Source organism: Dermacentor variabilis, chromosome 2 (genome assembly GCF_050947875.1).
Source record: "Dermacentor variabilis isolate Ectoservices chromosome 2, ASM5094787v1, whole genome shotgun sequence".
Lineage (NCBI taxonomy): Eukaryota > Metazoa > Arthropoda > Arachnida > Ixodida > Ixodidae > Dermacentor > Dermacentor variabilis.
In genome coordinates, this window is record NC_134569.1 from 117,402,473 (window position 1) to 117,546,651 (window position 144,179).

At 46.1% G+C, this 144,179-nt stretch overlaps 4 protein-coding genes and 2 non-coding genes across 6 annotated transcripts; 1 reads left to right on the forward strand and 5 right to left on the reverse strand.

Annotated features, from left to right (window-relative positions):
• Positions 1 to 15,639: 15,639 nt before the first annotated feature.
• LOC142570419 (cuticle protein 16.8-like) lies at positions 15,640 to 17,172 on the reverse strand. The gene is made up of 3 exons (XM_075678803.1): positions 17,161 to 17,172; positions 16,616 to 16,669; positions 15,640 to 16,143 (listed from the first exon to the last, which is right to left on the reverse strand). Exons 1-3 carry the CDS (start codon positions 17,170 to 17,172, stop codon positions 15,640 to 15,642), a joined length of 570 nt encoding a protein of 189 aa, XP_075534918.1.
• A 20,869-nt stretch (positions 17,173 to 38,041) lies between these two features.
• Positions 38,042 to 44,506, forward strand: LOC142570956 (uncharacterized). The gene is made up of 3 exons (XM_075679254.1): positions 38,042 to 38,307; positions 42,122 to 42,253; positions 42,458 to 44,506. Exons 1-3 carry the CDS (start codon positions 38,155 to 38,157, stop codon positions 43,175 to 43,177), a joined length of 1,005 nt encoding a protein of 334 aa, XP_075535369.1. The 5' UTR covers positions 38,042 to 38,154; the 3' UTR covers positions 43,178 to 44,506.
• Positions 44,507 to 46,677: 2,171 nt separating this feature from the next.
• On the reverse strand, positions 46,678 to 46,750 carry TRNAS-CGA (transfer RNA serine (anticodon CGA)). The gene has a single exon. It is a non-coding gene; the product is annotated as a tRNA-Ser (tRNA).
• Positions 46,751 to 47,143: 393 nt separating this feature from the next.
• TRNAS-CGA (transfer RNA serine (anticodon CGA)) lies at positions 47,144 to 47,216 on the reverse strand. Its single transcript has one exon. It is a non-coding gene; the product is annotated as a tRNA-Ser (tRNA).
• A 4,924-nt stretch (positions 47,217 to 52,140) lies between these two features.
• Positions 52,141 to 76,841, reverse strand: LOC142570420 (uncharacterized). Its single transcript, XM_075678804.1, has 2 exons — positions 76,362 to 76,841; positions 52,141 to 55,411 (listed from the first exon to the last, which is right to left on the reverse strand). The coding sequence occupies exons 1-2, from the start codon at positions 76,839 to 76,841 to the stop codon at positions 54,674 to 54,676; spliced, it is 1,218 nt and encodes a 405-aa protein (XP_075534919.1). The 3' UTR covers positions 52,141 to 54,673.
• Positions 76,842 to 115,276: 38,435 nt separating this feature from the next.
• LOC142570421 (uncharacterized) lies at positions 115,277 to 120,045 on the reverse strand. Its single transcript, XM_075678805.1, has 3 exons — positions 120,034 to 120,045; positions 118,570 to 118,725; positions 115,277 to 116,690 (listed from the first exon to the last, which is right to left on the reverse strand). Exons 1-3 carry the CDS (start codon positions 120,043 to 120,045, stop codon positions 116,226 to 116,228), a joined length of 633 nt encoding a protein of 210 aa, XP_075534920.1. The 3' UTR covers positions 115,277 to 116,225.
• Positions 120,046 to 144,179: the final 24,134 nt, after the last annotated feature.

Genomic DNA, 144,179 nt, shown 5'->3' on the forward strand with positions numbered 1-144,179 from the left:
CTTGGGATCCAGTCTGTAACCCTTAATGACCATCGGTTATCTTCCCTCCTCATTACATGTCCTGCCCATGCCCATTTCTTTTTCTTGATTTCAACTAAGATGTCATCAACTCGCGTTTGTTCCCTCACCCAATCTGCTCTTTTCTTATCCCTTAACGTTACACCTATCATTCTCCTTTCCATAGCTCGTTGTGTCGTCCTCAATTTGAGTAGAACCCTTTTCGTAAGCCTCCAGGTTTCTGCCCCGTAGGTGAGTACTGGTAAGACACAGCTATTATATACTTTTCTCTTGAGGGATAACGGCAACCTGCTGTTCATGATTTGGGAATGCCTGCCAAACGCACTCCAGCCCATTCTTATTCTTCTGATTATTTCCGTCTCATGATCCGGATCCGCCGTCACTACCTGCCCTAAGTAGATGTATTCCCTTACGACTTCCAGTGCCTCGCTGCCTATTGTAAATTGCTGTTCTCTCCCGAGACTGTTAAGCATTACTTTAGTTTTCTGTATATTAATTTTTAGACCCACTCTTCTGCTTTGCCTCTCCAGGTCAGTGAGCATGCATTGCAATTGGTCCCATGAGTTGCTAAGCAAGGCAATATCATCAGCGAATCGCAAGTTACTAAGGTATTCTCCATTAACTTTTATCCCCAATTCTTCCCAATCCAGGTCTCTGAATACCTCCTGTAAACACGCTGTGAATAGCATTGGAGATATCGTATCTCCCTGCCTGACGCCTTTCTTTATTGGGATTTTGTTGCTTGCTTTATGGAGGACTACGGTGGCTGTGGAGCCGCTATAGATATCTTCCAGTATTTTTACATATGGCTCATCTACACCCTGATTCCGTAATGCCTCCATGACTGCTGAGGTTTCGATTGAATCAAACGCTTTCTCGTAATCAATGAAAGCTATATATAAGGGTTGGTTATATTCTGCACATTTCTCTATCACTTGATTGATAGTGTGAATATGGTCTATTGTTGAGTAGCCTTTACGGAATCCTGCCTGGTCCTTTGGTTTACAGAAGTCTAAGGTGTTCCTGATTCTATTTGCAATTACCTTAGTAAATACTTTGTAGGCAACGGACAGTAAGCTGATTGGTCTATAATTTTTCAAGTCTTTGGCGTCCCCTTTCTTATGGATTAGGATTATGTTAGCGTTCTTCCAAGATTCCGGTACGCTCGAGGTCATGAGGCATTGCGTATACAGGGTGGCCAGTTTCTCTAGAACAATCTGTCCACCATCCTTAAACAAATCTGCTGTTACCTGATCCTCCCCAGCTGCCTTCCCCCTTTGCATATCTCCTAAGGCTTTCTTTACTTCTTCCGGCGTGACCTTCGGGATTTCGAATTCCTCTACACTATTTTCTCTTCCATTATCGTCGTGGGTGCCACTGGTACTGTATAAATCTCTATAGAACTCCTCAGCCACTTGAACTATCTCATCCATATTAGTAATGATATTGCCGGCTTTGTCTCTTAACGCATACATCTGATTCTTGCCAATTCCTAGTTTCTTCTTCACTGTTTTTCTCTGATTTCTCTGATTCCTCAGGACCTAAATAAAGTTTTTCATACCGTACCATACTCCGAATAGGCTCCACATCGTGAAAAAACGCATTTAATGTCTTCGAACGCTTCTAGTTCAAGTGACGGCTTCATTCTAAAAGCTTGACAAGGAGATATGGGCAACACAACAAGCGGGGTAACGAAAAACAAGAAAAATGGTATGCGTAGCATTTAAAAACACGCAAACGCCGAGTATATATATATTAGAGAGCAAACAGGTGTGACTGATGTGCTACATGAGGTTAAGACGGGTAAGTAGTTGGGCAGGACATTTCATGCGTACAGCCGGCAACATACCGTCTGTTAGTGTGACGAAATGCCTGCCTAGGGATTGGAAATGGAATCGAGCGGGCCGAAGATTTCTTTTTCGCTTGATCAGACTTGTGAATCGGCCGGCATATATGCAGCAGTCTACTCACGCGAAACAGGGGGTAATTGGAAATTACTTCAGTGGACATGAATACTGCTGATGAGAATATTCCAGTATGTTGTAATACACGAACGAGAAACATCCTCGAACCAAAAGTAACGTGAAGCCACAAAGGAAGCTCATGTGAATACCTCAGTTCTGAGAAGTTCCGTGCTGCTCTTGAGTGGATTGCATTTCCTTTTGATGCGAGGCATTCTTTGTCTCATTCTTGGCACATTGCTGCACGTAGGTAGGTAGGTTCCTGTCTTTCCTCGCTTTAGTAAAAAGAAAATAATCTGTGATCTATAGTGCAATCGAACCTTGGCCGTCGAGTGCAGCAGACCGGTTCTCTAACCGTTCGGCCTTTCTTTTTTAGAGCGCAGCTCTTTGGCGTCCGTTCCTGGGTTTCGCGTCGTCGTCGGCGTTGTCGTCGGCCTCGTAACCAGCTCCGCCCCCCTTTCATCCCCCCAGCGCTAGCAGCGACCGACTGATACCGCTGGATGCCGCTGACGCCGCTAGAGAGTCAAGATAACGTGACTGCATAGAACACCGTCGCCGCCATGCAGAAAGAGGAGGAAAGGGTCCCCCCCCCCTGTTCTTGTGTGGCGGATAGGGTGCTCTTCAGTTGCCGACGCGCCGGTTATTTCACGTAGGCCCCGGCACGTCGACGAATACGTGACCACCTTCCCACGGCTAGACCTGGTTCTTAGCGCTGCGGAAGCGAGGGTATCATATTGTTTGTGTCGGCATCGGCGGCGTTGTCCCTGAAACCAACTCCGCAGCTGGGGTTGACTCACTATCGGCGTCAGCGGCATCAGTCAGTCGCTGCTATCTCTTCCCTCCTCCCTTTATCGTGTTGTCCGCTTGCTGCGCGCGCTTCTGCCCCCATCGTTTGCCGCTGGGTGTACACGCCGCCCCCTCCCCCCTCTTCCTGCGAGTCTCCGGTTGTCAAAGCGCCGGCTCGAACTTAATTCCTTTCTTCGCTCCTCCTCCAATGCAACCCCTGTGCGGTGGCAATCAGAGAGCCAGATCGGTGGCGGCGGATCTGTATATGTGCACCGCCCGAGCCGAAATTGCCGCTGCCGTTCGCCCTGTGCGGTGGCAATCAGAGAGCCAGATCGGTGGCGGCGGATCTGTATATGTGCACCGCCCGAGCCGAAATTGCCGCTGCCGTTCGCCACTGCGAAATTATCTGCCAGTTCTTTCTGAGCCATGAGCGAGACGACCGATGGAAGTCCTCCGTCTGCTGCTGCTGCTGCTGCTGCTGCTAAACGAGCTGCCAGAGCAGAGGCCCAGCGCCGTCGCCGTCAGAATCCAGAGGTGCGTGCCGCCGAAGCAGAAGCTTACCTAGTGGAGTCTTTGTTAAAGGAATACGTGTGAAAAATAAAAAAAAAATTCTGTGATAGCGCATACATGTGTTGCTCGATTTCTTTGCCTCAATCTATCGAAAAGGTGAAACAGCTTATTTGCTGCGCTCAAATTTCGCATTAGGAAGTAACGTAATCGTCGGTAATTTTTTTTTCTTTATTGATCATTAGGCCATACTTCGGTGGCGAAATGGTTTCAATATCAGGCTTGTGTGCTAGTCAACGATCGCACACAACCTAATCTCGTTTCAAAGCAGCCAGCTTTCTGAAACATATGGCGCCTGCTCTTCCTGCCAAATTCTCGTCGTCTTTCCTTGTGACACCTCGCGCTTTGAGGCGCTATGTTTGATTTATCTCCTGGACCGAGCCACTCGCAGTACTTTTCTGGTCCAGAAAAACTGTACAACGTTGTAGTAACATCAAGATCATCAAAGCTAACTATCTTTTAACATTTCTTCACGGAAATAATAGATGTAAATATATATAAATATATATATAAGCGTGATCGACCGGCACACACAAGTACTAAATTTTCGCAAACACGTTGGTCCACGTAGAATCGCAGAACCCCAAAAAATTCTGGATACCCAGGTACTTGTAAAATGATTCACATAACATCGATTCCCGCAGTGCGCGGAATCTGAACATACTCTTTTTATTGTATAAAACATCCTCTGTTCCAAATTTCCACACGACTAATACAAGTACGTTATACTGACAATGATTTTGGTTGTGAGAGATTTTTCCCAGTGTATCTGGTGCACAAGGCTCACTCTCCAGCTGCATTCACGTGTGAAAGCGCAACGGGGACTCCCATTTATTTTGACTACCCTTTTTCCTTAAGTTTCGCAAACCAGCCTTTGTTATTTTCTACGCGAGGATGTTTTTTTTTTCAACGCAAGACTGTCTTCATAACTGGCAACGCACATGACCTAAGCCACCAGCTCATGCGCATAACTTTAGAACTAGCAAAGTGTATGCCGAAGCGCATGGTGCGTTAGTGGGGCACTCTAAGTGAAGCTGGAGTTACTTTTCGAAGGCGCTGAAGCGAGATGCGTTCTTTTTTTACGGCTCAGTGCACAGAGAAGAACGTAGACAACCGAGGCAAATAAATGGTGGTAGCAGTCATATACTATAACAGATTATCAAGCCGCATTCTTAAATGGCGCTCTCGTGTTGGAAAAATGCGAAAGCCGAGATATTGGGTGATTCCATGTAATTTCCGACTTCTGTGTTTGTTTTGCATCACCGTTCAAGTGTCTTCCTCACCTCGTTTACTTCGCAAGGTCAGAACGTGCTTCCTACGAAGGGAGTCGAGAAAGGTTTGAGCGCGTTCATATATACAGGTCGTCCCGCATAACTTGGAGCCAAAGTTTTAAAAATGAAAGGCACTCCAGAAGCAAGTTGAACCGAATGCATAATGTTGGCTCTCTCCTAGAAGTACTGAAGCTACTTTTGTTTATTTTCCCCTTAACTAAGGATTATTTGCGTTTATTTAATCAGCTCTTTAAATATTGGCTGCACACCCCAAGTGTGATACGCAAAGTTGTAGAACACTTCGAGAAACCTCTCAATAAATTGTTTCCAACACGGTATATTTCACGTGATCCTTTTGTTCCACGTTCCAAAGAAAGCGCGCGAAATATGACAAAAATATCACGTGACGGGGCGCTTGCGCACTGTTATTGTGCTGCTCCCAAGCATGCGATGGATTAACAAGGCCGGCTACAGCGAGACTGGCCCGCAGCAGGACGTTATGCCTGATGTATATGTATCTGGGCATGCGGCTCTAACCGCATGACGGTGCAAATGCATGCTGCTGGCCGAGCGTTGCCGAAGCGGTAAAGCGTCTAAGACCCCGAAAAAGAAAAGGCGAAAGCAGCATTTGATATACATGAAAGAAGGAAAAGGCGAAGAGCGTGGGAACAATTGCCCTGCAGTGGGCGTAACCAGGCTAATGATGATGATGAAGATGATGACACAAAAGGCCTTGTAGTAGTTTTCGAGTTGAAAGATGATGCTAGAACTTTAAACCTTAGTGCTCCAATAACAGTGGATAAATCACACTGGTTAAAACTAACTAATGGTAAAAAAGAACCTTGGCTATATTCAAGGACGATTACGCATGTCTTCTTCAGATGACGACTCTTTTCGCGCAGGCACCGTCTGCTCTCTTTCTCGCACTTACTGTCTACCAGATGATCTTTTCTGATCTCACACCCCGCACGTGCACATCGCTTCGTGGTCGCAGTATCGGGTGGCCGCGTCTGGCTTCACACTTCTGCACCGTGACCGTCAGTCCCTGAAAGAGTGCGCCCGTAGGCTGCTCCAGTTTACCGGATGTAGATCATACCTTATGTACCTCGTTTGAACCAATCGCAGTGAACTGCAATATTTCCAGTGCCCCTCAGGCGCCCGTTGCCTACGTGTTCTCCACAGCGACACTATTTAGTTGTGACCAACATTGAGCAGCAGACATGGCTACTCCAATGAGGAAAGGGCGGATATGGTTTTGGCTCCAGGTGCGTCAAGTGGACATAGCAGGCGCGCGATAAAGCTATTTCAACGCTGGCATCCAGGTACGCGTCCAAGCTCAATGACAATTGTGCGTGCCTATGAAACGCTGAGACATACTGAGACATTTAAGGAGAAACGACATAAATCTTCAATCCTGGGCGAGGACGTGGAGACAGATATTCTGTCAAAGTTTTCTTCAGACCCACGTGCAAGTGTTCGTAGTGTGGGTGCTGAAGCTGGCGTGTCAAAGCCTTAAGTATTGAGAGTACTTAAGAAGGGGCAACTTCATCCGTACTACGTGCAGCTGCAGCAGATCTTGGAACACCGCGATTTACAAGATCGAAAGGACTTTGGAAACTGGATTATAATCAAGACGGAAGAGGATCCCGGCTTTGTCAACAAAATACTGCGGACCAATGAAGCTACCTTCTCCCGTAGCCCAAGTGAACATCCACAACGCTCATTACTGGAGCGGCGAAAACCCTCACTGGGTTTTGAAGACACATCACCAATATCAGTGGTCGGCCAATGCGTGGTGTGGAATTTACGGTGACACTATCATTGGCCCCGTGTTTTTTGATAACGTGGTTACAGGCGAATGATACGTCGACGTCATCCTTGATGAGGAGCTAGAGGAATTTCTTTGGGAAGTTTCATTGGCTAGGATCAAGGATATTTGGTATCAGCATGATCGTGCTCTTGTGCATAGCAGCGGCAAAGCTTGGAAATGGCTGCACGAAGTATTCCCGCAGCAGTGTGTTGGACGGCACGAGCCCATTGCTTGGCCGGCACAGTCATCAGATTTAAGTCCTTTCGTCTTCTTTCTGTGGAGCTAAGTCAAGGATCAAGTATACTGGACACCATCCACAACATCAGAGAACCTAAAAGGAAAAAAAATAAAACAAGTCTGCAACTCCATCCCTGATATTATGATCAAGAACGCCTCGGAAAATGTGCGTATGAGATGCCAAATATGCATTGCAACAGATACTGACCTCTTCGAACGCTCATTTTAATCAAAGGGCGCTCTTTGGATTGAAGGTCATTGGAAAATCATAGCGGCCCCCCCAACGCCACCGCCACACTCAACGCCATTACACTACGTCAGCAGGCTACCCGCTCTTGCCAATTTCCTGTATAAAAAAATAAAGCTATGTTCTTGCTCTCTTTCGTCTTCTTAGACGCATTATCGCTTCGGCACCGCTCGGCCAGCGGCACGCATTTGCGCCGTCATATAAAAGCTGCATGGCGAGATACCTACACCAGACATAACGCCCTGTCGGGGGCCAGCTTCTCTGCAGCCGCTCTTGTTCATCCATGGCGCGCTTGAGTGCAGCACAACAGCAGTGCGTAATCGCTCCACCACGTGATATTTTTTCACATTTCGAGGACTTTCTTTGGAATGTGGAAGAAAGGACCACGTGATGTATATCGTGTTGGAAACAATTTATTGAGTGGTTCCTCAAGGTGCTCCACACTTGGGGTCTGCAGCCAATACTTAAAAAGTTGATTAATCAAACATAACTAAGGCGTTAGTTAAGGGGACAATAAAGAATAGCTTGATTAACTCTAGGCCAGTGCCAGCATTATACATTCGGTTCAACTCGCGTCCGGAGTGCCTTTCATGCTTAGAACTTTGCCTCGAGATATGTGGGACAACCGGTATATATATATATATATATATATATATTGTAACGACGTGGGATCAACGAGTATGCGTAGCAGCACCGCCAAGAAACGCACTTTATCAGTCGTCCAAGGGAACAACAACAACGTCTTCTTCGTTTTCCCCCGCTTCACCTAAAAACCCGCGCTACTTCAGCGTCGTCCCCACTGGCGCATACCCGCTGAATTATCGTTCTGCCAAATATAGTTGCGTCATTTGCTCCCCCTTTAGAAAAGATCATCGTCCCGATGATAGAGGCTTGGAAAGCAGCGGTAAAGAACTGCGCAGTCTTGGCAGTCCTCATAGTACGGCTTCATACGCAGCACGTGAACGACCTCGGGTAAATGCCGTCGGCGCTTGGAACAGTGCGAGCTGTCTGGAACGACTTCGTAGTTGACGTCACTGATGCGTCGGAGAACTATGTAGGGCCCGAAGTATTTACGTAGGAGCTTTTCAGAGAGCCCACGCTGTCGAATAGGTGTCCAGACCCACACTTTGTCGCCGATGTTGTATGTTACGGCTTGGTGCCGAAGATTGTAGCGTCTGGCGTCAATGTCCTGCTGTTCGTGGATTCGCAGACGCGCAAGCTGCCTAGCTGCCTCTGCTCGGTGTGTTATCTCTTCAGCACCCGTCTCGTTGTCGTCAAATTCATGAGGGAGCATTGCGTCTAATGTAGTTGTAACCTCACGGCCGTATACGAGACTGAAGGGCGTCTTGCGAGTGGTCTCTTGACGAGCGGTATTGTACGCGAAGGTGACATAAGGTAAAACCTCGTCCCAGTTCCTATGCTCTACATCTACGTACATGCTTATCATATCAGCCAATGTCCTATTGAGTCGTTCTGTCAGTCCGTTCGTTTGAGGGTGATACGCTGTTGTCTTCCGGTGGGCGGTACCACTTAGACGTAGAACAATATCTAAAAACTGGGCCATGAACGCAGTACCTCTGTCCGTGACGACTACTGCGGGAGCGCCATGCCTTAAAACGATGGATTCCAGAAAAAATCGTGCCGCTTCATCTGCTGTTGCCCGTTGCAGGGCACGTGACTCGGCATATCTAGTGAGATAATCCGTGGCAACGATTATCCACCTATTACCAGTAGTAGACGTTGGGAAGGGGCCCAGAAAGTCCATGCCTACTTGTGCAAATGGTGTGGCCGGTACGTCAACAGGGTGCAGTAAGCCGGCTGGTTTGACGGATGGCGGTTTACGACGTTGGCAATCCAGACATGTCTGAACGTAACGTTTAACGACCGCAGTAAGTCTCGGCCAGTAGTAATTCTGCCGAATCCGTGCCAATGTGCGAGTGTAGCCCAAGTGCCCAGCAGTCGGCTCGTTGTGGCAGGCGTGTAAGATTTCACGTCGAAGCGGTGATGGAACAACAAGTAAGTAGTTGCTGCCGCTAGGCGAGAAGTTCTTCTTGTAGAGGACGTTGCGACGCAAGCAGTATGATGCCACCCCTCTTGCAAAGAGCCTCGGCACGCGGTTGGTTCGTCCTTCGAGGTAATCAATAAGCGGCAGCAATTCAATGTCATCCCGTTGCTGGCGTGAAAGATCGGCAGTATCCACGAGTGCCAGAAAAACCGTGTCGTCATCGTCTTGTGCTGCCGGCTCAACAGGAGACCGAGAAAGGCAGTCGGCGTCTGCGTGCCGTTTTCCCGACTTGTATGTAACAACAAAGTCGAACTCTTGGAGTCGAAGACTCCAGCGTGCGAGCCGGCCGGAAGGATCTTTCAAATTAATGAGCCAGCAGAGGGAATGGTGGTCACTAACGACGGTGAAAGACCGACCATACAAATACGGACGAAATTTCAGAACTGCCCATACCATTGCGAGGCATTCTTTTTCAGTGGTGGAGTAGTTAGCTTCGGCTCGGGATAGTGTCCTACTGGCGTAAGCAATCACCTTTTCGCTGTCGCCCTGCCATTGTACTAGCACCGCCCCTAGACCGACATTACTAGCGTCTGTATGCAATATCGTCGGGGCTTCCTCATCGAAGTGTGCTAATACCGGAGGCGATTGCATGCGTTGCCGGAGCTCGTGGAATGCCCGCTGCTGGTCTTCGCCCCAAGTAAAAGGCATATCTTCTCGGGTGAGCTGAGTTAACGGCCACGCGATACGCGAGAAATTCGCAATAAATCGCCGGTAATATGCACAGAGTCCAAGAAAACGTCGCACGGCTTTTTTGTCTGATGGAATCGGGAAATTAGCGACGGCGGCAATTTTATCCGGATCAGGTCGGACTCCTTGGCTACTGACGACGTGACCGAGGAATTGGAGCTCATGAAAACCAAAATGGCACTTCTCAGGCTTCAAAGTAAGACCGGCAGAGCGTATCGCTTCAAAAACAGTTTTCAGCCTTCGTAAGTGTTCGTCGAACGTTGCGGAAAAGACAATCACGTCATCCAAGTACACCAGGCATGTTTGCCATTTGAGTCCGGAGAGCACAGTGTCCATTAGACGCTGAAATGTTGCTGGCGCCGAACACAAACCGAAAGGAAGTACCTGAAATTCATAAAGTCCGTCAGGCGTCACAAAGGCTGTTTTCTCACGGTCTCTCTCATCCACTTCGATCTGCCAATAACCGCTTTTCAAGTCCATGGAGGAAAAGTAGCACGAGTTTCGCAACCTATCCAAGGAATCATCAATACGCGGCAGTGGATAAACGTCCTTCTTTGTGACCTGATTGAGCTTCCGATAGTCGACGCAGAAGCGCAGGCTACCGTCCTTCTTCTTCACTAAAACTACAGGTGATGCCCACGGACTATTAGATGGTCGAATAACGCCATCTTCTAGCATCGTCTTCACTTGTTTTTGTATTGCTTCGCGTTCCTTTGGGGCCACACGATAAGGGTTTTGTCGGATGGGTCTGGCGTCGACATCAGTAATGATGCGGTGTTTCGTAAGTGGCGTTTGACCAACTCTTGACGCAGAGGAGAAACAGCCCTGGTACTGCTTGATGAGCTCAAGCAGACGGTTCCGCTCAACGGCCGTTAACGTCGGATTAACGTCTACAATAGGTGCAGCTGTGTGGATTGTAGAGGCCGACTCCTGCGCTAAGTGGCAGTCTTGTATTTCTGTCACTTCATCGAAATAGGCGACAGCAGTGCCTCTAACGATGTGTCGGCGCTCCCTACTAAAATTTGTCAGCAAGAGTTCGGCGCTTCCGTCGATTACATTGATAAGTGCTCTGGCAATGGACACACCGCAATTCAGTGCTAGCGCACTGATGTGTTCCGCTACTCCAGTCCCACTTTGCAGGCTGTCACAGCGCACCTGTACGAGGGAGCAACTCCGCGGCAAAAGTATGACGTCGTCCGCGGCAATACGTAAGCGAGGTTGTTGTGGCTTCTCATGGGTGACGTTATCCGAACTCGTGGCAAATGTGACGCTTCTGTCACGGATGTTAATCACGGCGCCGTACTCCCGTAGGAAATCCATGCCCAGTATAAGTTCTTTACAACACTCAGTAAGGATGACGAGGGTGACGACGAAGGTTGAACCGGCGATTAAGAGTCGGGCCGTGCATTTCCCGACAGGTGTCATCAACTGACCTCCGGCGGTTCTTATGTTGGGCCCGTGCCATGGTGTCTTCACCTTCCTCAGTTTGTCAGCGACCTGTAAGCTAAGGATTGAAAAATGCGAGCCAGTGTCAACCAGAGCGGCTATTTCGTGGCCGTCAATGCAAACGATGAGCTCGGCGCTGACGATGTCAGTTACGTCTTTCGTACTTCTATTCGTCGTATTCGTCGTTGTGCTGGGCGTCTTTTTCGTCAATGTAGTCTTCACGTCGTCGTTCGTCGATAACGGGGGATGTGGAGCAGTTAGAGTATTGGCAACCTCACCCCCGGAGGTCGCTGCGGCTAGTTTCCCCGTCGAGGGCTAGGCGATCTGCCCCTAGTGACGTCGGCAAAGCTGCGACGAGTCGGCGAATTGTAGCGCGCCGGAGATGGAGAAGGAGAACGTGGTCGGGGCGTCGTCGTATTTGGTGGCTGACTGTTCACAGGAGCGTCGTTGTAAGCGCGTCGACCGTCGTACGGAGAATAAGCATAGTTGGCAGGGAAGCTTGGTTGTTGAGCGGCGCGATAGTTGTTCCATTTGCGGCAAACTCTATAGACGTGTCCAGCTTCACCACAATGGTAGCACACTGGTCGACGGTCGACGGTGCGCCACAAATCGGTTTTCCGACGCTGGTAGTTCGGCTGTAACTCTCCATGGAGCCAAGGGGTGGCGTGCGCATGTCGAAAATACGGCGTTGTTTGTGCTGGCATGATCGGCGGGGTCGGTAGAGTCGACGAGGGTGACGATGTCGGCTCTAGTTGTGGCGTAGGTGGTGTTGTAGTTATGGGTGTCAACGGCGTTGAAGTTGCGTTGAGTGGCCGGCGAACAGCTTCCGCATAAGTGAGGCGCCGCGGAACGTTGCCACAGTCTGGCGCTGAAAAAGCTTGCCGGACTTCCTCCCGGACGACATCAGCAACAAAAGATAACGCTGGCGTCGGTTCCGTAGGCGCAACCACAAAGCCGAGCTGCCGAAGCTCTTCTCGCACCACTTCGCGGACAACTTCACGCAGAGACATGTCGTTACTCGCAGCCAGTACGGAAGTGTTCGCCGTCGAGTTGCCCATGTCATGCTGGCGGTATCGTTGATGCAGGGCCCGTTCAATGGCCGTAGCCTCTTTTGTGAACTGTGCCACTGTTGTCGGTGGATTTCTCACAAGGCCGGCAAACAGTTGTTCCTTCACTCCTCGCAGGAGATATCGCAGCTTTCTTTCCTCTGGCATGTCTGGGTCTGCCCTACGGAAAAGACGGGCCATGTCTTCCGAGAACATAGCAACACTCTCATTGGGCTTTTGAACGCGGATTTCAAGGAGACGCTGCGCGTTTTCCCTCCTGTCGATGCTTGAAAAGGTATCCAGCAGCTGTGCGCGGAAGTCGTCCCACGTGGCAAAGCTCCTCTCCCGGTTTACGTACCACGTACGAGCATTGTCCTTCAAATAGAAATAGACACTCGAGAGTTTGTCCGCCGAGCTGGTCTTATGGTTATACTGGGCGACGCGCTCGAACTGGTCGAGCCAATCTTGGACGTCTTCAAAGGCATCACCATGAAAGCTCTCCGGGACCATAGGATTCTGTAGTGTTACTTGCGATGGAGCTGCGGTGGCCATGTTATTTGTAGGAGGCAAACGATTTCTCGAAGTTTCTTGCAGGGGACTGGACTCGGGCGCTAAGCCTAGCAGGCGACGACTGAAGCGGTGGACCGGTGTTTCGATGCGCGATGGTGATTCCGGGCTCGCTCGTCGGCTCCGCGAAGGGGTGCCAAGCATGAAGAATACCCAGCACCTCCACCAGTGTAACGACGTGGGATCAACGAGTATGCGTAGCAGCACCGCCAAGAAACGCACTTTATCAGTCGTCCAAGGGAACAACAACAACGTCTTCTTCGTTTTCCCCCGCTTCACCTAAAAACCCGCGCTACTTCAGCGTCGTCCCCACTGGCGCATACCCGCTGAATTATCCTTCTGCCAAATATAGTTGCGTCAATATATATATATATATATATATATATATATATATATACACCCAATTTCACTCAAAATCCCAACTTTTCTGGAAACAACGGTATTTGGCCTCAAGAAAATTACGACGGCAGCTTGAGGCCAGGATCAAATTCCGCTTGAAGACTTGAGCAAGGAAGTATTAATGAGACTATATTGAGCCTCAGCCTCAATGAAGCTGCAGGCATTGTTTCGAAATCCACCTTCAAGGAATGGGCTTTAACGGACGAAGCATTCGCGGTCAACTTTATTTCAGAAGAGAAATAACAAATCTTACCTGATATTCTTGAAATACATGATTCCACTTGTGTTACGAAAATCAGGTGGCGAGGTCACAGTCATCATAGCCTTGCAATGAAACAAGTTTCGCTAGCAGAGGTCACGTAAGGAAAGACCGGGCACCAGTTGGTAAGCAAAAAACGCAGTCAAGACAGTGTTACATGAAGAATTTGCCAGACACCGGCCAAATTTTTGTTTTTTGAAGCGAAGAGAGGGAGAAAGGCAACGAGGTTAACCCTGGACTGGGGTGTGGGATAGACGGGTTGGAAAGAGGGCAAAGGGAGAGAGAAAAAAAGAGAAAGAATAGCAGGAACAAGTAAAAGAAAAGTCGTTCTAACCACCAGCATTCACAGAGGCCGGTTAATCTCAAGAATCGCAGTAACACTTGCACGGCGTCCTGATGCGATGTTAAGTCGTGTCGATGTTGCAAAATTATTTCTTCCAACAAAGCGTTGTCGTCCATTAAGCGAAGCTTTCAATGCTTCTAGCAGTGCGGGTGCTGCCTGGGTGCTGGCTGGATTCTATACGTATAGGCAAGTTCTTGCCAATAGGTATATGCCGATTAGAAAACTTGGGCCACTGAGTATGTGCAACTGGGCATGTAGCAGGAGGTTTGTATACAAATAAACAACTTGGGACACTGAATTTGGGAACGTTCTTGGCCAGTCTCCCAGGATGGCTTTTGGCCAATGCGTAGGCTTCCGATGATACAAGCAGAACAAGGGGCAACAAGTAAAAAATTTTGCGACCTGAAAGTTGCTAAATTCACGAAAAGAGTGAAGAACTCAGTTACGGGAGCAGCGCAGTGTAAGAAAGAAGTTAACAAAATGAGGCAAGTGCATGCATTAAGGAGCCGTTGAGCTACGTAGAAGTAAAGTGTCAGTTCAATAAGCATCAAGGAAGGCTTCGATGTATGTTGTTTCTCTATGCAACATAAGAAAATGAGAATATTTCCCAGCGCAGAGCTTTAGGGCACTTATACGACGGGCCTTTCTGCGAAGATAAGATCTTGGGACAGTGGCCTCGTGCATCTGAGATGCGTAAAGCCAGGAAAGCGCTTCGGTTTTTGAAAAGCACCAGCCTCTATTACCGCCTTTGATTGATCATGAACGATTGACTGCGTGCGTACAGAGCAAAGTGTAAACTTCTATCTTTATTGTCATTTTAAGCCCCCTTTCTCGTTTACCCAGTGCAGGGTAGCTTACTGGGCACAGCACAGCCTGATTAACCTCCCTGACTTTCCCTATGTAATAATCTTTTGTAAGCTACACTGATCTTAATACCCTAAAATGTCGCTCTCATTGTTATTTTACGAGATCATAAGAAATACGCTTTTGAATTACTTCTCGGGCTGCCTTGCCTTCTTGCTGTAACGTGTGAGTTGCGCTATTTCAATTTCAACACCATATGCACTACGTACCAAGATTTCCAGCCTATCTTTTTCTGTAATGCGTCTATATTGCACACTTTTCCCCAATACTGGTTTCTCGATATGGTACTCTAAGTTGAAACGTTAGGTTGAAGAAACCAAAACATGTTCAATGCGCACCAGAGATTTCGAAACCTTTCAAATACACTAAAAGATGCTATGGTTCGAAGGACTTCTTCAGTGCATGATATACACCTAGAAAGCTTTGTTGTCTTTTGGTGGCGCTCCTAAGAACTTCTATTACTTCCCCACAAAATACGGTGATTGGTTCTGAAATTAACTCATTATGAAATGTCCTGTGTTAGAACACATACATACCGGCATCGCAGACATGATGCCGAAGCTCACAACTCAGTCTGGAGAGTTGCACGGAAAGATTCGCCAGATGTAAATATCTTATATTTTCCTGCTTATGCTCTAGATTTACTTTGTAATGTATCAATTATGATAAATGTTCTTTTAAATTCTTCAATCACTTTAGAATTTGTGCTACTGCTGCTGCTAGCACGGGGGCCTATACTAGTCTTTCTGGGCACTTCTTCCGAACAGTTTCGGAGCACGGCAAGAATTGTCGATCTTGCACATGACAATAACTAATTTACAGCAATTTACAAAGAGCTGTGCAGCCCGTTTTGTTGGCTTCAAAACAAATTTATTTCAAGCATACAAAGGACGAAGGGGTATCGCAAAAGACGTGCTAGCATCATAAAAACAGATCACCACACTTTCCTTCATCGTTCATCAATGACAGCCTGTTCCTCTCACGTCCGCATGGTGGAAACACGTCGTCACCTCTGACTGTTCGAACGAACAGTACGAGCTTCGGCATTGTCGACGCCTAGCCCAGTCTAGCCCCTCTTGGCCCTGCCCAGGGTGAAGTGGATGTAGCTGGGAGAGATGGCGGCCTGGCGGGCGTGAACGGCGTGAGCCACGGGGACCGCGTGAAGAGCGTGCAGGGTAACCGGCACGCTGTGGAAGGCCAACGGCGTTGCGTGCAAGGTGTGCACTGCGGTGAGGGGGGCCAGTCGAGCCGGCCTCACAAGGGCAGGCCTGAACGCGGGCACCGCCGCACTGCGCGGCGCAACTATGGCCGCTGGTGTGTTGGCGGCGTTCGAGTTGTAGCGAGCGTTGGCCGCATCGTGGGTCTTGGTGCCAGGTTCGTTGGTGTCTACGGTGACGCGGAAGCCCTGGGAGTCGGCGATGTACTGCACGAGGCGGTAGAGGCCCGATGGGTCGTTGATGCCGTACGAGCCGGTCTTGACGTTGCTGGCGTCGCCGCTCTCGCTTTGTGTCACCTTGGCGCCTGTCTTTGCGTCGATGTGCTCGTACGCAAAGTTGTACGGCGACGGCGGCTGCGGTAGTGCAAGACAACGAGTGACGGTTGAACGTTTCGTGGCTTCACGCTACCGGGAGTCTGTTAACTGATACGTGAAACCACTTGTCATGTTTTCCTTTCTTTCCTTTTTCTTTGTATGTGCGTGTATGCCCGTGGGCCTTCTTAAGTGCTTCACAAACAATATTTAACTAGAAATTGCAAAGTTATGGTGCAATACCAAGTAGTTCAGATAGATCCTTAAGTTCACTTCTAGATGTTTCTGGCGGAAAGAATTAAGTTCAAGAACTTATGAATGTCCACGTGGCACTTACGCAAAAAAAATTTAGCACGGCCAGGAGCATCTACCCCATAGCACCACTTAAACTGCACTGTCATAAATTGCTATAACTCTGTTTTCTCTCGCATTTGGTCGTAATCATTTCGTATACGTTTCTTCAAACGTCCAGCTAAAGCAGACTGCCCTGATTAGGGATAGTCAATAAACTTACCTGATTCACCTGAACCTGGGCGCTCACGCAGGCGACGAAACAGAAAAGAGCAACCTGCACCAGTAAATTAAAAAGAAAGCTTGTTAAGAGAGAGACTGCTATAAGTAGACCAAAAGTTGTCTGATCAACGAAATGAAGTCGCAAGGAATAAAGGCAGAGCATTTCAGTCAGTTCCTGTACGTTCTATGGCAACTGTTCTACTTCAATAGGTGACAAGATGTTTTTTAGATAAAAGTGAGGGGGTCTGCGCTTCTGGCTAATTTGTAGTAGAGTTCAAGACTTTGTCCTAGCGCGAACCGCACCCGGAGTGTTTTAAAACAATATCATAATTATCCTAATCACAGCGGAAGGAAATCATTAGCCGTATAATCTCGTTCCCCTGAACTCGCCATCCGCTGACGCTACTAGAAAATACATAGTGATAGGTCGGCAAAAGTTAATTCAAAAGAATGTCATGTCCACTTGCGTTGACGGTTTGAAGATTCTGACGATGCTCATCTCATACAGGCAGCCTCGTCGGCAATAGCGTCTCTGTCCTTACTCACCTTCGTCCACATGATTTTGTATGGGTTATCCGCTTGTGGCGCTTTACACTTGACGACACCAACACACTCATCCAAGAGAGCACCGAAGGCTTATATACCCGCGTGCTGAAACCGTGTCATTGATTGGCGGCTTAGGACCACCTTATCACCATCCATTGCTCGTCCAACGTCCGTAGGAGGTCAGGATGACCAGCTGCAGCACGTGGTCACTGACGCGACTGGTTTAATGTATATATATATATATATATATATATATATATATATATATATATATATATATATATATATATACAGAGAGAGATTATTTCATTCTTGAGGTAGCCAGTGCGCCAAAGTTCCTGCATTCCATTTTGTCGCTATTTCTTGCTATCGCTATTCAGTTATGTCACGAACGTGTATTTACAAGCGCATCCACATCGTTAACCTTGCGGCCGATAACATCGCCGACGCTGAAAGAAAAAAAAATGAGGTCACAGATGCCCAATGGTGGACAGGAATTTCTTAAGCCAAAAGGTCAGTCGCTTGATGTGCGGTATCGATTTCGGCGCCAGCTTGTGGACACGCTGCCCACATGTACGGAAGCTGTGCATAAATGTTTCGGGACCGAATTTTGTCACCGTGACCTGGAGACTGGCGCATGTCCTCTAATGAAAACAAATTCATGCCAGTGAACGCGCGAAAAAAAGCGTCTCAATTTGTATTTATAAAGCAGAGGCTAAATCTTCGGACACTGGTACGCATTTAATTTGAGTGCGTGCTTTCTCATCTTTTGGCTCTCCACGTTTTTATATCGGAATCTCGTGCTCCAGACTTGCTTTCTAATGTCGTATTAAGAGGAAGCAAGGCCATGCCCTCACCAGAATTAGGAGCAAATCTTATCTTTCCCATCAGCAATACGGCGTGGTAGCCTACTGATACGGTGCATAAGTAACTGGCGCTAGTCTCTTTTTATTTCTGAGAGAAGAATCGAGAACCTTTCATTAAAACATATAAAATCCAAATGAAAAAACCTGTTTGTTGCAAAAAAATTGACAAGGTGCGTCGGATAAACACTGTGAAAAGAAGGCGGGCCTCACTTCTGAGTCTTGATATCAATGCCTTCCTTTAGATCAAAAATTTAGATGATTCTTCTCACACCACAGTAATGATCACAGTATACCAACAAATTTGTCCCTAGATGCGCATATCACCTGCGCTTATTAACACAAAACGTTACCTCAGAAGCTATTGTAAAATACACAGGAATAAATTGTTGGGTGGAGCTTACTGCACCGCCTTTAATGAGGTTTATTTCATTTGAGGGTAAGTTTAGAAAACAATTTTATAATACTTAATACCATTGTTACAAACCATTTCACAACGACAAAAATTAGTAAAATGTAGCATCAAATTCACATTTATGTATGTTGTTAATAATAAAAGATGAGACAATTCCGTAAACCGGATTATGCGATCCATTCAAACACAAAAAGCTGACAAATCTTATATATTGTGCACCACCTAGAACTGCACCCCAAGTTCGCCAGCGGGACGTTTACAGAACTAGAGTAATCGAGGCAATATTTCCATGTAGTTAAGCAAGGCCACTTAGAGGGTTAAATTAGCCACTAAACTTAAGTAATTTGCAAGCTTTTGTCTGTTCCAAACGATTTAGCACGTGGAGTTATATCATTTTATATCTGTTTTTCGTGAGAGTTATGGAGTCGTAAAATAGTTGGTTCAAGTCCTTTTTTTATTGAGCATTTTCCGGCACTTACTTCATGAGGCAGGTGGCTCTAAATTAAAGTCGTATAGTTAAAGCCGTATAAATTAAAGTCATATAGTCGCCACAATTTGGGTTTCTGTTTTAAAACCACAAATGCCGTTCTGTTTAGTTCCGCGGTCATTTATGAGAGCACATCTCCATTGAACATGCATTTGAATAAGGAAAGTGTGATTGGTCCTTGGAAAACTAACAAATACTTCAGTTTTTCGCGTCGACTGCATTTCAGCGGTTTTTCGATCAAAAAACTACATAATACAGACACATGATGCGGATGTCACTCCATTAATTTAATATATTGGTAGGCTACAATCATTCATTATACAGACAAAACCCTACTCTGTGTTGCGACCAACAGACCAAATAGATAACCTTGCGTTCGTGAACTTTCAGTATTGATATGATTTCAGGTACTGTCCAGTTCAGAGAATATGATTTACTGCAAACTCATCATCAGTACAATCCCGATGGAGTTTCGCGCAACTTACAGAGGAAATTCATGCTGTAATGAACAGGCTCACTCTCGTAATTACGTCTAATTCTTCCCACAATCTTTCTCCAGATCCTTGTTGGGTCAAGTTTCCGCAATCACGATAAAAAAACTAACTTTTTACTGGTTCCCGGTCAAATTGTTAACTCTCATTTTCTTTAGTAGCTGGGACGCACAAAGGGACGAGCAAAAAAAAATTTCATGTACCAATCCTAAAGCCCTAAGGGCACCAATCAGAAGTCGCTAAAGAGAGAACTTCAGTGACAGGCCGAATAGGCACATTTACGGCACCGGTGAAATATCTAGATTTCGCAACATTCCCAAATTATGATATTGCGATACATCATGACATATTAATGCAAGTGCATTTATTAACGATGGATATTTTTGAAGCGATTAACACCTCAAGCGCAGAAAGATCCCTCAGAGATTGTGTCTATTAAAGATTTAAATAGCTGATCCCTTCTCGGTGACCTCGCAATTTCTTCCTGACTGACCTGATGCCCGTCAATAAGATCAGTCAGAACAGAAGGAACAAGACCATTGACTATCACATTAAGCGACAGAAAATGACAGTTCCGGCAACGGCGGATGAGTTACAGAGGCATAGCGAATTTTGTGCCCGGATATAGTTGCCAACCATCTCAGATTCGACAAGTTCGACAAGTTCGACAAGTTCCACAATCACATTTCAAGAAGGATTTTGCGTTGTAACATTCTTCGCGGTAAAGGGGCTCTAGAAGCGAGATACGCAGTATGTAAAGTTCATCAGCTCATTCATCCCTACAACTTCTGTCTCCAACTCGACTTTTTGAGAGGAACAGTAGGTACCCCTAGCATCGCCTCGATAAAAAAGTGTTCTATTCGAAGTTCGGCATCTCAAGTTTTAGTGGAACGTCCTTAGCGAGCCCATGCACTGTCGCTGCGACAGGCTTTCAGTTACGGCTCGCGTGGACTGGTATTCGCCGTAATATTCGATATTAGTTGATAACACGGGCCTATCCCGGGAAATCTCCTGCTCGTACAGGCCACTAGGTAAGGTGACAGGATCCTTCCCATTGGCTCCACGCCACAGGTCTACTGTCAGGATCCTACGCTCAATGTGCTCAATATATGACGACCCAAGTGAAATTCTGCACGGGACCTACGGAAACGCTCTAGTAAACGCTTACCTTTACAGACGAACGCGATGTCGTAAGACCATGAAAGTGCGTGCTACAAAAACAGTGATTAAAAGGCATGAAAAGGCACTTCCGCATAAAAATGCAGTCTTGTATCAAATGGGCCGGAATTCAGTTGCAGACACAAAATTGCCGTTATTCATACCATTCCGCATCAAAATTCATTCTTATACACCATCGTGCCAAAACTGACTTTACAGAAACGAAATTGCCGGCATTTGTAGAAACTGAGTTTTTCAGTGATACGGTTGCTAAAACGGTTACTTGAAGCACAAGTCAACCCCACGGCGACACCATGGCACTTTATGCATGGTTTTGCGCAAGGAACTAAATGTGACGTTGTTACAGCACCGTGCTCTTACAAACGTGCACCACATTCCCATTCGTTCTTTGTTAGCCCTAATAGCTCAATTTGCTGATTTCAGATCGAAATTTTCGGAGAATCACTTCTGCACTTTGTTGAGTGCATTTTCTTCTAACTTCTAATATAAAAAATATAAAATATACTCCAAGGAGTGCCGCATGACGGCAAACCATATGCCGTTGGTTTCATTCACCTGCGGCCAATCATTTTCTTTTTAATTCTTGGCACAAGTTACATAAAAAATCCTGTATTTCAAATGGAGTCACAAAGGCGGTGTATTTTTTGTACTCTTCTTGGAGTGGTATCTGCCAATACCCTTTACATGACATGACATGACATGACAAGAACACCATTGAGCTCCTGAAGAGCTCACGTCCGGAGGGACCCGGGATGAGTCGATGGCTTCACCCACGACGGGACTGGTAGGCTGAGACCCACCGCAATATCATGCGCCTTCTTGGCAACCTGGAGATGTCTTCGGTGGTCTGGACACTTGAGGCCTGATTCTCAGGAGTCCTTGCTTTGAAGCGAAGAGACCGCTAAGGCTGGGCACAGCCAGAGCATGGGTTTATGCATGGGTTTATGCATGAATGCATAAAGATTCGTAACACGAGTTTGTGTTTATTTATTGTTTTTTAATTGTTATTGTTATTTAATGATTTATTCAGACATTGTAGAGAGGCCGATTCCATGTCGCCGCAGCTACCACGGATGCGCGAAGGCAAGCTATAGTGTTATACTTAGCTTATAATGCTATACTCTACGCTGTCATAAGCTTTTCAAATATCTAAAGTTACGAGGGCCGAAACTTCTAAGTTTCTCTTAGCTAACCATAACTTGCTTTCTAAATCGAGATGCACGTACCAAATACAACAACCACTGCGAAATCCAATCTGAGTGGTGCCTAATGCATTAATTTTAGAAATGTGCTCTGATAGACAAATATAAACAACTCTTTGAATTAATTTTACCATGTTAGAAGTTACAGCAATTGGCGAAATGTTGTCCAAATCTAGCTTTTTTTTCCGGCGTTTTTTAGAAGCAAGATAATTTCAGCTATCTTCCACTCGTTAGGTAGCCATTTTGCCTACAGGAAAGTGTTCCCAATATTTAGCAACTCTCCCGTAAAGTTATGTGCCAAAAATTTGAACATGCTAACAGATATAGCATCATAAGCCGGAGCTGCCGCTCTCATATAAGGTACGACAGATAGAAGTTGTTCCAGTCGTAGCGTGCTTTACTTCGTTTTTCGAGCGCAGCTCTTAGACACCCGTCTCTGGGTTGAGCATCGTCGTCCCTCGGCGTAATAGCGCGAACGCGCTCGTGCCACTGATCGCGCGTTCGTCGTCGTCCTCTTCCACAGTTGGCTCCGATTCCGCTCATCATGCCAGCGTTCCAGGCCCTGAAGGCACTGGCTCAATGTCAGTCGGTGCAGTCTCATATTCTCTGCCTCAAAAAAAAGAAACACGTATTGACCTGCGCTCAAATTTCTCATTAGGTCTATATCATAATCATCGGACACATTTTTTTCTATTTTTGCTTATACTAAGGCCAGAGTACACATATCCGGCATATCACGAAACATATAGACACACGGCATATAGACATGAAACATACTGACATCTACACACGAACAAAAAGTATCCGAGCTTATACACGCGAGCAGCATATAGCCAGCTCACATGCTATGCTCAGACAATGAATCTATGACGACACTGACACCGACTTCTTTTACAGCGAAGCTGCTAAGAAGATTTCCACGACCGTTTCGCGCGAATGTGGTGAAGGACGATGGCACGTGGTACTACACTCGGTATCAGAAGTAGTAAGAATCACAAGAAGAGACAGCAAGCACAGTATTCATCAGAGCCCCGAATCCACTCTGAACCTAATTAGAAAGAAATATAGAATAAAAGCTACGCTATACATTCGCAACGCTAATAGATCACAATTTCTTTGACTATTGACACCTGCACGTAATCGACCCAGATGATAAATTACGCATGTCCCTGAGCAGTGTTAGGCGCCTTAAATGCTCAAACACATATTATGGGATAGCCTAGCATATGTGACAGAAAGACGAGCGCTGGACAGTTTCTTAGCCAGCGTTGGCAGGCAACCACTGTCGTAGAGAGCTATTTTCGGCCCATAGCCTGGTACAACACCTGCAAGGAAGGTAACGAAAGTGCCGGGAAAGTTTTTGCATGACGCATCCCTATATGAGCGGTTTTAGGGCTTTAGTGTAGGGCCGCTGTCCAACGTACATAACCACTCGCCTCTTTTTTCTCTCCTGATAATCATCCATGAAAATATTCGGACTTATTTTTCCTGTTCCCCAGTACGGAATAGAAGGATAAAGCGAACTAGCTCTGATCGACTTCTCTGTCTTCCAGTTACATAAAATATCTCTATATATTTAATCTTAGCGAGCGATACATGGGAATTTGCTTCCCACGTTACGTCTGACTCCAATTTGGAGGTGAGTTAGGAGGGTTGGAAATCTACAAACATTTTGCAGGTATTCTGGTGAGCCTTTTGGCTTAGGTCAACTTTCGGTGGGCATATCAAGCAATGCCTCAGCGTACATTGGGCTCGGTTTCGGCGCCTACGGCCCTGCAAGGGATGCCACCTGCTGCTAATGTCTCAGCTCAGCATCGCCAGCTCTCCCGGGGGCCCTGTGAGGATGGCGTCAGGACCTCTGCACTAACGCCCCTCAATGAGCCCAATTTTGCTTCCGAAGGATGTGAGGACGCCTTATACAGATTCGCTTTAGTTCATGTATTAGTTGCTCGCGTTGGCATACATCGGCGAAGGTGTGCTTTTTCTTCATCTGTAATATAGTGTGCTCCTGAAGTGTTCACCTATTACTAGCGACTGCACCCAGCTACAAAATCATGCACCAGTATGTGACCACGCGGATGCATTCCCTGGTGGCTTTTCAATGCATAAATAAATGAGACAATGCTGATGACCATAGTAAAAACTTTTGCTATAGCCCCTAATAGTTCTTAGATAGCCTTATACTCTAAACATACATGTTGTCTCCAAGCATCAGAAAACACATGGTGTGGTCACATTTGAACATCAACATATACCTGAAGAGACAAGATCTGCGGGTCCAGGTGTAAACAGTGATTCGACATGCGTTGAAGCACATCATCAAATGTCATGTTGCTAAGTCACTTATGCGGCAGCATATTTGTTCCTTTCATTGCCAGTATTCAACTTTGCATAACCAGCAAAAATCTAAAGTTCCATGTTGAGGCAAACATAAATTTCGAAGAGAGTAATATCAATATCACGTATATTCTTGAATAAAGAACTTCTAAAGCGCCTCAGCCGAAACTTTTTAGTGGCTGACTTACTGCTGAAAAAAATAGCAACATTAATAGCTGTTCTCCTCATTCAAAATTCTTAGTAGAATTCCAACCAAAACATTCTCAAAAGTAAGCACAATTTGGCATAGGCACTTGGCTATAGATGTCACACTCAAGGGCTCACGTTTTAGTCAAAAGACACGAAAGGAGCACATCAAGAACTTGCCTTTTCATTGGCCTCCTATAAAAGCGCCTCCAAGGATGCAAACGCATCGCATCACCTCTCTGAGTGTCATCATTTCGCATATGACCCTGAACTTGAAGAAATGCAAAACTACGATATATTCAGGCCATTCGGTCTCTCGCATCGCACTTTTAAAAGCGGCCGACCGGGAGGCGCCCCGTTTTCGCTTTCACTTTTTTCTCGTCTTGAAGCACTGAAACGCATTATAAAGTACCGTGCATGAAGAGCTACTACATGAAAAACCTCTTTCGCTTTGGACGTGTCTTAATTGGGCCACCTCTATGCGAATAATGTTTGCCCGACAAATCATGCTAAATTTTCCTTATTAAAGGGGAGGGGGGGGCAGGAAATAGCATGTTCGTTGAGTGATCCTCAATGGCGGCAATTCAAAAAGGTGTTTTTTTTTTCTGGACAACTCAAGGCACAAATTGCAGTGCCCTCAACAGTAGAATACGTATAGTATTACTGAAACGAGCATGATCCCCAATTATATAAACGGCCTAATTTTGCGTGGTTTGCATGCTACATCAAAATGGCATCTCAGCATAGTGCACATGCTATAAATTAACAAACTTCATTACACTACGCTACGCACGATGTATCGTACGTAAACACTGAATCACTGTTCAAAAGAGCAGTAGCAGCAACAGCATATTCTTCTCTACACTTGCACAACGTACACATACGCCTTGAGAGTGAGCTTACAAGAACTCGGGGATTACGATGCCTTAAGTTAGGGCCTTACGAAAAATGTTCAATATGTCTTCTTTTACACGACTGCAACTTGGTTTAAGTAATTCGGTCTCTGAATATCAAGAATATGTCCTGTTATTCTCGGCAACGCTGTAAATTAATCAACCAGCATGAAAAAGCAGGTGTTAGATTGCAATAATCCGGTACCGCATAAGGTAGGTACGTGACAACCGTTTCTATAAACACGTTGAGCAAATTCAAATTCAGTCTAGACACCATTAAGCACGTCCCAAAATATCTGTGCACACCTGTTTTGCCAACTGCTTGAATTTCACAAAGCTTACTGGGGGCATTGATCAGCGCTGGCGCAGACGCGATATTAACGTGTCCAGCGTGCAAATGTTCCAAACACGCATACAGTCTTTCATATAAACGTACAAAAAAGCCATTTCTCTCTTGACATTTGCTGCATGTTTCACCATCGCAAGGAACCAATCGTGTTTCTCTGCTGATGCGACATTTGCGCGCTGACTGCGTCTGCTGAAAAGAGTAAGACACAGATATTTGATATTAAGCTTGAAATTCTTTATACTGACTAGCTATAGAAAGCATAACAATGCCCACTATGCGAAGACGGAAGGACGCCGGCGCAGTTGGTTTATACGTGTCGTAATAGCTGCTGCACTGTCGTCCGGTTTTTCTATTCATTCGCGCTTCGCCGCTTTCCTTCTATGGAGCTTCCTTTCTGAGTAGCTGTAGCAGTTTTCCCTGTAAGTTCATGGCACAACCAAACGGTTGTACTGTTCGATAAACCTTGTCTCCCATTGCATATTACCACCGAACTGTGCCGTATAATAATTGTCCCTGTTTACTGCTGCGGTTACAATAGCAGCTGGGTTTACTGACAGGTATTCACCGAACTATATCCATTTGATTAGGCGCTGATTCCGCTACAAAGTGCATTTTTGTATTGTTGTTAAGTAACAGCCGTTGGGCAACACAAAGTTGGGTTAAACATCCTCAAAGAAACCGAGCTAGATCATTGAGAAATCTTTGCACTTTCCAATATTTCAAGCATGGTTAAAAAGAGTGCTATGACAGAAAGTATTATTTATTTGAGCTTCGACGCTTTAATTTCTCAAAAATGTCGATTCCCACATCAATACTTATGATAACGTTGGCAGTTGTGCAGGTACACATATATATATTGACAGCTTATTTCGTCGCAGTCAAACCGCAAGTAGCACTGAACATATCCTTGATGCATAGCGAACGTTGTCAAAAGACTTGTGCGTCAGCATGATGTCAAAGCCACGACTTACTGGGCCTCTTCAAGCACTGTTATTATAGTTATCCATAACAAAGTTTCTTTTTCTATTTTTTCCCGCAGCTATCAAATTGTAGTATCATAAATGCTTCCTCATTATGCGTGACCTTTGAAGCGGCAATAATGAATGGCAACAGTGCTAATTCAAGAGTTGCCTTGATGGATAAGGTACACGACATCATCTTTAACTACACAACACCTCTGGAGCAATAGCACAGATGCTTGCGCAGGAGATTCTAAGTGTTTTAAATGTTGCATACTTCGCAAGTTTTTCGCCGATCGTTCGACTAAAGAGCCACTGAGCCCTTCATGAACTTAACGAGAACGACACGTACTAGGGAAGTATCGTTAAATAAGAATAACAGGCTTTAGTTTTCATGTCATAGCCTTGTCCACAAGCTTAAACTGGGAAACGAAAGTTAATTTGGCAACATAATTCGCGAGCGAAAAACGCACATCGCCGTGTACAAACGCAACTCGGCGTGTTAATCGATGCTCGATGGCAAGCTACAACAGTGGTCTGCACGTCTTCGTCCACGGATTAAGGGATCAGTAATAAAAGTCGGAATGTGAAAAGCAGAAACGAAAGAAGCTGGCGCCCTCGCGACTGCACACGTTTGCGGACAAAAACTAAGTGGTGAAAGAGAGAAAGCAAAAATACGTGAGGACATCTAGTGTCTTCAAGGTGGAAGGATGGCTGTAGGGAGTGTGAAATACTCAGTCCCACAGTAAAGCATCGGAAAGACGACATAAAATGAAACAAAATGGAGGCCCCAGTGAGAAGCACTCTAAATCAATTAAAACACGGCGAACGAACGCCAAGCGAGAATCTCGACCGCTTCTTGGTACCGCGTAAGCAACGTCCTTGAACCATAAATAAAGAGGCGCGCACTCGGCGGGCGAGCCAGACTGTGGCACGAAACTGGGTCCCAGAGAGCCTACGTGCTGAGAGATCGAAATTCCCTCTTCTCGCTGTCTTCGTTCGACGAGAATATTACGAGAGATACGCGTAGGCGCCAGGAGCGTCGTCTTGGCGAGAGCCCTGTAGCGATCGGCTGACGTTCGGCAAAGCGTGCCGGAGAAATTAACGTGGCACGATCTTGGCCTTCGGAACGGGATGTGCACTGCTCAAGGAGCACGCCGAGGCTTTCCTATGTGCATTGCAGCGCGCCGAATACCGGCACCTGCGGTTAAAATGAACGGCTGCATGCGTCTCTGCGGTCACTCCCTGTTCGTGGGCGTTCTGGTATGCGACCACTGGGCTCGAACTGGCACGACCCCGACTTGAAGAAATTTTTCCACGGTCGTCTTTCTCAGCTGCCTCTGGCGAGCACGGATACTTCTTCCACGAGATTCCCACCTGCTTTTCTCTTTAAGCTTTATTCATTAAAAAGTCGTGTACTTGTTCTACTGTGATGGCGGCATGGCCGAAAACTGTGCTGAAATACATAAAATTCTACTGTGGCAGTAGTCGCATCCAGTGTGACCCCTGTTTCAAGCATGAAACGTTTAAATGGCAATTCTCATTGAAGGACCTTATGGCTCATTTATAAAGGTGCACAAATATTTGAAACTTTTGAATAACGAATCGAAAAGTGTCGTCCTTGGTTAGGTTTTCGAATCTAATAGTCAGTACCAGCAAATGAGAATATTTTTTCGAACACGTTTCGAAAGTTTCAGAACGTCGTCTGCGCCCAGATGAAGATAAAATTAAAGCAATACTACGGTAAATCTTCAGCCTAGCGGGCAGAGTATAGACCTAAAACATCAGAACTTGCGTAATGGAGCAGGCCCCATCGCTTAGGTAGCCACCTATACATACTTATCAAGCTATATTTTACACGTTATGCATACTTTACAGGCTGTGCACTAATCATTCGCACTCTGAAAAGTCATGTGCAAGCGAAAATACAACTTCCTTGCTTTTAATACTCCATTTGTGCTTATAATTAGCAGCGCTTCATAACATATACTATGTAATGACGGAGACTTGCTTACTTTAAGCACAGAAAACCATGATGTGGAACATCGTTTTATATTAATTGTAATAATGGCTGTTCATTAGTCGAAAACTATAGGATAACTATGCGATATTCCATTCGATTCGCTTCTGGCCCTATTCTATTCACATTAGATTTGGTCTACGTGCATTCGGTGCACGTACATGCGTATGCGCGATAATGGAGCTCTACGAACCGAGATGTAGGCCTAGTCAGTAAACATGCTTTGTCTGTTTCCTTCTGCCTTAACTCGCTGGCATAATACGTTGTTGTATATGTACACACGTCCGAATAAACAGTATTTATTTATTATTTGGCGCGTGGGTCCCGTCCACCCAGGCACGCAAGAAGTGCCTTTGCGGTAGCGGTTAGGAATCTACGTGCTTTTTCACTTGGTCACCGGCACTGATGTTTTAATTATATAGAAAAACATAATAATACAGGTCCTTTGCATTTCCTTTTCTTTTCAAAATTTTCGCGTATACACGAGTTTCCGGGGAACTGCATTTTAGTCGTCAATACTTTGCACAAGAAACATCACCGCACAGATTTCCTTAATCGCAAGTTTTATGCCTATACCCATAGGGAACTATCGCGGTACGCACACACTGCTTAATGTCTTACTGCACAGCTATGCATCTCCAAAGATAGATATCTCTCAGATTTTCGTTTCTGGGGCTTTACGTGCTAAAACCACCATCTGAATATGAGGCACACTATAGGGGAGGACTCCGGATTAATTTTGACCACCTGAGGTTCTTTAACATGTCCCCAATGCTCGGGACGCGGGCGTTCTTGCATTTCGTTCCCATCGAAATGCGGCCACCTGGGCCGGGATTTGATCCTGCGACCTGTTGCTTAGCAGCGCAACACTATCCACCGCGGCTGGTCGATCTTCCTCAACGGCGGCTTGTTTCAATAGCCTTTGCAGTCTGCCGTTACGATGTCTCTCGTGCCGTGTGTGGTCAAGGTGAGCAATGGTAGCGCCTGAAGAAAGCCTTTAGCAGGAGCCAGTATTACCTAACTTGAAATCATGTGCCATGTAGTGCAGTACCTCGGAGATGTGCTTCTATAGCAGACTAGTTTAAGTAATCAGCTATAATTAATTGTATGAATATCGGCTGTTCATCATAGAGCTTTATTAAATCCTATACTTTCATGCGTTTGTTTCTCTTATTTTTGTTTTTGCTGATGCTGTGCAGCGTGCCAGGCTGCTTGCTATTAGCGATGTTCAGATGAATTTAGAAGACCTCCATCGTGGAGCCTAGTCTACCCTTCAGCGCTGTCTTTTGTCACATGGAAAATCATGGACAATCTTTGCGGCGTAATTTTATGGTGCTGCCTGTGCGTCGTATTATAAACATCTGGAGACTGTTCCATAGCTGTGCTCAACTGCATTCATAGAGCTTGAGTGTTCTCGTTGCCCATATTTTGACAGCACATGTTGAATTTCGCTTATATATTGCGCATAACCTGTACCTAAATTTAAGCAAATCCATATGAAAACAACAATTAGTTTAGTTCATGGAGGATATCATGGAAATATATTACGAACAGCACATATAACGCATGAAAATGCCTAAAATACGGAGAAAATGAGTTCAGTAATTATTGGCAACGCTCGCAATTAATCTAGAAGAGAGAGGGAAAGGCTGCTGTTTCTACGATTTATTAACGACCTACCTGATGCCCTGACCCCTACCGACTGCATATTATATGCAGACGACACGACTATATTTACTTGCTCTAATAATGTCGATGAGCTACAAGAAATGTTAACGTTGATCTGCATAACATAACTTCCTGGAGTCGAAAGAACACGTCGTGCATGAATCCGCTAAAAATGGTTTTGATGGTTTTTCATTCCTTCCCGACACTAATTTAGAAATCTATATCTGTGTGTATTGACAACAGCTTAATACCAATATTGATAGCACAAATTTTCTTGGCGTAGTTTTATACAGGCATCCGAAATTCACAGTCACTTGTTCGAAAGATTTCTTTTGAAGTACGCGCCATAATAAAAACCCGCTCATATTTTCAGCCGCACATTATCCATTGCCTTTATCATGCACACATTCTCAGCTGCGTATTAGCCTGGGGTAACACATACCTCGGTCACCTCAGGCAACTTCAATGCCTGCAGAATCAGGCGCTTCGTCTCATGACATTCAGCCATTTCCCGTACAATGCCATGCCACTTTATTGCAGTTTAAACATTCATCCTCTTCATCAGCTCTTTCAGTTCAAGTTAACAATTGTGATCTATAATTTATTCGGTAATACTGCACATATAGATGGCTTTGTTATTCAAACTTTTGTAAATACTAACACTAAGAGGTTCTATGAACTCGATAATCATCTTTTACCTAAAGTGCGCACAAGCTATAGTAAGTTCACTACCACATTTGAGGGAATAAATCTGTGGAATTCTATTCCACATAACAACAAATCCTCCCCCTCAGAGCATATATTCAAGAACCAAGTTGTTAACAAATATTTTATGCAGCAACTCTTTTCACCCCAAACAACTGACTTTTCTGATTCTAATAATAATTGACTTAGCTATTATACTACATATTTTTTTTTATTCAAGTGAATGTTAGGAAAGGTTGGCGCCTTTATGGTGGCACCGGCTACTCCTTGTCACTTGGCAAACGAAACAAATTTGCGTAAAAAGGGAGAATAGCGACACAAAATATAACACTCAGTAGAACACCGGATCAATAAAAAATATACAGTCCAACAGTACATGAGTCGCAAAGTTCTGTGCATTAGTTCAGTCCACGGACGCATATATAAAGTCAGATGTTTTGAACAGCCAAAACGAACAACACATGTAATACACTGCAAGTACACGACAGAATTATACCTATTGCGTAAAAGTTGCGATCATCACATAAACCAATTGTGAACCACGAACAACGCTTATGTAACTCATTTAGCGTATTCGTATCATCCGATACTTAATATTTTCCCAAAATGTTGGTGTCCTCTAAAAACCTTTTCAGAGCAAGAAGTGCTCTTTTTTGAAGGCCCGCAGTTGGCCATGGGCGAAGTATCTTTTTAAGAGTGAATGGTCTTCTGTCAAATATAAACAAATTAGCTTGCAGTACCGTTCTTTGTGTATCGTATTTCGTGCACTCGAGAAGAAGATGATGCACATCTTCGTCTGTATGGCCACAAGAACACTGCGGACTAGAGACACTTTTTATCCGGTACAAGAAGTGTTTCGTAAATGCAGTACCAAGACGCAGCCGGTCTAACGATGTTTCAAATTTTCTGTTGTCTCTTAGAGTTTCCGGCATTGATAAGTTTATACATGGGTCTATAGAGTATAACTCCGAGTCTTTAGTTTGCTCGTCAAACCAGGCAGTTCTGCTGACGCGACAAGAAATCTGTCTCAGGAGCAGATGGACTTCACTACGCAATAGAGGAAGATTGGTTGGCTCCGCGTTATTGTGCGCCCGATTCGCAGCTGCGTCCGCTGCAGTATTACCAGGAATATTGCAGTGCCCAAGTATCCACTGAAATTCAATTACGTGGTTCATTGCGCTTGCTTTTGTAAGTTCTTTGAGCATCTCATACAATAGGGACGTGTTCAAAGAATTTTTCTTATTGCTCTGTAGTAATGTGAAAGTGACTTGCGAATCACTAAAGATAACCCATTTTTGAGATTTTTTTTTCTGATGTTATGAAACTCAAAGCACACAGAATTGCAAATAGTCCTGCTATGGTGGAAGATGTCCCCCGTCTCCCGGGATAATTTAGATGTTTGCTCTAGCGCTAAATGTGGAATGACGAATGCTGAAGTCGAGGAATTTTTATGACACGAACCATCTGTATAAAGGTGGATGTACTGGGGATATAATGAGTAAATTTGGAAGAGTGCCAGTTGCTGTGCGGCTACTATGAACACGTCTCTCTTAGATATAATCCCGTCAACCGATAATTCTATTTTAGAGCATGTTAACATCCAGAGAGGGTAACTAACATCCACTTTGCATATTTAAAATCTTGGTAATAATGCTTTATGTTCTCGAACAACATCGTGAATTTTGCTTTCGCTTCTTTCGGTGAGAAAAGGTTTCAAGGATGCTGCTCGTGTTGGGTTAAGATGCGATAAATATGTCGGCATGTTTCAACCGTTGGTATAACTGGAAATGGGGGGTGACGAGCTTCAGCAATTACTAAAGAACTCGAGGTAACCTGTAAAACTCCAAGACACACTCGCAGCCCCCTTGCCAGTAAACGTTGAAGACGTTCCTCAGAAGTTTGCGATAAACCATGGAGAATAGGTGCCGAGTAAGCAATTTTTTGTTTTATGAGTGCGTTATGAACTTGTAGTAGCGAAGAGAGTGATCCCCCCACGTTGTGCCTGCGAGTCGCCGAAGTACGTTTATTATTGCATTGGTCTGCTTTTCAATTGCGCAGATGTGTGAAGCCCATGTTAGCTGGCGTTCAAGAATAACTCCACAAAATTTATGCTCTTTCACAAACATCAAAGTTTGCCCGTTAAGGCCTAAGTTGGAAATTAATCAACTGTCGTCTAGTGAAAGGAAGTACGGCTGTCTTTGCGTATGAAAGACTCATGCCTCTTTCTTTTAATGCTATCAAGACTCTCTTGCAGCGTTGTTTGAATGTCTTGCATATGAGATCAAGAGGCCCATATGCAGATGTCATCTGCGTACAGAGAATACTGTAGACCAGACGGGAGTTTTTGTGGCAAGGCTGCCATGACACAGTTGAATAAAAACGGACTGAGAACACTGCCCTGCGGAATGCGCTGCGTGATGCTGTGATAATTACTTTCTCCTTCAATTGGTTCCATAAATATTTTTCTATGTTTCAAGGAATTTGATACACATCGCAGCGTTTGAACGTGTAGGCCAAGCTCTAACATACCAGCAAGGACGTGTATGTGACTTACAGTGTCGAATGCTCTTTGAATATCTAAGAATACTGCAACTGTCACATTTCCGCAGGTTCGTTCATGTTCGACGCATGTGGCAATGTCTAATACTGCATCCATTGTACACCGATTTTGTCGAAAACCGGTCATGTGGTCGGAAAACACATTTGTGTGTTCACACTACCATTGCAGTCGACTGTCTATCATCTTCACCATTAGTTTGGAAAAACAGCTTGTGAGACTGACGGGTCGGTAGGATTCAAGACAAAGTGGAGTCTCTCCTGGTTTTAGCCCTGGAATTACCCGAGCTAATTTCGATGAATCCCGAAGAATCTCTCTTATCCAGATATCATGAAATATCTCCAAAAGAGTCATTCTTCCTACTGGACCTAGGTTCTTTAACATCACATACGTAACGCCATCTAGGCCTGCAGTTGTCCTTGTACGGCATGACGAAAGAGCACTTTTCAATTCATTCAAACTAAACTCACAGTCAAGTTGAAGATGTTGTGACATAAAGCACGCGTGAACCTTCTGTTCTGCTAGTGTTGTCGAACTTGCAAATTGTAGGCAAGTAATTAGAATTCCTGGTCTGGATACAGTTGACAGAATTCGTCAGCAACAGATGTTTCCGGAGTGCTTCGAGCTACGGCAAGGGCTCGGAAGGGATGGCTCTGGGTAACTGGACCACTAAACGATCTGACAACGGACGTTATTCTGGGAACTGGAGTAAACGGAGGCAACGACGCGCCGTATTCTGGCTATCTTCTCGTCCCTAATTTTCGAAAGCGTCTGCGCGAAGTTGACTGAACTTTCTGTGCCATCTTGTAGTCATCCAGCTTTCCACTGCGGCGGTAAGCCCGTTCTGCGCGTCTTCGAATTGCCCTTAGGCATTCATATACCCCGTCGACTGCAGCGTATTAATTCGGAACAATGACTTGCTTTGTGCAGATCTTGTAATACTCACACAATATATTTGTAAAACTTTAAAAGTTTGGATTTTCGCCCAATGAGTTAATTAAATGCTGCCGAAAACTTTGCCAATTAGTATAGTTTGAGTAGCACCTTGTCCCCTCACTCCGTATGAGGCGATGTTTTACCAGGATGAGAAAATGATCACGACCGTGCGTTTCTATGTCTGTTGACCATTCAGCGCCATCAAGAAGGTCTTGTGAACAGAGCGTGACATCTATAGAGCTTAAGTAACGAAACCCCCGCAAGAACATTGCAGAGCTTTCATTTAACACGACCAGATTACTTTTTTTTCTGCGGCAGTCTCTATAACGCTTCCACGGGAATATTTATATTCACTGCCCCAGATGACGTTATGTGCGTTGAAGTTCCCACAAACCAGCACATGTGAGCTTGCGATACCAAACACATTCACCAAGCTGTCTACTGATATTTTGCTAGAGCATTGCAGATATCGACTGATCACTCTAACGCTTGTATTTCTGAAATATATCTTGCATGCTACTAACTTCAGTATATTTAAATCGCTCGACTGTATTAAATAGCACGGCAGGTCTTTTCTCACGCACAACATCGCTCGGCTACTTTCAGCAATGCGCGATGATATATATAAAACATAGTTCGAAAGACGAAAGTCATCTCCTACGCCTGCCTCCTGTATACACAAAACAGGAAAGTTATTTTGAGCTAGTAGTTTGCGAAAATCAGCTGACTTATTTCGAAGGTTATTAGCATTCCACTGAAATATGAAAACATTGTTATAACGATTATTCATTGTAAGCCTGCAGTGGAGCTGTTGGTGGTTGTGGAAGCACCAACGATTCCATAGAAAGCAGTGCTTTTAGCTCTGGAAGGTTGTTTGCGTGTCGGATGGCACTGAGAATTGCACGCAGAGCTGTGAATAGCATGGGCAGGATCATCTGTGCCACGGGTAGAGACGCGTAATCACCAAACGACGCTGAAGCTCCATGTGTGCTCGAAGCAGGTCGCTGAAGAGCTGACTGAGATGGTCGCTGGGATGACTGGCGTGGTTGAGGCGAATTTTGAGGTAGTCGGTCAGATGTTAGGTGAGATTGCTCTGTCAATGGCACAGGGCGTTGTTCAGAAGGTCGGCGAAGTTCATTTTTGTCTTACTAAACAGCTGTATATTTTCTTGTTTTTTCGCTCTGCTCCTTATTGTTATCAAATTGTCTCTAAAGTCACCGTAACCAATGCTTGATCTGTATCTAGACTTTTCTTTTTCATTTTGTTCATGTATAGGAGTCCCCCTGGCAGTTACTAACTTTGGGGCTCCATGTGTAATGCTAATTCTGTATACAATTATTTGTAAAACTGACATCGTTGATGAATAAAACTTGAATAGGACTTGAAAACTTGAAAGGCAGGGAGGTTAACGAGAGGTATATCCGGTTAACTACCCTGTACGGGGGTAAGGAATACAGAGTGAAGAAGAGAAAGGAGAGAGAGAGAGAGAGGAAGAGAGGGAAACAGAGAAAGAGGGACGAGCACTAACAAACCGCGTACACTAGAGCGGTTGGGGGCGGCGTTCTTAAAGTCTATCGGGAAGGCCCGTAGACCACAAGAGTCTTAGTAACGCGAATAAGGCCTTCTGCGCGGATGTTCTTTGGGAGCACTGGAGTAACGCTTGTAGTTCTGACAGTGGACGATTGTCCCATTGTTTTATCACTCTGCATATCGCTCGCATCTCGGCGCTATAGCGCGGGCGGACACAAATAATGTGTGTGAGCGTCTCTTAACAGCTGCATGTGTCGGACGTGGGGCTGATGGCCATTCCAGTAAGAAACAAGCCAGAAACATTACATTTTAGCTACGCATTACACTTAAGGAAACCCTATTTTCAACAAGTACGAACTTGGCGTAACGTAGAGTTTTCTGGGGAAACTAGAAAACACAGTATGAGATGACCGTGCAAATATTTCGAGGGTTTCCTGTATTTGATTCAAACTCATTTGTCATCGCGCAAAGATATTCCGATGCGTTAGCTCTACTTTTGCTAAATTTGATCAGCGGCACTGTTCACAGTTGCACCAGATAACGCGAGCGAAGTTCTGCGCCATGGCATCTAAATATAGACAAGGCGCCTTGTCTAGCTTACAGAGGACACCAGTGAAGCCAACTGTGTACTCAGTATGGCACATAAAGACAGCGAAAATAAAGAAACAAGGATTCAGTCATTATTCGCAATGGTTGTAATTGAGGCAGAAACATGAAAGATTCCCCTCAGATTAAACTTAACATGACCCCATTTCCTTAAAACTTGATCTCTCTGCCTTGTACAGTTGTTTTAGGATTCTGGCAAACATTGAGGGAAACAGCAGTAAGACACTCTGGAGCGTTTCCCTAAGTAATTTTCTGGAAAGGTTGTAATCAATCTACAATAATTAAACATTTATTGTTCGTTACTTATACCGTTTTTTCTACTTCAGCAAAATATGAACATGTCTCCCATAGTTCGCGAAGGAAATTTGTAGCAGTTTCATATAACGTTTTTAAACATGCCGACAACAAGGACAGCAATTTTCATTCTTTTTCCTAATTAACACACACAACGCAAAATTTGGCAAAAGATTTCACCAGAGCTTTTCCACAGTTTTCCAAAATGTAAAGATTGTGAGTGATGCTGTCTTTTTTTTTCATAAAAAATATGAGAAGTTACATATAATGCTTTTGAGTGTTACTAGTCGCCCTAACGGCTTTACTGTAAAAATATAATGAAAAATAATATGCCGCACTCCAGCGACTCCTCCAAAATTTCTTTTAACTCAGTTTTTCTGAACATCAAAATTGGAACTATGTAGCTGTGGTTAAATTAGTTTACGCATCTCGGCGTTACGCTCCTTGAGAGTTGTCTAATAGCTCGCAATCCGTGGGGTCTGTGTATACGCGTATGTGGCACAACCGACAAGTAACTAGAACTTAAAGGGGTGAAGTATTTTCAGCGACTCTCTGGAGCCGAGGTCTGTAAAATCTGCAGCTTCCCTTATCCAGAATATTAGTGACATCAGGCGAACTTTGCGCTTCGAAGTGTACAAAATTTCTTAGTGGCTTGGCGGTATATGGTCGGATGCTTGAATCGTTCAAGGACTTGTGCGGAGGAAGTGTTCGTGCAGTCAGCGTGTGCGCCTACTCGGATAAAGTGGCTGCTGAAGCATGTCCTGAGCTGTACAATATTATTCGCAAAATTGAGCAAACTTATGCAAACCAACCTCACCAACCTTGGAGGCAATACGACACTTCCGCAAATGGCACGGAAACGTTCACATCTGACGACATGTGTCCACGCGTATCTGCGAAGCCTACGATCCCATGGAGAAACACCCAAACTGCCGTACGCAGTAACGCGCCCTATAAAAAAAAAAACCCGCGTGCTCTGCATGGCGACCTTTCAGGTCAAACCGAAAGTGCGTCGTAGATGTTTTTCTTTTTGCGTGTTGCGCTGAAAACTGCGAGTGCTTTCGCCCCGGCACAAATGCAGATTTCGGGGCGACGCGAGGCGAACTTCAACCACCCATTTCACGCTCGTGTCTTTCTTTCCTCGTGCATCGCACGATCCCGCTTCGTTTTCGAACACATGCGCGAGCGCACGCGCCGGGAAATGGTGGCTAATTCATGCGCACATGTCGGCAGGCGCCCGTGGTGTCGTGAAATAGAAAGTAGGGCGACAGCCCCACTGTACACCGCACCCGCTGTATATAAGCGCGTGCATTCCTGATGACAGCGAACGTTTTCTCGCCATTCCGAAAGACGCGCTTGCGACCCACAGGATATACACGCAGGGTGCACGCCTGCTGCTTCGCTGATATCGAAGACAATCTTTGTCGCCGTGGTGTCGACGCACGCAAGGGAACAATCATGGTATTTCAGGTGAGACAGTGTGCGAAAACCGGGAGCGCCTGAGAGAGTTCGATTTCCTCCGCTCTTCGAGTGTCCGCGACGTATCGCAATGGGCTGTAAAAGTTCCTGTCCTATAAATACGCGACTTCGACGAAGAATTTCACAATAAGGAAAAAAAAACGACCTGCGTGGGAACGATACAGAGGGCACAACGTTCTTTGTAAAGCCACCGCTTCCTCATTTCCGCAAATGGGCACGAAATGACTGTCCGCGAAGCTGCTTCATGTGCGGTCGAAGTGCGTCAGTTCCTCGATGTCGGCTTTCTTTGAATCTGTTCCAACAAGGCACAATACGGCTACCTGTATTCTCGAAGGAACCGCATCAGCTACTGTCAGAAGCTTTCCCATTGCAACTGAACCTTCCCAGTTACTGGAATGTATATCTCGCGAAGCCTTTCAGTTGTCGCAATGCTATATGTTCGCGTATAACTGCACATCTCGTAGTGTATGCTCTAGCGTTTTTAAACCTACATGTGTATGTACCGACACTTAGTTCATCCAGCTCTACTTTATGGCTATTCTGTTTCCTTCTACATGCATTTTGTATCTTTCCATGATTCATATTAAGAATAACCAATAACAGGCTACAGTGCTGAACACAATAGTTAGATTTACGTACCAGGCCGTGAGGATTTTGTGCTATTTCGCCGCAATGCAGAGATACTTTGATGCTGAAATTTTTAGCACGAAAATCTTTCCCGAGGAGGCAAAGGTCCCTGCCATTTAGTGCAACCTTTCTCTCTCTTGCCACGGTATACCTTGCTGCGCGGTCAAATGTCTGTTGCGTCAAACCAGCATATTAATGAGTTAAATTTTATGCATGTGTGCTAGGGAGAGATGGAGGCCCACACTGCACTGTGTACACCCTTCCACGAGCTCAATCCACAGTGCTAGAATGTAAAGTGTGCAATCTTCCGAGAACTGAGTGACGCTTGGCGTCTTTGTTATTATTTTTGCTTGAAGAACTTGAATGGCAAGTATCAGACGCATTATTGATGAAAGTGCTAGTACGCCACTTCCTCTGAGCAGTGGTTAATACTGTGAGAACGTCCTGGTTCCAAACCGCAGCTAGCTAGCTCCGGCAAGTCCTGCGCTCTACTTCGGCCTTTCCCTTGGTATCGATGCCCCTGCTGCTGTGCGGGGCGGTGCGGGCTGAGTGTCGGCCAATTCTCATTGTACTAACGCTTTTATTCGTCATGAGTTAATTGCCCGCATTTGCTCGAGCTTTTTACTTTGCCCAGCGTCTCATTTGTAAAGAAAACGAAAAACTTACATAGCTAGTTGAGTAGGTTAACGTTAGGACCGAGGACACTGCTAAGCAATGCTGGAAACTTCGGAATGAACGGACGCCGCGGTATCTTCTTCCCACTCTCTTTCACGAACAAAGAAATCGCTTCTTCTTCTTACGTACACCCCACAGATACTTATCGGTCAGAAATTTAGGCAGGTGTGTCTTCTTTAGAATCAGACACCTACAGCACCATTTACTACAATCAGAAAGAACATGAAGAAAAGCAATCGTTCGTGTTCGAGTACGAAGGCTGTCAGTTTACGTCAAGGGTACCATCACGTTCATGTCATTAGGTCAGCGATGAGGACGACTGTCATAACTGTTCTCAAAGCAGAAAGAGAGAGAAACTGTGAATAGAAGGACGGGGAAATTACCAAGAGTTGTACCGGTCGGGTACCCTGCACGCGCGGAACGGGTAAGTGGTTATATAGGAAAAGAGAGGAAAGGAGCACAAACGAAATTAGCCGAGTTAGCAATCCAGCGGCAGCAGGTGGTTTTGTTTTTGAACTTCCATTTTTTGGCCCGAGACGTGGCAACAACTTCAGCAGAGCATGCATAGCCTTCTGCGCAGGACTGAGTCATTCACATATAAATGCTGTCTTCTCAAAACTCTTACATTAATCTCATCAAGAAGAGCAGAACGTGGCTGATGCTGGCAAAGCAGTTCAAAGCAGTTTCAGTTGTGAACCGACACCAGTAGACAGCGAATGCAAGCATTTTCTTCACAGAAGCAGCTAGGCAAGAAAAAAGAAGTTTATTCAGCTCAAATCATTTCTTTCATTACTGAGAACGTTGTTTTACAACAGCAAACCTCACCAAATTAAAGAATAGAATCAGCTTCATTGGGGCTCAAAGCTAAACATAGGGATAACATGGCCACAAGTGAGGCAATGTATCTCTCGGCATGCTTATGCATAAGTTGAACACATGTGCGGGGTTGCAACGACCTGCAGCGGCGTCGGACCCTAAAGTGCCAACAGAACTCATTTCAAGCGATAATGCATGTGCAGGAGCACCAGCAAGCAAAGACGTCTGCACATGTCGTTACAATGAACTTTAGGTGTCGTCCTTCGACGTGGATGGCGAGATAAGGGCCTTTACCTGAGGCCTCACACTTACGCATACCTTTCGCGACGCGTCCAGGTATCGTGTGGCTACCACAGTCAAGGAAAGTTCATTTATGCTGGCCATTGACTGGCTTTAGACGGATAACGGCGCGAATTCCTCCATCTCGCGCTGCATGTAGGTCATAATTAAAGATTACGAAGCTGCTGTTCTATATGCAGTGGCAGCCGAGATTTAAGTCATTCGCAGAAGGCGCTGGCAGCCTTGTAAACTCTTCGTTACCTCAGACGGTTTACTTGATTTTTTTTCACCGTCTTCATGACTCTCGTTCGCCGGCGGTTCAGGGACTCGCAAGTTGTGGCACTGCATCAAGTGGGAACTTACCACAAAACGCTTGTAAACTACATGCCGAGCCTCGGTGTGTATTTTCAAATCACTAAGTCAAAACTACGCCTACAACCGAGGACAAAAACACGCTCGCGTTCGGAAAATCTACCTTTACGTAATTCTCCGCTTCTCGATTTAGCGCTGGCGAATTGCCGAACCACTTCGATGTCGCCGTCGAATTGCTAGCTACCTTGAATGCTAATATAGTCTGTCCCATAATGAACACAAGACACGGTGCGTTTTTCAGCCGTAGCATGCGGAGATCAAGAACACGAGGCGATAAGCTAGAAAAAGCTGAGAAAAAGTGCCTCAGACATCTTACCTTCGGTATAGGGGTAAACAATGCCAAATTGATACAAAATGCGAGTAGATGTGTCCACCTAATTACAATAGGCACTGTGTCTTTGGCACTTGTTCTAACTTTCCAATGCGGTAAAAATGAATTTCATCAGACACTCTGTACGTCAGTATAGACATAACCACAAACCGCCACGCCCAATCTGAAATTCTGAAAATATTTAATTTATTACAGTTATTGCTGACGCACGAGGCTTATACAATAAGTGCATCCTTCGTAAGTTAAAATGCGCAGAAATCCCTTACTGTCTTTGCAGAAGAAAAGATAGTTTCCGAAGATGTTTTTGCTTTCCTCTTATTTTTCTTTTCTTTTGCAACAACTGTCTTTTAACATCATTTGTCTGAAGATATATATAATACTATCAAGCGTTTGTAATGTTATCTCCAAGCAATATATATATATATATATATATATATATATATATATATATATATATATATATATATATATATATATATATATATATATTTCAATCCCCATCGCGGCTCTAGAAACGTTGCGGAGTAACAAAAGCGTGAGAAACTGTTGCATCGCCTAGTAATGCCAGCAGGCACACTTAATGCGTTGCACCTAAACTTCCGTGATTTCACCCTCAGTACTTGCCAGTTCACTGCGTGCAGCCAAGATGCATGTTAGCAGAAATGACATTCATTGACCACATTCAGAGTATGCTTGCTGTTTTAGGTGCTCTTGATTGCCGCTGCCGCCACCACCGCCTTTGCCGGTTATGCCCGGCCGGCAGCGCTGGCCGCTCCAGCTGTCGCAGCTCCCGTCCTTGCCGCAGCTCCAGCGCCAGCGGCGGCTGTTCTTGTCCAGGTAAGCTTCGTCACGGCTTGACACTTGAACGTTCTCCTTTATTTGTTTCCTCTACAGTTACTACCTTCTTCCATTTCTCGTACAATTTTCGATAACCAGCGAAGCGTGAAATTCGAGCATTCTTTTATTACACGCTGCAGACTGCCTAATACGAGAAGCACCGAGCCTCACCTTACCTGTTTCCCGTTTTTTACCCGTCTCAAGCCAGCGCACCCGTACAGCTTCGGCTACGACTCCAAGGATGAGTTCGGTACCCATCAGTACCGCAACGAAGTGAGCGACGCGGCCAACCAAAAGCGCGGCAACTACGGCTACAAGGACGCCGGCGGAGTCTTCAGACAAGTCGACTACGTGGCCGACGGCGCGGGCTTCCGGGCCAACGTGTACACCAACGAGCCGGGCACGGCGCCGTCGGCGCCCGCTGCCGCCTCCTACACCGCTCCTGCAGCCGCCCCCGTGGCTGCCGCGCCCGTGGCAAGGCCTGCGCTCCCTGCTGCTCCCGTTGTGGCCGCGGCTTCGTTCAGGCCCGTAGTCAGAGCTGCTCCCGTGGCCTTCCCGGCTCCTCCGCCGGCTCCGCTGGTCTACGGACCCGCTCCCGTGGCCAAGGCTCTCCCAGCTCCGTACCCAGCGGTGTTCCACGCGCCGGCTCCCTACTGGGCACACCCGGTTCCCGCTGCGGCGCCAGTCGTCCACTCCGTCGCACCCGTCGTGCCGGCGGCTCCGGTTGTGCCGGCCGCCGCACCTGTGCTACCAGCGCCAGTTCACTACGGCCCACCGGCGCCACTTCCCTATGCCGCACCGGCGCCACTTCCCTATGCCGCACCGGCGCCACTTCACTATGGCGTGCGGCCGCCAGTCGCGCTGACGGCTCCGGGGCCTGCACCGCTCGCGGTGGCACACGCGCCCTACGTTCACTACTATTAGGACACCCTGACGGACTCTCTGGGACGTCCTGAATCTTCATTTCATCGTTCACTTCATTACCAAACTCTTTTTTGTCAAGTGATGACGGAAGGAGGTCTGCATGCTTGTCGTGCGCCGGAAAGCTATGAATGTGAAGAACTCGTTTCTCAGCTTAGAATAAATTGTGTCGCCAATGAAATGAAGAAATGTAACGGAAGGTGGACCTCAAGACTACATTAAGACTCAAGGTTTCGCCATTTCGAGGACTTTTCTAGCGACATGGAGACTGTATGAAAAGGTGTCGTACTTAAAAGCATGCAGTGAAGTAAGCGCAGAGCGAAGCATTACAACACCAAAAGCGCTGTCATGTTGCCCTTTATACGCTGCGCGTTTGTTTGAATGATTCGGGACCAGCTCAGCCAAATTTCCATTTCTTTTAGGCACATATTTTTTTGTCTCCCAATGGTGCTAAGCTGTGATTACTCTGCAGCTTTGACATATTCATGCAGTGACGAGGCTCAGGCGATCTTTGAAGCAATTCCGCGCAAGTTGACGCTGGCCGCCAGGTGGAGTCTCGGTTCTTCAGCCATTGCCAAGTGCTACTGAAAACAATATCATAGCGGATGTCGTTGCAAAAAACTGCACAAACGAATAACATGTTATCATCGACTTCATTGCATTCGTTGCTGTCGAAGTGGTCTTCCTTTATTGCTTTTCTCCTGACAAAAAAAACATGATGGATATTATTAAGCCGATTATCAGTGGCAAGGCCTCAGGATGTTTCTCTTCTAATGAAAGAGAAGAAGTAAAATAGTGAATAATCTCTGCAAGATGAGTAGCATTTCCTGAGACCAAGAACATCATACACTGAAGTTGAATTTGCGGCTGAGGAATGAGTGCTGCATGCAATATTTCTTCGTTAATCATACGAGCACATCGAAGAAGCAAGCACTACTTTGTCGGAACAGCACATTACAGCCTGTGTATTCAAGGATGAGCACTTTTCTGGGTGTAGTTTTCTGCGATGTGTTCTAGTCTAACAGCTATTGCTCATAGAAAACAAAGTGTTATAAATGTAATAATACTGCTTTTCTTCGGTAAAACGTTTCTTCGCAACGAAGGATGTCAGTACATTTTGAAGCGCTCTTTGTCTCCTGGACACAGAAGCCAGTTGCACAAAAACACGCCCTTTTTTAATGGTATTTGCTTGGTGCTGTCTCCGAGATTATTAGACAGCATGGAGTCCTGAGGTTCTCGTTGGAAGAAGCAGTTTGTTATTCACTATTGTTCCTGTTTCAGAATGCACTTAATTATGTATATTGCGCTCATTTTAATAAAAGAGCTGACATAGACACGTTCATTTTGTCCGCTTTCTCTTAAATAGTCTTGTTAACGAAACGATGGCTGATGGTTTCAAGAACCGTAGGAATTAAGCAATTAAGCTTACGGAATCACTCTCTCTACGAAGATTTGACGCATAGAATAGCCTGAGCCCGGAGTGTGCCCAGAATTCATCGTGCCATACAATGATTCCTTTTATATATAGTATATGCATATGTAGATGCATATAGATTTGTTGAAGGATGGCGGGAACACTGTCCTAGAAAGATTGGCCGCCCTATATACACAATGCCTCATGACCTCGAACGTACCGGAATCTTGGAAGAACGCTAACATAATTCTAATCCATAAGAAAGGGGACACAAAAGACTTGAAAAATTATAGACCGATCAGCTTACTGTCCGTTGCCTACAAAGTATTTGCTAAGGTAATCGCATATAGAATCTGGAACATTAGACTTCTGTCAACCAAAGGACCAGGCAGCATTCCGTAAAGGCTACTCAACAATAGACCACATTCACACTATCAATCAAGTGATAGAGAAATGTGCAGAATATAACCAACCCTTATATATAGCTTTCATTGATTACAAAAAAGCGTTTCATTCAGTCGAAACCTCAGCAGTCATGGAGGCATTACGGAATCAGGGTGTAGATGAGCCATATGTAAAAATACTGGAAGATATCTATAGCGGCTCCACAGCCACCGTAGTCCTCCACAAAGAAAGCAATAAAATCCCAATAAAGAAAGGCGTCAGACAGGGAGATATGATCTCTCCTATACTATTCACAGCATGTTTACAGGAAGTATTCAGAGACCTGGAGTGGGAAGAATTGGGGATAAAAGTTGATGGAGAATACCTTAGCAACTTGCGATTCGCTGATGATATTACCTTGCTTAGTAACTCAGATGACCAATTGCAATGCATGCTCACTGACCTGGAGAGGCAAAGCAGAAGGGTGGGTCTGAAAATTAATCTGCAGAAAACTAAAGTAATGTTTAACAGTCTCGGAAGAGAACAGCAGTTTACGATAGGTAGCGAAGCACTGGAAGTGGTAAGGAAATACATCTACTTAGGGCAGGTAGTGACCACGGATCCGGATCATGAGACTGAAATAACCAGAAGAATAAGAATGGGCTGGGGTGCGTTTGGCAGGCATTCTCAAATCATGAACAGCAGGTTGCCACTATCCCTCAAAAGGAAAGTTTATAACAGCTGTGCGTTACCAGTACTCACATATGGGGCAGAAACCTAGAGGCTTACGAAAAGGGTTCTGCTGAAATTGACGACGACGCAATGAGCTATGGAAAGAAGAATGATGGGTGTAACGTTAAGGGATAAGAAAAGAGCAGATTGGGTGAGGGAACAAACGCGGGTAAATGACATCTTAGTTGAAATCAAGAAAAAGAAATGGGCATGGGCCGGACATGTAATGAGGAGGGAAGATAACCGATGGTCATTAAGGGTTACGGACTGGATTCCAAGGGAAGGGAAGCGTTGCAGGGGGCGGCAGTAAGTTATGTGGGCGGATGACATTAAGACGTTTGCAGGGACAACACGGCCACAATTAGTACATGACCGGGGTAGTTGGAGAAGTATGGGAGAGGCCTTTGCCCTGCAGTGGGCGTAACTATGATGATGATGATGATGATGATGATGATGATGATGATGATGATGATGATGATGATGATGATGATGATGATGATGATGATGATGATGATGATATGCATATGACCAGCACCCAGGCAAAATAAGTATATCCTGAATAACGAGGGCTTTAAGATGGCATATGGCAAGTAGGAATGCATAAAAGGTTTTGTCACCACTTTCCCGGGGAAAACATGTTAAAAAAAGCACACTACGGGATATGAGGAAGAAACCAAGCGTGTTCCATTGGGGATAGTCTTTCGAGAGCTTGGGTATGTTTTTCTGTTGCCACTCATTAGACATTTAGCCAAGGCAGTTAAAGAGCTTAGTAATAGCTAGTCAGAATGGCGTAAGTTCATATATATATATATATATATATATATATATATATATATATATATATATATATATATATCATAAGAAGCCAACAAACATTGACACCAAGGACAACATAGGGGAAATTACTTGTGCTTAATAAATGAAATAAAGAAACGAAGAATTAATGGAAAATAAAGTGGATGGAAAAACAACTTGCCGCAGGTGGGAACCGAACCCACAACCTTCGCATTTCGCGTGCGATGCTCTACCAATTGAGCTACCGCGGCGCTGTTTTCCCATCCACTTTCTTGGGTATTTATGTATCCTAGTAGAACCCTGGGAGTGTTAGCCAGCGCCACCACACACAGACCTTGGCGGCGGACGTGGGACGTCCTTTTTGCCGCAGGCGTCACGAGAACGTGATCTTTTTGGGTGAAGGCAACTGGTCAATAAACCCACATATGCTACCTGAAGGCATCAATGTTGCCGGATTCGAGACCCTCGTTATGTAATAAACGAGAAGAAAGGGGGTTAACAGAGGGTCCCGATTTTATTAGTCATATCATAAGAAGCCAACAAACATTGACACCAAGGACAACATAGGGGAAATTACTTGTGCTTAATAAATGAAATAAAGAAACGAAGAATTAATGGAAAATAAAGTGGATGGAAAAACAACTTGCCGCAGGTGGGAACCGAACCCACAACCTTCGCATTTCGCGTGCGATGCTCTACCAATTGAGCTACCGCGGCGCTGTTTTCCCATCCACTTTCTTGGGTATTTATGTATCCTAGTAGAACCCTGGGAGTGTTAGCCAGCGCCACCACACACAGACCTTGGCGGCGGACGTGGGACGTCCTTTTTGCCGCAGGCGTCACGAGAACGTGATCTTTTTGGGTGAAGGCAACTGGTCAATAAACCCACATATGCTACCTGAAGGCATCAATGTTGCCGGATTCGAGACCCTCGTTATGTAATAAACGAGAAGAAAGGGGGTTAACAGAGGGTCCCGATTTTATTAGTCATATCATAAGAAGCCAACAAACATTGACACCAAGGACAACATAGGGGAAATTACTTGTGCTTAATAAATGAAATAAAGAAACGAAGAATTAATGGAAAATAAAGTGGATGGAAAAACAACTTGCCGCAGGTGGGAACCGAACCCACAACCTTCGCATTTCGCATTTCGCATTTCGTTTATTGACCAGTTGCCTTCACCCAAAAAGATCACGTTCTCGTGACGCCTGCGGCAAAAAGGACGTCCCACGTCCGCCGCCAAGGTCTGTGTGTGGTGGCGCTGGCTAACACTCCCAGGGTTCTACTAGGATACATAAATACCCAAGAAAGTGGATGGGAAAACAGCGCCGCGGTAGCTCAATTGGTAGAGCATCGCACGCGAAATGCGAAGGTTGTGGGTTCGGTTCCCACCTGCGGCAAGTTGTTTTTCCATCCACTTTATTTTCCATTAATTCTTCGTTTCTTTATTTCATTTATTAAGCACAAGTAATTTCCCCTATGTTGTCCTTGGTGTCAATGTTTGTTGGCTTCTTATGATATGACTAATAAAATCGGGACCCTCTGTTAACCCCCTTTCTTCTCGTTTATTACATAACGAGGGTCTCGAATCCGGCAACATTGATGCCTTCAGGTAGCATATGTGGGTTTATTGACCAGTTGCCTTCACCCAAAAAGATCACGTTCTCGTGACGCCTGCGGCAAAAAGGACGTCCCACGTCCGCCGCCAAGGTCTGTGTGTGGTGGCGCTGGCTAACACTCCCAGGGTTCTACTAGGATACATAAATACCCAAGAAAGTGGATGGGAAAACAGCGCCGCGGTAGCTCAATTGGTAGAGCATCGCACGCGAAATGCGAAGGTTGTGGGTTCGGTTCCCACCTGCGGCAAGTTGTTTTTCCATCCACTTTATTTTCCATTAATTCTTCGTTTCTTTATTTCATTTATTAAGCACAAGTAATTTCCCCTATGTTGTCCTTGGTGTCAATGTTTGTTGGCTTCTTATGATATGACTAATAAAATCGGGACCCTCTGTTAACCCCCTTTCTTCTCGTTTATATATATATATATATATATATATATAATGGGTAATGTTTCCATGCTTGACGATTATGTCGTAAAATGCGACATAACATTACGGTGTCTACAGCCTCGTGCGACGCGTACGCGGAAACAGCGTTTTCTAAGTGCGTTTTAAAGTAATACGGTTATGCTAAATGGTTCCCTGATCTACGGCCCGCGAAAACGAATCCCGATAACACGAGTCGATAAACACCCATATATGACGGCGTAGACATCAGGACAATTTTGTTACCTTTAAGGAACTTCTCAGACTCTACAACAATCATGTATCAACAAAGCCCTCAAGTTAAGTTTGCCTAGTTCAATCGTTGCACTATCGTAGAACCCTAACTGGGAAAATCAAAACATTAGTACTCAATTCTAAACTCTAGATCATCCCTACAGGGTTGCAGTGAGCACAGCCAAACTCACTTGGAAATGGCGCCCGGCAAGGGACGCTATATCCCTAACGGGGACACTCAAGAAAGCTACTGAACTGAACCCAAAAGGTGCTCGCACTTCCATGTCTTCTCCAATCTTTAGGCCAGAACCGAATGCGGCTCGTGCCTCACTAGAGCTGATGGATCTTGCACATTCTCTCCATAGCAGAACCTATATTGAACGTTACCGCCTTACACATGCCATTCATTGATGTACATTACCTCAACTCCATTGTTTTTTTTAGAAAGCTGCGTACCTTCGCTACTTTACTTTCAAATGACCAGCTCTCATATCGCAGAGAACAACATTAAAAACAGAAGAGAAACATCAAATTGTTCTTTCACGACTTCATGATTTTCATCACTTCATGTTCAAACTTTTCGCAGCAAAATTCGCTGGCCGCAAGGTATTGGGATACCTAAACTATAATCAAATGTCGTTGAATTATCATACTACTTTATGATACTTTTCCTTTGCGCGAGAAACAGTTTTCTCAATGTAGACACGTCTATGAAGGCACCTGGTGCATGCATCAACAGTTGAGGTTGTGCCACATAAGCTTTGCTTACCCACCTGTAATATCCTGAATAGTACTGGATGTGTTGTAGTTGTGTTCATCACAACAGTGCTTCACCAGCGCCAAACTTATCGGTGCAATCCACTTCTCAGTCGAAGCTACGAGAACACAGAAATTATGACTGTACTGAATGCTGGGAACGAATGCGGGCCTTATGTGCTACTCCCCGTTGAATACGGTTCAGAGGCGAAGCGCCATGGGCCAACGTGAGTGAAATCTTCAGAAAATAATCTTGCCTCGTAAGATGATGACAAACAAGCTCAACATTACATTCTTGATTTGGGCTAATATTGCATGCGTTTCTGATAGCATAAAAGTTAATAGAAGTCTTGTGCTTTCCACACCGAGTGATGTACGACCTAAACAATCGTACCCAGAATGGGAAAGGAGTGCCTTAGGGGCCCTCCTAAGTCAACATCCTAATTGCACGCAAATCTCTCCTCCAACCAATGTTGATACGCTCTTTGCAAGCACTGCCGGACACTGCATATTGCGGGTACGCTCGTAAGGAAAAACTGACCTCTCGCTTTCTAACGGTAGTCCTAAAAATACCGCTCACGTCAAGTAATGAGACAGCCTGTAAAGAGCTGACCGTGGGACTACTGTAGCTGAAGCGAGTACGCTCTGCTAGAACTCTGCTAGAAAAAAGAGGTCGGTATCGGTTGGCAATGACGTTAGAGAGATAAGCCATAATGAGATCGGCCGCGCTGATTGGTCAGTCGCGAAGACAACATACACTTACAAGACGCATTGGCACGCGTAGGCCAGAAATTCTGCTTGAGCACCAAGGCAGTGGAAAGAAAAATACTGATTAATCGATCAAGAGCGATCTAGGGTAGGGAAGAGCTCAGAGCTAAGGCCAGCAAAGGAGTCTGCTATACGTGGGCGTTTAAAGACAAGCATCGCAAACGCGTTGCTAAACACGAGGAAGTAGCTCCAGTTTTTCGCGCGACGCTATTTTCGGTGGCAGCCATCGCGTACCGAGCTGATCAGAAATGTCGGGCCTTTAGAATTAGTTCCTGACACCCACCCGGCTTTCAGAAGCGACCCGTCGCTTTCGGACACGGAAAGACGTAGTACGTGGGAAAAGTGGCAACGCCAACTCTGGGCTTCCGCTGCCTTCTTTTCGGTTCGTGCCCTGTTATCACAACAAAGCGGTCTACAAGGAACAACACAGAGGGTAGCAACAGCTTGATTTGGGCAAGTTGGTTTTTATTTATCGGATCGAATTGGGACTGCTTTGAATTTCTTCTCAATATCCAGTTGGCAGTACAGCGCTCGTCCTGTTGTGTGTGTTTTCGATTGTTGTCTTCGTCTTCGCGCTGCTTCAACTTTCGGCACAGAGAACTCGCAGGAGGGATCATTCGGCATGAGAACACACCCGAAATATGAAAATTTCAAATTTAATTAGAATTGCTCATGCGCGAGTTGCTGCTTCGGAGCTGTGGATAAGCATAAAGGCCAAATATCACTCGACCTTCCTTCCACTTTAACTTAAGGTCCCTGCACACTTGATCCGGAATGTTCTCCGTATATGAAGTAGGACAAGTAGAAAATTACGCTCTCTGTGCGAGAGTTCAGCCTCCATAATCTATATAATGTGCAACACGAAGTCCTTGCGCTGTTGAGCGTATTTTATAGCTTACCGTAATCACCATTTTTTGTGGGACAGTTTACATTTCTCGCTTCTGCCGACGCTCCCCTAATTGAACAAGCCGTCCTTGCTTTTGTGCCTGGCTTTTATCTCTCTCGCGAAGTTCTTGCTCATCAGAGGTCTCGCCTTCGCCCAAGGTGTGTCAACATACACTATGCGCCCAAGCGAGCGCAGCCCCTTCGATAGTTTGTGCATTTATGCCCATCCCTGCGGACGTTTTCGATATGCGACGTAAAAAGTGCACATATCAGTGGCTTGCCCGTTCAACAGACGCTGCTCACGAGAAAAGCTGTCGCGAAGCATACATATGGCTGGAAGAAGCCCCACAGGTGCGCCGCAATGCGAAGTCTCCTGCTTTACACAGCGATCATCAGAGGCATTTAAGGGCTTAATAGCTTTGGGGACAACGCCTACTTCTAAAATAAGAAGGAACCGTAGTGATCTGAAAGTACGAAACTTGATTCTTGGACCTTGATGTAAAGAATGGTAATGTATATACCGTGTTTCTACCGGAAAACACGGATACTTCTAAACAGTCAGACAATAACGCACAAAAGCCTGAAAGAAATGAAAACATTCTAACTTCGTTTACGAAGATGTCATGACAAGCTACACTGGAAAGCACATCCTCTGGTAACCGTGGCAACTTCAAGGCTCCAATGGCTCACAGGCAACGGCCGGTCACCAGCCGCAAGAGTTTAATAGGATAGAATCCGTTGTAAATTTCGTTTATTTTTGTCTATATACATATCCACAAAAGTTCGCCTGGGCATGAATGGCGCCAAGCATAGTCATTAGCCACAGCTCTGGCATATGATGCACCTGGAACACGCATAGGTTCGCTCATGGCACAATTATTTCACGTCCTTGTGTGACGCTTTATGTCGGGTTGGCCAAGCAGCCAGGATAGCACGTACAAGCACAGAGTACAACATTCATTAAAATATATTGTGACTTGAACAGCTGACAGCAGTGCCTGCCTAAGTTCTTAAAGGGACACTAAGGAGACGTATTATTAACCATCGTAAGAGAACACACTTCCTAAATTTAAAATATATGAGCTTGACAATGAGCTTTTGTGTCCTGCGTACACCCCCATCCGTGTTCGGCCATAAAAACCGGAAGAACGAAAACTAAGGCCGATGCCACTTTAATATTTCCTAGACAGCCTTGTATGACGTCCGAATTTGTAGCATCTTCTTGGCAAAAATATTTGTTTACTAACAAAGAACGAGAAAAACGCATTCAATGGGAAGCGAGGACTCAACATTGAAAGCCTCGAGAAGCTTCCTCGCTACAAACACGTGCCAAAAATAAGAAACTATCGCGAAATCATTGACGCCACCCTGATATCATCGAAGCCATGTTGCGGGCTCTAAATTCAACGGAGAGCGTTTGGTCGTTGTTACCGTCACTAATAATCACTATAGCACTACTTCTGTCACCCTCCTTGGTGTCTCTTTAAAGCTTTGATTTCCTTTCATGAGCATTACACTGGGTAGTGAAATCGACAAGATCATTAGCATCCGTAATAGTGGCTGCAACACACAGACGTAATAAGCGTAACAGAAAAACGCCGACGTTTTCACGGAAAGAAAATATGTGATGAAAGCAGCCATGATGTTGCGAGAGGACATCGAATGTTTTCTGGAGTAGCACGCGTATTATCCAACTTTCGCATTATACATTGTCACAAGTTAATGCACTTACCGCTCCACCTCACAAAAATGTGTTGGAACAGAACCTTATCAGCCGCACTTTACCGCAGTTACCACAGTACCGCAGAGTCATCACCTCCCTCCAGGATCTCTCAATAGCCCAGCTTCTGCTCAATGTTAGCTTTGTATTTCTTCTTTGTTTCCGCAATGAACCAAAGAAGGTCGAGTCTGCTCCAAAGCTTATGGAGCGCGGCTTCTGAAAAAAATTGCGTTGTACTTTGCAGATGAAGACTGGAAAAGGGCACCGCGCTCCGTTTATATCACGTACTCCTGCCAACGGAAAGTATGCATTGAAGGAAACTTTGCAACGCTTCAGAGAAATTCACCTTTTTGTACAAAACTTTACACACTGCTAACTCTTTCAATGAAACACATCGTGGGCAGCATAAAACAGCAGTGTACTGTAACAGCAACCCGCACTCGTCTGTTAGTCTCATCAGGTCATCTGCAGGTCTAAAGAGCTGGCTAGCAGAACTAAAGTCTTTCACACCTCATCGGTGCGGTGGACAGCGTTGTGGAGTTCCTGTAGTCTCATTACAGGGAACTTCTAACAGTAAATAATAATCGGCTCCTCAGTCCGGTCCTTTGGTGCAGGCTAAAATGCGCCAAAGGAACACTAATTCATGTCCAGATGCTTCTCTTGGCAAATGACGTTTTAACAATAAAACAAAGGCAAATATTTCGCAGATTACTGTTTAGGTGTGCGGAAACAGTCACCTGATCATGGCTTTACCATAAGGAGCCCCTTTATCCGCTATTGAAGATCTCCGATGAGCGTCATTACTTGTTCTGCCGTATTATAGCAAAATTGGCTTCCCGCTACCTCACATTGGCACAGTACTTCTTCAGAGATAGGCAAGCCTTCCTTCTAGTGCAGGCACGTTCATTCACACCGCCACAATACAGACCCGAAAGTACTATGTCGTCTTGTAGCAGGCAACTGGCCATAGTCGTACTAGTGTAGGTACACCGTTCGCAAAAGTAACGAATCTGCACTCGTTACGTTACACTCAGTTTTGTGCGTGTGTGATAAAGCTGTTCTGTTCTTCATCCAAGCGTGCTATTTGTCGCGAAGACTCTTTATGTCGTAAAGCACAATAATACCACTCTACGGTACCTTACCATATTATGACAAGTGATTAAAAGAGGTATCTTGCTTTTCCATACATGTGTGGTGAAATTCCCCATGTCGAAAAGGATCGAAACACTACTTCGAGCATTTCACATGACGCCACAGTAGGCAGAACCTGTATATGTGGGAACATTCTTAGGCAATAACTCTTCCTGAGAGCACATACTAACCAATCGTGTTGTTGTACATATCTTTAGCGAAAAAGGCTGGGCGACTGCAAAGTGTTAATTCATGCGCAGCAATTCTGCGTATCAAAGAAAGCAACTGCAAATATTTAGGCCAAAATACACTGGAGATGGTGATCACGCGATACACCTTATTACTGAACTGCGCAAATTTTGACGAAGCGAAGACAATGCAGGAAGACACAAGCAAGCGTATATCATTAGGTAAGTCAATAGGTTGCGCACATCTGTGTCCTTTCTTTCGCCCTGTGCGTTCGTCCATCTTTGCATAGCTCTGCAGTTCCAACTCGTACCACTTGGCCGAGCATTTAGCGTCAAGGCTGGAGCAAGTTTCAAATGTTACTGGTCGACCACGGGAATTCACCATCACAAACACACGCAAGAAAACCGAGCAAACGTTGACTATTTACATGGCTTAGCAGAGACTAGTGCTGTTTTTGAGCTCCTGGACCACCCTCGTAGTACACCGGAGGGGACGTCCTCAAGTTCGTGAAAGGGTGTTCTTGCGGCGCCTCAACGTAAGTAACGTACGAACGTCGAGGGTCGATGAGACTGGAGCCAGCCGTAGTGGCGGCAGTCAGACGCGGAGCCGACGGAATGAAGTCTATACCTCCAGAATGTTCTAAACCTGGACTGTACTGGACTGACGAGACCGGGAGGGCTGTCAAGGTCTTTCCGTGGAGCGCCTGAACGACTTGCAGCGCCTGCAACGCTGGGTCTCGACCAGGCGTGGCGACTCCCGTAGGGACACCAGCAGGAACCCCTCCAGCGACTGCGGCTGGAACGGCAGCATGGAATGCCGCCGCAACTCCAACGGGCTTCTGGACCAGATGATTCGCTGGAGCCCTTTGAACAACCACGGGAACCCTATGGGGCGGCGGTGGTATCGGCCGGCGATGGACAACGGGCCTGGCTCGTCTCTGGCCGACTTTGAAGGCTGCCGCGGCCGAGTAGCCCGCTGCGACGCCCGGCTCGTTCGACTCGATTGTGGCGCGGAAGCCGTTGTGGTCGGCCACATAGCGCACTTGCCGGTAGATGCCGTGTGCGTCAACGAAGCCGTACGAGCCCCGCTTGTGGTTGCGGCCATCGCTCACCTCGTGCCGAACTTGCTTGTTGCCGTAGCCGTCCGAAATCTCGTAGCCGAAGGTGTACGGCTGCGGCACCTACAAAACAAACATGTGCGTTTTATTCAACATTCATTAAATCAGCTCGGGCACCTCATTATCTCCCAATCTTGCTAACTATCGCCCACAGTATGTGCAACCTGAGCTGGTAATATAACTGCAATAGACGTACTCAGAGTACTTTAAAAGCATGAGAAATGAAGGCTTACTACAGGGGCAGAAACTTTTGCCTCACATACCGAAACGCCTCTTCTGATTCATCACTGATCTCCATATAGGCAATCGCCATAACGGTGCTGGGAAAGGTGCACTACACACCGATATACTAAACAAAGCTGGCCTTTATAGAATGCACTTGAGCCCGGGAATAGATTGTTACGGCAACTGCGACACACAAGAAAATGTATAGGGTGGAATTAGCGCTTTATAAGTAGTTCGGAATGTGCAAATATATAGCGAGAGTTGTTTAGTAAAATAACGTACTAATGGCAATGAGAAAAAAAGGACCTACTTCAATAATCTTGTTAAGTACATTCTAAAAACATGCACTTATCACGTACTCTAGAAGCCAGCGTTTTGCGACGCACGACACTCCGGCTTTTCAGGGTCATTTGGCGTTCTGCAAAGCGTTGCCACAAAAACCAATATGTTTGTGTACAATGGACAATTGTATGCGTGACGCGAGTGTCTGTGGGACGAGAGCAGCAAGCCGAGGACGACGGCAGAATAGAATAGCAGGCTCTTCAGTGAGGGCGACCTTGAATAAATCGCGTGTTCAGTCAGGTATTTTGTTGTTGTTGACGACGCCTGAAACCAGCCATAGCAATAACGAACCTAGCTACCTACTGCAATGTATCTGGGCGAGTGTGCGTGTGTCTGTTCGAACGGGTGTCTGGTCCTTTCCGTGGACTACTAGACTACTGCTACTAGACTAAGACAAGGCCTATTATTCGGGTAGCGCAAATATAAATTTAAGATAAGTCTAACAAATGCAGCAGTAAGAAACTATAGGGTCCTTTTAGCATATAGCAACCAGTGGCTAAGTCAAGATACGCAAGAGGAGGAGACTTCAACAACCGGAGGCGCAACTTCTACAAACGAATATGAGTTATATTTTTTACTTCTCGAAAGATTTGCTAGCTCGCACATGCGAATGTTTACTAAACAAACACTGCGAGAAACAACCGTGGCCTTAGTGCGCATTATATTTTACCAGCTATCACGTCAATGCTTTGCGTGACGGGCGAAGCTATATTTTTACCGCCGAGGAAACGCAATTGGAAGCGCAGCAATTTTCGTGCCTCGTTATTGCTTTTTGCTCAAATAGAAACAGGAAGATAGGCGCTAATGTGGCTTCCATTTCATTGGCTAGCCACATTTATTTAAATGATGTTTGCTGGAGCGCTATACCGTATGAAGTTATTCCAACCTTTTTTATTCCAATTCTGCAATTAGGCCTCCACGACTGGTCATGAACTTTCTTGGACCACTCCCGCTTCGCCTGCCTATCACTCGACGTCACGAAAACCGCGATAGCTCCCGATCAACGTGTACGCACTGATTATGCATGATTAAACCGAACAAAAGAAAAATAATTATTTCTGATTTGACACCTTTTCGCTATATACCCTCCGATATTGGTTAAAAGGTCTCAGGCTGCACCCACTTCACCTGTCTGTCAATCGACGTCACAAAACCACGAAAACTGAATGCGCGAAAGTGGTGTGTACGCGTTAAAGATGGATTAATATGCCGAAAAAAGTGGATTATTTTTCTGTATAGCCGTCGAATCCGTCTTCCCCGTTCCGAAAGGAATAGAAGATGGCTGCCGCCAACCGCTCAGGCACTGTCTCCTCACACCTGCCGGAGAGCATGGGTTTATTTTCGTGTAACAAAACTTTTTGCGTGGTCATCTAACGTTATCGAGCCCTTTCGGCACGTATACGACATCGCTCTGCCAACTCTCCTTTGCTCAGGATCTGTTTTAGCAACATTTGTAACTGTCCGTTTCATGCTGCTGCAATTTTAGACAAGCCACCCCAAGCTATGTAAGGGGAAGCGGACCAACAGCAGACGCCGGCACCACCCTCTTCTTACGGTTATCTATTTTCAGTGCACTGGCTCGAACCCACCGAAACCCTCCCCACTTGAGCGTGCTCCTCGCTTAGCAGCCAATTAGATAAGAAAAGGCGCTCAATGGAGGCAATGTTATTCGTTTTGAAATCAAACAAAGGTGACCGCCTGTAAGCGAGGAGAGCGTTTAATTGGGCTCTTCAGGCAACGCTGCGGATCACCGCCCGATGCTTGCGTCGGCGGTTACGCAAATTTGACGTCAGGAGATTGGAATAAAATACATCGGAACAGTTTTACGTTATAGTGCTCCTGACTTCAGCACGTGAATTCAAAACCAAAGTCATTACAGAGCCTTACTAGACTTCCTGCACAATGCGCGGTTAAATATTTGTTTCCCTCTGGCGTAATGAAGCCTATCTAAAAATAAAAAACTTAGTTTCTCCTTTTTGGTGTTTGAAATCTGCCTACTGGCTTCGTATGGTAGCCAGTTGACTAAGCATCTCCGTCGTCATCATCGTCATCAGAAGCAGCCAGCGGCGTATTTATCATCAATCTATTTTGTATCTGCTGCCAGACTAAGGCCTCCCCTGCACTTGCCCTAGCTAACTTGTGTCGCCCTTTCACTTCCTCTTATTAGACAGTTTTAGTTTAGTGAGTGTTTAGCGTATTAGCGGGCATAGTGAAATAGCGGGATAAAAATGCGCATGTGCACAACGCTCAGTGACCCACAGCGTTTAGAACACGCACGTTATTTCTCAAATTTAACGTTACCGTCATTCACGTGGTTTACGTAGTTTACTTAAAACAAGGCGGTGATCACGGCCGCAAGCTTCGAACTGAATTCGGCGTTAGAATTGACATCGTTCGTCAAAAATGACTGTAAACGGCTTTCGCTCAGTCTCATGCTTCTTCGACGACAGAGTACTGTAAATCCAAGCCCTTCTGAAAGGTGTACGTTACCCACGGGTCTTTCTGGGTGAATCCCTTCGCATTCCATTAGGGTGTGCTGAATGATTTTATGGATTGTTCCTGCAGCAGACACATGGCTCACCTTGTTGCGAATATTTGCTCCGGCATGCTTTTGTCTTTAGAAACTCCCGGGATAACTGCGCCACCTATCGGTGAATTCGGTAGACAGGCACGACGGCCACACTCGGAGATCATGGTACACAGTTTTGCTGCTTGTACTGATTTTTCTGTGGATTAGCCAGACATGGAAAATACAACTACAATGCGCTCCCGTCTGTCATTGCACTGCCTCTCGCATTTTACGGACGCACGCGCAAATCCCGACCAAATCACTTGGGTGCGCTCTGTAAGCGAAATCCAAATGGTAATTGAATAGTGCCTTGCACGTAAACTGCGCTTTCACGCTGCACTAAAACTCGCTTTCTGCAAAGTTCGTTTGCGGAACGGCAACAATATTTCCCTTAACCGTGCTATTACGCTAACGTTAAATTAAAACTCTTTTTTTTTTTTCTCTACCTCGTCACATCCCTACCACAATGTCAAAATTTCAATAAAGAGCCCTTCCCAGCGTCCTCATGCGAACCTAAACATGGGGAGCAAGTTTTATTCTCGATCACAATAAAAGCGCTGCGTTTAATTTATACGATGGCAAACTTTTTATGTCCTTTCGACACAACAAGAACCTTGTTTTCGCCCGTAGAGGAAACGTTCACTTCCGTATTCCCTTCTCGTACCTGCACGCACTAACAATTGGAGGTCGCCGGTGGTATAGGCAGTTACTTGTTCTTGTCGGCACCAGTCTGCGTTCGTGCCCTCTACAGATTTAGCAACCATGGCGCGTCAACTTCCTCTACGTGTTTGGGATCAGCTGTTCCGGTTGAGTGCAAGGAGTAACGAGATGAGCAATCTAAAATCCATGGAATGTTGCCAAAATTCTAATAGAGAACCCAATTCTGCGGAATGGTTTATTCATTTATTAATATTTCTTCTGAGAAGTGGTGGAGGAGGGGCGAGGGTTCCGAATGACTTGCTTTGCATGCTCCAACTTTCAGATTTTCTTCTGCGCTCGCTTCTTTGAAATGAAGGGAAATGCTCTGTTACGGCCACACTGGGTGCGGTATCATTCAGAAACGATCGAAGTGCTGTTTCAAAAGTTATTACGGGCCAAGACATTTGCAAAGAAGCAAGCAATTTGCAGTGTACATGTGACAAAGTAAGTAGTTTGGGAACTGCTATTTACTCCGAGCTTTATCTGGCCATTAGCGCGGCTTGAAGTGCGCCTCACTAAGCAGTGACTGGCTGCGGCTATACAGCGATAAATCATTGACAATACTTAAAAAGAATGCCGCGGTGGTGAGCCTATATTGTACTTTGTATTCTGGAAATACTTCTTTTTGGCAATAAGCTTCTGCAGTAATGGACGCAGGCATTGCCCATGGTGTATTTTTTCCCCTTTCACATTGCTTCAATTATTATAACGACACAGCGCGTACTTCTTTATATACTCTAGTCAATGTTTTTATGTTCAGTTCACCGCAATTTAAAAGATTTCCTTTTCTGTAATGTTTCTCACGTCATATCCCACTTTCCTCAATTTTGTGCAAACTATGGGTGCTATAACGTAAAAATATTCCAAACTTTTCTATTCCAATTCTGCAATCAGCCCTCCACGATTGGTCAAAAAATTTTTGGACCACGCTCACTTCTTGTGTCTGTCACGCAACGTCACGAAAACCGCGATAGCTTCCCATCTGATATAACGCGTACACATTGATTATGCACTATTTGACCGAACAAAAGAAAAAAATAGTTATTTCTGATTCGCAGCCTTTTCGCCATTAGCCCCCGGCTATTGGTCAAGAGTTTTCGGGCTGCACCGATTTCACCTGACTGTCACGCGACGTCACAAAACCGCAAAAGCTCAGCGCGTCAAAGTGACATGTACGTGTTAGAGATGCATTAATATGCCGAACAAAACTGAATTTTCTTCTGAATAGCGGCAGGTTGCCCCTCTCCCAAAGGAATAAAAGATGGCTGCTGCCGATCGCTCAGCCACTGGCTACTCGCATCTGCCGGAGAGCATGGGTTTATTTCCGTGTAATAAAAATTTTTCCCTGGCCGTGTAACGTTTTCGAGCACTTTCGGCACGTTTACGACCTTGTTCTGCCAACTATTCTTTGCTGAGGATCTATTTTAGCGTCGTTCTTAAGCTTCCGCTGCATGCCGCCCCGATTGTCGACGAGCCACCGCAAGCTAAGTTAGGGAAAGCGGACCAATCGCAGATGCCGGCACTACCCTCTTCATCCGGTTATCGATATTCAGTGCAGTGACTCGGCACCATCGAATCCGTTTTCACTTGAGCGTGCTCCTGGACTCATGTGAGCCAATTAGATCAAGCCGCTCAGTGCAGGCAATGTTATTCGTTTTTGAAGCAAACAAAAGTGACCTCATACGAACGAGGAGAGCGTTTGATTGGTCTGTTGAGACAACCCTGCGGGTGAGCGCGCTCTGCTTGCATTGGTAGTTACGCAAATTTCACGTCAGGAGATTGTAATAAAAACGTATTAGACTAGTTTTACGTTATAGGGCCTTATATTTCGTTCATTCACAAGACATGTTGGTACTTTTTTCATGTTTCTTAATAGAAACGTATATTTTGCATCATGTTTAAACTCCACCGCATTCATAGGACTTCTTTAAAACAAAGTTTTCTTAGTGACTCTCCGCAGACATTGTGGACTGCGGCGGCTGCTGCTATATTGCGTAAAAGCCGCTTGCGCTAATTTCCATTGCGCCAACGACGCAGAAATAAAACGGGCAAATATCAGTCAGCCTCTGCCTTTCATGTCGACCTTCTCAATGCATACACCTCTACTCACCATTTTTTCGCCTTCAAGCATCGAACCTCACAATAAATCACACGAACAAGACAGGGCAAAGCGCAAGAGCTTGTGATGTTCCCTGCCTTATCCCTCTATTTTCTTTTCTTGTGCTCTATAAATTATTCTGTAATATGGACCAAATCCCTCCCAAACACGTCTTATTACACATCGCCTTCGTCCTTGTGCCATCGCAGTGTCGATGCCTTTCAATGCGCATTCGCATGAACTGCGGTTTGTATTTCGGCATAGCTTGCGAACGGTAATGCATAAGCGCAATTCTCGGATAATATTCTGCTTTACGTAACTGTTGCATGAGATTAAACGTTACATAGGATCACAATAAAGACAATTGCACGCGTCGCATTTTGCTGTATGACATTTACTTAACTGCTTCCCGAAAGCCTTGCTTCACATATAAATCCATGCATGTGTGTTGGATCTCCTTCATTTTGAATCAGATTCAATTATCTAGACTTTATTTGTTCAAACATGAATAAGGCGAGTCTTTTCAAGTTCCTAGGACCGTGTAAAATTGAAGTTCTATTTGTTTCATGCTTTTTTCTCATTTTTTTTCGGCAAACTTGCTTGAAGTGTCTTTCCTCACTTAGCTGCTTTGTTGACTGCTCAAGAACGAGGCCTAGACCGGCGACACGCGGGATGTATACTCAATTCCATGGCAGAAGTATTGAAATGAGCATGCTAAGTGCAGTAAATCTCTACTTATCATTTCTCGAAAGTATTATTATTATTATTATTATTATTATTATTATTATTATTATTATTATTATTATTATTATTATTATTATTATTATTATTATTATTATTATTAGCAGTAGTAGCAGTACTAGTAGTAGTAGTTTTGATGTTCCTCTAGCTTATTACCTTGTGTCATTGAATGTTATTCCTTATCTCGATTTACCAGTTTTATATTTTTGTTGTTTTTGTTACCTTTTATGAAATGCGGGATGCCCTACACCACTCCTGGGCAACAATATAATATGTTTCGTTTCGAAAACTTTCTGTTCCTTCAACCTCACCTGACTTCCTTGTATCCGCTTATCTTCCTCACTCCACGGGCGAGAGTGAGGTAAGCGCTGCCATAAAAAGCACTTGTTAACCCCCGACGAAGGCATCTCCTTCACAAAACGTTGACTTTAGCCCCCGCGTTCCGTTGATCACTTACTGTCAATCCCTTTTCTTTGATTTTATTGAATTTTTATAAGGTGCCTTTGGCATGGCGCAAATGAATGGTTTCGCACCAAACATTAAAGATGTATCGCTTGCCAGATAAGGTAGGCTGAGTGAATGCCTTGGTCCACAACCACGTACACCTTTTATGCTATGTGAAATGTTAATGCCTGTAAGAAAAAAAGTGACGGGACAGTGAAATGCGGTTCCCATGTCGTACGAAGAGAGGCCCTGCGCTGAATACTGGCGAAAATTTCTGAATTAACTTGCGAGGTACAGTTTTTTCTCAAAAGTACAGGGGCTACTTCAGGACTTCCTTATATCTCGTTCGTGCATGCATTACGGTTACCGTGGCACTCCTGACACTCCAGATCTCTCGATGGCGAGCACAACAGTTTTTTTAACTCCCAGTGCGTTGAAACGTTTGGCATACCGCAGCTACTCCTTTAAAGAACCTGCAGTCAGCATGGCGGTCGCGAGGAAGGTAGCCCCTACTACTTTCCGCAAGTGGCATGACACCCTGTATCGCAACCTCACGTGCGGTAGGAGCCCGTAACTGCTACCGCTGCGTAAAGAAGGCATTTTCCTCTAGTCAAGTTTGCTTTCCACTTTTACTATTTTTTTACTATTTTCCGGCAGACGCGATCGCATAGTGTTTAGCGCTGAGCGTACCTCATATCGACACGCGCCAGTAGACCCCGGGTGTTAAATGTTTCAATTTTATTGAAAGAAAGCGCTGCTTTAGCGTAGCCTTTGTATGGTGTTGTTCTTTCTCTTTCTTTTTCAGATATAGCTACACACAGTATTACCTTCTGCAGTTTACGGGTTAGGAAGGCGTTTTAACCACTAGCGTCCCCTTTATTTCATTAAACCATACCAAACAATACCTTCCTATGATGTCTACACTAAGTATAAACAATATGGGCAATTAAAATATCCTCTGTTACGGCCCTTTCATAGGAAGTTAGAGCACCTGTAAAAAGGAATCAGTACAAATATCAATTTTTATTTCATGCCTGAGAGAAATGACACTCACAGGTTCACAGTGAACAGATCCTTCACACTAGTCTGCAATTATTGAAGGACACACAACCAGAGCCATTTGGTTCTTCCTAACTTTCATCATAAGTTAAACTGGTTGAATGGGTTGAATAGGTTCAACGGGTCACTGAAACTCCTAACCAAGTTATTCGCGACCACTTTTCGCCAAACGCTCGAAATAGTGATCGCGATAAGTATCATAATAAGAAGAAGAGGAGAGAAAAGGATTGTAAAAAGGAACTATGTATCTGACTGAACGGAGACATGTAAGCGTGAGAAGAGGACCCGCCAGCCATCTAGATGTGTTTTATTTGTTTATTTTTAACACTTGCCATTTAATATACACGACTCTCCACAGCGGCTTTCAATTAACCACAGCGGCTCTCAACACTTACCGTCATTATTTATTTTTGTCTTAGTTATGCACACAATCATCCGTCACTTAAAATTGACCTTTCGAAAGTTACATCATGTCACAGTTTTAATCATCGACACGTGGTCCTCCCATGAACTAACCACCGCAATTGTAATTGGTTTAGAGCTTTTGCACTTCCTCAATAGGTCGGGGCATGTGAATCTTTGTTAGCTTTCCCCTGTCCTTTCATTCAAGCTACACTTCGAGCCGAATAACCAACGTGCTTCGATCAATCCGGCCACACTCCTCCACACTCGGCGGTGCTTTGATTGCGACCGAAACACATATACTTCGATGAGTTTGAAAAGATCAAGTATGAGGGCAGAATAACGCTCGGTATACAAAACTTGGTCAGCAATTTACGATGATGCCGCGTCTTTGTCCCATTGTGTAAATTATTCGTCGCAGAACGAACAGAAAGAAGTCACGTTCGAAAGAGTCGATGACGCGGCACAACAGTTACGGTGGGGCTCTCCTATCTGTCGATACTAACGCCTACTTATAAAAACAGACACATCATACAGCCGCAGATTATCGCTAATCCGAAGTATGATATCCCAAATCCAGATTCTAGACTTTCGTATCGATCAACCGCCACGACACATTTTATCACCTCCCAAGTAGGACTCAATTTGTAAATCTTTCTTCCGCTTGTTCTACAAGTAAGAATGTGCAAGTCCAGCTCTTATATATACTGACCTGCTCTCGAACGTGCTTCGAAAAAATTAAGTGCTTCCAAAGATCGGAGCTCGGCTACGCAAAAAGCAGTTCATGTCGGAGGTGTGAGGGCGGGCTTGGAAGCTTGCGCCAGCAACTCGTTTCACCACTATAGGCTGAGCTTGAAAAGCGTCCTCGGTACACGCTGCGCCTTTGGGCCGAGACCAAATAAAACTGTCGCCTTTATCTTTCATTGACTTCCGCACGCAGATTATCGGCGCCGGAAGTGACCGCTCGTGCTTCCCCCTCCCGCCGTTTCGGAAAAAAAAAAGCAGTTGCGTCCAAGGCGGCAGGCAAAGCCGAACACGGCCCCATTGCCCAGTCGCTTTCTGGTGCCCGACGGTGTCCACCTGTATACGCGACCAGTTTATTCCGAGCACGTTTGAGGGCAGTTCACTCGTAGTATCGTTCAGTGCGGCATTCGCGCGAACTTCTTTTTTCACACATGGCAGGATATTCGTTCGACCAGGAAGAGGAGACAATAAATGTGGTAAAGCATGCAGATAAGTGTAGCGAGGGCTCCTTACTGGACCGCAGAACTTCCCACGTCCGAACTTCTGCTAACCGTACACTTATCTGATTAGGTAATCTGAACGAAGATGGTCGCGCTCGGGCTACATTAGTGCTGTGGACTTTCCGTTCTTTTCTACACACAGGCTTAAAAGGCGTAGATTTGCTACGTTGTAGTTTGATTGATTGATTTGTAGAGTTTATTAGCGCAAGGGCCAGATGTGGCCGAAGAGCGCCAAGTCGATGATCTGTACTTCTGAATGATATATGGGTGTTAATTGCGGGGAGTAATGAAACACGTCTCTATAGTGGTCTAAAATATTCGCTAAAGAGTGCAATATATACATGTGGTGCAATGTGGCTGTAAAAGGACCTAAAATTTATTTGCTCTAAGGTGCGTAAAATACAAGTAAATACATAATATAAAAATGACAGTGATTGATCGTTTCTGCGATGACAATAGATGTTTCACGAGATAGGGATGATCAGTAAATTTGTGCTATTGCTACACGTGTTTCCAACCGGGACAGATGAGCACCTGATGTCCACACGCATCAGACTCCAGCATGGCACCGGAAGAAGCCACCACGCACATGTGTGGCTTATGTGAATGGAATGACCATGAAAACATTCACAAGGCCTGCCCTACAAAGCGACGCACCAATCAGGATAAGCGTAAGAGTCACCGGAGAAACACCAAGGCGGCGAACTCATTGACACCGACTCGTGACGTTCGCACATCCAGCCGCTTATTAGTACTTCAGGAAGACGATACAGGCGTTGAGCAAGCTGAAACCACCATTCTGACTCTTAGACAGCCAACTTATAGTGAGGTCGCTAAGTGGGTCCACCGAAAAGACAGATCTGACATGCCTCCACCACCAACGCAGGGCGAACTTGACACGGAGCCCGCGTTAGCTGAGCTAGTTCAACGCCTAGCATCACTGCAAGAAGAACTACGTCGCCAAACGCAGCGTGTGGATATAGTATAACGCAGTGGGGATATATCGACGCCTCCTGTAGATGCCAGTACTGTGTTGCGCCAGTACAGGAGGCAGACCTAGAGCACTTTCTATGGACATGCCCTGGTCTGAAATCGGTTAGGCGACGTTCATCTCAGCCGTGTGGGTATCCACCCTAATCGGCTGCCAGACTTACACAAGTGGATTTTTGGCTCTCACCACCACTCCTTCTTTGACTTTATGCAAGAGACAGAACTTCACAATTATGTGTAGCCCTTCCTTTTGATGCCGCGAGGCAAACTAATTCAATAAAAAAAGAGAGCAAAGACCACTTCTCACGTACTTTCTTTTTCTGAAATTTTGCCAGTTGACATAAATAAGAATCTATGCAGATGAAAACCCTTTTCAGCACTAAACATTAGTAGGGCTCGATGGTCGGGAACATGAAATACCAACTAATAATATGTACAAGCTTGAGAAAAGCAGTTAAATATGGCAGAATTGTATCTGTAGCATTAGCGCTGGGTGTTTTATTCTAGTGCGACCTTTACTAGCCACTTCCCGTTATAGCTATTTTATTTAAAATTATTCAACTGCGCTAGCCATACAATATTATTGTCAATATTATACAGCATTACACAATATAAAAGTAGGCGCACACTTACCTCCTCCATTCAAACGCCACAGAGCGGAGAAGAAGAGCGTGTCTAGAAACATTGTCTAGAAACATTAGAAACTACGTATATATATATATATATATATATATATATATATATATATATATATATATATATATATAAACAAGAGCCACGAATTCATGAAAGAAAAAGAAGGGGGGTGAACAACGAAGAAACAAGTGCGCCAGTACTCTTTTGTGGGGCGACCTGAGTGCCAATATCCGCGCATGTGAGAATAACTTTGTACAGCGGACGTAAGCACTCATGCCTGCATGCTCATCTGGCAATTTCTCGTTGTTAGAATAGTGCGACGGGTTCTTTGGGGTTTTCTTCCGAATTGAACAACATACCTACCTACGTACCTCTAAATACTCTACTGTATGGTACAACATCTGCTTCTCTACATTCATACTGCAGAAAACAGCTGTTCTACAGTGTTTCCTCATGCAAATCCGTCTTCCGCAAACTGTAGTATTCAAAAACGTATTATTTCGTCTCATATCGAAACACTTACGTTGCTTTATAACCCAATTATTATACACGAGGCTTCCCATACTAAAATCACCCTTCTGTACTGTCTGCGCATTGACTCCATCTTAGCGCAAGCAGTGCTATGTGTGTCTATAGAGGCAGCAGCTGCTCACGTAAGTTCATAGGAGGTGCATCAAACTTCCCATTAAAGCATCCGACAGTACAAAAAAAATGAGCATGGAAGTTTGTAACGGTGCCGAAGCAAATGCATAGTGTTGCAAGTCTGGTTAGCGTACAAAATGAGACGTGAGGATTCTAATATTGCTAGATTTATCGAATGACGCTGGCGCTCTCGTACACTCGTGTATAGCAATGCCCAAAACATCAAAACAAGGCACGGGAGAGGCGAACGCCGGTGAAACTTTCTGAGTATTTGATTCACCCCTATCGACACAACTGGCGAGGATCGTGTATGAAACTGTGATTTACATATTCATCAATAAAAACGTTTTAAAAAATGCATTTATGTCCTGGCGATGGATGTTTGTCTGTGAAGCTCGCGTAAATAAACTGACTTCTGTGACCATCTCGTCAACCTAAAGATACAAGGCACAAACGACGCTCCCTATACAGTGCTCTGGGAGCTACGAGTGTAAAAATATACTTTAGCAATGACCACAGCTTGACCAGCTTTTTTTCTTGTTATAGTATATTCATGCCTACAAAAAAATTGGAACCTTCGTCTCTTCGTGTTTCTCTCTCTCTCAGCATTCCGCTTGAGCTGAGCAGGTGAAAAATTGGAGGAGGCTTAAGCTTCGCCTTCAAGAGTGGAACGGGACAGCGTTATCACACCCCATTCCCACCGCCCACTCATTCACTCGGCATGCTCTTGAGTCACACAAAGACGAAACGTGAGCCTGAGCAAGCGGAACGAACCAAAGAACTCGGTGTCTCAGAGGGAGAAACGATCTACGCGAACCAAACTTCGTGATCGGCACGGACAGCCGGGCCGCGACGTGCCCTGAAGGCGGACGCGGTCATGGGGCTGACGCATTGATGGGATCGTCCTCTATCTTGCTTAGAGCACCACGCAGACGCATGACTCATCGTCAGCAGCACGGCACACATCGCAGGGGACACTTTCCCACCAGATGCGCAACGGCGCAGTGATAACGTCAGAGGCGTCCCGCATCGGACGCTGTACCTAGGAATCGCGCTGTGAGCGGAAAGAGGAGCCGCGTCGCCTAAACACGAGGGTTCGAGTGACCCACGCTGGAAGTTGGAAGAGGAGAGAGCGAGAAAACTTATTAAACGCAAGGGTATTAGGGCATGCTCGCACCGGAACCCGCATGGCCCCAATGCACTCAAACGAGATGAAGGGAAGAAGTCGACGAGTGGCGCGCCACGTGTCGGGTAAGCGCCGTACATTCCGAGGAGGGTGGTCTTCTGTGTTTGCCGCAAGATGGCTCTGCGTGTGCGCTAAACGTAGAAGAAATGTAGCGGAAACGTTCTTCGCTACTCGTTTCACTGCGACTTCTGTAATTTACATGCTCATAATTACCGATATACACCGCACTATAACTTTCTCCGGCACGTTTCTAAGGCAACACCGCATTCACTAGAGGCGCTTTTGTCGCGCTTTGAACCATCGAACTCATGGCTGAGTTGCAGCGTCTCCGTCTCACACTCCGGAGACCCTGGTTCGATTCCCACCCAGCCAATCTTGCAAGTTGTTTTTATTTATGAATTGCCTACCGACATTTTTCACTCACGGCAACGCCACCGATGCCGACGAAACTGGCTTTTCTGCGACACGAGCTCCTTAGCGCTGTCGCGTTAATATGTTAGCTCGACGCAACGTACAATGCAGTCATACTGCGCAGAATAAACAGCGTCCTTGATGCTGCCAGGCATCTCACAACGCTGACGTGATTAGGAGTGGCCGCGAGTGGCGTTGTAGCCATCGCACCCCGATGGCGTACGTGACAAGGCCGCACGAATCCGCTTCCAGTGAAATATATCACGTTAGCCTCATGTTTACTGTCCGTCCCGCTCAGACCAATGCCTACGCACTGCAGCTCAGTCACAAACTTTGGGATGTCATTGTTATGGAAGTGCTTCCTTCACATATTGTGTGTGAGACATATAAGCGAAGAAAGTGGACACGACACTCTCTCTTTCTTCTTGCCTCTATCCCGCCGTGTTAACTGACAAAGGATTCTTCTAAAACTATACTTTCATTCATTCCCCGGTAATAGGTTGATAATTGGAAGAGCAAATGAAGGCCGAATTTTCATCTTTTTTTAAACGTAGCGGTTCGTGAACCTCAGTGCCGGTGCGTCATCTGGCGTCTGGGATATCCGAGTATTTTTGAATATTTCTGTTTGGGCCGGTGTACACCTTTAGATGTTTATGAAGCTTGACATTGGGTACGTCAAGTCATTGGTTCTTCTAGAATACAATGCATTTCGTGTTTGCAGATAAAGCATTAACTAGGACCGAGCCGACACAACTAAAGGCCATGGGGTCATGGCGAGACGAAGCTGAAACCTCAAGGCGGCGAGGCCACCCCTCTTCTGTTCTAGAGCCTTTTCTACCTTGCCAAGGATTATCTCACCGTAAGGCTGTTTTTTTGTGTGTTGTAGGAGGTCAAATTGCTAATGCAACCTAATCCTTTTTTCTGTCTTTAATATCGCTCTAAAACTGGCTAACCGAATCGCGTCTAGCACTTTCAACCGGACGTGTAAGCGATGAAGTGGACGTAATTATTTGCTTGTGATCAATCGGACCATTTTGTAGTTCTGTAGTTTTGTAGTAACCAAATGAACGTAACCAGTTACTTCAATAACGAGAAAAGCTGTAACACGCAACGACGCATTGATCATACTGACTCCGTGCTTCAAGCTTTTGAATTTAAGGCGAACTGCAGTAGAAGAACCCATGGTCCTGCCATGCTTGTCAAACCAAAATAAATAAAAAAGAAAACACTAAGGGCGCATGACAACCCCACTTTTCAAATTCTTGCACTAGTTATATGCAATACAATCTTATTTCTCTTTGTGGTACAGTTTGAACATCAGAAATAGCGGACGTCTAACAAAAAAGCTGGTTTCTGCAGCTTGAGAAACGCCCTGCGACCGTAGGTCACACCCCATTCAGACAGATGCATTTTACATACAAAAATAGAGAACAGCACCTCGAACGATTGTTTTAGACAATGATTTAGAATTCACAGAATCCGAGTTACTTTCATCGTAAAAAAAAAATAATAAGCAAGCAAAGTAAGCATGATGTAAAGCCCTTATGTCGCATAGACGCTTCTACTGAAACAGTGTCAGTAGGCCATTAATACAAGCCTTTCTATAAATATATAAGGAAGTGACATTGACAGCACTGATCAGCTGGAAACGGGTCAGAGAAATAATTACTAAACATTTTCAAAATGTAAAGGTGGTCGATCAGCTTGACCTTTGGGATTTGTTCAACAGAAATTGTATTTGCGTTAAGAATGTTAAGGTACCTATAGGTAAAATATAGGATGGCGACTGTTGGTGATATGTAGTGCGCCAAAAAGATTGGCACCACCGGGCAGAATGTCGGGTACCGTAAGTTGGTATGGAACACTTTAGTTTGAACAAGGGCGACGGTCTGTCATACCGTCATTATTTCCCAGAACTGCGATTTTGCACATGCACAACAACTTATAAGTATTCAGCTCGGTTACTTTGAGGATATTAGAAGCAGTGAAGTACGGGTTAGTGTGCGTGTGTACCATGGTATATTCGCGATTATACGTATATTGCTTGTTTTTGAGCAAATATAATCTTTTTTTTATTTTCCTTTGTCATTTTGTCCCACATAGTAAAACAGTACGAAATAATTGGTAGTATATATGCACTATATATCAATATCTTCTCCTGCAGAGGAAGTACGTCCTTATGGCGATTTACTATACCGTTTATTCTGTTTATTCTTACCCTTACGCTTTCTACGTGCGCATCCCAACAATGCGAATGAGTAAAAACCATGCCTAGGCTTTTTACGGCTCGTACGATCTCAGTTTTACTATTCCCTAAAATAAGATCAAAATTGCAGGGATATATCCTGTTTTTCGTTGCAACAGAGTGCCTTTAGTTTAATTTTTATTAATATTTAAGCAGTTATGGAGGGCTCATTGGCGCAAATATTCCAGAAAATATATGCCTTCAGTAAATACTTCTCGTTCTAGTCATATATTTAGTCATAGTCATAGCATTTAGTGCAGAAAAATCAGACGCAACAAGCGAATATGCTTAAAAATATATGACGTCATACTGCCATAGCAACGCGATGTTATGGGCGCAAAGTTATAAAATCGCTGTGTTCGTATTCTAGTAATGGGCCATCTTCCACTAAATAAATGCAGTCACGAAAGCATAACTTGGCCAGCTAAACTTTACCGTTCCTATGAAATATAGCTTTACCTCAGGAGCTCCTAAACTCTAAGAAGTCAGTCTTATATGAGCTACCTTCGATAGACAATACATCTTATTTAGGATATGAAGGCGTTTCAGAAAAGCTTTTGAATATGGCAAAACTTTGATAGACGGTTAACCGTGTTTACAGCTCTATAACGAAGTAATAAAAAAAACGATACGCCGATTCCGTAAGCTGCACCTATCCGAAAATCTGACATTCAGGCATAACCATTCTGAAATATATCACTAATTCTCGGCTAGAATTTTAGCAAAGCCCGTGTTAATATCGCAACAGCTGTAAACTTCATGCTACACTTTCTTATTGCTTTTTCATTGTGCTAATTCTCAGCAATATCAGTAAAAGGATTGAGCTTTAAGTAAAACTATTGCTTTGCATGGGTGGTAGAAATCAGATCTCTCTCTTAAAACGAAGCTTTATCTCAGGGCTAGCTCGAGTTTTCCTATTCTTATACATGTAAAACGCAAAAATGTTTATATTTGAGAAGCGCCGGACTTAACTAAATGAATACGGTTGTACTTGAGAGTGAAAATGAAATTCTGGTTACTCTATGACAAATAATTTAGGTTTATGACATTAAATAAACATTAGCGCAAATCGGCGTCTCCAAAAAAAATAGAAGCACAAAGTAAGTCTGCACCAGAAATTGATAACGCTGATCTGTAAACTGCGTCCATTGGAGCACCTAAATTGGACAAATGTGATGCATGAATTCACAACTTCTGTAAAAATGTTACAGTGTTTACCAAAGATATGCAAGGATTAGTGATAAGTCACAGCTATATTTGACATACATCAATTTTCTTCGTTTTAGATGTAGTATTAGGTGCAGTTCGCAGAATTGTGCTATCTTTTTCTTATATTGCTCAGTGACAGTTATGAACTTATTACTTGGTTTTTGGGAAATCTTCCAACTGTTGCAAGTTTCTGTAAAAAAAGTTCTAAATAAAAAATTCGCTTCATACAGTACCTTTACATTTAAGCTTTTCCTTCGAAATACAAGCAACTTCATTCACATCTTTGCTATGGTTGTCAAAAATAATTTATTTGTTTATACGTATTTATCTAGGAGCTCTCGTGCTAAAGTAAAGCATGAAATTTCATTCAAATCGGCTCAACGGTTGCCCCCTCAGTCTCAGCCCAGGAGCATACGCAGTCCCCTTCATCTTGCGGTGTAATTCTGGATCCTTAAATCGTATCATCCATTAATGGCTTGTTCAGCAATACCATTATGTTCTTTGGTCATACCTCTTTGGCGCTCTTTGGCCATACCTGGCCCTTGCGCCATTAAACCTCGAAACCTCAACCATTATGTTCTTTTTCTTTTAGTTTCAACACCTGCATAAACCCATGACCACTCTCCGACTTGCTATTGCTTGTAAAGGCTCAGCAAAGTGCGTCTATAGCACGTTTTGGAACATTTTCCTCGGTCAAGCACCTAAGAAAAGGGCATTCAAGGACAGTAGATGCTCCTCCAAACCATGTAGCTTGTTTTACAGCCCCTGGCGATACGTGACACGTACGCAGAATTTTAAGAGACGGTTTCAGCACTGCCCTGATTCTTTTAAGAGCAGACGTGCGCTATCGGCATAGTGCGGTCAAGCACCTTTGGAGAGAGAGTCCTTGTCAAAAAATGCGATGCGCGACCGAAGACAGAGAGAATGACGGCTTGTCAGTTGCCTTACTTTCAGATATATTAGGCGATGACTGCTATAATGATCAATTTTCGCAGCGATTGTGCACGTTTTTAATATAATGTGTTTTACAAGCAATGCTTTTATATCTTGTAACAAATATTCATGAAAGCTACCTCGCATGGTAACTGTGTAATATAGCGTTTCCAGCGTGCATGTTTTCCCTTGTAAACATAAATACGCCTCTAGTTTGAACAACCAATCTAAAACGTCGCCACTATGGAGCGCATCAGTAATACCTCTCTTCGTAGTATTCGAGCTGCCATGGGAATTTTTGTGAAAGGCTTTCATGAATAGCAAGATTCTGTTCTGATCGGCTATAAATTCGTTCCTGCGGTTATAAATAATACTGAAAAAAAAAAAACACAGCGATAACCTTGCGTTAACCTTGACTGTAAAGCAATAACCTTACTTTTTCACTATCACAAGCTATCACATCCCGGCGCGTTGGGGGCCCCGCAATTTGTGAAGTTTGCGAAAGAATTGAGCAGGCAAAGTAATTATGTTAATTAGTGTAAATAACTCATTCAGAACTTATTCACGTTGACTCATTGCTGATATCTTGTATTTATTGATACGCTTGCGAGATGGAGTCATCGTTTCTATCGTGTATAGCAACCTACAACGTGAACACGGAATTTCATGTCAGCACATATTCTCTTTCCTAATATAAAATGATACCATCTCCACGTGCATTAAGCACTCGTTGCCAACATCACCAGTACAAGCCGCGTACACAAATAGTTCATGCTTTACAAAACTTAGCCGGTACAACACAGATAACCTTAATTATAATCCGATTCGTTATGCGACTGCTGTCCCGTTTATGAACTATCTGGCGAAACAGCAGCAGCACCCACCAGCAGCCATGATTACGAGAGTCTGGGATGTTAAATAGACCGAAATGTACTGCATACATGCACAAACAAAACTTAAACGTGTGACAAAGTTTCGCATATATACTTGGAGAAAGTCGCTTTTTTGCTTTTTTTTTACAAGAACAACGGAACAAAACCGGACAAAAATGATTTTTATCCGATTTTGCCGAGACACCCCTCGATGTTTCGTTTTTTGCTCTAAAAGTGCAGTTGTAAACATAGATTTGTGTTAATTGTTGCATCGTGTCCCTCCTTCCTTCCATGCTTTCTATTTCTACAGCGCTGCAGCTGATCTATTGTTTTTCGACCGTAATTAATGCTTGTTTCAATGTTGCGACGTCGTGTTGGGAGACGTATAATATTCGAGGCTTGATGTGAGGTATTGCAAACCAAGCAAAACCAATCATGGAGAGAAGTCTGTAACAGCTGCAACTTAAGAACATTTTAAAATATTGAAATTGTGCTTCCCTCATTTCCATACCACATTGAGTGTGCTGTCGTAAAATAGAAATTCTCCAGTGCTTATCGACCTATGTTCTATCAGCCGCAGTTTAAGCAACATACTTCTCAAATTGAATAGCCGATGTATTTTTTTGCTTTTTTTTGTTCAGGTTCAGGAATAATTTTCAAAAATCGCAAACTAACTTTCCGTCACGAGCCGTTACTTTCGTATACCACCTGGCGAAGAACGTTCACTGCATATGCAGGGTGTCCCAACTATCATGCACCAAGGTTTAAAAATGTGCAAATGCCACGTAGCTGGAAAGAACCAAGGTACCAATTATCTCGAGGCGAATGCAAACAACATTACCTTGGTTCTGTCCAGCTACGTGGCATTTGCACATTTTTAAACCTTGGTGCATGATAGTTGGGACACCCTGTATATACATTTTCAATATTATGGGATCTGGACGCCAGGAGCGTATACATGCAACAGAAATTACACAAACTGCTGCCGTGCGCAAATTGGGGCGGATTCATTGAACCTGCGCTTGGGCAGTACATGCGTTTGTTTTAGCTTTTATCTGATTGTCCATTGACTCTCACAGCACGTGGTTTGATTGTTCACAATGCGATTGGGTGAGCCCGAGTGATAATATTCATGCGCGCTTTCAAACATAGGTGCCCCCAGCGACGCCCTCAAACATGGCTATAACGCATACGATTCAATGCTACCTTCCACTTAAAAAGCACATTGTCGAGTTTACCAGCTAGAAACGTCACATTTTGGTTACAAAGTGTGCTGCATTGGAGGGCGCAAAATTAATTTTTACCACCTGAGCTTCCTTTGAGGTACATATAAATCTTAGCACACATTTCGCTTGCTTCTAAATATGGCCGGTGGAGCCGAGAATCGAAAGCGCGACCTCGTGCCCAGAAGGTTACCTCGCATCTCATCTTAATTACAAAGTGTGGGCAACTACTGAGCAAGAAAAAAAAAATAAAAGCGAAACCCGCGCTTTGGCGCCTTGACAATGGTAAACGATGTCTATTGCCGAGCGCGCAGTATGACGTAACGTGCTGAAAATTACTGCAGCGACGACCATGGTTCAAGCAACCCGCTTTTTGGGCGTGAGTTATGGCTTGCCGGAAGCGTTGTAGTGCAGTGATAGGTTTCGATATATACAGATATGCAATAAACAACTGCGCTGTATGACAAGACGTATACTCAGCGAGCGCGCGTCACGTTTCATGCGACGTCTCTCTAGGGGCCTAGGCGTTTGCTTGTGTTTCGGCCGCTTATATGGCGTCAGAGTCCTCGTTATTGATCTAAAATTTCGACTGGAACGTCTCGAAACAGCACAGGGGGTTATGAGGAAGGCCGAAGACGAAACAGATTTTACTACTTGGATTTCTTTAGCATGCGCGTGAAGCACGGTACACGAGAGTTTCTGCATGCCGCCTTCATTGGAATGCGACCGCCGCGTTCGGGAATCGCATCCGCCACCTAGCGCTCGGCAGCGTTACGCCATATACAGCCGCTGAGCCAACGCGACAGGTAGTCCACGCTGTCAAAGTACTATGGCGGTACTCACAAGCTGTTCTCGGTGTGCTTGCTTGACGGGCAGCACGGCACCGACGGGCTCGGACTTCACGGCAGGGTGGTATACGGGGCCGGCGAGCACGGGCGCGCCGTGTAGCACCATTCCCGGCGACGAGACGGCGTTCAGCAGCGGGTGCGACGCGTGGAGGGCGAGCGGACCCTCGCGGACGCCGACGGCCGCCACCGGCGCGGCGGACACACCGATCACGGGGGCCTGGTGAACGCCCACTTGGGTCACATGCACGGTCACCGGCGCCACGGCGTGCTGCTGAGCGTATCCGGCGTCGTGTAGCGGCACGATGCTGATGCCGACGGGCGTGCCCCGAGGTTCGACCAGGTGCGGCCGCGAGAGCCCGTCGACGATCGTGTGGAAGGGGCCGGCGTGGACAGCGTGCACTGCTGGCGAGTGCGGTTCGAAGCCGGGCTTGGCCAAGGCGCCTCGAATGGACGCCGCGGCTGCGAGCGCCAGCATGGCGAAGGTCTTCGGAGGTTGGCAGCAGCACCACGCGCGCCGGAGCATAGAAGAACAAAGCGACCCAGAGCCACAATGAGCTTGACGCAACCTCTGGCTCCAAAATATGGTTTTTCTCTATTGATGGCTGATCGGCACTTCGAGACTAGAGATGGAGCATGACTGGACAGTGCTGGCCTTTTGCGGTCTTAGCTTAAGGAAAACTGTTACGAACGAGAAAGTTTGCTGCGGATTGCATCTTCGGATTCCTTCTCACTTTGTCACATCGCCACTGAACTCCAAAGCCTGGCTTTTCATTAAAAAAAAACATCTTTATCTTTCTTACTATGGTTTTGTCGCAAGAGAACTATGCCCTTTTTACGAAGAAGTCTTTTTTATGTATATATAACCTGACCTTACAATATCCGCAAGGCTCGTAGAATAAACACACTGGTGTTTATAACAGCTCCCACGAAGTGTAAAAATTTTATAGGCCGGAAACTGCCACAAATTATTCATCACTTAATTTATCACCCTGCCTCGCACCCTGTTAATATTATAGTCTATCCTTTAACTCCTTAATGAACGCTCCCAGTGGCGGGCTCGGCAGACTCGCGAGACTCACCCGAAGTATCATGCCGGGGATGAGGTTTTTTAGGAGCACGCGATCTGGTGCTGCGTGTATACCTCCGAATAAGGGCCCGGAATCAGATTGAATAAGTTGGGGACAGTGGCGCGCCACGGTTTTTATAGAAGGATAAGGAAGTGCTCCACTTCATTGCTGGGTGCCTGCACGCACCCCAGTCGGGCGACGTATTCCGGGAGAAGAAGAGTGTCGGGGGGGGGGGGGGGGGGGGTCGGCAGCTTTAGGAGGAGCGCGTCGTCTCCGAATTTCTCCTCTCTTCTATACTGGCGTCTACCTCCAAAACACACGAAAACGTCGAAACTAGGGCGGGGACCCGCAGCGGTAGCCACTGAAAAAAAGAAGAAAAAAAAAGAAAAAAACAGAGAGAGAGAGAGAGACGATAGAACGAGAATAAAGAGAGACGGCGGATGCGTAGTGGTCCTTGCGCTTGGTCCACTTTCGGCGCTGGCTTCGGGGGAACCGATGATTCCCCCTTCGAGCCGGCTATAGCGCAGTAGCAGAAACAGCAGCAGCAGCGGCAGCAGACAGAGGACCCACGTTGTGGTCGTAGCGCCGTTCACGTCTATGTGTCTGTGCGTCCTCTCTTCCCGTTTGCCGCGCGTGTATGTGTATATAGCGTACTCGGTGAGTGAAGCCTCCGGCAATAACGGAGAGCCAGTCTCACTTTCGGCTCCGTGTGTGTCGCGAGCGGGCGATAACCGCCGCGCTGCCGCTGCGGCAACGCTACTACCGCCGGTGGGAACGCGATTCCGCCACCCCCTTCCGTCCCCTTCCTCTCTCTTGCGCTCGGCGTGCCCGTGCGTGTGTGTTCCGCCGATAGCGCTCGCGCCGATGTGGCCTCGGGCATGGGACACACCTCGTTTTTCGACCGCTGCGTGTCCACTGCCTCCCGCTCGCTTGCGCTGGCCCCGCGTCGCCTGCTCGGGCGGAATGCGCTGCCGCTGGCTCGCTTGCGGCCGACCGGCCGCTGCCGCTGGTGGACAACAAATTACCATACCTCCTTATTGCGGCATGCGCGGGCGCGTTTCTCGCTGTCTACCCTCGACGCGAGGGGCACAAATGATACGAGGCAAGACTGCGCGCGCGCGTGCACGAACATGTTGCTCTGCTTTTCGTTCCCAGCACTGGCTGTATTAGCAAGGGGGTATTTGGAGGCTAGCTTTGTGCGAGTCTGTGTCCAGATAGCTCGACGTGTACCGTGCGTGCGCGCGAGCACGGTGACAACTTGCCTGACGTAAGAAGTGGCCGAGAAAAACTTTTTTTTTTAATTCTTTTGGAAAGGGAGTGTTGCTGTGACGGAGTAGGTGGTCGTATGGTTGAGACGTATTTAAAAGAAGCACGCCGACTATTTTTCTTGCTACTTTGACGGGTGCAAGTGGTAACTGTTTGCTGTACTTCGTTGGTGGTCTGGTTGTTAAGGACGGCGCCACCCTTTTGTGAGTTGTTAAGCGGTTTCTCAACACGAGGCCACTTTTCGAGGATATACACCCCGTCTAATTTTATTCTCTCCGTTATATGTATTGTGAGGTTAGCTGGCACCTAATCATTTGCTGTTCTCTTTGTTTGTATTTGTTAAAAAGAAAGCTTTTTATAACTGTTTTTGTTGAGGAGAGACAGAGGAATAGAAGAGAGGAAAGGCAGGGAGGTTAACCATACGCACGTCCGCTTTGCTACCTTGCACTGGGAAAAGGGGCGTGTGGACGAAAATAGAGAGAGAGAGGAGACAGAGAGAGCACAGTTTCGCGGACATTTGAAGGTTCGGACCGAGTCTACACATGGTTGCCAAGACCTGTCGACTTGAGGTACTTCAACAATGCTCCCGTGACTTTCTGTGCCATCGACACGTACGGCCATAGTCCAAGGTTCTCCATTTCCGAAAATGGTCTAGAGTACGGCTGGTTCAATGCTGTCCAGAGAGCTTCACGATCGACGTCGTACTGTGGACAGAGGCATAGGATGTGTTCAATCGATTCTATAGTTCCACAGGAGTTGAACACGGGCGTATCACCCATTCCAATGCGGAACGAGTAGGCCTTCTAAAATGCCACCCCGAGCCATAGGCAGCACAATACTGTCGCCTCAGAGCGGGAAACGTTTGATGGCACTTGTAGCTTTAAGGATGGATCAAGCCTATTAAGATGACACTTCGCGAAGTTGGGAGAAGACCCGTATTTGTGTGTCATAGCTTTAGCCACGATATCAAGCTTTCTTGCAGCGTCGGTTCTGTATAAAGGGATTGGAACTGGTCGCTCTTCCAGATGTGCTGACCGGGCGACTTCGTCGGCGAGGTCATTACCAGGAATGCCGGTATGCCCAGGCAGCCACTGGGCATACCGTCATTGCTGATAATGACCTGGCCGACGAAGCCGCACGGTACTGCAGTATGTTACTATACTTTGATTACACGCTCTTGATTAGCTGAAGCGCATGACCGGTTGAATACTTGTTAAACATACTTATACAGTGGCTGACTATGATGTGTGGTACAATGTTATGATGTTATTGTAATATGTACTTATTTTTACTGCTATTTTGCTCAATGTCTATATGTATGGGCGATGAGGCCCGTCAAGCAGGGATTTGACACTGCTTTTATGTCGCCGTCCTCAGTCTTTGATGCGGAAAAAACTGAAATAAAACGTTTATTGACTGATTGATTTACTGCAGTGGCGGTCACTAGTCTTGAATACACACAGCCCACGCATTGGCGATTAAGCACGATGGATAATTTTATTCCGTGAAGCCGTAAATTTTTCGAACATTTATTGGAGGGGCTATAAGGGTGTTTCACTTAACTTGAGCCACACTTTAAAAATATGCAAATGCTATGGAGCTGGACAGAACCAAGGTAATGTTTGCCGTTCCTTGGAGATACTCAAAGAACTTTTTCATTCGGCCTCTTTAGATAATGACTCTTAACGAATTAATCAACTTATTGGATAATATAATTAGATAAAAAGTGCCAATGAGCCAATCGTACAGTGTCATGAAAAACTCAGGGTACAGATCTCTGTGGCTAAATACGTGTTAGTAAAAGTGTTTTTCAAGCCTAAAGGAAGCTCGCGAATACACGCAATATTGCCACGCGACTAGTCGCTCAAGGCATTTTGTGTATATATGGGAGCACTGCACGTTAAAGTATGGGGTGTCAACATTCATTCCTTCACTTACAAGATGGGCTGAGGAAATCTTGAAAGCACCTCCCCCTCCTTCTTTTATTGTTTTTTCTTGTTACGAACACACTGCATTGCCTATTTCGATACTAAGCTAGAACAAACTCATATATTGGCAACATGAAACAGAAATTTTCATCGAGTTAGCTTATCTAAGTGGGGAATTAAGAACACAATCAAGTGCTCTAAAGGCTCAGGCGACCTTTTATGGAACAAGACCTATGTTCTAGCGGCGATCACGAAAATGCTGAAATCAAACAACTTCCCCAGTAGCAGTGGTGGGGCGGTGGCGTATATCGTACTAATTGGTGCTTCGCTTAGCCTTTTTAGTATGTTGCAGCACCTTCCGCCACGAATCAACAGCCGGCTCATATTGGCTCGCTTACAGACGAGAAAGGTCGCTTTTATTGTCGATTAGTAAAATACACTTCAAATAAACCACCATGTAACTCTTATCAACAGCCTCAATTCTACTGCTTACAGTCCAGTGAGAAACAGGCGGCTTCGCCAGTAATTTCTATTTTCTGAATCGGATAGTAGAGATGCACACTTTGAATTCGAAACCTATAAAGGTTGAAGCGCCCGAGCATATGGACACCACACTCTTATCCGGGAATCTGGAGCTCTTTCACTCTCCAGTCAGCCAGGGCTGCACGGATAACCATTGACGTATCGCATTTCACGTAGCGAGTGCAGTGGCTTGAGACTCAAGAAAACGGGCGTCGTTTATTGTCTGCTGGAGTGTTTCTTTAGCGGTACGAGAATGAAAATAAAGAGCCCTCTCGATTCGTATCAACACCGAATGTGCGCAAAGCTCGGCCGATACCGGCCGAGATCGTGAAGGCGACTGTATACGTTCCGCTTCCCAGCCATCGACACGTTTTCGTTCCTCCCTGGAACAGAATATGAAGGTTCCTGGTCACCGATCTTATCGGTGTTTCCAGGAAGTCTATGGAAGTGACTGGTCGCCGTTCGGCCTAATCGAAAGGCTCGCGCGTTTCAAGCACGCGTGGCCGAGCCGGACGCCACGGACACCGGTCCACGTTTCTCGGCCAATGCGAGGTACGTACGAAGGCACTCATCTAACGGTTGCCTTTTACCTATTTCTTTCATCGTTGACGACGGTTGTCAATGAGGAAATATTGGTTGTTGCGTACGTCTGCATAAGCAGTAAAAGGGAACAAAAATGACCACATAGAGTCACAGTGCTTGACAAATTCTATCTTTGAGATGAGAGGTTGAGCACGATCGAACGCAACAAACGGAATTACGCTGTACAATTATAGACGACGGAAGAGGGAAAGCAGCTTAACTTTTCGGGGCAGAAAACTGAAAAATTGTTTTTGCGTTCGACTTGATGCCATTTAAAGGCAGTTGAAGGGACACTTTAAACGAAATGAAAGTATCAGTTCTCCGAGGCTTGCCAAAGCACTAGAGCAGGAAACGCTCAAGAGGTACGAACAAGAGGTAACGGAAAACGGAGTACAGGAAGAACTTCTGGACCGGTGGCTGAAGGAGCGCGGCACGTCGTTATTATACTGAAGGAAAGCCGCCGTCAAGATAAAGCATCGAGCATAACAACTGCCTAACAACAAACACACAATGTGCAATACGAACAAGTCTTGGGCACTTTAGTTTCTCGGTCACCTTAGCCTTTCTTTTTGTTTTTGTTTTTCTTTAATTTGTTCACGAGCATCGTCCGGAGCAAATTCACTCGCACACATCCCCTAAAGCGTAACCTCACGAAAATGTGGCAGGCTTCTGTCACCTTCCGCATAAGAGGTCGTTCCCACTTAGCGGCGTGTGTATGTGAGTGGCGAAATTGCAGGATAAACTTGACGGACAGCTCGTAGGCCGCACGAAAGGCAGTGTACAGATAAACAGCATGTAGCTTGCGCTACAGTTGGCGACTATTGGCAGTGCGCAGACAAGACTTGAACGGTGGAAAAGACAAGGACCCCAGCGCTGACTTCCAAAACAATAAATCAGTTGATCAATCAGTTTTCAAGTTCGTCATCAAAGGTCCATTCATAACTCTTCGACCAATAGCCAACAGGCTAGTGCCGTTACTAGACGTGCTTCATGCATACAGGCCAGTCGCAGGGAGAGAACAACTGAACAAAGTTTAAACAGAAAACGAAAGAAAAAGAAAAGAAGGGGATCCCGTGCGCCAACATGTCCAGAAAACAAAGAAAAACATTTTTTTTTCCTGATATTTTATTGCAAAACTTCATCAGTTAAGGAAGGCAAAGCACGTTCAACTCCCTCCACGCTTTACTTAAGAGCGCGTGTTCCAAAATAACAGGGAGGCCTATAGTGACCCACTAAATGAGCATCCGCGAGTTGCAACACCGCACAGTGCAGGCGCCATATTTATCATACAACCTGAAGACAACAAAAAACAACATAAGTTGGTTCTAAAAACTTTCAAACCACTACAAGGGAAGGGGGGCAAACAAATGATGTCGTCCACCGTGTTCACCGGTGGTCGATCGCCACGAATCGGAGAAGGTCTGCGCTGGAACGATTTGTTGCCACTCTGTGTCGCTATATATGTTCGCGCCAGCTTGAGAGTAGAAGAAAAAAATGTGTATGCGTGCGTATAGATGATCGTTCTCAGTGCGAACATGCCTAATACGGAAGGCTGCAGTTGCCTCACAAGCACTTTACGCACCTCGCCTCAGCTGTCTGCTCTGCGGTCGTGCAAACCTCATGAACACCGACCTTTAACAAACAAAGCAATAAGAGCTGGCGCCAACAAAAAACAAACAAGAAGCGTGGATATAACCATTAGTCTGCGTTTTCCTTTCGGATTCCTTCTTCGCCTTTATCCTTCCAGGCGTCCTAATGCCCTACTCGACTTTCTTATTGTTTTACCAGCGCCACGTTTAGGCTCGATGGAAAAGCTTTCACGCCCGAGTAACAATGGTGCGTACGAACAACGTGGGGGCCAAGACATACAGCCCTTATGCACAAGCGCCCTCGAAAGAGGGAAATAAACAAACCGAACGACCAAATTTGCAATGCCAGTCGAGTATCTACAGGGTGCGGCCCGAGGAATGCCGCATATTCTGATAGCCCCATTTCGCGAGCAACAATGCTGTCGTTCGTATAACACGGCGCTGGCCGGCGTCGGCGCCGTCTATCGAATGCGCCACCATCCCTCCCAGTAAATCATACTCGCTTTCGACTTCTTGCCTTTCCGTTCTCTGGACTCGAACTCTCACTCCCCGATCTGCCTTTCTTGGTCTTCTTTCCCTGGCACCGAAAGAGCTCCCTGGAGGAGTACCGGAGGCACGGGGAAGGGGTGGCGGTGTTCGTAATTTAATTCATATGTATAAGGCCATGGGCTCGAGGAAGCGAAGCAAACAAAAAAAATTCAACGAACTGACACACGATTACGCGTGCCCGTGCGTTGGCCGGTGTACAGTGCCAGGCAGTTTGGCCTCAGTGATTTCGCGTGTGCCCTATCCACCGCCACCCTCTCCTCATTTTTAATGGAGCCAGAGCCGCGCGACCTTCGTGCGACTTCTTAACGAAGTAACGTGCTCGCAAGGTCGGGGAAAAAATAATCGAGCGTGCGGTCGCTCGCAGGCACGCAAAAAGGCGTGGCCCAACTATGGCACGACGAATGGGCTGCGTGGATGCTAGGCTGCTGCCTGCTCCGGAATTAAATCAGCTGCGCCCGTTAAACTGTAAAAAAAGAAGAAAAAAAAACGTAAGCAAGGCAAACGGCCCATGGACGGCCGATTTGCGCTGTGTCGCGGCCGCTTGAAAGGTAGCGACACGCCCGCTGTCTCAGTATGTACTCTCCGGACCCGCGATCGGCTTGTCAAAGCGCTGTCGCCGCTGTCGCCCCGTGCTTGCGGCGGCTAACGCGGCGTCGAGCCACTGGCGCTTGTTGTAAAATGCAGCGCCGGCAGGTTTTGAGCGGACGCGATCAAGGTTTGTTTAAACCGCTGTCCTTGAGACGGTCGGCGCTTGCTCCATCGGTTCATTAATCTTGGTTCTACAGGGCTTCGTTTGGTAGACACGCAGTGTCCCCGTTGAGTTATGTTTCGCTAATACGCAGAGGTCAGTCAGTGGCTGCGGCGCCTGGAATTATAAATATAATTTATGCCGTATTATACGCACTCGATTTCAGAATCATTCAACACATTTGTCTGACGAAATCTCGCCGTCCCGGCTTTATTTCATGGGAGTATCTAGAAAACGAAGAAGCCCAATTGGGGATAAGCAGCGCTGAGCGTACGGGAAGGCAGAAGTAGGAAAGCAAGGAACAGTGAGTCCGTCTCTCGCCTGCCTTTCTTGTGTTGCGCCGTTTGTTAGCGCAGCTCTTTTCGGCATGATGAATCACCAACTCTCCCAGCCAGTGGCCTTGATGAATAAACCGAAGCGCATTTCCCCGCAAGAAAGTAACAAAGATAGGACATGTGCTCACCGAGTTCACTTCAGCCATTGTCAGCATTACGACTCTTCCCTCCCCCCCGCCCCCTCCTCCTCCAGTCACTGTCACGTTTCGTTCGTGTACACGTATGTTTGCCTTAAGTGCCCATTTATCTGTGCAAGCATTATTAAATCTGCCTCTTGTGGTCTTGGTATTGATTCCGCACGTCCCAAAATTGCGTCTGGGTCATGAAGAGTTAAATACCTGAAGGCTTTTGACGCCTAAGTTTCTTCACCGCGCGTTGTAATCTCAGCTCAGAAGCTTTCCCGTATTTCGCGCGCGTACGAAGGCGGCCGAGGAAGCTGGGAATAGAACGCGTGACCTAGGGCAAACTACTATCGAAAGAGCAGGGAGGGCAACACCCTCACCACACTCGGCCTACCGAGTCGGTCTTCCGGCCTTTTAACATATAGCCATTGTTCAAGTTGGTCCACATAACAGGCTGGGATATAAACGGAATAGGTAGTGTCGTGACATTAGATATGATATACTGGCGCAAACACAGATACACAGAAAGGGAGAGGGAGTGCAAGCACTTGCGTATATGTGTCTGCTTGCTCCTGTCTTTTAATACAGCTAAGTTTCACCAACGAGCCCAAGAGGAAATACTAATGCCGTATTCGATTTCACAGAATTTATATTGGTGTCTAACCGGACGCGCAACGTGTTAGGTTGCCACAACGAACTCCTGGCATTATCGTGGCAAGATAGTTATGTGTCTATGGATTTGGGAAAAAGAAACCTTTTGCAGTAAGCACCGAATAAATTATGCAAAATGAAGTCCCTGTTAGATGCAACGAGTGTTCGTATTAATTTAGCAAGGAGCTAGTGCTTTCTCCATCTTACAAATGACAGGGTTCTACATTTAAATTCTCGCTAATAAAAGTTACTTCATATTATATTAGAAGTTCACTTAGCCGCAATTAAATAATATACACAGAATAATTATTGTTTCTCCACTGAGCACTTCGGATGATCATTTGGTACAGTATAGGTTGTTAATTCTCGCGCCGACTACTGCCAATGTTTTCCAAGCAACTAACCTTCTCCCACGTTCATAAATATCGCCCATTTTTACTAGTACACATTTAATAACACAAAATGCTTATATACCCTTCATTTCTTCGTGTTCGTACTTTCTTTTCCTTATGCGAAAGCATCAAATACCTCATTGAGCGAGAAATCCGGCATCTGTAGCAACGAAACAACGCCTAAATTCCCATTGGCTATGACCACATCACGAACTCGACGGAGAACAGCAGGCGAATTGGAGCATCTGCTGCTGCGTTACGCGCCAGGTGTTGCGTGAGGAGAGAGGGCATCACCGCGACGCCACGTCATCCTCACTGTCGCTTTCGGAAGCGGGCGCGCCGTGTGTATTTCTCTCTCTCTCTCACCACCCCTTGGTTTGGCTGCGGCGCGCGCCTGCCGGCCTTGGTGGCCACTGATGCTTCCTCGGTCTCTCGACGCGCTGGACGTCGGTGGCAAGCGGCGCTTGCGCCACAAGCTGCGGCTGGCTGCTGCTTGCGGGCTCGGGCCGCATGTACCGCTATGGTACATTACTGGCAAAGCAAAACTGGAAGGACAACTCAGCGGCGTTCAATTGTACATTAATGCGTCCGCATTCATAACTCATAATAACTGCTTATGTGTCCTAGAATTTGTTTGTTTGTTTGTTTGTGTGTTTGTGTGTTTGTTTGTTTGTTTGTTTGTTTACCAGAAAGTGCAATTACACTCGCACTACGTCAGCACACACACTCACACACTCGCACGCACGCACGCATACTTATTGCGCAAACGAATCTCAAACTGGTACGGCGCAACAAGGAAAGGAAGAAACAGCCGAGCCTGCCAAAAGAAGGAACAGAGCGCTGACATACAACTAGTTTTATTAGCAGATTGCCCAAAATACATAGCTACAAGAAATCGTCAGACAATATTGTCAAAACACGTCACGAAAAGTCACGGCTAGGAAGAAGCACACCGTCATTACATGTTTCGTCCTTTCCTTGTTGCGCTGTACCAGCCTAAAAATGAAATACCAACTCGCCCAATCATGAACACTGTCACATGAATCATTGCTTTTGTTTATTCCTTGTAAGAATTATTGAGGACAAGTTAAGGCTCGCGAAAGGACCTATGGAACGAGACATGTTAGGCGTAACATTAACAGACAGGAAGATAGCGGTGTGGATCAGAGATTAAAAGAAGAGAGCCGATATTCTAGTTCACACTAGTAGAAAAATGGTGCTGGGCAAGCCATGTATGCGTAGGGCAGATAAAACTAGAACGTTAGAGGTATAGCCCATGGAAGAGAAGCGCAGCCGACGATGGTAGAAAATTATGTGGGATGATGAAACTGGGAAATTCGCAGGCGAAATTGGAATCAGCTAGCGCAAGGCAGGGGTACTTGGAGTTCGCTGGGAGAGGCTTTTTACTTAAAGTGTACATAAAAATAGGCTGCTGCTACTGCTGCTGCTGCTGCTGCTGATGATGATGATGATGATGATGATGATGATGATGACGACGACAACGATGATGTTGATGATGATTATTATTCCTAGTACGATGATCTCGCGGGCTTAGGGAAATTGAAAGAGTAATATATTAAAACTGGGCGACTAAGACGGACGTATATACAAAGTTCAGTAGGCCCCAGAGCACTGGCGTTGGAGTTTGTCAATGTCTGGTGGTCGTCAGGGTCTACTACCCGCATCCCCGCCTGGAAAAGACCCCACTCGAGGTCCAGCCAAATCACGAACTAATGACGCTGTCTGTTATGTTATGTTATGTTATGTTATGTTATGTTATGTTATGTTATGTTATGTTATGTTATGTTATGTATCTCTCTAATTTACAGAGACAATCACTCGCAACCGCGATAGCGCGCTTTGACCAAAGACCTCTCACAGAGGAACTTATTTTAAAATACCGCCATCACAAGCCATCGCAGCAGAGGGCGACGAGGGCACTGTTGCGGTTTTTGAGGGCGACAGAATTGGACAGGCGGCTGTAGCCAGCACAAATGTTGATAGTGTGGCAAGTGTCACTGTGCTGTGCGATGACAGTATTCGGTGCCAGTGACCGATTGTGATTGTGTGTCTACGCTCCTTCCTTTCCTTATCTCTACTTTGTTTCCACTTTACCTCCCCCTCCCCTCTCTCCCCAGTGTAGGGTAGCCAACCGGATCTTTTTCTCTGGTTAACCTCCCTGCCTTTCCCCTTTCCTCTCTCTCTCTCTCTCTCTACTGCATCAGTTTCACTGACAGCATTTCATTGAGGCTGACAACATAGTTTCCCCTATCCCTTTGTGACATTTTGTGAGGGCCTTAACCTTCCACGGAAGAAAACAGTCTTTGGTCCTGCAATCTTGCAGCTTTGCTCGTGAAAACGTGAGTGGGCCGTCCTAGTCACTGCAGAAGAAAACGCATGCGGAAACCAAGAACTCTGCAGCGTCGCCACCTGTGGAACCAGGTTCGCACATGGTGGGCCATCGCTCAATGTCTCAATCGATGGCCACCCGCACCATCAGTATTCACCGAGCCATGCAATGCAACGTGTCAGTTCTTGCATTTCCCGTCTTGGCCCTGCAGGGAGCGGCTCAGTGTGTGCAGCAACTGATCTAAGCAGGAAGAGATAGCAGGAATGAATGTAAGCAACCAGGTTTTTCGCACGGATTATATTCTTTCAGGGCGTCCGGTGATTATTTTGGGCTTAGGAAAAGCGAGAGTCACGGAAATATAGCCCTGGCGATGTTTCATAGATGGAAACTACGTCGAGAATTACTAATTCGTTCCTCAGAGAAGAACTTCTTGTCTCTTCTTTTTTTACGTCCACATAAAGGACGCACCAGTGAACCCACTGGCATGCGTGGCAAAGGCGTGCGCGATAACGGTTGCATACTTAATATCTTTGCTTTTTTATCTTACGTTGATCTTTTGCAGATCACAGCCAGCGTGTGCATGTACAGGCGTCAGAACTGCGACTGACGAGAGGCTTCTCTTTATTACTATATGAGCATGCATTCAACAAGGTACAAATAAAGATCACGTTTGTAAACAAAGCTTGTTGGTACTTTCTCGGTGTGTAATGTCTTGTTCTTGTTTCCAGTGCTGCTTTCACGTTTTCATTGTAATGTGTTTGTATATTTCTTACTGTTATATGATAACGTCATTGTGTGTGCATTAGCTGTTCCTCTGCTCTATCTGCTACGCAAACTTGCGCAACGGTAAAAAACTATATATGTCACTGTATTATCTGTTCAAGAGGGGAAACGTAGCCAGCGCCGTACTTAAGCGCCATCTGCTTATGTCACGTCATTCGAAAAAGAAATAATAATCGAGAAACCTGGGCATATATGCCAGCGTGATTGTGTGGATGGCTAGAGTCGGTGTGTGTGTTCGTGTGTTTGCGTCTGTGAGACACAAAAAGAGTGGTGCCTTGATGTGCGTGGCGCACATTTGCATAGCGCATACATCATAGGCACGTCACAGAAAATCGGCTAACCTTGCTTAGAACACCGATAATGCATTCCGTCGATTCTGGTCACGTAACCTTACATTTATTACATAACTGACTCTTTCGACATTTGTCTTCTTACTGTCAAATTGTGCAAACATTCAGTGCGGATGTTTGCACAATGTTTGAGTTAGGCGTGCCGCTCGGCACGCCTAACTCTGTGATTTTTCATGGCAAGGCAGCAGTGACGTGTATCACATTCGGAACGGCAACAGAGAGAACGTACAATGCGTCACACAACCGGTAGAGGGCTACGGTCTTCGAGACAGTATGCACGCTCAAATTGGCATGATCAGTTTTCTCTGTTTGCACAGCAAGGCCACATCACCTCGGAGCGCTGCTGGGCCGCGCCGTGCGGGAGCCGCCCGCGGCTATCCTATATATGCCGCGGTAAATATGGCACGCAAAGGGAACAATTAGAGACCTTGCCACCATGCACCGGCTGCACGCACGAGCCGGTTTGCGTGACGCAAAGCAAAACACAAAGAGCAAAACACAAATCGTCGCCGACAGACCGTGTAAGCGTAGTTGATCCAGCGAGAAAGAAAACCTCAACCATCACGTCACTCGCGCCCGCTCGTACGCAGTAGCGCGCCTGCTCGCGATACCTCGCACACGCGCTACGCGGCGACTCGCTCGCTGAAGTCCGTCTGAAGGCCTCCGCTTCGATTGCGCAACGGTAGATTATGGGAGATTGCGGCAGCCACCGGGACTGTAATGCATGGACGCTGTAACTCGAACACGCACACTGGGTTCGGCTTCTTGGGTCAGTGTAGCGTTGCTTTTGTTTGGCTCTGACGGCGTCTTACAGACAAGGCAGGGAGTGCTCGGCGCCAGCTGAGACTCTGCCTTACCTTTGTGTGCCTTTTTGGCCTCTGTGTGCGCGGAGAGCGAGCGAAGTGCGGCACGTAGCAGGGGGAGGAAGGTGGCGGGGCGAATCGTGCCGTACACACACACAGCGGGCTCACCGAGCCGACTCGGGAAAAAAAAGGCCTTCGACTATGTTATAGAGTGTAGCGCGAGCACAAGTTCCGTACGTCCCGCTTCCTGGACGCGGTTCTAAAGAAAAACCATCTCGAAGGCCTCGGGGCGGAAAAAAACTACGTGGAAGATTAATGGCTGCAGCGCAGGCTTCCGTGCGTGGTGCCTGCGATGTTTCTTTGTTTTGGCAAATACGGGAAAGAAAGACGGAACGGCAGCAAGCGAGTCGGTGAAAGAGCGAGCAACGCGAGGAGTGGCCTAAGATGATCCCGTTCGTCTCATTTAGAGCTAGCGTTGGACGCTTTAGCTGCAGGCGTGGATAGATAGCCTTTTGTAATTAGGTTACTATCAGTCACATGCCAGCTCGGGATAAAGGATTGAGACAAGTATCAGTCGCCAGATGCATTTCCCGTGTACGCTACGGTACTTGCGTGGCCTCTGTAATTGTGATACATTAGGCTTACACAAAATATCAAAGTAGCTCTTGCTTCCGCATATTAACCTGCTTTAGTTTCACTTTCGCTGCAATGCGTCGTATTTACGGGACGCGGAGGCAAATTGATGGAAGTTCGGCGTTGTACATTGCTCAGCTATAAATAACTGGTTTCATCGCAGCGATTCTCAGTTTTAGTGTACTGAGAACGATCAGTGCGTTGGCCATATAGTGAGCCATAAATATCTCGTTTTTATGCGATTTGTGCTTGCCCATAACAACTAAATGAAACAAATAAGCGATTACTGCTACACAAACAGTGCGTTTGGGAAAGCCAAAGAATTCTGACGGAACCCATCTCACGATGATTGTAGACGTTCGTGCGATTAGCACTGAAGCAATAAAGCGACACATGGCACTGCCAACGCTGAAACGTGCAAGCAGCGGGGCTTCTCTCTTGTGCTTCTCACTGGAGACGCTGCGATATCTAGCGGGGTAGCCGCGAAGTTCGCTCAAGGCGTGGGTCCGATTCCGCCGAGCACCGGATACGTTTTCAGGGATCTTTCTTGGGACTGAAGAGCGGTACATACGTAATGTAACCTACCCAGTTACTCGATCTCTCGTCAAAGACGTTCAGCGAAGAGGGGCACATACATAGAGTACCACGTATACAGTGATCCAAGTTTGCATAACTGAGGTTCATCGAACGGTGGTGTATAGAAATTGTCAAATACCCAGTGACACAAGCTAGTACTGCGGTTGCTTTCAAACCCTGTTCCCTTAGCAGAGCAGCCCCGTGCGTTACCAATACATTAGACCGTGGACTACCCACCCCTTGACCCAAGTTAGAGGACAATGATCAGACAGACAGACAGACAGATAGACAGACGGACGGACAGACAGACAGACAGACAGACAGACAGACAGACAGACAGACAGACAGACAGACAGACAGACAGACAGACAGACAGACAGACAGACAGACAGACAGACAGACAGACAGACAGACAGACAGACAGACAGAGAGTACTTCGTGAAGCAACCTGAGAATGCTAATCGCAAAAATAAGCCATATCGTCATCGTAAGCAAGAACCTACGCATAGGGTAATTATTTAGTCCCCTATGGGCTTCACCTGATTTCGATGGCACGTATCGAGCACTGTATACAAAACAAGTAGAAGCCACTGTTTGTAATAGAAACTTAAGAGGAAGGGAGGCGAGAATATGCGATGGAAGTCGGGCGAAGTGCTGCGTTCAGCGTTTAGCAGGATTATTGCCGCCAACCATGGAACATTACCGTAAAACTTCGCGCCTGCAGCACGACCACCTCTACCGCTCTAGTGCCTGCATCCACTTCAGGCCTTTCTTGTCATTCCCGGCAACAAAAAGAAAACGGAGATGTCATCTTTTGTTCTAAAAAAACCGTGCTTTCATTCCCACATGAGGAGCACAAAGAACGCATCCAAGTTTAGACGGACGGTTCTGTCTCTTCCAAAAGTTCAGCCTGAGCAGTAGTAATTCCCGCAAAATCTTTCACTAACAAATTCAAGACGTCTCGCTTTACATCATCAACGGCTGCATAACTGGCAGCTATCCGTGCTGCTCAGGAGTTTATTGGTCACAAATCATCACATTTATGGTCCATCTTTTGTGACTCGAAGGCAGCTCTCCAGTATCTGCTGTCCCCTTTCAACCACGAACCTAACGTGCAATTAGTCGCAGATATCCGACTACGCGATCGATCACGCAATCGACAAGGGGAACTACATCATCTACCACTGGATACCGGGTCACTGCGGAATTTCGGGAAATCACAGTGCGGATGACGCTGCCCGATCGGACCACGATGGTGCCCATATTACAGTAATATCAGGGTCAAAAACATATACAGCCACAAGACTTCGCTCAATCGCACGCCAGCTTACACAAGCTCTGCGGAACACCAGTGAATTCACGAACGCACGTCTCCACAGAATGGATCTAAGTCTGCAACTCCCTCTTCCACGAGGGTTACCACGAGCGGAAGCAACACTGCCGTGCAACCTGTGGCTCAGCGTGGCATTCTAGAACGCCTATTTCTTCCGCATTGGAATGGTCGACAGTCCTACTTGCGACACCTGCGACTGCGAGAAGACGATCGAGCACCTCCTCTGTGACTGCCCCCGTTACAATGTGTCAAGAAAAGTGCCCGTGACCGCGCACGAAGAACAAGTTCCAGGACACTGGTTCAGACGGGTTTCGGCACTCAAGACCCCAAGGGCTCTGCTGAAATTTTTTTATTAAAGGCTTGTTGATTGTGCGACCGTCTTTGAATGTTGTATCGCGTAGCATCGGGTTATTGTGTGAATCTTTTTTCAATTTCTTTTTCTTCTATTCACACCTTTCTCCAGCACTGGGTAGCCAGCCAGTACCAACACTGGCTAACCACCGTGTCTTTCCTCCCCTTTTGTCTCTCTCCCTCTTAAGAGGAAGCATTAGCTCGAGGGCTCCTATCCAAATACATTGGAAAAGAGAAATCGTTTTTCTCGGAAAACTCTGCACCAAATTTGATGAGGTTTGCTGCATTTAAAAGAAAAAGTTAAAATCGAGTGACTGGTTCTAGCCAATTTTTTCATTTAGGCAATCATTATGTTTATAAAGATTGCTGACAGTTGCAAATTTCCAGAGAACCAAAGTTTCAAGTTTACAACTGTATAAGTAAGCAAAGAAAAATTACATCACAATTCTGTAAATTACACCTAATACTACATCCGAAGCATAAAAATTAATATATCATATACGGTTCTCAATTAGACCACTGCTATTGAGTAGGACTTCTGCAAAACCTTCGTAAACACTGCAACAAATTCACGCAAGATGTAAAAATATCTATCATATTTGTCCGCTTGGGATGTTCGGACGGATGCACATTACAGATCTACGATATTTATTATTGGGGAAGAGACGCGAATTTGTAAACTTTGTGCTCCTATTTCCTAAACTTAGCAATGTTCCACAAGGTCTGAAAAAAAATTTCGGGCCATAAAACAATATTTCGCTTGCAGCCGTCACTAGAATTAATTTTTTTCTCTGAAATGTCAGAAGTTTAATTAAGATTGGCCCAAATTCATCTCAGAAATGCATTTTATTTGAATAGGCGGCGTCGGAGTTGGGGCCAAGCTAAAGCTTCCTCTTAAACAAGAAGTTTGCATTTGCACGCACCTGTAAGTGAAACATCAGCGTGAGGGACGGGACGGGGCGTCTCAAAATGTTTTCTATTCTGTATTTCTGTAATTATTCAGTGCTCACCCGGTCCATCCATCATCCCGGTTGCCAGCGTAGCCAACTTTTCTGTGAGAATATCTGCACCTAAAGCTTCAAAGATCGCACTCTTTTCCCGATATTTCTCCTGATGGCATGAAAATTTGAGCGAAAGTGTATGTCCCTAAAGCTATATTGAAGTAATAGTTAAAAATCTCGCATGCGCTGCTAAAGTAAATAATTTAAGAGTCTTTGCGCCTGTCGCCTGACAAGTAAAGCATTCCGCTCAGTAACAGTGCTGGGAATCTTAGCAAATTTCGCAACGACGTAATCGCCTCGTAATTCAGAAAATCCGCTTTGTTCAAAGTGTTGCATCGACGTGGTTTCTACGGAACCTTGAACTAAACCCAGCTTTTACCCAGTATGGGGGCGGAGGAAGAAGAAGTGATCGTAGCGAGCAGCTCGAGCATCGCGAGCGATCGCCCGTCAGTCAGCACACGCCCAAATTGTTAACTCCCTTGTTATCATTATTATTTAGGCACCTAATTAAACCGCCCGATTCTTGGCCAATCCCCCACTGTGGGTATGTGCCACGGCCACTCAGGACAACAACAACAACAACAACAGCAGAGCAGCTCGGCGTTCGATCTCCGCCCCGGTGTGCCCAAGCTGGAACTCACTTGGTGGTTTGGCTGAGTTTTGGGTGGATTTGACCTAGTTATCTTACTTATCTTATTTTTGTAGGACTTATCCGTGATTGAAACAACGCTGATGTCTAAAAACTCACCTGGGCAAGGGCCCAGCCCTTGGTCAACCTCCCTTTCCCCTGATGATTTGCCTTGGCAATCATTCTTCCACAGCGGTGTTAGCAGCATCCCTGTCGCGCTTGTGCCTCGAACGGTGGATTCCTCCGGCTGAACAACCCACAAGCTGTTCAGGCCAAGCTCACGGCCATGACGCGTCATTTCCAGATGATAAGCGATGTCCGACCATTTGGAAGAGGTGGGATAGTCTATAGGTCATCAGATTCGACCTGTGTCGCAGACCTCCTAAAGTGTAAGACCTTCGCATCTGTCCCGGTGAGTGCGTTTATTCCTCCTCATCTAGCATGCACTAAAGGCATTGTCCGGGGCGTAGACTCTCGATTGAGCCCAACTGAGACTCTGGAGAAACTGTCTGATGCTGGCGTCATAGCTGTATACCGGTGTAACCGACTGGTAAACGGAAGAAAAGTTGCCACAGAATCAGTTATTGCTACGTTTGCTGGCATGTCTTGCCCTTCTGAACTGAAAGTGTGGCCACTTATTTTTAGAGTGAAACCTCTCGCTTCCCGTCCACTTCAGTTCGTAACTGTTGGCGTTTTGGCCATAGTGCAGGAGGCTGCAAATCAAATGGACGCTGTCGCGCCTGTGGTGACGGTCATTCTCCCAATGAGTGCACAGCTGAAGCCGAAACTTGCTGCCTATGTGGAGGAAACCATGCGGCTGACTACGCAAACTGCTCGGCTAGAGCTAACGAAATACAGGTACTATAGGTAATTGACAGGCGACGATGTTCGCGGCGAGAAGCTATTGCAGTCGTCAAGGAAAGAGCTTTTGGATACGCTGGCGTCACTGCAAGGCAATCTACTTTACAGGAAGACAACTTGTCGAAGCTCATTGAATCGGCCGTAGAAAAAGCAATGAGAAAGGCTATGCAACATATTGTCACAAGTGTTACCGACTGTCTTTCCCAAGTGTTTACTGCGCAGATGACACAGCTATTGCAAACAGCTGCAACACCAATCACCAAATCGATTGCTTGTGCTGCAGAACAGGTAGCCAGTTCAGTCCTAGTGCCGAGTACCACATCGGACCCTACATTTATTGGACCGATCCTTGTTCTTCGCGTCAGTCAGACTCGCAGGTCGACATGTAAACAGGTCATGATACCAGGCCGCAAAAGCGAACTGGGTCTCCAGTAACTGCTTCTTGTATATATACCAAAAACAAAAAGGGTAATCGAGTTTCTCATTCTGGCATTCAAGAAAGTTCATTGCGACGGTAGTCGCTGAAGTAACTATATCAATTAGATCATCACCATAGCTTCTTTAAAAGTGCAACAGTGGAACTGTCGTTCCCTGTTTTCTGCTTCAACAGACTTATACTGCTTAACAACTCATCTTAATCCTGACGTCATAATCTTACAAGAAACCTGGCTTACTCCTGAGAAAAATTTTCATTTTAAAGATTTTCGATCTTTTCGTTTAGATCGCCTTTCACAAGGAGGTGGCTTAATGATTTTGTTGTCATATAAATTCTGTCATAAGGCGAAAATAGCGTTCAAGTTAATGTCTCCGGAATGTGAAATTTTAGCAGTGCACCTTAGCATGCCAGGCTACCGTTCATTTTCAATTATAGATGCTTATTTCCCTACTGGCGTGCACAGTACATACCAATTGGATAGTGCGCTTGCCAGCTGCAAAAATGAAGTCATTCTTACTGGTGACTTCAACTCGCATCACGTGTCTTGGGGTTACAAAACAGATTCAGGTGGGACGCGTCTGTAGAACTGGACCATAGATAAAAACCTTTCATGCCTTAATATCAGAGGACCTACATTTGTCCGCGGACAATCTCGCTCAGTGTTAGATTTGACGTTTTCTAGCACAAGTGTCACTGTGACATCTTGGACAACGATTGATTTCTGTACAAACAGTGATCATCTCCCGGTATACTTCGAAATTGCATGCCATTTAACATCAGTTGAACGACAAGGCAGAATATTTGTGAATTGCAAAAATTTAAAGACTGCTTGTGGTCCACCATTGCGTCACTAACTAATAGTAATGACGAAGAAATTGGCTTGAATATTTGTTCAGCATTACAGACGTCCCGACAAAAGTCTGAATTTGTAATTCAGACAGCTAAGCGTTCCTCATCTAGTCCCTGGTGGAACAGCGAGTGCACACGAGTTTATAGAAGAAGGAAAGCTGCTTGGAAAAAACTTCTACATAATCAGAGCCCACAGATTGGAAAGATTATCAGTTTATTTCGGCAAGCTTCAAACGTACTATTAAACATGCAAAAGATGAGTACGATAAGAACCATTTTGATTATCTATCTAAATCTAAAAACAAACGTGCTTTATTTAATTACCTTCGTTTTAGAAACAAACTCCCAATGAGCAATAATGTAGACTCAATCGTCTATACCTCACAGGAAATGCAGGAGTCCTTAGAACTACTGGCTAAAGGACTGGAGAGTCGGTTCGCAACGCGCCTTTAAACTTCTGGTTTTTTCTCCTGCATTCTCGGGCTACAAGGAAATATCCTATTCGGAAGTAGCAAAGGTTATGTTACAGTTGCCAACTACAGCGCCTGGCCCGGGCGGCCTAACAAATGCAATGTTAAAGATTTTCTTACAAGAAGCTCTACGTGAGCTTATGAAGTTGCTAAACTACTCTGTTAGTAACGCATGGATTCCACAAGAATGGAAGATCGCCAAAATTATTCCGTTACTTAAAAAACAAGGGGCAGGGTATACTATCCACAACATCAGGCCAATTGCGTTGATATCAAACATAGTGAAACTTATTGAAAGAGTGCTTCTCGGACATATCATAGAGTTTATTGACGACAATCGATTGTTGAGTGCGTGTCAAATTGGATTTCGATCTCGCTATTCAATATGGCACGCGCATGTAGACCTTGAAAGTCGCATTAACATCGCCAGACAGAAAAAACAATACGCGGCTCTAGTTACCTTAGATATATGCAAAGCCTATGACAGCATTGAACATACAATTTTAACGAATCGGTTACACAGCCATTGCTTTCCAGGCTATATTGTAGCATGGGTGCATGAATTTTTAAAAGACAGGGAGTTCAATTGTTTTCGAAGCGGCTATTCTTCCAGTAAATATAAGCAAACAAGAGGTGTGCCTCAGGGATCGGTACTTTCACCAGTATTATTTAATATTTTACTGAGCAGAATCCCCGTTCACCCAGGTGTCAGTACATACGTTTATGCTGATGACATTGCCTTTTTTGGTATGACTAGCGACATATACTCTCTTTACGAAATACTGCAGTCGTATCTAAGGGAACTGGAAGGCTGGCTGGATAGCTTACACTTAATCCTGAATGCTAACAAGTGTGCTATCCTTGTTTTTCCCGTTAAAGACCCAGTATACATATCGCCTAACTATAATCTCGAAGATATCCCACAAGTAGAGTCACTAAAATACCTTAGAGTTATTTACAACGGAAATCTTAACTGGCGGCCGCATATTGAATATATTGCGACAAAAGGAGCTCGTTCAATGGGCATTTTGCGCAATTTGAGCAACCGAAGAGCAGGTATGCGAAGAAAATCCCTCTTGATGGTATATAAGATGTATGTTCGTCCGGTGTTAGAATTTGGATGCGTTTTATTCTCAGGTGTTCCAGCATACAAGCTTCGGCCGCTAGTTTTGTTAGAACGAGAGCCGCTACGTCTGTGCTTAGGCCTCCCAAAATACGTTTCGAATGCCGTATTATACCTGGAGGGAAGAATCCCACCCATAATATGCCCATTTCACCTTCTGACAGTTCAAACTTTTCTAAGGCTATATGAATCCCCATTAAACCGCCTTCAAATTATTTTCCTCTCTGATCCAGAATTATTTTTTCCTATTCGTTGGCCCAGGTTTCATAGACCACAGATTATATTTGTGCAAACATTACTTGAACCACTAAACGTGCAAATTCGCGAGGTGCTTCATGATAATACGCATTCAAATTACCCAGAGATCAGGTTCGATGACATTTTCCCAAACCACGCGAAGCTACTCCCTTACGGCATCTTAAACGCCATGTTGCAAGACCACCTAAGCAGCCTAAAAACAAACGTTATCATTGCAACAGATGCCTCACAGTGCGAGGAAAAAGCTGGGATTGGAGTATTTTGTCCTGCACTCGACTGGTCTTTTTCTTTAAGGTTTCCTGATTTTGTGCCTATTTTTCTGGCCGAGTTGTTAGCAGTAATCCTAGCTTTGGTTAAAAGGTTAACAAAAACCCGGGGCACTTCGCCGACCAAATAAAGATTTAAAAGAAAAGAAGACGTTTCGGCTCCCACACGGGAGCCTTGTTCACAGGTAAAATAAACAAAAGTGCTCGAGCAGCTCGCTTAAATAGTCTAGAACACGTGACGCAGGCAGCGCGCATAAACTGACGGCAGATTGCCATCGCTCCTGTTCAGAGTGTGTGGCGTAGTCTGGATCATGAGGGACTCAAGATAAAGGCGTCGAGATAGCCCTTTTTCCCTGGCAAGGACACGTGCCTTCCCCCAGTCGATTGCGTGGCCGCTTGAAGTGGCATGCTCAGCCAAGGCACTGGATTTCACATTTTCTTTTTTGACGTCATAATTGTGCTGTTTAAGACGCCTTTCAAAGTCACCAGTTTCGCCAATGTACACGTAGTCGCAATCCGCGCATGGGACAACGTACACAACACCTGGGAATTTCTCTTTTGGTAATTTGTCCTTAACATTGACGAGTGATTGCCGTAGTTTCTGGTTTGGAATGTGTGCCACTTGGACATTGTATGAACGCAGAATACGGCTTAGAGCTTCACTCATGGATGGGATATAGGGTATTCCGGCGCGCTTTTGACTAGAGGCAGCATGGGGTAACTGCGGACGTGCCATTTGTCGTCTTCTTTTAAATCTTTATTTGGTCGGCGAAGTGCCCCGGGTTTTTGTTAACCTTTTAACCATGTTTCATCCCGACCAGACGGGCTTCCGTCAAACACTGAACTTCAATCCTAGCTTTACGTAAATTAGACCCGATGATTACAACGGCTGCCATTCTGACTGACTCCCTTTCAGTATGCTCTTGCCTTACCGCTACTAATGAGTCACCCATGCTAAAGCTCTTCCACTCCCTAGTTCCAGCCCATGGGCAATGTGTTCACTTGATTTGGGTGCCAGGGCACAAAGGTTTGTTTTTTAATGAAACTGCTTATTCACTGGCAAATGCATCACTATCCGGCCCTGTTCTTCCTATTCCACCAGTGACAGCACAGATCACGGGGGCAAGATTTCGGATGCGATCAATAAGATTAGCTTATCAAACCCACATTTGACTGCTTCTCCAGAGTATAAGCACCTGGCATTTCCCTGGCATAGCGAATCCTGTGACACAAAGATGCTTGAGGTCTTCCTCACCAAATTACGTTGCCGCATACCCTCGCTGAATTTCTATTTACACAGGTCGGGTTTGGTTCCCTCCCCCCTCTGTTCTTTTGTAATGAGGAAGAGACGATACACCACTTTCTTCTATCTTGCCGCCGCTTTACTGCGGTGAGAAAAAGATGGTTGGAAATACAGTTTCGAAGAATTGGCCTGGACTTGACAGAACCTACAATTCTTTCGTTCGGAGCGTCCACTTTGCGATTCAGCCACAGGGATGCATGCTTCGCTGTCCGAACATTCCTTACGGAATCTAAACGAATGCCCTGCTAAAATCTTTTCTTTTTGTTTGTACTTTTAAAATAATTATTACTCATTCAATATGACCTTCCTGATTTTCTTTAACAGGAAATTCTGCGCTATTCAATGCTATTTCAATAGTTATTAGGAAACTTATGCTCCATAATCATTTCGAATAATCCACCCATTTCTTGGCCAATCCCCCATCGTGGGTAGGAGCCACATGCATCACAGGCTACAACAACAACAACAACTTCAGCTTCGAGCTCTCTGCATTTCTATTTTATTTTCTGTGATCTCTGAAATCAGTGACTAGAAAACTGGGGGACGTCGTCCTCTGCAATGGGGGACCCAAACCCCGCCTAGTAATTGTGTCCGGAACGGCCAGATAGTTATGCCGGTGATGTGAGTGACCGCTTCAACTCCAGCATGGTCCCGATTGAGTCATCTGATGGCACCTCTACTGATGATATGGGCTCGGACAGCGATTTTACCGTGGTGTCGAGCCGACGTCTGAAGAGAAAGATACGAAGAACATCACCGACCAGTCGCCAGGCGACGAAAAAGGCAAGTGGCAAGCAGTCATACACTATTGCATACGTACCAACCACGACAACAGACAACCTCAACACACTGAACAGGCAGAGCCTGTCGGAATATTTTTAACGAACTGCCCATGGTCAAGTAGAATAAATACGTATAAACGCTCGAAAGAACATCCTCTCGGTGGAAGTCAATACACCGACAGTACTGGAGACACTGAAAAACGTCACTCAGTTGGGAAGCATCCCTGTTCGCGCATTCCCCACCTACGGCAAGGAAGCGACGACAGGCGTCATCTCCGACGTGGACATTGAAATTGCAGACACTGACCTGGCGAAACTACTATCATCGTCGGCTCCTGTGCTCAGCTTTCGCCGTTTTGGACGATCCCGATGTGTGAAATTAGTCTTCCAGTCGGAAACTTTGCCAACACACGTAGAGGTTGGATATGTGAGGCATCCGGTACGTCTTTACGTGCCGAGGCTTTTACAATGCCACAAGTGTATGAAACTTGGGCATGTCAGTGCAGTTTTCAAGGGTGCAGTAACATGCAAACGATGTGGTGGACCTCACGGAGACAGCAATTGCAACGTTGCTGCGAAGTGTCCAAATTCTTCTGGTGCTCACGACGCAACGTCAAAAGAGTGCCCAAACATCAGGAAGGAAATGGGTATTCTGAAGAAGATGGGTAGAGATGATTCCACGCACAGGGAAGCGGCGAGGGCTATCCGCCACCGCAGACGCCGTTCACGACACCAACATCAACGGGACCGCAGCCCTCCTCGCGTAGGAGGAACGACAGCTCAAGTGCAGCATCCACCCCTTTGTCTCAGGAATGAAGAAGCACGTGCCTCAAAGCCTTTGTATGCTGCGAAAGTACAAGGCGGCTCATCATCGGCCCCAAACACATAGGAGACTCAGTCGCCCTCGTTACCATCAAGGCCTGTGGGAACGCCCTTGTGCACCGCTTCTACACGCACTGAAGAAAATGAAAAGATGGATGACATTGACGTCACGAGTATGTTGAAAAATTTGATGGGCTCCATGCGCAGGATTCTTTCCGTCCTAAATACCCCGGCTGCCAAGGCTGCCGTGCAGCTACTTGAAGTGTTGGAACCACTGCAAGTGGTTCTTCACTAAACAAGTATGGCGATGATGTCTGAAGAATGGATGCGTCAATCGCTTGTTATGCAATGGAATGCTCGAGGACTACGTGGTCGTTTGTCAGATTTCCGACAGCGGGTAATTAAGTACCAATTTCCAGTTATTGTTATCTGTGAACCTAATATGAATTCTTCTTTCCGTATTTCTGGATAAGTCCAGATGTGGTCTCGTAACAACCAAACCTCGAGCAAAGCGTTAGTTTGTATATGTCAAGATATGGTGTATTTCAGGCATGACGTCCCATCGCATATCACTAATGATTACGTGTGCCTTCCCAGTTGAAAAACACAACAGGAAATTTTCACAGTCTGTCGTATTTTGGGACGTTGTTTCTGTAGTTCTGTTGCCTGTAGTTCTGTTGTCTGTAGTTCTGCTGTTCTGTAGTGTGACGTCCTGTAGTAGAAAGTTCTGTAGTTCTTGATCACTATTTAATTAAAAATTGACAGGGACCTCCTTAAGGCTATGTAAATTTGTTAGTACAAAAAAAGAAAAATATAAAAGTAAAAAAAAATGAAAAAAAAAACCGTCGCCGTCCAGGATTCGAACTTGCGACATCACGATTCCGAGCCCGGCATCTTACCACTACACCACTCCTGGCATGCTCTTCGAGTATGCATTTTGGCCATGTCAATAGTACGACGTGCTGATGCGCTGATGTTTCCATCCAAGAGCCAAGATCCGCTATCACTCCACCGCGTCTAGTGCCGCATCTCTAGAAGAGCAAGAGTGTACGTACCATCGACAGGTACATCGTGGAGTGCTAGAACATCGATTTTGATGCACGATATCCATATTACATAAGAAATTCAGAAATAGACAACGTTGACTTTTAGGGTTATTACTGCTAGTTTCGACAGTTGTCTCTCGTTCTTTACACTTTTGAGCGCGCATATAATTCGTGTCTTCAATGCAAAATAGCCACATAAACATTCGTGGATGAGATTTCTTTCTGACAGCATACTGGCTTCTCACGGCAGCACTGTACCAGATTAATGAGACCCGAGCGAGACAGCTATTCACGCAACTTTGTGGAACAACCCAAATCTTCTTTACCGCTTCGCATAAGCTTGTGAAATATTGCTGGGAAATTAACTAATGTGTCAGTGTAACAGCACATGTAAGTCCACAGGCCTGTGTGCCACATCTTACCAAAAAAATAAAACGGATACGCAGCCATTCCTGCAGATGGTATGATTTTGATCAGCGGCCGACCTTGAGGAGGCCGGTAGGGCGTTGCTGGTGCCGCGTCGTCACGGCACAATTATAACTATTCGCCACGTCGACTTTAATACCGGTGTTGGTGCCATCAGCATTGCCGGCTTCAGAAAAGCGCGACTGAATACCGCGCAAGAGAAAAGTACAGTGTACACCACCGATGCGAAACTAACATACAATTTTAAAGGGCCGCGACGGAAAGCGCTTCTGTTGCGACTTCGGAACCCTTGGCCGTCGCGACCGAATGCTTCTGCTGCGACGTCAGAATTGGTGTCGTAACGTCGGAGTCGCTATCAGGATATAAAGCTGTTGTTCCGACTTCAGAGCTCTTGTTGTCGCGACAGAACGTTTCTGTTGCGACTTCATAACTATTGGCCATCGCGACAGAATGCTTCTGTTGCGACATCAGAATTTCTGTCGTAACGTCAGAAATGTCACTCAATTAAGAAATGTCAAGAACTGCTGTCGTACAACAGAATTTCTGTAGTTGCGACAGGAATTCCTCTTGTCTTTTTCAACTGGGCACTACAGAAGCTTGTCGCATCGCACAATTTCAGTGCACTTCTGTTGTCATCATTGGGTACATGTTGGGACGATAGGTTTCCGTTGTGGAACAGTTCTCTGTAGTACAACAGAAGTTTGTCCATTACTTCAGGAACACTTCTGTTATGACAACTGGGGGCCTGTTGCAATGATAGGTTTCTGTCGTACAACAACATTTTTCTGTAGTACACCAGAAGTTGGTCGCATTACTTCAGGAACACTTCTGTTGTGACAAAATCGGGGCCTGTTGCCACAATAGGTTTCTGTAGTATTTCAACAGCTCTCTGTAGCACTACAGAAGTTTTTCGGGTTACTTCAGGAACATTTCTGTTGGGACAACAGGGTGCCTGTAGTGATGACAAATTTTTCTGTAGTACTACAAAAATCTGTTGTAGAGCTTCAGCTTTCTGTTGTAGCAACAGACATACGACAGACTGTACTTCTGTAGTCACAACAAGAAATGTCTGTTGTACATCAGAAAAGTCTGTCGCTCCATCAGGAATCTGTAGTTACTACAGAAAAATCCTGTTGTACAACAGAACTTTCTGTAGTACTGAACACAACCTCTGTTGTCATTTTCAACTGGGTTACCATAAAACACAGATGTCGCACGGTTACAGTGATTGGAGGATACATCCACCCAAGAGCGAGGATCGATTGTTCGCACCTGATGTATATGCTGCAAGCATCGCAAGGTCAGAGTATGACAGAGTATGACATCTCCATCCGATATAGAGGACATCATTGCCTCTACCCTACATGGACAAAACCAGAGAAGTCAGCATACCGAGGCACAGATCACCAGTGGACATACAATATGAGGCCCTTCTTGCAATCCGTCGCCGCGCATAACGGCGATACAGAAGAACAAAGTCACCGTCAGATCTTTCGAGCAGTCGCCGAGCTCAACATGTTCTTCGACATCTGGAGAAGCTTGACAGCGTTGGAGGGCATTCTGTGGATCCCTAGATCCGAGACAGCCTCTATCTAAGATCTGGCGGGTCATATGAAGTCTCCAGGCAACTCCACAACAAAGACACCCATTCCGTGCGGTGGCTCTACATCAACGCCGGACCGAATTGGAGGTAGCAGAGGACTACTGTAAACTCATTGTGGGTGCATCTAATGCAGTGACTTCATCCGTTGTCACCATCGCGCCCCGTCACCTGATGAGCGACTCGAAAAACCGTTTACGATGCAAGAGCTTGACGCTGCGATTTCTGTTTCTCGACGCTCATCGGCGCCAGGACCAGACGGAATCAGATACGCTGCACTCTGCCATCTTGGCACCAAATCCCGACGTCTTCTTCTATCTTACTATAATACGGCGTGGGAGACAGGATATGTTCCAGATTGTTGGAAATGCAGTCGCGTTGTAGCGCTGCTTAAACCGGGGAAGTGCCCTAACGAGCTTTCCTCCTACAGACCGATCGCCTTAGCCAGTTGTGTCGGCAAAGTAATGGAAAGAATGGTCTTGTCAAGGCTGGAATGGTTTCTAGAGAGAAATAATTGCTTTCCTGATTTTATGCACGGATTTAGAAGAGGCCGTTCTTCTACTGACAGTGTTATCGGTATCGTCTCCACTGTTGAACAGGAAAGAAATGGCCGTCGGTTAGTTGGAGCTGTTTTTCTAGATATTAAGGGTGCATACGACAATGTACTCCATTATGCAATAGTTGATGAACTGGAAGATTTATACGTCGGTGGCCGGCTATATGCATGAATTGTTAGCTACCTCAGTGGCCGCACGGTGTATATGTCGATAAGTGATGGCCACACCCGACCATATACATCGAGGTGTTCCACAAGGGGGAGTTCTCAGTCTAACTCTTTTCAATGTTGCATTGATTGGCCCTGCATCCGAACTTCCTAGCACGGTGAAGATTAGCGCATATGCGGATGACATATGCATATGGACATCTGGAGCCACCCGTCCCCAAATGCGTGCTAGGCTTTAACTTGCAGTGACAATCACAGCTAAGTATCTGAGACGTCAAGGTCTCCAACTCTCAACAGAAAAATGTTCCGTGATTACATTCACGCGAAAACAAATGACCAGGTATCCGATAATCGTTAACGGAGTAGCGATACCTAATGTTGCACACCACAGATTCCTTGGCTTAGTCATAGACCGGGGATTAGCTTGGTCAAGAGACGTCGCCGCACTGAAGTTAAAGCTGAAAAGTTTTGTTCACGTCCTTCGCGTCGTTGCAGGAACGAGATGGGGCCCCTCGGAGTCATCATTACTCCAATTGTACCGAGCACTATTCGTAGGGTATATACGGTACAGCACTCCGGCGCTCTCAAGCATGAGACTTAGCAGTGTGCGAGCGCTGGATAGCATTCAAGCTCAAGCATTGCGCACATGTTTAGGCCTCCCACGATACAAGTCAACCAATGGAACTATAGCGGAAGCTCGTGCTTGTACTGTTGGGGTATACTTGCTCTGCGAGCCTCTTCGAATGTACCTTCGCGTGTTGACCCGCCACAGGCACCATCCTCTGTCATCGCTCCCTGCCACGCACCCAAGTTCCAGCTTTTCAAGGACTGTATCGCGCCATCAGAGTGTTTTGCCGTCAAGATTTTCTCCCGCCTGTATTCCGAGAATACCCCCTTCGGTTCTGCCTAAACCTGTCGTTACATTGCAGATCCCTGGAATTACTAAAAAGTCATCCGTTGCATCCATTGGCCTCAGGCAACTCACCCTGTTGCACGTTTCTGCAAAGTACGGAGATACTGTACACGTGTATACCGATGGCTCTGTCACACCATACGCCTCCACTGCAGGCTTCGTCATTCCACATATGATCATCGCTCGGCGGTTTAAACTAGACCATAGCTCAACATCAACTGCCGTAGAACTTGTTGCTATCCGGGGGGCACTTCGATTTCTCTCCGAGGAGCCTCCTCACGCATGGACGATATTCTGCGATTGCAAGCCAGCTCTTCAAACGATTGACTGTGTCCTCAGACGGGGCCCGTATTATTCCATGGCTATAGAAATTTCAGAGCGTCTCTTCCACGCAACTAGGAATGGCCACAATGTCACCTTTCAGTGGATACCCTCACACTGTGGCCTGATCGGGAACGAACAGGCAGACGCTGAAGCGAAAACTGCTTTAGATAATGCTTGTGAAGTACGCATTCCGTTCTCACGAACAGACACAAACGCCCTACTTCGTCGCGTAAACCGCAACTCTACGTTAGAACACTAGACCCAACCAGATCGACGACACAAGCGATTACACAAATGTGACCAAGAAATGAAGTTTCGTATGCCTCACAAGCTCAAAAGAAGCCACATGAGCATGGTGCACCAGATTCGCCTTGGTGTCGCATTCACCAACCATTATAGACATATGATAGGTGCCAGTGATACTAGCCCAAACTGTGAATGCTGTGAGGTGCCAGAAACACTTGAACATATATTTTGTCTGTGTCCCGCGTACGCGCAAGAACGACAGCAAGTAATCTCTTCCATTGCAAAGATCCATGAGAGACCACTGTCAGACGAGTTTCTTTTAGGTCCTTGGCCTAATGCAAACAGCCCAGCCCTGGTAACAAGAGCCGCTATAGCCTTTCTCCAAGCCACTGGGCTGAACGCACGGCTTTAGAGATGCCACAACTTTATGAATTTGTATATACGCATCTCTTCCTTATACCATCATCATTCATCAGCCTTTTCCCTCCCCGTCCCTTTTCCCCAGTGTAGAGTAGCAGGCCAGAGCAAGTTATAGCTCAGGCCGACCTCTCTGCCTTTCTGTAAATAAATTTTTCTCTCTCTTGAACTAAACTGGCATTTTTAGTGAGCCCGCTTAAACGGCTAACCCATGCTTTTTCATGTCCGTCTTTCGTTCAAAAGGACCATGTCCGCATAGAATCCGTGCAAGAAGGGTTCCAAAGAAAGACGGCTGAAACTTTGCACATAGTGCGTGGAACATGCGACGAGAGTGACAAGCCTTCTGAAATATGTGTGCCAAAATCCGGAAGCTTAAAATTGTTTCACAAATTTGGGACGAACTTCGCAATCAAGGACGGGCGCACGACACACTAGGTTATGTAAAGTGAAGTTGCACAAATAAGCACCCGTTAGAAATACTCTACTGGCAATGCTCGTGAACGCACCTAAAGAATCCTCACGAGCAAGAGATTAGATCTATCTAGGTGAAACTGAGGAGCTAGCGGACACACCGACTTTAGACACCAGTGGGTCCTTTCCACACCAGTGGGTCCTTTCCAGGTTTTCTCGCAAAATTCTAAAACTTGTTTTTTATTCGAATCTTCTAGAACCGTGGAAGCATAGGTGGCTACAGTGGAGCCGGAGTGCTAGCGTTGATTTGAAAGAGTTCGCACAGGCAGAAAAACAGAGGTATATGTACTTGTTATAGTTATCCTCGTGTAGCTGCTAATGAGCACTTAAAAGGCTGCTAAGCCTAACCTACAAATAATTAAGAACTGAAATATAGAAGTAATGAAAGAAAGACTAGGAGGACCAGACTGAGCCCAGTCAGCTACACTGCATTTGGGTAACGGGAAAAGGTAATGGAAGACGAGAAGGCAGGAAGTTCACAGTATTCACGCACACACACACGCATACTAAGCGTTGATCGTTCAGTTCGTTACAAGCTGTCATAGGGCAGGGGCCCCTTAAGGAACTCAGCAGAAAATTTGTGGCGTTGCACGTCGCAGACGACCGAGGCCATGGTCTCAAGTTTCCTTTTGTTGAAAGCTGATAATCCAGTTTCCCTAAAGCTGTTTGAAGGGCAAGTGCCTGATTTTCGTATGATGGGCAGCGACACATCGGTTGTTTTAAAGTTTATTCTAAGCCACATGTGCTACAATTGGCCCCATTAGCCATTCCAATTAGGAAAGAATTCGTGTTTGTAAAAGAAAGAACATACTCGCACGCGATACACTGTTTCCTCCCGCCGACTAAAACTGACTAAACCTGTAACTTCATATATGTGTCCATGGCATGTAGGCACCAGGTAGTGCCATAGTGAACACCGATGCATTGCACTTCCTTGATATGATGATACAGGTAAGGCCGCTGAGGTGCCTCGCTCGCATGTGATCTCGACCACGAAATCGAGATGTTCTCGCCCTCTTCATGAGCCTCACTGGCATCTTTGTCGGCACTGTCATTGCCGATAATATCACACTGCCTCGGTAACCACTTAAATATTATGTATTGGCCTCTGTCAATCGCTTTATGGCAATGTAATCTAATCTCTGACACCAGTTGTTTACGTAGGCGTCGAAGCAGAGTAAGAAAAGATACTGTAGAACTGCCTTTGAATCGCGCAATACAGCCAAGGGATATGATGTTGTTCATTAGCATAATAAACTGCGCTACGGAGGGCGACAAGTTCGGACCCTGTGGATGTTGGGATGTGGCTGATCTAGAGCTTTCTGAAGGCCGATGCCGACGGAACAACCAAGCTCGAGTGGAGCTGGTTAGATTCGAAGATCAGTGTGTATAAGTATAGATTGAGTGGAAATACGTGCTATTCAATAGAAGCAGAGTGGATCGCATTAGGACAAATATTGGCAGGCGTGGCTTCTTTTCAGCTCGAGAAATGGTGAGGCGCGCTCGGTTGGCAGAGACACAACAAAGTAGACGGTAGTCTTGCTGCAGACGTGAAACCAGATGGAGTGGTGAAGCTGGAAGGGCGGCCATCCTCGAAACAGTTCACTCTTGCCTACTTTCCGAGAAGGAAAAACAGAGTGTTAAGAACTGAGCCGGCAAAGGTGCAGAAAATGTGTTGAAAGCGTAGTAGTCGCAATATACATACTGATGGAATGATCCCTGGCGACTTCACTTCTTGCGGCTTTTGAGGCGTATCGCGTAATACCAAGACAGGCTCTAAGCCCCTCAACTTACATGTTCTCAAGCATTCTAAGAATTGCCTTCGTCGTTTTTGATAGTAGTGGAGTTCTGCAACGCAAGAAACTCATTAAGAACGCTCTGTACCATTGAAGCCCCCAACATACCGATGGACCCCATGTTTTTCTTGCGGTTGCACTAAAAAAGACCATTGATTGAGATGCGTCTACTCCTTGGGTGGAGCCATCAAGCAGGAGTGGCACTCGCTTCTGCGTAGCCCCGTTCTGGACAAGAAAATCCTGGCTGTCCGACGTGACCGAGACCTGGCCGGTAGGCTAGACCTGCCAGTCCCTACGTGGGACTAGCCGGGTGCGCGACGAGTTCGCGTCCTCACCGGACATGCAACAAAGTTTCTTCACTCACTCACTCAAGGCGACTAACGCGCACTTTTCACTCCAGGCGATGGGGTATCGTCTCCAAAGGTTCGCAGGCGTAAGCGCTTTTATTAATTTTATTCTTGCGCGGACTTGCGGCGAGCCCCTACTGAAACCGAGATATAGACCTTATCTTAGTAAATTGACAGAGTGAGTGATTGTGGTAACGAATCCGCTGTCCCAAGAGGAGCGAGTGTCAACGCCCTTTTTGCGACACCATGGCTTGTGCAGTGTTCTGTAGGTGGGCAATCTTCCGTGAAAATGGAGAAGCTTATGCAGGTCATTTAACTCCGATTCTAGCCAAAGGTTTGGCTTCCAATGTCAGCAGCCAGGACCGCGTCTAGGATGCCTCGATGAGAAACATTATCGTAAGCACCTTTCTCGTCTAGGAATAATAGCGCTACAGAGGCACACGTGGCGGATTTATGTTGTGAATTGGACTCAAGATCGACGACGTTGTCCACCGACGAACGGCTACGTCGAAGGTATGTCATTGTCTCTATATAAACATTGTTTGTTCATGAAACCACTCAAGACGCGGGAAGATCATGCTTTCCCAACACAGGTGACGAAAGCAGTAAACCGATATGATCTTAGCTGTAACTCAGATTTCTATTACTTTAGCAAATTGGGACAGGGCGGCTACGTTTACATTGAGAAACACCGTGGCTACATGAAATGTTCAGCAGGATCTGCTGTGATTTGTGGTCAAGTGGCGAAGGGTGGCGTGCATTAAATCGTCGGATGGGCGCATAGATAAAAGACTCCAAATCCCCAGAGTATCCTATAGTTCCTCTGTAGAAAAAGGGGCCTGCATTAGAGAATCTCGCATGACGGGGTCTTCGCACAATTTGAGCCCTTTTCGTAACGCTATGTCACCTGCGATTATCTCACAAAAGTTAATAGCACGTACGCACATGGGCTTAAGCTTTCATCGTTCAGTCACAGGCAACACGATAGTCCGATGAATTTAAGAAACTAAGGAGCTGATTTTCTTTTCGATTGTACCAGAGACAAGTGAGGCCACATTCTTATACTATTGTATTCACTGAGCGGTATGTTGTACAATTACCTACAATGGCTTCTGCGGTAGTTTTTCAGTGACATCTGTGAAGATTCAAGCATCACACAAATTTGCATTTGTAAATGTTAAATAAAACGATAAACTTTGGTGATGCTTAAACATTGCCATGTAAGGTTTATATGCACCATAAGTGCTAGTTTGATGGTTGTTATAATTTAGGCATTCACTGTCTCTTGAGTAACTTGTTCTATTTTTTTTCGGTTTGCTTTTGCACCTGCCACGGGCACTAACAGTTTGCCGGAGACCAAGGACATGAAGACGAGGTACGGAGACGAATAAATGATATCGCACGTATGGAGACGCTGTCTACATGGGCAGCTTAACGACTACCGTGCCTTGAGACCTACTAAGCTACACTTGACTGCTGCGCAATAAACAATGACGCACCAAGCGGATCTTTGAGCTGCACGGTCGCGTGATTCTCGTGCATATGCATGCATCATTTGTCAAGAAACTCTGCCAGGAAGTTTCTTTCTTTCATGTGGTTCGCTACATGGGTTGCATTCGCGACACAGTGGAAGGTGTGCTTGCCGCGAGCCAGTGGGATTGCGTGGCGCGGGGCGCGAATTGCTTCAATACTTGGATCCGGCAAAAACGACCCAACATGTGCGGAAGCGTTGCTGGAAGTCGTGCTCAATACGACCTTGCTGCAACCATGGAGAAAGAGAGGGCTCGGCGCGTGCGGTTGCTGCCAAGACTGGAAACGATAGCATAGTCGCGTGCTTTACCTGCCAGAGGGATGAATAAAATACCGAGGGAGAGAGAAAAAACAGCGGGAAATCAAGTTCTACATAAGAAATAAGTCGACGCTTTATTCTAGTACAATGCCGTAAATTGCGCGTTCGCTCCCGATCTAGTGTCCATATAGTCCCCGTTAGTGTGTGGTGTACATAGCGATATAACAATGAACGTACACCAACTGGCCCAATTCACCACTCTTAAAATTTCCAGCATACGTTGATGTGCAGAGGTGCCGTGTTCAGCGTTATTTCTTTTTCTTCTCTTTTTCTTTTTTTTTTTTGCAATGGTTCCACTTTAGTTGAAACATGCACTCTGTGACGAACGTGCTGATCCTGAAGTTCGAGAGAGCAATACGGTGTGTCACTGCATCATTTCAATGATAACTGCATTGACGTCTACATTCATCGCAAGAAGAGCTCTGCCGGAATTTCATTTCTGCAAATTTTAACTTCATTTGGCCGAATTAATGAAGGGAAAGATTCTAAACAATATTTTGTCAGTTTCAACTGATGTAAAATTTCCTTTAAGTTTAAAGTTCCTTTATTTTTTGTTTCTTTTGTGCCCTGCATGCAACGATATGGCAGGAGGCATTGTACCGCTTCGTTAGACAAATATTGCCTACGGCTTCGCTACTCCCTCTCAGAATATATAAAAAGCTAAGGTTTCTGTTGTTTCATTTTTAAGTCTAAAGCCATAAGTGGCTCGTTTCAGTAGCTCATACGCGAAAGAAGCGGCGTCTGGTCCAGTGATACAAAAAAAAGTAGATGAGTGCTACAAAAAATATAATCACCAGTAATGGATCGTGCTCGAAAAAGAAAACATACTCTGAAATAGCCCATACGTCCATAAGCAAGCGAAGATGCAATGTCTGAATATGAGAGAAATAACGAAAGAAAGAAAGAAGGAACGAAAAAAAGAAAGACCGAACGAAAGAACAAAAAAGAGAGAACAAAGAAAGAAAGAGCGAAATAAAGAATGGAAGAAAGAAATACAAAAGAAGGAAAGAAAGAGAGAACGAAACAAAGAACGAAAGAATGTTCAGATTGTGCATTAGGTGTGCTCGCATGTGTCATTGAGGAGATCGTCCTACAGCCCAATACGTTTACTTGACACTGCAGGTAGTTATGCCTTGCAAAAAGTCTGAGCCCTCCGATTGGATAGCTGAGTGCATTACCACGTGCGGAGTATGCTTTCGCCTTCACGTGTCACAGGAATGTAACACGCTGCCGACCGTTCTTTCTTTCCTTTTTTTTCTGCATCTCGGTTCTGTCGCATATATAAAGCCTTTCACTTTGCCAGTCCTGTAGTCTCGCACAAAAGGTTTTTCTCTGTGGAAGATAATATATACACGTCAAAACACAGTATCCTTCGTGACAGAACTTCATGAAAGGAAGCTCACTAACTTGGTTAGCGCGAAAGTTTCTACGTGCTAGGGAAGGAGGCGAAATGCTTGGCGTATCAGAAGCAGGACAAAAGAAGAAAACAGACGACACACGTTTGGCGCTATTCAAGTCCTAGAACAAAACTTACAGCGAAAATCGTCAGGCCCACAAGTCATTACTAGCATGCATATCTTTCTCGGCCTTCCAGGGCACTGTAACATCGGCGGGAATGACCACACAGACGAAGCCGCCCCATCTGCGCATGAAAGTGGTCAACGAGTCTTCATTCCGCTTTCGCGAACAGACGCTGCGGCTGGACTGCGATTGATGTCACGTGATCGTACTGTGCCCCTGTGGGACTTGAACGTTTCCACCATCTGTCACTTGCGTTCGTTGTCTCCGGACATATGGATGCACCTCCCGCCTGGGTCACTACGACGGGAACAGACCATGCTGTACCGTCTGTAGCTAGGCGTTGCCTTTATGAACTCATATGCTTTCCGTATTGGAATGGCCAAAAGCCCCACGTGCGAAACATGCAACATCGATGAGACGCTGGCACATATTGTCTGTGTTTGCCCGCGATATAGTGTACAGGTACTAGTGATGTGCAGACTACTGGACCAGTTGGACAATCGTCCACTATCAGAACTCAAAGCTTTAGGTCAGTCCTCCGAAAGAACATCCGCGTTGAAGGCTTTACTCGCGTTATTAAAGTTCCTGCGGTTCGCGGGGCTTCATGATAGACTTTAAGAATGTCGCCCCCTACCGCTCTTGTGTACGCGCTTTGTTCGTACTCGTTTCTCTTTCTCTCTATCTCCCCTTCCACTCTGTTTCTCTTTTTATCCCCCTTAACGCTTCCCTCCACGCAGTGTAGCCAACCGGAACTACCTCTGGTTAACCTCCGTGCCTTTCTCTGTATTCTTTTCTCTCTCTTTCTCTCTCTCTCGACCTTCGTTTAAAAGTTTGGCTTTTCCTCTTTTGTGCCAATAATAAAGGAATTCCCTGTCAAGGTAAAACTGCTGAGATTTATTATTTCATACTATCTTATTTGCAGTTCTAACAACAGCAAATGGCACGTTCGGAGATGCCCAGTATCTGCATGGTGTGCGATTACAAATTATGTACGATACACCTGCACACGTTTTGCAATCATCAGAGCTATTCTAAATTCTGATTTAAATTTACGTAGCATCTCCTTTGAGCTGTACTACGTACTTGGGCCTTGAAGTAGCACCGTCACCGTTTGCGCGCAACGAAGGCGCTTTTATTCTTCGTTCGTGACATAGGCCTCGACCAGACTCTATAGCTGCTTGCTATGGTGCGTGCATGTGTATGTAGTGTGCATGAATGCTATGATGAACTGGGGCATTTGATGCATCGATCACCTTTGTCACCTTGAGTAGTATGCTACGTGTATAGCCAGGAAAACACTTCCAGTATGCATTAAGATTTCTCTTCCTGTTCAAGGCTATACAAGGTATCCATCTCTTTCATGTCTTTTATTTTCTGAGGCTGCACTTGGCTGGTAACCACAGGTACTAAAATAAAGCTGCCGTGTGTGCGAAGAATAACGAACTAATACAGCCACTACTTTATAATGTTTATTGCATACAGTGAAAAATATTCAAGACGAAGAAAAAATTAAAAGGGATCGCTAGGCACCATCTAAACGGAGCGAACATAATATGGAGTTCTACTCTCCCAGCTACAAGTTGAAAAATCACAACCAAGCTCAACTTACACTTCCGCCTCCGGCAGCTGAAAGCTGGGGTATATAGAAGGAGAGTGCAAGCTCAGACATAATAGCCATCGCACCCTCGTTGAAGGCAACTCGAAGTTCGAGGTCTTCGTATTGTGAACATAAGCAAATGAACTGGTAACTAAAGGAGTACAAAAGTGGTCACCGTACGCACACCCACGCAATCATTACTAATAGTCTTCGTGTCTCATTCTCTTTCTCGCTGCTTGTATCGAAGGTACAAGTTGCAAGCATCACCTAGGCTAATACCAACTCCGAGGAGATGCGTGCACTTGCATTTTATAGAAAAGGAACGTCTCCTCGAATTAACGCGACACATCCCTAAGACAGTTCCTAAAAGAGATCGTCGGAATATGCGCTCAATGATATCCGATCATAGAAGGAACGCAAAACATTGTAATGTCTTGAAAGAAAGGTTTGCTGGAAAGACCGAAATCATGGAGCCTAATTTAAATGCGCAACTTCGTAGGTGGTTCTGCTTTCTTCTAATTAAAATATTACACCTCATCATCGCGTTCAGCCTCGCGGTCATCGTCGTCTCCCATAAGAAAAAATTTAGTTAACATAAGTTAATATACCGCTTCCTGGATACTGCGGAGATTACTAAAACCGGCAGTAATTTTCATCCCAGGGTTTCGAATTCATGCACGAGTTCATTCGTGCAAATATGGGCAATCTAAATATGGCAATCGCGTGCACTCACTCTGAAGATGGATAAAGCGAAAAGTTTAATGACCGTCGAAATAGCTCAACCCCAAAGGTGCGTCACGCTCAGTTCGACCCACTCGGACAAACAGGTGGGTGGATGCTTCCTACGTCGTGCTTATAAATACTTGGGTCCATACGCGACAGCTCGCGCCGGGGCAAACGCTGGCGCGGCGGCCGCGTACTTTGGCTGCGCCGGAGCGTACAGTGGTGCAGGAGGGGCGGCGGGCTTGGCTGCGTACGCTGCGTACGGTGCCGCTACGGGTACGGCGGCGGCGGGCTTGTACGGCCCTGCGGCGACCACGGGTGCGGGACGGGCCACTGGGGCGGCCGGCAGCGGCGCGGCGTTGTAAAGGGCGCCAGCCGTTTGTCCCTGGGCGGTGCCCGGTTCGTTGGTGTCAATGGCAGCGCGGAAGCCGCCGGCGTCGGCGACGTACTGCACGTGGCGGAAGATGCCGTTGGCATCGGCGTAGCCGTACGAGCCCGTGCGCACGTTGTTCACGTCGCTGGACTCCTGGCGCTGGACGCGCGTGCCGAACTCGTCAGCCGAGTTGTAACCGAACGAGTAGGACTGCGCCGTCACCTGCAACCGTGGCGAGGGGAGAAGCGCGCGCATTGAATGATACATTGCGTGGCGGTGACGAATTCAGCACGGAGGGAGGCAAAGACTTCGCCGCCCGGATCACGAGCCTGTTTTCTCTTTTTTTATATGTATGAATGCAATTAGCATTCTTTGGCAAATTCGTGCACATTTCGGTATGTCCGTCCGTATCTGACTTATTTCACACTAACTCGGGCCATTGGTTATGTGCACGAATAGACAATTTCAGAATAGGCAACTTGGGGGCCATTGGATGTGTGCAACTGGGAACGCTCATCTGAGTATGTACCCGAACAGACAACTGGAGAAATCGGCTACGCAGAAGCGAACAATTTGGCAGTAAGGTGCGGCGCTGCATTGCCTCAGTGCTAATCGCAATAACGTTGATATTCATCGTGGGATGGGTTCTGCCGGAATTTTTTTTAACAGTGAGAAGATAATTTATCTTACAAACACGGATTCTTGTGTGAATAATTTCCTGCAGCATGAGGTGACAATTATTATTTGCAGTAGCCGTACTAAGTAGAGCGGCTCTCTTGAATGCGAGAACTAGGAGTATGCGAACAGTCATTACTGCGACAGAATCAAGTGATAAGCGAAACGGACATCATCTTATTGAGTATATTGACATCGCAGTATTCGGTATTGCGAAGCGCCCTTCATGAAAAGCTAGAACAGAGCATTAAAATCAAATAGTCAGTTTTTTGAGCTCCTGCGTGGTTGTGCATTATCACAGTGAAGGTTTAGAAAGCCGCCTTACAGCCCGTTAGCCTTTATTCTATAGTTACATTGACGCTCCATATGATGGCACCATCATATTAAGTATTATTGCGATCGAGCGTCCCAAGAGAACCACGCAGGTGCAAAATTAATAAATAGTACCAAGGAATACCCACTGCCGAGTTCTAAGCCTGAGTGACATTTGAAAGCGAATTTTTGCGGTTTAGCTGGAAAAGTGTAGCTTCCAGAGCGCTGCAGCATGATCTTGTGACTTCGCGTTCTTTAGGTTCACTGTAGCTGGTAATAAATTTGTTTCATTTTTGCTTCAGTGCCGTTACTGATCGTGCATAACTAGCAATGTGAAACATTCGCATATCCGAATAGTGGCTATTCAATTCAAGGACCGAATCAGATACAATATTCGATTCATTATTCCAAAGTTTCGAAGATTCGCACATACATAGCCCAGAATTCCTGTGTCTAAATAAATTCTGGTCTGCAGTAATTAAGCACATGACTAAGGTGATCGTTATCCGGTTCACTATATGACAGTCTGGCTATGAAACTGTGGACAAACCTCTTGACTATATACCAAGGGCAACTATGAAGAATAATGATTGAAATGAACGAAAGTAATTCATAAACACCGCAGTACATCAGAGAGAGGCATCAAACCTTATAAGATAGCAAAAGTGTGCTAACGAATTTCCCTTTCACTTTATTGTAACACCCTCGCCTGCTGTTATTTGAGCATTTCTTTATCTGCGAGAAGCGGCAGCTCTCTTTTATATTTGAACCGCACAGAAGTCCGGCTGAGCGTATGAGGGCCAGAAGAGCTCAAAGACTTTTGTCTGTGACATATAGTGAATATTGATATGTTCTGCATCATTGCTCGAAAGTTCTGTCCACATACTTAGACGGATGCAAAGAAAGCCACCGTCACAGCATACGGGCTCATGCGTGTGAGGTTCTCATCCGAGTGGGTGAAGTAAATATCCACGAGCGAAGTGAATTTAGTGTGCTACTCTAGTAGCGTTTCCGAATGCAGGTAAATACTATAATAGAATGCAGCGCGGCATTCACTGAGATGTAGTACTGCATAACCCCATGTATTCGGCATGTGTTTTATAATCGTACTTACCGGCGCCGCAGCGACAGGAGCGACCAGGGCCTTTGCGGGAGCGGCATAGACTCGGGGAGCTGCCAGAACGGGTGCCGGGGCGTAAAGTGGGGCCGGAGCGGGATACACGGCGCCGCCGGAAACGGCACCTGCTAGGCACAGCGCCACGAAGACGGCCTGAGATGGAATAGAAGGGAGGACGGCAAGGAATAGACCATGGGAGGGCGAATGGGCCGATTTCACCACGCAGTTATTGCTGCTTAATTTGTGTCTATTTGTTACTTATAATCGTTCTAATCACGTCCAAAGGAAAAGAAACGATATTAATAAACACACATCGCTTTTTATTTTTCGGAGCCCAGGCGCAAGGGCTGAAATCAAGTGGTACTGCTTACGTGCGCCTGTTTGACTGTGCTCGAAGAAATTGATTCTTCTTCTTCTTTTTTTCTCTCTTTTTTTGCTGATGTCGCGGTCTCTATGGACTTTTGCTCTCGAGTGTACCTATGTGGTTCCAGGACGCGTTCGCACAAATGCTTCTGCGTATGTTCTAGTTTCTACTGCTGATGGTGGTGTCAGTTGACAAAAATTATGGGCAGCAAAAAGCTTTTCGAAGCTCCACTAACCGTTCCTTTGGAAATGTTTGGTAATGTACAATAGAAATTCAGCTTCTCCCTCATAAATCTTGTTGTTAATGTTACCCGAAGCGTACGCCGATTAAGAGTGCCACGCATTTAGACGAGGCCTATACAAACAGGTTGTGGTGAATGGCTTGATGGCGGGAAAAATAATTCTACGTGAAATTTGGGTTTACGGTGCGCCGAATTAGCAACATCTGATTAATACTTGAGCTCTCATGCAGAGGAGGACACTACAACCTTTGCGAGGTTCAACTGCTTCTGCTATTGCCACCCCATAAAAGCATCTATTAAAGATCTGTTTTCGCTCCTATACGAAAATTTATAAAAATGCGAAAGGACCGACTCAACCTATTGTTGACGGTGTAGTCTTTGATTGCTACGGCTGTTCTAGTTTAGAATTATAACATAGCTCACTGCGTTGGATCGCCTTCAAACCCTGATAGTAAAAGATATCAAGAATAACGGAACTAATCCAACGTCCACTACACTGGGTGTTTTCTTTTCTTTTCAGACAACATAGTAATGTCCTAATTTTTGAAATTTATCCGCACCTAAATTGACGCTTAGATAATGCTGTTCCTGCAAGCGAAGCTCCTACGTCACTCCCAGGCATACTAGGGAAGCTAGCACCAACGTTTCATTTCTATAAATATGTTATTGTTAGCAATCGCCCAGAAAAATTGCTTTCTCGTCAGTCTAATTTTAAAGGACAGTGCCTACATATCTAGACATCTATGAGCAGAAAATAGCAAACACTGTCAAGTGCGATGACGTCTTAAGACTGTCGATGTTGACCACGATCCGATGTCTGAAATTGTGGCTCGGGCTGTCGCTGCTGGTCGCTTACCTCGGCAAACATGATTCGGTGGTACGTATTCCTCGTGCGCTCTTCGCAAGGTCTCGAATGACATCGGCGTGCCACATTCTTATATATATATGCACACTTCCCTCACGCTGTCGGCATATTCGCCACTCTCGCTCGCGTACTCGAAAAATTAACGAAAACGACCCATTTCAGCCGCGAACCGGGTCAGGGCGAAATTTTGGGCATATGAGACGAACGGGTAACGCGCCTCGCACCCAGGCGTGTTCTCATGCGCGACGACGCGCAAGACAGGCAGGCGCCGTCATCTGCATTTTAAAGCGCCGCATTGAAGAGCAGTCGCACGACAGCGGGTGTCGGGGAAAACGCGACCAGGGGTGCTCGGAAAAGTGCCCGCATTTGTCATCGGGACGAGGAGAAAGCTTCTAGAAATGCATCTGGCGCGACCAATTCTTGGTCGTTTCCACAACGCTGTATACAGATAGAAGAACGTCTGCTAAACTTGCGCAAACGCTTTCAAATGTTTGTATATAGAAACGTTGAAGAGGCCCTAAGTATATAAATCATCGGCTTGCGACAGGAGAAACAAAATAGAACTGTATCCCTGCCATTCTGCTGCGCTCCATTTAAGGCATGCGCAAAGAGCAGTAAAGATAGAAGCATTGGAGGTAATTGAATTACAAGCGCTTGATGGTCACCTTGCCTCGGGAATTCCTTAAACGTAGTTCTTGCGCCCTTGATGCATAGCATTTTAACTCTTATTACCTACGAAGGCAGTTTATCTCTTAACCGGTGCCCTTGCTAAACTCACAATGGACGACCGCCCTGAAAAACGTCCTAATATTGTTATGATATGCGCTCAAGAGACATGGCGCAAAGGAAGACGAAGATTGGCATCTGGATTTGGCACGAACTGGTTTCCAAAAATTTATCCTTGATTCCTATGGACTGCCCTTCTAAAATGGTCAATTATAATGAATAATTAGAACACCACACAGGACAAATCTTCTATTTTTTTTTCTCCTAAACTTTTTTAATTCATTTTTCTTCAAACCGCCCAATTCTTGGCCGATCCCCCATGGTGGGCATGCGCCATTTGTACAGAAGAACATCATCATCATCATCACCATCATCATCTGAGACTCTTGCTGGGCTCCTCTTGTAAATACATTGTAATTAGTTCCCTTGTTTGTGTCCCTCCGCACGTAACATTTTGGTGAAGGTTTGCTATCCCCGTCCCCACCATGGAGCTTCGCAGTGGTCACTACATCGAGCTTGCTACCATGCCTTCCGAAGATGAGAGCCCATCAGCGTCGGTTACAACTCGTCAGACTTCTCCAATGGTGACGCTTTCCCAGACTTGTGACCCTGGTCTGTGTTCCGGCTAGAACGGCACGGACGTAGAAGAAAGGATCAACCTTTATGAACACGTCACCATTAATAACAGGTGGGACCCAATTGTCATGCTCGCTAAGATCGTTTTTTACCTGAGCGGCATCCCACGCATGTGGCATTTTCAAATTAAATCTTCGCGAACTGTTCGACGATCCCTTCGGGCGCACGGGCGCCGCAAAAAAAAAAAAAAAAAAAAAAGAAAGGGAGGGGGGGGGGGGGGCTTGCTACTCGTGCTCAAAGCCCCACAGAGCCCTACGTAGGTCTCACACAAACAAGACGTCCTGGCTCTTTGCCGCACAGCTGATGACAAGATGTGTGAAACAGACAAAGTGGCTCACATATTGAAGGGTATCGCACACGACGCCTTCAGCTTGCTGGTTTTCGGCAACGTTTCTATTATTGACGCCATCCTTAAAAAACTCCGCCGCTTCGAACAAGTGAAGAGCCGGCGTAACACGCCTTACATCGTGCGCCTGCCGAATACCGCTGCTACGTCGACTTGTGAGGACCATCCCCGCCAGGTAATCCCATGTGACAACGTAAATTGTGTCTTTAACTCGAGCTACAGGCCACCTATTCGCCATCCTACTCCGCGATGCCCACCGATCCATCACCAGTCACGCTTGCTATGATCCAGGCCGTTGCACGACAATAATTTCAAAACATGGATCTCAACTCTGTGTGCTCGTCGACGCACGACATTAAAAAAACATACGACAGCTTACTCCACAGTGGACAGTAAGCTCTAAAAAGGAGGTCAATAACTGCTCATAAATGCGTGCTGTTTTTGAAACTAAGGTCGCCTGCATGTGGGGTATGTAAGTGAATGAACTGAAATTGTGTAAAACAATAATGAAAGCGCCAATTTTCGCTCGACTACTTTCTTGAACGCTTCTCCTTTTATTTGCCGGTGAATTCAATGCTCTCTGCATTGAGACGTCGTGTTGCACAGGTACCTTTATGGCTGCCTTGTGTAATGAGCACGCATTAAAAAAAATAAAGAGACACTGAAAGTTATTTGCCGAGATACGGCACCAGAAATCATGTGCTGTTATTGTGATATTGCTCTGCGTGCCGTATGTCTGAACTGTCGTGCACTGGTGAATTGTACTTCTGCTTCTTCAATTCATATCATTTTAAAATATATACGCTGTTTCTAGGCCCATCAGCATCATTAGATAGGTAAACTTCTCTTAGTAGAATCGGCACACGCCATGTCGTTTTTGTCGCTGTCGGCAACAAAAGGGAAATAGAGAGTTTTTATAAGTTGTGTATTCCCCAATGCTTTCCGGTTTAATGCTTTATTTTCCTGTGTGTAATATTAAGCGTGAGCTTATACTGATATGCTCAAGCTCACCAACGCAGAGCAGAGCAACGCAGATAATCGTTGCTTTTATTAAATCAGCCCAGTCTAATAGTAAAGGCAACGAGGAAAGAAAGCGAAGACTTTTCCATGCAATTTCAGTATGCTTCCTGAATTAGAAGCAAACTTATTTTACGTTGACGTCCAAGCCGCGATGTAGCATTAATGCATTATGCACAATAGCAGCTTTTACACAGGGACCTCCAATCTAAATAAATGGAAAAATAAGAATCGTTCAAGCCGTTCGTACAAGGGCCGGTGTACCATGTGTCCCACCTAGCGTCAGCCGAGCCGTTAAAAAAAAGCAAAAATGTGTTGCAAGATCAGTTATAAGACCTACGTTGTTCGGTTCTCAGAGGTCTAAGAACCGAACACCGTACGTCTCGAAATCGCGTCTGGCACAGTGTTTAAATCTTTCCTTTCTTTGAACAGCTTGGCTAACGTTACTTGAGACACCCTATATTAAACAAAGATTGCAAAAAAAAGATGCTATACAACTATGAAGTATACGACTACAGTCTAACACTTCTCTAACGTGCCTACATCGAAATGACCCGTACAACGAAGGATTGTGTATTGTGAACACCACAACAGCGAAGACACCTACGTGGAATTTGCCTGTACAGCGAAGGACAATAGGCGAACCCGACGGCTTATTTGTTGCTTTAGAATAAGCACACGTAGCGACGCCACCATTCCACTATGACTGCCACAGAGCAGCGGTGCACCTAGGGGGTGCGCCACCTTACGGGGAAGGGTCCGGACACCGCAGTCGCTATGATACACCCGCTCCCCCCTAGGCGCTTCCAACCGACGTGATGATCTGCTGGGAACCGACGACATCGTCGAGGCCATCTTGGACGGAATGCAGACGAAGGTCGACGCAGGCAGTATGTGGAGAAGAGCCACCACAGTAACCAGGAATTTAGACGAGGCATGACGATAGGCGGCAGTCGACCCTCCGCAACTCGCATCTCTCCCACATTTGCCCGCTGAGCATGCCGTGAATCTCTTTTCCATAGCTTTGGCTGCAATCGCACATTCCGTCAACCCGAATGTGCGGAAGAAAATTTGCGAATTCCCCAACTATCACTTCAATTCGTGCTAAATAAAGATTTCCTTTCGCCAAACGCGCTTAGCCTCATCTATAGTGAGCTGTACAGCGCGCTATCTTTAGAACGACGTGACATCTATAACAAAGGGTTTTGGAAGCCTCAAGCGCTTCGTTATAAAGGCGCTTGAATGTAATTATTTAATACGGCTTGCTAATAACTCAAGTATACGACTTAAAAGATGACAGTATCTGTAAAACTGAAAATTTCAGACTAACTTAGAGAGTCTAATATCTACAGTACACACAATTGTATTGTTTGCATTCTGAGAAAATAGCTTTGTCAGAATATTTTTTTTAGTATGCAGTAGTTTTCAGCACTTTCATAATAGTTTTTTTTTTAATTTTAAAGGTTTTGCAACCAGAACTTCACTTCATGTGTAGGCTACAGAGAAGCAGTGAATCCCTTTAAATGATAACAGTTTTTTTTTTCAAAACACAATTCTTTTATTTGGTTGCAAGGCGCTAAACGCAAGAAGATAAACAAAAGTCATGTTTCCATTTGATTTGAAATTTTGCGCCGAAACCACGCGCCAGTTCGTCCATGTGACATAATGGATTACAAAGATATTTCTCCCATTTGTTCCTTTGCTGTTCAGTAAATGTTCTCGAGCCTTTGGTTCTTTTAGAATGCAACTTCGTTGTTCTTCACCAATACAATGTTAGCTAAACCCGAGCAGATCCCCTCAACGCCCATGATGTCCCGGCGAGCTGTTCCGGGAACTTGAACATGGCGTTGCCCCTTGTCCGCTATTCTTGCGTCTTCTGTGTTTGTAATTACTATGCCTAAGCTCACGGTAGGAGTGGATTTGTTCGTATCATAGGAGGAAAATTAAATAATACAGCTCATTATTCTTGCTTGCTTTTTAGAGCGCAGCTCTTTGGCGTCCGTTCCTGGGTTTCGCGTCGTCGTCGGCGTTGTCGTCGGCGTCGGCCTCGTAACCAGCTCCGCCCCCCTTTCATCCCCCCAGCGCTAGCAGCGACCGACTGATACCGCTGGATGCCGCTGACGCCGCTAGAGAGTCAAGATAACGTGACTGCATAGAACACCGTCGCCGCCATGCAGAAAGAGTATCAGTCAAAGGCATCAGTCAGTCGCTGCTATCTCTTCCCTCCTCCCTTTATCGTGCTGTCCGCTTGCTGCGCGCGCTTCTGCCCCCATCGTTTGCCGCTGGGTGCACACGCCGCCCCCCTCCGCTTCCGCTTACTGCTGGTTGCTCTCGACGGCGGCGATGAGCCTCCGCTTCAGCGGCGCGAACTGCAGGGTCTTCTCGGCGGCGGCGATGAGCTTCTGCTTCAGCCTCGCTTACTGCTGGTTGCTCTCGACGGCGGCAATGAGCCTCCGCTTCGGCGGCGCGAACGGCAGGGTCTTCTCAGCGGCGGCGCTTAGCCTCTGCTTCCCCCACGGCTGTGACAACCTCGCGAGGCACTTGTATACATCTCGTCTTTGAGAATCAAGCATTGGTGTACCAAGTCGAACATATATCAGTCTATTTCTCCGACCACAAAGCTTCCTTCATGACTGTCAAGAACTGTTAGTGGAGTCTTTGTTAAAGGAATACGTGTGAAAAATAAAAAAAAAATTCTGTGATAGCGCATACATGTGTTGCTCGATTTCTTCGCCTCAATCTATCCAAAAGGTGAAACAGCTTATTTGCTGCGCTCAAATTTCGCATTAGGAAGTAACGTAATCGTCGGTAATTTTTTTCTCTTTTCTCTTTAGTCTAGCTGTGAGGGGCACCCCATGTTCAGACCTTTATATTTCAATGGGTTGGGCTTTGTCCCTTGCCTCGTCTATTGCGTCGAAATCGAAATAGGAAGTGTACACCTGAAAATAATTCAGCTTAGCACAAACTGTCACCGCTAAAATTGATTAACTTGCGCAAAAGACACGAACGCGACTGCCCGACCCCTTGCCCTCCACAACCGGAAAGCTACCAGCAGAAAAGAAGCGCGAAGTCTGTCATCCCGTAACCGTGAAATGAAAGCATAGGCGGTGGGAAGCCCTCACATGGACATTATTGCGAACGAAACCCAGTGATCGTTTTCCGGACGGCAACGCTTCACTTGCGCCATCTTTCGTAAGGAAAGCGATGCTCATCTTGGAAGGAGCCAGCGAGTACCGGTTTGAAGGAAATATATTCCTTTGATGGGCGACTGCAGGCGCCACTGCGGAGAGCTGGCAAGTTTTTTTCGACGCGCCACTCTTCGGGAATGGCGCTGTGGAGGACAAATTAAAGCTACATATTAACAGTAAAGGCAAAAATGAAAAGGTAAAAAAAAATCAGGTGTAGTGAGTGCCATATGTAGATGTATGTTATTCGATAGCAGGAACAGCTGTGCATCAAGCTTTCTTTGAACATATCAATGGCGTCCGTCCTTTGCCATGCTCCGTATTTTAACACAATGTAATTTGGCTAGGCGGCAGACGCAGTGTGCACCGATTATCGCATAATTTTTACCAGCACTCTAAAAGAAACGTTACGTATTTGGAGGCATCTAACAGGAGCAGCGAAATATACTGTTTCTAGATCGTCCCACTGACATGGGCTAAGCTGGAAACCAATGCGCTGAAAATGTATAGAAATGAACGGTTGCAGCGTGGGAGAAAAGAGTAAGGGAGAAAGAAACACGAACATGGCACTAAATTCAGCAACATATACTGCAGAAGTAAAGTTCGCATGCATACAGGCAGGAACGAAAACAAATCCGTGGTGCTTTAAAAGCACTGCGATTGCGATGGGTGAATTTTAGTAGCAGCGAGGATAGCACAGTGGACAGATGTGGAATGGAGGTAACAAACGTACGAAACAACCTAAGCAGTATGCCGTCCTAGTTTGATTACAGAAAATCCTATAATTCATCTTATATTTACCAGACACTGGCATTCGCCAGGGCTCTCAGGAAAAAGTATTTCCAGAAAGCAGGTATGATTATTCCTAGATGCATTATAGGGGATATGTACTTATGTCATCGTCATTTTCATTCCATTATACATAGCACACCGAATAATTGTGCGTTGTTAATATTGACTATATGCGGATATCGCCACGGGAGCTACTTGAGCTGTGGACAAACTAACCGTATGATCCATCATGTCGCATGAATCCTCGTTATAAAATGGGTCATGACACCGCAATTCTGAGCTCGATTTACGCATTAGGTGTTAAAAGGTGCGCCTCTCACAGAAAGTGGCAAAATCTAAGTGCTATTGATACAGAAGAAAACTTGCATTTTAATAGTTCTTTCACATATAACAGCTAAAACATACATCAGCCTCGCAACACTAATGGATGACGAAATGAAATCATACTTCCAGTGACGGGCTTGTTAGATTAACGGAAATTCATATCCAAGGTTATGCTTTCGGGTACTACAAGAGCCGGAAATCCATCAATGTCTCTTTGCTTGCTTCTTTTTTCTCTCTTTCTTATTTTTCTTTCTTTATTTTTGCATGTGCGTCTTGATGGTCAGCCCAAGATAATTTAATTGTGCATGCTTTCTTTCGTTTGTGCTATTTTTATCGTGCGAATGAAAGAATTGAAGACACAGTGCGCCTTCCGAAGAATTCACGAGCTGTTGTCTGTAGCAGAACCTAGGGGTAGGGTTCTCCTGAAGCTTGGAGAACTTGCACACGGTGTGAGCGTGGGTCATCTCGGCACGGTGCGCACATTGTTTCGGAATACTTCGGAGCAATCGCCGAGCACTGGCACCGAAATTTTTGACGTTACACAAGCCATGCCAAAATTGCGATCTCTGATGCTTGGAAAGATTATACTGACTACAATCTGCGTATGTTTCTTTATATAATTGTCTGTATTTGTCTACGTGCGTGCCTGCGCGCGTGTGTGCGCGTGTGTGCGTATGTATGCGTTTGTGCGCGTATGTTTGTCTGTGTGTGTACGTGTGCGTGTGTGTGTGTAAAAGAGCACTGTATCTTCTGCTGAAAGTGTACTCGGCTAGGGTTCTGTCATGAAATCAAAATATTGGCGAAGGAGTAACGAAACAAAGAACTAGACAGTTATGTCTGCCAGTGGGCACAGTTAGAATTAGGCATGGTGTCGCATCATCTGCATCACAGGCCTTCACTTTCTTAATTGAAACTGATGGATCTTAAACCGTGTTTTCTACTGCTAACAAAGGACTGCTTTTCAATAAATGAAAATAAAAGAAAGCAGCCTCGGCAGTAGTAGGTCAACCAGTAGGACTTCTGCTGCGCCGAGTGACCAATAAAAAATGGTTAAAATGAGGTGGTTGCAACAATGACCAGGTCATTGACGAAGTTTCAGTTCCGAGACTTTGAACGCCTGTCAGCCGTTTTCTTCCAGTCCAAGTTATGTTTTACTCAGGCGTCTGCGCTTTCACATGCAAATCACTGAGCTCATACAGAACACCTTTGTCTAAACGCCTATTTGCGCCAGCGATTGAAGGTACTTGGTGTCAGCCTCCCGCGTTTCCCTTGTCTACACACGTCATGGGCGTATTCGGTGGCCTCCAAAAGGCGTGCTTTTGTAACCAGCACCATTTCCCTTTTCCTTTGTGTTCCTAGTACTCGCAGCACCACGATCAATTGCTCATCGATGGGCCTCAAGCAAACACAAAGGCTCATGGAAGCAGCTGGCATCGTGCTATGGCACGCCCATTACAAGTTTCTTGATTGCATCTGCACATAATCCCCGCCGGTGTACAGCCTCAGACACTTGACTCTGTGGCCCATGTAATGAGTGCAAAGCAGCCAGTTTCTTTTTAAACTGTTTATCCGTGTAATGATGCTTGCGTGAGCACACATAATAAGTTTGCTCGAGTAACCTTGGCTGACCAAACGTGACGTGTTTCGCACCTTGCTTGACTGGTAACCTCTACCCGTGACTATATAACAAGCCAGCTTCGCGTGCAGCTTTAGAAGCAAGGCTTGAAATTGCCTACTGAGCCGTGCGTCTTTCTTACGTCTTTCTTTATTACATGCGTCGGCCGCACGACCACCAATTCACGTCATTTTGCGAATTCTCAACTGCCATGACAGCACTTAAACTCCTTGCCGACAATGCAGCAATTTATTGTATAAGTTCCGTAACCTTGGAGCCTATTTCAGTGAAACTATACTGCGTGAACAAGTGCACATATGGATGTATGCTACACCAATAACGTAACCAAGATTAACATCTTTTGACATGTGTGCGTGTGTTCATATATGTGTTGTTTTCATATGTGTGCGGGAGTGCATGGGTTCATATGCGTGTATTTATTAGAGGTGGATGAATATTCGAAGTTTTGAATACAAATCAAGAACTACACACTAACTATTCGTATTCACATTGGAAAATGAAATATTCCATATTGTTTCGTATTTGAAAGAGAGATAGAAAAGAAATGTTTATTTGTGAACTGGTGAGACAGAGATAGAGATCTGCTCTAGTTACCCCAAGATGGGCGGCCTCCGCATTCACCATGTTTCCGCCATGGCCCGGTCCACCAGCTTTCAGTGGTCATTCAGGTTCGTGCAAGACACCATGGCTTGCTTTGGTTTGGTCTTCCACCATGGCCTTCCACAGCTCTTCCTTGTTCTCTTTTCGCTCTTGTTCTCGAGTCCGAACATTGGCTCATACGCACAACGGGGGATAGGCCACGATGCAGGAAGTTTCAAGTGCTTTTAATAGGATTACACAAAAAACTAAGTTTGCATAGCAGAGCGCGGGTTCAAGAAAGATAAAGACATAAATTCGAGAAAAAGAAAATACTGTGAAGAATTTTGAAATAGAATCTGTCTTTCCTTCTTCACTTGTTTCATCATCTTCCGGCTTCGGTTACTGCAGGGTAGCGCCAGTCCCAGGCATTCCATATCATGTAGTACATGGTGTATGGGACTCCGCAAAACTTGCAGAGGTGCGGGCATTGCGTTGGCGATGTCCTATGCTATAGGACACCGTTAAGATCGAAGTTAGCTTGCAGTCTTCCTAAAATAACATCGTCTTCTCTGTAGAGTTTCAGATGAGGTAGTGGGCACATTCTTCGTTTGAGTCGACGGTGCTGTAGAATATTAGTGTATTTCCTCAGGGTGTCTTCCAGCCTCGTCGCCTTTACGGTTTCCTCTGACAGGAAAGCCCGGCTTGTATGCTCTCCGGCTACAGCATCGGCCAGTTCGCCGCCAGGCACTCGTGTCCCGGCGTCCAGATGACGTAGGTCTCCGGAACATCTCCTCCTCTTCCGTTAGAGGTTCTCGTAAGGACGCCCAGGACTTTTTTCGAGTGTTCTTCATTTTTGGTAATTGCGACATGCCGCTTGGGAGTCGTTGATTATCACAACTGAGTGAGCGCACGTAGAAATGGCTAGCGCGATTGCCACTTGTTACGCCGTGTCTGGGTCACTCGCTGTGAGCGTGATGGCAGTTCCTTGCCTTGGACGTCTACAGCACTCGGAGCGAAGGCTGAGCATTTCGGATGTTTTGCCGCATCCGTATAGCGGATGTCGAGGATCTTCGAGTAGTTCTTGAGTAGCGCTTGGGTTCTCACTTGTCTTTGCTCTGTGTGGTGGATATATGCTGTGATGCTGCGGGAAATGGGCGCCACCGTAATGGTGTCCCGTGATTGACTTGGAATTCGCTGCCTTGCCTAAAATTCTTCTGCCGGCGGTATGTAACCGAGACAGTGCAGTAGTGTTTGGCCCGTTTGAGTCAGATTTAGGGGTTAAATTCGGTTTGACTTGCGGGTTTGTAGTTCCTCCCACGTGTTTTGGAGCCCCAGTTTGTTTAGGTGGGCCGTCGAAGCTTTCTCAGAAACTCGAACGGTGATCTTGGTTGCCTTACTGATGAGGGAGTTTAGCTTCTCGATGCCAGCTTATTTGAGGCCGAGATAGGGAGTATACCTACGCTATTGGACTCGTTACGAGCGCCTGCACAATTCGTAGTGTGTCTTGCTCTTTTAGGCCGTGCCACCTGCTGGGGACCCCTTTGATGAGCAGCGTTCTTGCATGAGTGAGGCCTGCAGTTTGGGAAGTGTAGGGGCACCAGTCTAGTCATCTAGCAGTTTTATCTTGTTACGCTACAATCTGTGATGCTTTCCGGCACAAGAGTGCTTGTGCAGACTTTGTTTCTTTTTCCACAACTTCTCATCTTTTTTTGATAACCATCTATTTAGCGGTTCAAGAAAGCTAGCGTTACCGCAGAAATTCTTCCTTGCAAAGCTTGTTTGCAATGCTGTAAGGTTGTTGGGAGGCTATTTGAGGAGTTTTTTAATGCGTTTACATTGGGAATGTTAGCGTGGGAAGGAAGTGTGTGCGTGTGCGTGCGTGTGCGTGCATGCGTGTGCGTGCGCGTGTGTGTATGTGTGGCGGATGCAGTAAGCTGAAAAACACTAATACTTAATCGATTGAAAGGCAGAAACAGTTTATTGGGGCGTTTTGCAAACCGCTCTGCCACTTTGTAATTGCAACGTTTTCCTCTAGCTTCGTTGCTTCAAAAGTTTGTTAATTAATCTTGACAAATTATCTAAGAAAACAACATTAAAAAAAACCGTGACACACTACATACAAAAGTGAGCCACCTGAATGTGGTCGCGTCGTCTTAGAGTGCATCGGCATATTTTTTAACTCTGGTTAAAGTTAGCTGAAACACCCTGTATATAGACATGGCGCAGCTGAAGGTTGTTCTCGTCCGGACTACCGTGAGCTGCACTTCGCTTCTCGAACAGGCAGGACGTGTGTCGAGTGGCCTACAGTACAAAACTTTGCAATGTGGTGAACGCGATTTAAATCACGCATTCGGGTCCTCAAAGAGGTGTGAAGTAACGCAACCGCTTTCTCTCCGCTAAACCGCGGCTCAACTTTTTTTTTAATAGCAATTTGTGATCTTGCGCGTTTCAACTTCCCAACTTTGAATAACAACGCACGAATAAAACATGCATGGGCGTCCCACAACGTCATCGGGAGGCACTTAAGGTCCAACAAATGGTTCACAAATTAGCCCTAAAGTGGCAGCGAAATTTAATTGTAGGTTTGGTATGTCGCCTTCACGAATGGGGGAGGGGCTCTCATTACTTGATTGCGTTAAGACCCATGACCAACAGGAAATACATTGTCGTACATGGCACATGGTATACTCTGTGTAATGTGCAGAACGCTGCGTACTGTAGGAGGGATATTTATTATATCGGGGTCTTATAAAGAAAAGCGAATAAACTACCGCCGCCGGCTCAATAAATGCGTAGAACGGGCAATCTGATTAGCCAAGAATTTGATGCACACGCAGTGGCACGTACGTAGAGGCTAAATCGTAGAATATAAAGTAAATGAAATTAGCCACTGGGAACAGGCAAAACTTTAAAAAGCAGGGACACATGCGTGCGCACACATACACACGCAAAATCAATATCCACATCTAGCAATATCTACCAAACCGATATTTTCAATAAATACACATAAATGAAGAGGATGAAGAGAGAGTAATCTCGGGCATCTTCTAATTAAAACATTTTCGCATCAAGCAACCTGTGTCTCAGTAAGGTTCGATCAGCACACTCTTTCTTGTTCACGCTTCTGCATTCGCTTATGGCCACGCCGTATAGCAATTATGCAGTCCATCTGATATATGGGTTCATTATCTTTAGTTCTATAGAGTAAAAAAAAAAATTACCGACGATTACGTTACTTCCTAATGCGAAATGTGAGCGCAGCAAATGAGCTGTTTCACCTTTTGGATAGATTGAGGCAAAGAAATCGAGCAACACATGTATGCGCTATCACATAATTTTTTTTTTATTTTTCACACGTATTCCTTTAACAAAGACTCCACTAACAGTTCTTGACAGTCATGAAGGAAGCTTTGTGGTCGGAGAAATAGACTGATATATGTTCGACTTGGTACACCAATGCTTGATTCTCAAAGACGAGATCTATACAAGTGCCTCGCGAGGTTGTCACAGCCGTGGGGGAAGCAGAGGCTAAGCGCCGCCGCCGAGAAGACCCTGCCGTTCGCGCCGCCGAAGCGGAGGCTCATCGCCGCCGTCGAGAGCAACCAGCAGTAAGCGAGGCTGAAGCAGAAGCTCATCGCCGCCGCCGAGAAGACCCTGCAGTTCGCGCCGCCGAAGCGGAGGCTCATCGCCGCCGTCGAGAGCAACCAGCAGTAAGCGGAAGCGGAGGGGGGCGGCGTGTACACCCAGCGGCAAACGATGGGGGCAGAAGCGCGCGCAGCAAGCGGACAACACGATAAAGGGAGGAGGGAAGAGATAGCAGCGACTGACTGATGCCGCTGACGGCGATAGTGAGTCAACCCCAGCTATCCGCCACACAAGAACAGGGGGGGGGGGGGGGGGGACCCTTTCCTCCTCTTTCTGCATGGCGGCGACGGTGTTCTATGCAGTCACGTTATCTTGACTCTCTAGCGGCGTCAGCGGCATCCAGCGGTATCAGTCGGTCGCTGCTAGCGCTGGGGGGATGAAAGGGGGGCGGAGCTGGTTACGAGGCCGACGCCGACGACGACGCCGACGACGACGCGAAACCCAGGAACGGACGCCAAAGAGCTGCGCTCTAAAATCATCCCTGCCAGATGGCTTCATTTTAGTCCTTGAGCTGGATTATTCGAAGAGGCGGACATAACTTGCACGAGAAACCGAAACAAGTAATCAATTATGAGACATAAATAAGCTAACTAAATGCTTAGATAATTACGGCGCCTATTGCATATGCGAGTTGTAGCCGGTGAGTTTGGTGAGTTTGCAAAACATATCCGCTTAGAGCGAATTTTGAGGTTGGCATGGTTTTTGAAATACACGCCTTGAAACTTGCGGTAAAAATGCACAATTGAAGCACCTGTTTTTTTTTTTTTAGGAAGATGCTTTTTGTTCTTTGAAGCCCAAAAAGTGGCTGGAACGCCCGTGTATTTCATCGCACATTTTGGCAATATCTTGAAACTGCATGGTGTGATCATGGAAATCCATTCCATGTTCATTCTTTTGTGAAGCTCGTTGACCCCCAAAATGAATTATTTTTGTTCATCACTTCCAGGCATTCCAAACGAAATAGTCATATATATACTTAATCTCTGCTAATCAATTTCACCTATTTGCTGGCCGTCTTGAAGTTATTCCAGGCGAAGCTATTTCGCGCAGCGCGTCATGCGCAAGTTCAAAGGTCTCTATTTGAGCTTAACGAAGTTCGAACCATAGAGTTTCACACCATAATTACTGAGGGAACTCTGGCGCTAGTGTCTACGGTAGCTGCAATAAGAACGGTTGTACCAGCATTGGAATTACGGGAAGTGCATGAACTTGCCTAAACTTCGTCCTTTTGGCTTCAAACGGCTTTGTAAACTCGTCGTATTGAACAATGTACTGCGTAAGAAATAATGGAACACACATCATTAAAATTGTACGACGGCCGGATTCGAACGCAGGAACTCTAGCGCAGAAGCCTGATATTCAAACCATTAAGCCACGGACGCATGTGTCGACGTGCGAATGAAACGCCTTGATGAATTTGTCGCGGGCATGCCAGTGCCTTGAGACGCTTGGCGCGTTTCGATTTGGCCACCTGGACACGCTGAATCGCTGTAATTAATAGCAATTGTGCTTGTTCGCGGCGTCTTCTGCACTTCAAAGAGTGTTGATTGCGCTGAAATTTACGACAATAAGGTTTATATAGCGTAATATACAGAGCCACAAGAACGTCTGAATCCACAAGCACGAAGATCAAACAAATCCATGCACTTCATCATTCCCATGGGGATACAACGAATGCAGCGCCAGAGTTGCCTCTAGTAATTGTTGTACGAAACTCTATGCTTCCAACCACTTCGCACGCATAGCTCTGCAGCTTCGCGGCATCGGTCCCAGATGGCGCAACGGAACGCGTTCAGAAGCGTCAGCTTTCTCCTCGTTTAGGCACAGCTTCAGTCGCGGAAGAGAGTAAGGTCTAAAAATAAAAACGTCCCGAAGGAAAAAATAAGAAAGAACGGTCGTAATCTCGGCAGCAAGCGTCCGCCCTTCGCGGTGACGGCCGGCCTGAGGAAAAAACCGGAACGCATCCCTCTCCCGCCTCGCTTCGATGTCACGCTCCTGACGGGGTCGACAGCGTGAGCGACGGTATCGGGAAAGGCGAAATCACAGCGCCGGCGGCTGCCACTTTTGACGGCATTAAGACGCAGCGATTTCCGGCGCAGCTGCGAAATAAATGTTCCGCAGTGGTTTCGTGGGTGGTTGTAATCAAGCGTGCATACGATAAGCTGGTGCAGAACGATGTATACGTGCATTCGCAAAAGCTAAAGGGCTTCATGTTATGTGTTCAATGCTTAGTGCAAATAAATGAGTTCGTAGACTCACGCAAGCGCATCAGCTTATAAAGGACTCTAGGACAAATATTGGATATTGGCATAAGGCCATATCGAAATGATGATGAGACAAGAGACATGACAACTTACAGTATGCGCTCTAACAGCGTATTAGTAGAACTGTTTCGCCAACATCGCCTCTACATTTACCACTGTTGCAGGAAGATACGCATGCATGATTTCGTCGACACCATTCCGCCGATGGCAGATAAGGCCACGTGACCTAACAAACTGTCGCATCTCATGTAGTCGAACAATTGCCACGTTCTCCGTACACCCCTAAGAGACATTGAAACGAGTGACCACTGCCTTAATGGGGCAAGCGAGGTATTTCGCTTTCACTTACAAGGAAAGCGAGAAAGGAAAGAGTCCCTCCCTTCCCTTACAAAACGAAAATAAGAAAATGCACCTGACACCGGAAACTGGCAACGGCGGATAAGAGCGTTGACGCAACATTGGGAAGGCAACGTAATCCGGGTACAATGCCATTCAGGAACGTCTAGGCCGTTGCACGTAGGCGACATGTTTGCCTACCAGTGTAATGCCGGGTCGCTTATAACGCCACATTAGGTGTTTCCCTCTGTAGTTCTCTTCATTGCTTTATCGAAGAGGAAACACGGAGCAGAGGAAAAACAAAAAGGAGTTAGAAAAGAAACGAAGGAATCGGAAAGGAAGAAGTGAAGTAAGCACGAGGCAACTTGGTCCTGCCTGCTCCCCGCGTGGCCCGGATATGCGTAACGGATTCCCGAGTGCAAAGATACGAATCTCTCCCCGACGATTCGTACACACCGGCAGGGTACGTGCGCGCGGTGCAGTACAGAGGGCCCGCCGCGCAACCCAGCCCCGTCGAGGCAGCCGCACTCACTGGCCATAGCGGCGCGCGGGCGCCACTGCAGAGATCGCTCGTTAGTTGTTACGTATCGACCATGTACCGGCGGTCGGCTCCGCACGACCGCTTAAACGAGTGTGCGCTGCACTCGCCGGGAGGCCATCGGCTGGTTCGCTGACAGTGTTGCAGGAGGAAAACGAACGGCAACAGCATATAACGTGATTCTGGAAACGAGCTGGAGAGACCTCGTGCATAAGGAAGTTCTGAGTTCTTTTCTTTTTCATCTTTCGAGTCTGATTTCATTTCGCCTTCACGTATTGGATGTTGGTCGGAAAGTCGGGACTCCGGAAGCCGCTGTTATTAAGAGCCTAAAGTGCGGTTGTTGAACGTTGGCAGAAAGTTGCACAGGAAATGATGGAAGTGATTCTGTAAGTGGATTAAGCTCGCAAGATTTATTTTCTCTCTCTTTTTATTTGATGTGGACTGTATTACAGAATAATAAAAAATGCCTTACTTCACTCGGTAAAAGGTTTGTTATGCAGTGCGACCCATATATTTATTTGAAGAGTCAGCTTGAACCTCGTTATCCAGATGATTAACTAAGTAGGGATTTCACCATGAATAGTTAGTAACTTAGCTAATGAGCTGACTGATAATAAGAAGAGAGATTATTTTATTGCATATATTTACATCACTAATTTCTTTTTATTACTTTTTTCACTGCTTCGTTTATAACTAAGTAGAAGCAGGGGGTTAACGCAGTTTATTAACCATTTTCTTTTTTTACAGTACAAAAGATAGATGAAAAACTGAATAAGCCGGAATGACTTTAGGAGGTATATATGCATTAATTACGCCGTGAAGAAAAGACAAATGAACGTGCAGACGTGGTTGCCTAAATACGACAGCCTCCACAATTCGCTCACGCGGCCCCTTGAAGTACAATTCCTTGAGCACACCAGGTGCACGCGTAGACTATAGCTTTATAAAGGCCGTATTGCGACCGCAATCCCGTAAGCACAGCTGCTGATGGAAAGACCCTCTTTCATTGTTCCTATAGCACGGGCTTCCTCTGTGGTGGTTGTACGACCTTCAGACCACTACAATGCATCTAGGGGAACATGCATGACCCTGCCTTTCAAAGAAACATAACCGTGAACTACCACCTTGGCCGTACGAGCGCTTGCGATTTGTATGCCACATAGGATATGAAAGCTCAATAAGAAAACGCCCTTGCTGACATGACAGTGAGGGCACGCCTAAAGAAAATGATTTTGAATGAACAGGCAAGAATACAAGGACATTCCTCGATTTAGCGATGCACTCTTGCGCCTTTGTGCACCTACGTCTGGGCGCTATAACAAAGAGCTAAGAAGTTACTGCAAGGCGCAAGAAACCGCTGGTCATAGGTCGCCATTAACCTTGGCATACGCTGCTTTTCTTTTCTCTGCGTGTGTCGTCCATCTGGTGCGTCATTCAAAATCTTCCCCGCGCCGCGCGGCCGTCGACTTACTTCCAAACCCAGAGCACGTGATGATTCGCGCGTATTTCTCAATGCGAAGACACCGACCCATTCACGTTTTCTTTTCAGGCAATACCTGGGTCGTCGGAGGCACTCCTTCACACAGCGTCCTACGTGGTCGGCACGTGTCAAGGAAGAAAACAATAAAAAGGTTCCGAGCGAGATAAGAATACCGAAGCCCACACCACCCCGAGTTCTCGCTCTACATTCTCGCCTGACGTGACTCATCCAAGTTGATGAGCTTCCCGCCTTGCATTCCAGGACTCTAACCGCGAACGAAGGACGCATAGTTGCAGCCGAACCAGAAACAGAAAGGAATAGAGATGGTCGAAGAGACACTGAAGGAAAGAACAAAAGCTCGAGCGGAGCGGTAAGCTTTTAGACGAAGAACAACTCCTCACGAAGTAACTCGACGTAAGCGCGCACTATTATAGGCAAGGACGCGGGAAACACCGTTTGCGAGCGAACACAGACAATATAGATCGCCCAGTTGCGCACAGGGCGTGGTTGGGCACAGCACTATACGGCTGACCGGGACGAGAGCAAGGTGGGGTGGCGGTGGTGAGGCGAGAGCAACGGACTGAATAACAAAAAAAAAATGGCAAAAGTGCCACGGCGCCGCCGCCCTTCTCTCGCAAGTCGCGTTCCGTTCTCACTTTCCGCCGGCCCCGCCACTGCTGCTGTTGTTTCCGTCCAAGTGTTCGGCATGCAGACGGTCAGCTGTCCTTTGAATAACAAATTCCATGCAGTACCGTGACAGCTGCCCGCAGCAGCTCCTCGGTCACGCAAACGAAACACGCTTAATCACTGCGCGGCAAAGCACACTCGTTCCCCTCCGTCATCCGTGAGTCCTTCTCGCGGCTCGGACACACCAGTCGACGGCACATATCGCCAAGAGACTGAGAACTGCAAATCTGTTAGCGTTCGTGAATAATTTCGTTAGGCGCTTATCTCATCTCTCGCGACCACGCGTCGGGAAAAAGTGCGTACGAGGGGGGCAACGCACAGCACGCCCCGTGACACCGTTAGGATGCCGGCGAGCACGGAGTTACAGTTTGCGATTCTGCACGAAGGCTTGGGTAGGCTTCCTCGAAGAGCCGTTTGCACTGGAAATCAGGTCATTCGTATTTTTCTTGTAGTGCCTCGGTTGGTGATTCGCGCACAAAAGAGGTGTTTTCCGTTGATTAAACAACCCGACACAGGTGAAACACAAGACAAAATGATCTGACCAGAGCTTGCCCGATCTGCACTGGTTGTTGCAGCTAGCTGTCTGCCATATTTTCGCCACTGTCAGTAAAACACGGTACAAATAAATAAGAGGTCACTGCAATACCCGAATGCATGCTCCTGAACCAGGACAAGGATAGTTAAGGCGAAAGTCACTCATAAGGCCTTAATTCGCTCATAAGTGTCCACTCGTTATAGGCTTTCTCTATCTGAAGTTTCTTACCTGTTTGCACAAACTTAATACAGACAGAAAGCTCTGCAATAAAACACAGGGAGTTGTTCCGGCCTGCGCATATCGCCTACATGCTAGTCTGCATGTGAAATCCATGAGGGATTCCAACCCTAGGAGAAACAGAAGGTGGAAGGAAGAAAAACACGGCGTGATAAAGATGGACTTCATATTTTCATGTATAAGGAAGTTCGGATCATTACATGCAAACTGAAGATGATATAAACATGAAGTTGGGTAACTTGAATGCGTGAAGTCGTGCGCCACGACTGCAAGTGGGCGGAAACTGATCTAATGAGGCCTGGTACAATTTGAAACGTAATTATTACTGTCATTCTTTTGTCGATTAGAGACTACGTCCTAAGCTCCAAATAATTTCTTTAGACATATCGCTGAGGTCCATTGCTCTGTACAGAGTTGTCATGTTACACGAAAAAATTGGATTCTCTCATGCGCGCTCAGAAATTAAAATGGACTATATAAAAGATTCGTCGATGATTACATTATGCAGACGACCATAGCTGCAATGAATGCAACTATCCCCCTTGTCATGAACCTGTCCGGGTCCGCCTCTGCACCTCTATTCTCACTCACCATTACCAATATCCTTGCAGTTATAAACTGTCACTCACCTCAAAGTGGAATAGTGACAGCTCCCTCGCGAAACCAAGCCCTCGTGATGGGGCTCAGTGGTGATCACGACGAACTTGGCAGTACATTTTGTTTATGATCTTCAGGTTATGTGACACTGACAATCTCATCGTCAGTAAGCTTCCCATCTCTTGAGCCCACCTCTACGTGTCACATTTAAAAGTATACTATGATCGATAACAGATGTCTGTGTCTTCCGTTCATCACAGGTATAACCATGCTCCAAAGCGGCTCAAGAAAGACAGTCCACCGACTTTCACGTGATACCTTTCAATGCGAAGCATGGTTAGCGACTGGGTTTGCCGCAATAGATAAACTTTAACTTCGTTCGCGTTAAACAACCACACCTTGCATGACTCAGACGCACGCGTAATCCTTACAGCACGTACACACGTAATAGGTCTGCCTGCTCATGGTAGAAGAAAGCCTGCCCTCATTTTCGCGTTGGCGATACCTGCGTTGCGTACACACATTTCATAATAACAAATATCCTGCGCTGTGTAGAGTTGACTTCGAAATCAAACATCTCCTTGTTTCTCAGCCGTCGCTATATCGCAAATCATCAATCACGTGGGCAATCGGCAAAACGCTCGAGCGTGCGATTAACACCCTGGCGAAGTGGACACAATAGAACGCGGACAACGCTTGTCCAAACCTCGTCATCGCCGCCACGGCTTGTGACCGGACTAGGCCCAACGAGAGAGAGAGAGAGAAAAGAAGCGATAAGTGAAGAAAGTTAACGCGTGCGCACTGCGCCAAAGCCTCCGTCCCGTTCATCGAGTGGGACGGTTCGCCGTTGTTTGACACCCAACAGTGCTCTCCTATACAGCGTCGAGCGGCGACCGATCCGCTTGCTCGCGCGAACGCACGCGCAAGCTGAAGTGGTCTCGCAATGGCCGTCCCGCTTGGCTGGCGCCGCTCGCGTGCTAGCCGCATGCGGCGGCACCCGGAGACCATCGCTCGCTTAGTTCCGCCAACGCGTCCGGCGCTCCTCCCAGCGCCACTGCTACGTGCCTCTCGCTGTTGTCTTTATCCGTCCGCCGCATCATCCACGCCTGCTACGAGCATCGTCGTTATCGCGTCGCCGGAACTGCTCTCCTCCAGTATTGCTGTCGTACTGCTCCTTCGTGCGTCGCGAACACGAAAATACCAGCGCCTTAGTTTCGCCTCCTCTCGTGCCTGTTCCTCGCTGCTCTCTCTCTTGTTTTTTTTTTTCATTTTTTTATTTACCTTTAGCGCCGTTATTGTTTTATTGTTTCGATCATACAAGAGATATGTCCTGAATGTTGCTGCACACTCCCAAGTGCACTGCACGCACGTGCGTTCCGACACGACCACGCAACCGCAGCCAGGAAGAGCGCGTGCGCCCGAGTTATGGCCGGCGCTCCCGGTATTCCGGAATAATTCTGTGCCGGGCGGAAGCGAACTCGCGGCAGGGCGTGACTTTGGAGAAAGTGGCGCGCGCGGACGGAATTCTAAACCAAATTAGCCTTCCGCCATGACGGACGTGTTGGAGATTTTTCTTTTCTTTTAGAGTCCTGCCCATAAGGGAGTGACAGAAACAAGTGGCTTCGAGCAGAGAGCTGAATGGGTTAGAGCGGGAAAGAGCTAGAAAAGGCAGCTGAAATAGAAGGGGAAGGGTGTGACGGTAGAGGAGCTCTGGCCGGCCGTCTTCAAAAGCAGTACGCGCATGTCCCGAGCCGCAACTTCGTATAAGACGAAAGCGATGGACAATATACTTCCCAACAAATAAAGCCACCCACAGTTATAAGTTCAGCCATAGTATACATATACGTTCAACTTGTGCTGGCGCGTCCACTATGCGTTTGAACGATGGTACCCGTGGCCGTAACACTCTCCGCGTTGAGCAGTTGGCGCTAACATGCGACGTGCTCAAAAGTTTAGGGAGAGGGTTTGGCCATTCTATCAATGCGCGTCAAACCCTGTATTTTCGGTCATTCGCTTTCTCCAGACATGGTGTTCCCATATCATGATCGTGAGGCAATATTAACGCTTGACTCACTGAGGGTGAATGGCTCGCTTTGACCACACAAGGCGTTGATCAAACCCGCCACGCTTGCAAGAAGTCACGCTTGTCGCCGGGCCAGGAGCGCGGTTCCCTAATTGATGCTTCGTAATCGCATAGACAAGTGCCAGGCAGTCAGTGCGCAGTTAGAGTAAGTGACTTAGGTAATCTGAAAGTGTCTACACAAGCACTCAGTGACGCAGGATTGTGGCACGTGACGCTGAAAACGAACTGCCACTGTTACGCAAATGTCTATGTCCGGTACACAGTTAGAATGTGCAAATTGAGGCTTCTTGCTCTCTTCACTTCCATTCTGCGTATTCGCGTTATTTTCTTCAACTTCATTATGTTTTTCAAGCGCGTTGCTAGCTTCACCTTTGTCCGAAGTTATAACCTTTATGAGTAACGTTGCAACGAATAGACACGGGCTGAACAACTGATGGCAGGAAGTACCCACAAAATTTATTAGTGCGTTCTCTTACGGTGCTAAATGTAGCTAGCTTAGAGAGAGAAAGCGTTTGCGAAGAGGAAGAGACACTAATTTCTGCAGTACTTTCGGGAACACCGCTCAGCGCCGTAGTCTTTACAACGATAAAGCTCGGTGGGGCTCGCAGAGCGTTCATCATGGCCACCTCCTCCTCACCGCTCTGGCCTTCGTACCTGTAACTCGTTTCGCAACCGCTGGAGACGGCGGCGCAACGCATTCCATGCCAACATGGACGAGGCGGTGCCGGCCCAAGTGAACGGGCAGAGAGGAGAGTACCAGCTTAGGGAAAATAGGTGCAAGGCACTATCAGATGCCATTTTGTGTTCGTTCGTTTGTAGCCGACTACTGGCAGTGTGCTGGGCGTGCATGAGGGCTGCCTAGCCGGCAGTGCTGACGCAGTCGCTCCGGGCTATATGCATCTTTAAGGGACACCTTATATGTCGCCACATATGTTGACAAATGATGTCAACTTTAAAACTAATTATACTACATTGGAGATGACATCTAGTTGTTGGCCACTCCTATCTTCTACTACGTTTGACGTCTCCTCGGTGCAGCAACGCAGATATAGACACGACGGAGGAAGAAAGTGAAACATTGAATATTGAGGGTTCAACCTAAGAGTGCCGAACGTAACGACAATCAAGATAGTGCTGCAACTAGAGGTATGCTCGTCATTTGTCTTTCTCCATAGAAAGACCCATCTGCGGAATTTCCGGGGGCACCTGAACCCAATACGCCCTTCATGCTTTCAGTGCCGGCTAAGACCATCGGCCATTCGAATCCACTACCGTGACGTAATCTTTGTCCCTGCTTCTAATTGCTCAGCAAACAAACGTACGTGAGCGCGCCCACGCACACCTACGCTCGCAACGTGCCAAAAGAAATACTAGAGCGACAGAAGAATCATCCAGGCTCGCGCTCGCACCCACGCACGCTGGTGCCAGTGGCTAAACGTTTGAAGCGGAGCTGAGCGTACGGTACGTATGTATGTGCGTGTGTACGACGTCGGCGTCGGGGAGCCAGATCGGCGGCCAAGACTGGTGTTTGAGCGGGCGCCGTACAGCTGCAGCACAAGGCGGCGTCGGCAAGCCAGCCAGCAGCGCCGCTGCAGGGCCAACGCCCCAGATGCGAGACGACGACTGGCCCGCGCGGCGCCGGCGCCCGGCCGCGGTATCGTGAGGCCCGATCTTGTTTTCGCCCTTCCGCAGCGGCCGGCCAGCCGGACGGTCGGGCGGGCGGGCCGGCTCGCAAGGGCACGCGAGCGCGTGAAAGCGCGCCGCCGCGCGATCGCCTTCGCAGGGACGCCGGACAAAATCAGTTTACGGTGTCAGCCCGAGGAAGCCAAGAAAGAAACAAAGCGGCCGCGCGCGTTGAGCAGGTGTTCGATTGGTTCGGCGCGCGCGCTCGCGGCGACCGCTTTCGCCCCGGCGCCGATAGGCGCTCGCCTCGTCTCCGCACCCCTCTCCTTGCTCGGGAGGGGAACAATTAATTGCTCGGAATGGGTACAAGGTTTCACCCCCCTTCGGCACGAAACCTGGCGGGCTACGCCGCCGGCGGCTTCTACTGCTGCTGCTGCTGCTGCACCGCAGTCTGGCACCGGCTCACCACGGCGTCGTCGTCGTCGTCGGGGCGACGCGGCGGGCGATTTGCGTCAGCATACGCTGCAAACTGTTGGCGCTCTCTACTGCTGACCGACGGTACGCTATTGTGAGGAAACGGCGCGGCTGTCTCCCCGCTCCCCTCCCCCATCTCCTTTCTCCACCCCCTACCTTGCAAGCCGAGCATTTCTCGGCATGGTTGCTGTCAAACGATGCGGGCGGGAAACGTCCGTCTTTGAAATTCCGCCGACCAGAAAGAGAGAGAGAGAATGAAAGAGCTAGGACGCAACCGGCACGCAAACGCGCGCCCTGTCCACAGACACACACACACGCACACTGACCGCACGTGTGTTGTCCATTTGTCCGCCACCGCCGGTCGTCGTCATCGGCGTTGCTCCGCGGGGGCCCGCGA

Excerpts from the sequence above, each read along its gene's own strand:
- LOC142570419 (XM_075678803.1), bottom strand. Across the intron at positions 16,144-16,615 it reads CCCAGGTTCAGGTGAATCAG|CCGCCGTCGCCGTACAACTT; the intron begins GTAAGTTTATTG and ends GCACTACCGCAG.
- LOC142570956 (XM_075679254.1), top strand. The coding sequence starts at position 38,155 with ATGACAGCGAACGTTTTCTCGCCATTCCGAAAGACGCGCTTGCGACCC. Across the intron at positions 38,308-42,121 it reads GAACAATCATGGTATTTCAG|GTGCTCTTGATTGCCGCTGC; the intron begins GTGAGACAGTGT and ends TTGCTGTTTTAG. Across the intron at positions 42,254-42,457 it reads CGGCGGCTGTTCTTGTCCAG|CCAGCGCACCCGTACAGCTT; the intron begins GTAAGCTTCGTC and ends ACCCGTCTCAAG.
- LOC142570420 (XM_075678804.1), bottom strand. The coding sequence starts at position 76,841 with ATGCTGGCGCTCGCAGCCGCGGCGTCCATTCGAGGCGCCTTGGCCAAG. Across the intron at positions 55,412-76,361 it reads AAGCACACCGAGAACAGCTT|GTGCCGCAGCCGTACACCTT; the intron begins GTGAGTACCGCC and ends TTTGTTTTGTAG.
- LOC142570421 (XM_075678805.1), bottom strand. Across the intron at positions 116,691-118,569 it reads CTCCTGTCGCTGCGGCGCCG|GTGACGGCGCAGTCCTACTC; the intron begins GTAAGTACGATT and ends CCACGGTTGCAG.